At 41.5% G+C, this 144179-nt stretch overlaps 1 protein-coding gene across 2 annotated transcripts; it reads left to right on the forward strand.

The window, feature by feature from the left end:
* The first annotated feature begins 16313 nt into the window (after nucleotides 1–16313).
* On the forward strand, nucleotides 16314–63376 carry alkal1 (ALK and LTK ligand 1). 2 transcript variants are annotated; one of them, XM_072258315.1, is made up of 5 exons: nucleotides 16314–16689; nucleotides 21931–21984; nucleotides 22110–22193; nucleotides 51604–51679; nucleotides 62313–63376. In XM_072258315.1, the coding sequence occupies exons 1-4, from the start codon at nucleotides 16395–16397 to the stop codon at nucleotides 51666–51668; spliced, it is 498 nt and encodes a 165-aa protein (XP_072114416.1). In that variant the 5' UTR covers nucleotides 16314–16394; the 3' UTR covers nucleotides 51669–51679; nucleotides 62313–63376. The 2 variants fall into 2 exon arrangements, with proteins under 2 accessions (XP_072114416.1, XP_072114504.1); XM_072258403.1 differs by having other exon boundaries at nucleotides 22113–22193.
* The last annotated feature ends 80803 nt before the right edge of the window (nucleotides 63377–144179 follow it).

Raw genomic sequence — 144179 nt, forward strand, 5'->3', positions numbered from 1 at the left:
GCACTCAGTCCATAACCCTCCATTCCTTTCCTGTCCATATGGCTATCCAATTTTACTTTAAATGACAATATCGAACCTGCCCTGACCACTTCTGCTGGAAGCTCATTCCACACAGCTACCACTCTGAGTAAAGAAGTACCCCTCATGTTACCCCTAAACTTTTCCCCTTAACTCTCAACTCATGTCCTCTTATGTGAATCTCCCCTACCCTCAATGGAAAAAGCCTATTCATGTCAACTTTACCTACCCCCCTCATAATTTTAAATACCTCTATTAATTCCCCTCTCAACCTTCTACACTCCAAAGAATAAAGACCCAACTTGTTCAACCTTTCTCTGTAACTTAGGTGCTGAAACCCAGGTAAGATTCCAGTAAATCTTCTCTGTACTCTCTCTGTTTTGTTGACATCTTTCCTATAATTCGGTGACCAGAACTGTACACAATACTGCAAATTTGGCCTTACCAATGCCTTGTACAATTTTAACATTACATCCCAACTCCTATACACAATGCTCTGATTTATAAAGGCCAGCATACCAAAAGCTTTCTCCACTACCCTATCTACATGAAATTCCACCTTCAGGGAACTATGCACCATTATTCCTAGATCCCTCTGTTCTACTGCATTCTTCAATGCCCTACAATTTACCATGTATGTCCTATTTTGATTAGTCCCACCAAAATGTAGCACCTCACACTTATCAGCATTAAACTCCATCTGCCATCTTTCAGCCCACTCTTCTAACTGGCCTAAATCTCTCTGCAAGCTTTGAATACCTACTTCATTATCCACAACACCACTTATCTTAGTATCATCTGCATACTTACTCATTCAATTTACCACCCCATCATCCTGATCATTAATGTATATGACAAACAGCACTGGACCCAGTACAGATCTCTGAGGCATACCACAAGTCACCGGCCTCCAATCTGACAAACAGTTATCCATCACTACTCTCTGGCATCTCCCATCCAGCCACTGCTGAATCCATTTTACTTCTTCAATATTAATACCTAACAATTGAACCTCCCTATCTAACCTTCCATGTGGAACCTTGTCAAATGCCTTACTGACGTCCATATAGACAACATCCACCACTTTACCCTCGTCAACTTTCCTAGTAACTGCTTCAAAAAATTCAATAAGATTTGTCAAACATGACCTTTCATGCACAAATCCATGTTGACTGTTCCTAACCAGGCCCTGTCTATCCAGATAATTATATATACCATCTCTAAGAATACCTTCCATCAATTTACCCACCACTGATGTCAAACTCACAGGCTGACAATGGCTAGGTTTACTCTTAGAACCCTTTTTAAACAATGGAACAACATGAGCAATATGCCAATCCTCCGGGACCATCCCTGTTTCTAATGACATTTGAAATATTTCTGTCAGAGCCCCTGCTATTTCCACACTAACTTCCTTCAAGGTCCTAGGGAATATCCTGTCAGGACCTGGAGACTTATCCACTTTTATATTCCTTAAAAGCGCCAGTACTTCCTCTTCTTTAATCATCATAATTTCCATTACTTCCCGACCTGTTTCCCTTACCTTACACAATCAAAATATCCTTCTCCTTAGTGAATATCAAAGAAAAGAAATTGTACAAAATCTCCCCCATCTCTTTTGGTTCCACACATAGCTGTCCACTCTGATTCTCTAAGGGACCAATGTTATCCCTCACTATCCTTTTGCTATTAATATAACTGTAGAAACCCTTTGGATTTATTTTTACCTTACTTGCCAAAGCAACCTCATATCTTCTTTTAGCTTTTCTAATTTCTTTCTTAAGATTCTTTTTACATTCTTTATATTCCTCAAGCACCTCATTTACTCCATGCTGCCTATATTTATTGCAGATATCTCTCCTTTTCCGAACCAAGTTTCCAATATCCCTTCAAAACCATGGCTCTCTCAAACTTTTAACCTTTCCTTGCAACCTACCAGGAATATAAAGATTCTGTACCCTCAGAATTTCATCTTTAAATTACCTCCATTTCTCTATTACACCCTTCCCATAAAACAATTTCTCTCAATCCACTCCTAAATCCTTTTGTATCTCCTTAAAGTTAGCCTTTCTCTAATCAAAAATCTCAAACCTGGGTCCAGACCTATCCTTCTCCACAATTATATTGAAACTAATGGCATTGTGATCACTGGACCCGAAGTGCTCCCCAACACATACCTCCGTCACCTGACCTATCTCATTCTCTAACAGGAGATCGAACACTGCCACTTCTCTAGTTGGTAGCTCTATGTATTGCTGCAAAAACTATCTTGCACACATTCTACAAACTCCAAACCATCCAGCCCTTTTACAGAATGGACTTCCCAGTCTATGTGTGGAAAATTAAAATCTCCTACAATGACAACCTTGTGCTTACTACAAATATCTGCTATCTCCTGACAGATCTGCTCCTCCAATTCTCATTCCCCATTAGGTGGTCTATAATACACCCCTATAAGTGTTACTACACCTTTACCATTCCTCAATTCCACCCAAATAGCCTCCCTAGATGAGCCCTCTAATCAATCCTGCCAGAGCACCGCTGTAATATTTTCTCTGACAAGCAATGCAACACCTTCCCCTCTTGTCCCTCCGATTCTATCACACCTGAAGCAACAAAATCCAGGAATATTTAGTTGCCAATCACACCCCTCCTGTAACCATGTTTCACTAATAGCTACCACATCATACTTCCAGGTATCAATCCATGCTCTAAGCTCATCCACCTTTCTTACAACGCTCCTAGCATTAAAATAGATGCATTTAAGAAATTTTCCACCTCTTGCTCTATTTATCACTAACGGTGCAAACAACTTTACTATCTCCTTTTTCTTCCTTCTCCCCTACATCTGTTCCTACACTCTCATTCCCCTACCCCTTGTATCTAGTTTAAATCCACTGGAGCCTCTCTAGCAAACCTACCTGCAAGAATATTTGACCCCTCCAATTCAGATGTAAACCATCCTGCCGGAACAGGTCCCACCTTCCCTGGAAAACTGCCCAATTATCTATAAATCTGAAGTCCCCCCTCCTGCACCATGTCTTCAGCCACATGTTGATCTGCGCTATCTTACTATTTCTAAACCTGCCTGCATGTGACACTGATAGCAATCTCAGGATTGCTGTCCTGGAGGTCCTGTCCTTTAACTCGGTACGGAACTCCCTGAGCTCACCTTTCAGGACCTCCTCACTCTTCCTACCCACGTCATCGGTCCCTACATGGACCACGACATCCGGCTGCTCACCCTCCCTTTTGAGAATACCGAGAACACGATTGGAGATGTCGCAGACCTTGGCACCAGGGAGGCACAGGACATATGGGATTCTCAATCTCTTCCACAGAATCTCTTATCTGTTCCCCTAACTATCGAATCCCCTATCACTACTGCTCTCCTCTTTTCCCTCCTTCCCTTCTGAGCTGAGGGTCCCGTCTTGGTGCCAGAGATGCAACCACTGCAACTTGTCCCTGGTAGGTCGTCCCCACCAACGATGTACTTATTATTGGTGGGAACAGCCACAGGGATGCTCTACTCATTCTGTCTATTCCCCTTCCCTCTCCTGACAGTCACCCAGCTACCTGTCTCCTGACTCTTGGGGGTGACTATCTCCCTGTAACTCCTGTCTATTTATGCCTCTGCCTCCTGAATGATCCGAAGTTCATCCAGCTCCAGCTCCAGTTCCCTAACTTGGTCTGTCAGGAGCTCTAGCTGGATGCACCTTTTACAGGTGTAGCCATCAGGGACGACTGTGCCCGCCCTGACTTCTCACATACTGCAAACGGAGCACTCAACTGCCCTAACTGCTGCCTACATTATCTTCTCATAAGGTAATTAAATTAACTAAAGGAACCAACTCGGCCTTACCTCACTTGGAGTGAAGCTCGTCCTTCAGTCTCTGCTCGCCAAAGCTGCTTGAGCCAAAACCTTCCTACTCTGTTGCCCGCTCCGTTAACCTGCTCGCTTTTAAACTCTCCTGCTGCCTCACAGTCCAACTTTCACGCGCTTGCGCAGTCGTGCCCCATTCAACTGCCGAAGAAATGACCGACCCTCGTCAATCTGCTTGCTTTTAAACTCTGCTGCTGCCTCACAGTCTGACTTTCACACGCTTGTGCAGTCGTGCCCCATTCAACTGCCCCGTATAATTGTTGTCTTTTTGATGCAAGTGGGAACTTCCACCAGTAGCAGTGAGAGGTTGAAAATGTCCTTAGATACTCCCGCTAGTTGATTGGCACACGCTTTTGGAGCCTTGACAGTTGCTCCATTGGGACCTTTCACCTTGCGAGGGTTCACCCTCTTTAAAGACAGCCTAACATCGGAGATCACAGGGTCATCAGGTACAGCAGGGATCTTCACAGCTGTAGTTGTGTTCTCCCTTTCAAAGCGTGCATAGAAGGAATTGAGTTTTGGTCTCTTTATTCTCAGAACTTTTTACTGCAAGATAAAAGAGATTACTTCTTCAGGTGGGATTGTCACGTACCCCGTGACGGGTTAAAGAACCAGCAGAAATGGATAACACTTTGGAGTCTGGTATTGCTATTAAATAATGGTATTTATTAGTAACTATGCATTACAGTAATAAAATTCAGATTTATTAAACAGGTTAGCAATAAGTGTGGAAATATAAAAACCAAGCTTTATCAAGCCTAGGGGTAAATGGATATAATCTTATGATGATGAGTAAAGTTCAGTTCAGTTTGTGGTATTGAGTTGAGTAGTGGTGGAGAGAGAGAGGTGTTGTGGTTGTTCGAGTAAGCCGATGTCGTCAATTCTTCCCGTCGTCCTCCGAAATCCTTTTGAAGTCACCGAATGTGACCACAACAAGGGGACCGCTTTCTGTGGTGGGGTTATCAACCCAGGCGAGGGTTGGACACACTAATAACTTCCCACTGGTCACACCTTTTCCACACTGCAAGAGCCACTGATCAATTCTCCTGATTGATTCTCCAAAAACCCACCTTTCTGTGGGCACAGCAAAGCTCATCCAGTGTCCAAAATCATGTCTCTGTCTGTCTACCAGCTGACCTTCTAGTTCTCTCACCATGCTGAACACCAGCTGTCCATCAAATAGCTCCTCCCTTCTCTCTCTGTAGGAACTGAGAAGCTGGCAGTGCCCTTGCAGAAATTCCAAACAAACTGTGAGCAGTCTTGACCTCTCTCTCTTAATAACAAGGTGCTCATGTTGTAGAGCTCTCCTTCTCTTTTTAAAGGCACAGTCCATAAGGGATAATTCAGGATCCGGTCATAGGATTCACACACATCTGATCTAATTTTTTCTCAGTAATTGTTGATTAAACATAAATACATTGCATAGTATATTCTTCATTACCATTTAACATATCAAACTGTTCTCAGAAATTTAACATAGACACTAATTGTTATGATTAGCTGCTTGAGTGAGAAGCAATTACATTTTACATTACAACATACTATCAGTTTATTTACAACAACCTTGGGTTACATTGCAAGCCACTTTATTTTTATTCTGCCTTCTTAATACCATCTTGCATCGCTGTCTCCTTCTCTAGCAACGCTCACACAAAATGCTGAGGTTCTCAGCTGCCCAGTTAGCATCTATGACAATGAACTAACAGTTGACATTTCATGCTGAGACCCTTCTCTCCTATTTTCTTTCTCTACTTCATTTTTTCATTGCCACAGATGAGCTGTCTTTTTTAGATGGCAACGTAAACAATTGCCAACTTTTGTTTTCATCCTATCACATCAATTCTGTCAGTTTCTTCATTCCTCCCCATATGTAGGACAAACTATTCTTGCCTTTTCACTTTTTTGAACTCTGATGAAGGGTTATTGGCTTGAAATGTTAACTTCCATTCTGTTACCATTGATACTGTCTGATCTGTTGCATTTCCCCAGAATTTGTAGTATTTATTATGAGGGGGATAGATAGTGTTGACGTGTATAGGCTTTTTCCATTGAGAGTGGGGGAAGATTCAAACAAGAGGACATGAGTTGAGAGTTAAAGGGCAAAAATTTAGGGGTAACATGAGAGGTAACTTCTTTACTCAGAGAGTGGTAGCTGTGTGGAATGAGCTTCCAGCAGAAGTGGTTGAGGCAGGTTCGATGTTGTCATTTAAAGTTAAATTGGATAGCTATATGGACAGGAAAGGAATGGAGAGTTATGGGCTGAGTGCAGGTCGGTGGGACTAGGTGAGAGTAAGAGTTCGGCACAGACTAGAAGGGCCGAGATGGCCTGTTTCCGTGCTGTAATTGTTATATGGTTACGGTTATTTCTCTTTCTATTTGTATGGACAGCAGACTTCTGTCACCTTTGAGATTTTTTAAAAAAGGTAATCTCTTTCAACTTTTACTTTTGGATTATTTTATGATAAAACAGAAGGAATCTGTTCACTCCATAGAGTCCATGACATTTCCCAGGGAAATTAGTCCTATTCCTCCTTGTTATTTCCTCTACCCCCTTCAATTTACGTATTTTCTCTGATGCTTTGACCAAACTGCTGTTCCACTTGCTCCCAGAAAGGCCTTGTATGTAACAGCGTAGCTCTCATTTCAGACACAAGAACACAAGAAAATAGGAGCAGGATAGGTCACCAATCCCCTTACGTCTGCCTCACTATATTGCCTCAACTCCTCTTCTGTTCCCAAATTTCCAATACCTTGATCTTTCATATATTTATCTGTACTTACCTCTACTATACCTAATGATCTACCCCTCCCACCCTTGTGGGGGGAGGGTGTGGCAGAGAATTCCAGAGATTCACTACCCTCCGAAAAAAATGTCCCATGTACCTCAGTTTTAAAAGACCAGCCCTTATTTTGTATCTATTTTCTTTGCTTGTGGCTCTCCCATAACTGGAACCATCTCAATATCTACCCTACTATGGTCTTATATGTTTTGATTATCAGTCCACATTCTTCTAATCTCCAAAGCTGTCAATGCTCTCTTGATATAACATTGCTCTCATCTCATCTTCAGCTCAAGCCTTGTTTTCTCTAAAAATGTAAAGCTGTCAAATTTCATCTGCAATTCTATCAATACATAATTGACTGTGATGTAGATATGTCCAATGACTAGATATTGCTAATTATTACATTGGATATTGCTGTAGCTACCTTCCTGGACAGTGTGAATAGTTGCTCTCTCATCTCAGGTGTACTGTCTTCCATGGCTATAGGTTATTATGTGGAAGTCTTTGTGCTACCATTTTCTACAATTGTTCTGTAACATTTCTAGCAAATAGCTGGAGAATCAAGATATACTGTAGACTTGTGCTTTACTCCTCAATACAGGAGTTTGGAGGGTCCTATATATTAACCTGCAATTATGTGAGATAGTTTAATGAGATAAGCATGCAGCTATTTGAACTGCCTATGAAGGCAGGTGCAGTAACCAAGACAACTGGATGCCTGTATAGCTGGATAACAGATATGCATTCAGGAATATGTTATCTGAATTTTTCACATTAAGTTGAACATGCAAATTGGTTGCTGTCCCAGACAAGAGACCAGTACTTTATTTCTATATTTCCCTCCTTTGTCTTACTCTTCAGTCCCTTCCTTAATATTCTCCAAGTGAACCAAGTTAGTCATTTGTTGGCACTTCTTGAACAGCAGCAACCCAAATTCCTCGCATTTTCTCTCTAATTGATCTTCTTAACCAGCATAGCTGCGAAACATTTCTATTTAATTCAGTATATGCAGTTGTAATCCAGAGTAGAGCCATTCCTGCATTTCCCTCTTGTTCAAATCAAATCAAGTTCAAAGTTCAATTATCATTCAGACCATACGCGGATACAGTCAAATCCGGGGTTCAGGTGCGTAACATACATTCAAAATAGAAAGCGAGAAGAAAAAAGTCACACACACCACACACACACACACACACACACACACACACACACACACACACTGCTACACACACAGCTACACACACACACACACACACACACACAGCTACACACACACACACACACACACACACACACACACACACACTGCTACACACACACACACACACACACACTGCTACACACACAGCTACACACACACACACACACACACACACAGCTACACACACACACACACACACTGCTACACACACACATACACACACACACACACACACTGCTACACACACAGCTACACACACACACACACACACACACTGCTACACACACACACACACACACTGCTACACACACTGCTACACACACACACACACACACACACTGCTACACACACACACACACACACACACACACACACTGCTACACACACACACACACACACACACACACTGCTACACAAGAAAAACACATGTAGAGTTCAAGTCCCTGAGTGACGTGCAAATTGATGGTACAGCTCCTGGCGATCCAGCCTGTTCTTCTGCCAGTTGAACACTGGAGGGCAGCACTGATGGGAGAGACCAGCTCCTAACTGAGCACAAAGACCATGCTGCACAGCTTCCAGTGTCATCTCACCTGCACTGTAGCAGCAGGTAAGCCTGCCTGAGGCCTTGTCCTCGCTATGACTGAGGCCACACTGCTGCTTTGTTGCCTGTTTCACCACCAGTGTCCAACAGGGTCTTGAGATCACAAGAGAAACATATAAGGCAGTCACTCATGGTTACTCTACATGCTGCTTTCATGCACCAACTCCGATGTTTTCGAGTAACCAGCAGCAATGGTCTGCACCCAGGTCAGCTCCTCTGAACCTTCTCCCAAATGGCCACTGGCTTCTCCTTCTCCAAGCTGAGCGCCGGCTTCTCCCTCACTCAGCTGCCTGCTGGCTTCTCTTTCTCTTGGCTGAGCACCAGCTTTTCCTTAACTCAGCCACCCGCTGACTCCTTCTTGTCCCAGCCAAGTACCAGCATCTCCCTCTCCCAACGTCCGCCTGCTTCTACCGGCCAAGTACCGGCATCTCCTTCTCTTGGCCAAGTACCGGCTTCTCCTTAACCCAGCTGCCCATTGGCTTCTCCTTAACCCAGCTGCTCATTGGTTTCTCCTTCACCCAGCTGAGTGCTGGGTTCTCCCCCTCTGGGCCAAACGCCCGTTCTCCTTCTCTGGTCCAAACACCGGTTCTCCCTTCTCACAGCTCAGTATCTGCTTCTCCTTCTCCAAGCCGCCCACCAGCTTCTTTTCTCCTGGCTGAGTGCTGGCTTTTCCTTCTCCGACTCATCCACCAAATCCTTGACATCCCAGCTGGTGGCTCTGAACTACGGACTAATGCAGTAGACCTGTTGTTCTTGGAGTACAGTATCATCTTACGATCGTAAAAAAACACATTTTAAAAAGAAAAGTACACCTTTGGTTGGCCCCCCATGAAGCCACTCTTGAATGCTTAAGCTGTTCCTTTGTTTCTGTTATCAGTGTCCTGACCCTACATGCAACATGCACCATGTTTAGTGAGTACCATTTTGTTGCAGTCTCAACTTTATTCAAGAAAGGCATCGGATGCTAAAGATAAGTTGCACTTTTCTGTGTTGTACAACTCCATAACACCATAAATCTATAAAAGGGGACAAGATGGTCTTTGGTGTTTGGTAATTACAGGGAATTTTCTTGCTGTCTGCCACAAGGAAAGCCATCACAAGGGTCCTTAACTAATGGTTGCTTCCTAAATGAGAATGTGCTGCAGATTTTCTCCAGAGATAAAGCAGAGTAAAAGAGATAAAGGGATCATTGTTATTTTGTAAGAGGCAACAAGACCCACATTCTATTCTTATGGTGCTGCGCTAAAGTAATTCACCTGTAGAAATGGGCATGTGGTAGAAGGAAGGAGCTTAAGTGGAATGTGAAAACCAGAAGGAGAAACTGGCACAGAGTATATGAGGCAGCTGATGGTGGTGCATCAAGGATTCAGGAATGGATTTCATGAAGCTCCTGTGCCACATTGGTATCTTTCAGCACTGCATCAGGCAATATAAAAATTACAGTTTTAAAAGTTTAAAGAAAGTGATCATCATTACATGGAAACTCCAAGAAAAATGTGTGAATCAGCTCCAGTCACTATCCACAGAGTTTAACAACACACCACAGTCTTTGACTCCATCAGTCACAAGGGACTATACAAAACACTTCTCAAATTTATTTGCTGGCAGAAATTTGTCCCCCCTTCTGCTTCCCCTATCATGGTTTTCAAGCCTTGATATTAACTGCTGGGTCTATGACAGGGCTATTCTCAGTGAAATATTGTAGCTTCATTACCTCAACACATTGCTCAATCTTTCTTCATTTTTTCCTCGGTGATATATCTTACTTCCAAAAAACAACTCGTAGCTGTGGAACTAATATTCAGTGCCAACGGGAAACTGATTAGTTTGTGGTGACCACCCTACAGAGCCAATGTTACCCAATTTCATTTGAATGGCAGCACTAAACCCTCTGACAAGGAAGGTTCATGGTGTGAGCATGGAAAACATGGACCAATTCCCAAATCTTCAGAGCCATTTTTTGGTGAAGCAGACATCAAAGGTGAACAGTGTCATCAGCCAAAACACACAAGCTCAGATTTTAACCAGTTGAAGAAGAGCATATAAGGATTAAGTCCTCAGACCTCAAAGTTAAAAATTCAAAGTAAATATATCAAAGTACATATATGTCACCATTTACTGTTTTTTTTGGGACATGCTCAATAAGTCCAAGGACCATAATAGAATCAATGAAAAACCATGCCTAACAGGGCAGACAAACAACCAATGTACAAGCTGTAAATACAAAAGAAAAAAAAAAAGAAATACACTAATAAATAGATAAATAAGCAATAAGTATTGAGGACATGAGATGAAGAATCCTTGAAAGTGAGTCCATAGGTTATGGGAACAATTCCGTGATGAGGCGAGTGAAGCTGAATGAAGTTATCCCCACTGATTCAAGAGCCTGATGGTTGAGCGGTAATAAATTTTGACTGTTTCTTATTTCTTCCAATGATGCTGCCTGCCAGACCTGTTGAGTTTCTCCAGCAGCTCATTTATTTTCTCTCTTTCTCCTGTGTCTTCTCACTCACCTGATGAGCAGTACGGTATAACCATGTTGAGGTGATGGTTCCGTTTCGATGCTGCATGATTTCCTGACTCTCCATCTACAAGGGTAAGTTAGCCTGCAATGTCCACTATATGCCTCACAACTGTCACAGCTACCTTGACAGCACCTCATTCCAACCTACTTCCTGTAAAGGTCCAATTCCCTTTCCAGTTTTACCATCTCATTTGTAATGCACCAATGCATTTATGATATTTTCTTTTCTCCTCATCTGTGGCTTTTTCTCTACCATGATTAGTAGTGCTCTTCACTTGTTCTCCACTATTGATTGCACCTATGATCTCATCTCCTCTCCTCCCAGTCAGAATAAGGCTTCCCTTGTCTTCACCTTCCACTCTACCAGCCACCATCTTCAGTTCCAAATCCTCCATAGTTTACACCAGTTTAAAAATACATTCCTCCACCAAAAATATTTTACCCTCACTCCCTTTATCAGGATTTGGAAGGCATCATTCCTTCTGGACCACTCTTCTATATCTAGCAATCACTCCATTTGTCACAGCAATTTTATTTTTCATCTTTGGAAAATGAAATCCTAACCTTTTACCTCTTCTTTTACCAACATTCAGTGGAAGCAGTGATGCCTTGAATTTCTTCCAGATTGCTGTATTGGATTCCGTCTAATGGTATGGTCTCTACAACTTTGGAGAAACCAAGTGCAAATTGGGAGATAACTTTACAGAACATCTCTATTCAGCTGAGAAAAGTAACTTGGATCTTCCCATCTCCTAACAGTTAATTCCCTTTCTTGATCTGCCTGTGTTTGGCCATTGACACTTCTCCAACAATGCTCAACAGAAGCTCAATGAACAGCACCTCATCTTTAGTCTGGGCATGTTGCAGCCATTCAGACATAATACTGAATTTAATACCTCTCTCTCCCTCTCCCCCTCCCCCCTCCCCCCAGATGTTCAATAGATTTCTGTTGCAACTTCTTTTTGTTTCTCTTCTCTCTCTCCAGTTGATTACTTTTAAAATAATCGTTACCCTGACAACTTTAGTTAAGACATTCCCTCTTTTCTCTTCAGCCCTCTGCATTTCTCCAATTATACATATACTTGTCCATGATTGAGAATGTCAAACTCATTTCTCTCCCAACTGACTTAGCTTGAACCCTCAAATGCTTCCACCATTTTCTGTACCTGTACTGGATTTCCATCATCTACAATTGTTTGCTCCATTCATTTCCTTGTCACTGAACAAATTTTCTGTTTCTATTCATTTCTGGGCCTCCATGGCTAGTCTGATGTCTGGTTCTCTCAAATCACTCAAGAATGAGAAATGAATCCACAATCTGCTGTGAGTTCCACTTTCCACTCACACCAAGTTGTCCTTTTAATACAAGGTTAGATTTATTTACTAAATGTGCTGGGCCATGTACAAGCAATTGTTTGTCACACCCTCTATTTCACAAGATAGGCCCTTTTCTTTTGGCTATTGACCTAATGTCATCAGGGATATGAGGTGCACCAATGGTCCTTACCTTTTCTATTCATGTACAGAATATTGGAATGCTCACCACATTTATCCTTGCATCCTTTTAAATTGTAACACTTGCTACTATTTGACTGCTGACAATATGTACCACATAAGTTTCAAATGTTTCAAAGGTACATTTAATGTCAGAGTAATGCATACAATCTACATCCTGAACACGAGGAATTCTGCAGATGCTGGAAATTCAAGCAACACACATCAAAGTTGCTGGTGAACGCAGCAGGCCAGGCAGCATCTCTAGGAAGAGGTACAGTCGATGTTTCAGGCCGAGACCCTTCGTCAGGACTAAGTCGACTGTACCTCTTCCTAGAGATGCTGCCTGGCCTGCTGCGTTCACCAGCAACTTTGAAATCTACATCCTGAAATGCTTTTTCTTCACAACCATCCATGAAAACAGAAGAGTGCCCCCTGTCATAAGATGGGGGGGGGGGGGATGCTGGGAGCGAACCCAAATGCAAGACACAGACACTGAAGTACTAGGAACAGGACAGGACTAGATTTAGGGACGTGACTGGATGCAGACTAGTAGCTGGGACAAGAACACAGACTTGGGCTAGGACATTGGCTAGGCAAGCAGGATCAGGACATGGAACTGGGAACTAGGAGTCTGGCCTTGGACTCCGAGCCAGAGACTGGACAAGGACCCAGAGCCTGGGTCTTGACTCAGGCTTGGACTCCGAAACTAGGAGAAGACATGACGTGGTCTTGGGAAACAGGACTAGGCGAGGCTACAGGACAGAACGAGAGAGTCCTGAGCAAGACAAGGGAACTCCAGCACAGGACGAGGCACATGGACAGGACGAGAACATGAAGCCTTGATTTGGTACTCAGGAACAGCCGAGCTTTGAACTTGGAATGACAGGAACTTCAGAACCTTGGACTTGGGACAACAGGAACACAGAGCCTTGGTCTAGAGCACAGGAACATGGAGCCTTGGACTTGAGAGACAGGAATACAGGGAAATGGAACACAGAGCCGGGACCCCTCCTTAGGAACAGGACTTATGGCCGGGACTCATACACAGAACACAGAGCCAGGACTCCTCCTTGGGAACAGGACTTGGGGCTGGGGCTCTACACAAAATGCTGAACACGACAAGACAGTTCCCAACGCTAGGTAGTGGCAAACGGCGGAACCTTGACACACTGATCTCCTGCCGTGGCACTGACCTTTGATCTGCCCATCTCCATGCCGAATAACAGCCATTTTGGTGCCATTCAACAGTCCTACACACTCCCTGTGACTTCCTTGTAGAAGAAAAGTACCAGTATTTTACAAAGTATGCCAAAGTAAAGGGACCATAAAGGCAAGGTGCTTTACTGGAAGCCATGCCTGAAGTCAATGTGTGGATATTGTCAGCTTCTTTTAAGTTGCTCTGTGATTAGATCAGATACTAAATCAGTTACACACCAAAACTGGGCATTCACTAGTGATTAATTTAAGTCTGTTTGATTGCAATGCAGGTAACAGAGCTTAGCTAGTTGTCAATTAAACTTTGCATGCTTTTGACTATAGAAAATCTATTAAAGTTTAAAAATTTTATTTATTAAAAAAATGAGAAACTAAAGCTTACTGGGGCTTGAAGACTTATTAACTACTAAATCATTTAACAGAATTATATAAACTTAAATAATGAAATTTAATTTAAAAATGCCTTTACCCCTTGATATTCTCACTCAAGTAAATGAATTCTATCCCAAGGTTCTACGCTCATATCTGTAGAAGCCCTTAGGATTCTCCTTCACTTTGTCGAGTAGAGCAACCTCATGCCTTTTAATCCTCCTGATTTCCTTCTTACGTGTTCTCCTGTATTTCTTACTCTTCTCAAGTACCTCGTTTGCTCCTTCCTGCCCATACCTGCTATGCACCTCCTTCTTCTTAATCTTGCCTTTTATTTTGACAAGAACATACAAACTTAGTGACTTTCAAAACTTCACTTTAGAAAGCCTCCCACTTACCAAGCACACCTTTGCCAGAAAGCAGCCTGTCCCAATCCATGCTTGCCAGATCCTATCTCACACCATCAAAATTGATATTTCTCCAATTTAGAACCTCAACCCAAGGACCAGACCAATCCTTGTCCATAATTATCTTGAAACTAATGATTTCAAGGTTAGAGGAGGAACATCTCCTGGGTAGCATGAACATTGATTTCCCTAACCTCTGGAAATTTCTCTCCCCTCCACTCTCTCTTTTCCATTCCCCTTTCTTGTTACTCTTTCACCATTCTCTTCCCCTCACCTGCCCATCACCTCTTTCTGGTCTTCAGCTTCTTCCCTTTATTCCCTGGTCTACTGTCCTCTCCTATCAGATTCCTTCTTCTCCATCTATCGCCTCTCAGCTTCCTACTTCATTCCCCCCCTCCCTCAACCCCAGCCACCTATTTTCCCCATCGCTGGTCTCACCTCTCACCTGCCACCTGCCACCTTTCATTCCCACCCCTCCCGCACCTTCTTATTCTGGTTCCCGTCCCCTTCCTTTTCAGTCCCGATGAAAGGTATCGGGCAGAAACTTCGACTGCTTATTTCCCTCCATAGATACTGTCTGACTAGCTAAAGTCCTCCATCATTGTGTCATTTCCAGCATCTGCAGACAGTCTTGAAGAAGGCGTTAAACTCCTTTTTCCGAATGTCTCTCATATTTCAAATACAGAGTGAGAAAAGGAAAGCTCTGCAGACAGCAGCAGACAGCCCTTGACGTCAGCAGCTTTTAGGGAATCCCAAAATTGTGTACATAATCCTCTCACAGCATGGCACACCCAGCACTGACAGATTTACAAGTAACTAGACAGAGTCTTTTTGCTCATATGGGAGATTGCAGAACTATTATTAATTGATGGGCTTCTGTTACAATCCACCGGGATGAAGATGTGCGCCAGAGGTTAACTTGGAAAAAGATTACCAGAGGATGTTTCCATTACTTGCCACCCACCTGAAGTCGATACTGTCACACTTGCTCCATGTATATAAGACTGGTGAATGGATGGATCGATACAGAGCGCTGTGCAGGTCACCCAGAACATTTATTGCACGTAATTTAAAAAAGGTATTTGAAGATTCGAGAAGATATTTTATCTGAATTTATTTACCGTCTCAGTATTTTAAAGATAGCTTGGAGGCAATAGCTTGACGTTCAGGTGAGCCTGTGCTTTACTTTTCATTTTTTTCCGAATTCAATATTAATAACATAGGAAGTATTGTATACGGACGATATCCACTCGCTTTAGCCTTCGAATTTAATCCGGTTGTATTTTGAGTTGCTATATTGGTTGAGTTATTTTGACCGATTTGTTAGAACACTATAATGTCTCGTCAAACGTGCATTTCTTTAGATATACACGGTGATTTCATCGAACAAATGCAAACATCCAAAATGTCATTGCAAATTTTCGTCTAAATTCGGCATTGTTTCTGCATCGTTTTCTAACTCCTAAAACCCCCTTCAACTTGCTAAATGAATTCTGTGATGTGTGTGCAAAGTAGATCCGAACTAATGCCTGGATTGCAAGGCGCTGCTTTGGCAATACCTTTCCTAATCCATTTCTATAACGTGACCTAACGAGATATTACGTCTGGAAGGAAATATGTTTTAAGGGAGGGATGGACATGATGTAAAACGGGTTAAAACTCAAGAATGTGGAGACTGAATTGTGCTTGTGACACCTCCACATCCCGTGATGAGCAGCTTTAAATTTGATCTAATGAGCCTTATTTTAAAAAAACGGCCACTTTGCAATAGCGCTCTAGTTGTTGTACACGCGGCTTTAAATCCCCTCGCGAGCAAGACTGGAGCACTTTCTGTCAGCAGTCCATTCGGCAGGATTTAGAAGGCAGGACGGAGTTGCCCTGGTACTTCTGAAAAGAATGTTAATCTTTTATCGACTTTTCCTTTATGTAGAGATGGGCCGACGGAGATGGAACACTTTGCTGGGCATCGCCCTTCTTTTGGTCACTGCGGGTCACTGTGAGGGCAGAGCAGAGACGAGGCAGAAAGCGAAACAATCACCTTTAGACCTCATCTTAAAAGGCGTGGGAGAGAGCAATAACGGGCGGAGGAACACGGTTAAGCGATACGATACTTTCTATGCCCTGGATCAAGACTACAAGAAGTTCACTAAAGAAAAAGCCGTGTTTGTCCCAAGGCTGGAAAAACCAATAGGTAAGGAGAAAGTGAAAGGCTCCTGGGTGCGGATCACCTGCCTCCTAGCATTAAACTGGACACGTTAATCCCGGTTACCATACGCAGATTGACATGTTTAACTCTATCTTTCATGTGAGAATTTAGGACACTCCATGCATAAAACGTTCCGGTTCGAAATCGTCAGGTCGTGTATAATCCTAAATCAGATGATGTTTTTGCCCGGGGAAAATATGCTTCAGTGCTCTTCTAATATATCTCGCAAGAATTCATGAGAAGCAGTTTCCAAACAAATTGATTTATCAAGAGTTAACATATTAAAATATTGTATTACTGTCTATTATTTCACGTTAGTATTTACCGTGTACTGTCTTAAAACAGGTTAAATTCAAATTTTGATTTTATGTTGGCTTAGTGGAAGTAACTGATCTGTTTTGATAAACATGAAAATAACTGAGATGGAAGCTGGCCCTGCTTAGCTCTTGTAACAGTAGGAAACCTTTTCAGGGTCATGTGCTCATCTACCCACAGGACAAATTATTTCATTCGAGTGCACCTCAGATTTCTGGTTGTAAGAGTTGATCTGGGCTGCAGACAAATTGTGGTCTTTGAACACAATTAAAAAATGCAGCAATTACCTTGCTTGAAATAAACCTACCAGGAAGATCTAGATTTCAGGCTTAATAAGTCAACTAACCGTTATTTAGTACAATCTAGTAAACAAAAAACCCTATGGATCCATGTTTAGATAAATAAAGGCTGCCAATAAAGAATTGCAACTTGAAATTACACTAGTGCTACATTTTAAACTTATGGAGAATGACAGCATGGTTTAATGTGGCTTGCACATTCTGATTTACTGAAACTTCTTACCATGCCCTTTTCAATTATCTTCAGAACCAAGCTGGATATCATAAAACTTATTATTTACACGCTTCTTGATTATAAGCTAATACATGATTTTACATCATTTTAGTGTTACTATTTCCTCCTTCCCTTTTATACTGGTTAACATTATAAATCCACTAAGATATGGAATTTGCATTTAGTAGCCACTTTATTATGTACAGGAAGTACCTATAAAGAGGCCACTGTGTGTATTTCTGTATGTTCATTGTCTTCTGCTGCTGTAGCCCATCCACCTCAAGGATTGACATATTGTGTATTCAGAGATGCTCTTCTGCATACCACTGTTGTAAAGCACAGTTTTTTGAGTTATTGTCTCCTTTCTGTCAGCTTGAATCAGTCTGGCCATTCTCCATTGACCCCTCTCATTAAGAAGATGTTTTCACCCACAGAACTCTCACTTACTGAATATTTTTGTCTTTTTGCACCATTCTCTGTAAACTCTAAAGACTGTTGTGTGTGAAAATCCCAGGAGATCAGTAGTTTCGGAGGTACTCCAGCCAATTTGTCTGGCACCAATAATCATTTCCACAGTACAAGTCACTTAGATCACATTTTTTCCTCATTTTGATGTTTGGTCTGAACAGCAACTGAAGCTCTTGACCATGTCCGCATCCTTTTATACTTTGAGTTGCTGGCACGTGATTGACTGATTAGATATATGCATTAATGAGCAGCTGTACAGGTGTTCCTAATAAAGTAGCCACTGAGTGTAATTGGCAATAAACTTACCAAAGAATGTCAGCTTATTTTGATTTTGTCACTAATAGATCCTTTGGACAAACAGGATATTTTAGTACAGATTGTTGTTCATAACATCTCAATGGAAAGGGAATTTAAGTAAATCTTACTGCTGTCAATGGAATATCAATTTACTGAACCTACCAAATTTAAAACACTTGAGAAACTGGGAAAATACCATTTATTCATAGTCATACTATTGATCCCGGGGGAAATTGGTTTTCGTTACAGTTGCACCATAAATAATAAATAGTAATAGAACCATAAATAGTTAAATAGTAATATGTAAATTATGCCAGTAAATTATGAAATAAGTCCAAGGCCAACCTATCGGCTCAGGGTGTCTGACCCTCCAAGGGAGGAGTTGTAAAGTTTGATGGCCACAGGCAGGAATGACTTCCTATGATGCTCTGTGCTGTATCTCGGTGGAATGAGTCTCTGGCTGAATGTACTTCTGTGCCCACCCAGTACATTATGTTGTGGATGGGAGACATTGACCAAGATGGCATGCAACTTAGACAGCATCCTCTTTTCAGACACCATCGTGAGAGAGTCCAGTTCCATCCAGTTTGTCTGCATTAGAACATAGAACAGTACAGCACAGTACAGGCCCTTTGGCCCATAATTTTGTGCTGACCCTTAAACTCTGCCTCCCATATAACCCCCCCAACTTTAAATTTCTCCATATACCTGTCTAGTAAGTCTCTTAAATTTCACTAGTGTATCTGCCTCCACCACTGACTCAATTAATTTGCTTTTCATGTTAAAACCAAGCACAAGTTTTGAAAGAGTCATTCTTCCCATTTCTGCTTCAAGGCAAAAAACAGTTTTCATTCTACACAGATTAAAGAAGTGCCAGCATAATCATACCTCATGTTGTAAGAAGCCAAAGTTTGTTGAAAGCAATTGGTACAGGTTGTTGGACATCCTACTAGCCTCTGATGTGACAAGATTATTTCAAAGATTATGGGCACTTGCTATCCAAGTCCTCAGGAATGAAAATTCCACAGGGATTTATCCGGTGATGGAAGAGTGGCTCACATTCTTGGCTGTCAAGCATCTCCAACATTCCAACAGCATAGTCAAATGCATTGTTGTAGTGAGTCACTGGTGTCTGCAAGAGGATTCATATTCTAATCTGGCCTTTTAAGGGAGAGTTGACCTAGCATTTCTTTGTCACTCACAGTTTTCCTGATCTGAAGAAAATGTAAGCAGTGATAGTCTTAAAAATTAAACGCCAGAAATGAGTAAATTTCCTTCGGGCGTGAGGAAGTTGATCTCTCTGGAACACATTGCCTTTATACAGGATGTTATTTCATTTCAGGTTCTTTGGGTGTCTAAGTCCTTATGAAATGACTTTTCAAAAATGCTTCTTACAGAGCTACTTTGAGGGATATTGAGGCATAATCGTTCAAGTTCTCCTCACCTTTTTCTTATGGGTTGGGCAGGGAGGGAGATCTGTGTGGCAGACCAACAACTTTAAAAGAAATATGTAGAGTCAAATTCTGAATATTTTGGGCTCCTGATAGGGAAATTGCTGGGATCCTGCTCACCCTGCACAAGAATTCAGATCCCAAAAAATATCAACTAAAGAACATGTCCTTTTTGTGGCACACTACTTTTCATAGTTGACAATACAAGAGGGATAAAGATGAATGTTTGGCATGAAATTTGTGATTCATATTTAAATGAAACGTAATGATAGTTTTGGACATAAAAATCCTTGCCATTGTATGAAATGTTTTAGTTCACTAATGGATAAGTTTGCTTACTAAAGATAATTGAGTAACTGTCAAGAAAGACAATATAGTCTGATTTATATAATGTAAGTTTTGCTGATATCTTTGTAGCTGAAAGTATGCCACCTTGGTCTATGTCATCTGGGGACTGGATGATGGAATTTGTGGCAGGATCCAGTTTTGTGTCCCGTTCTTCACAGTGAAAAGGTCTGAACAAGGACTGGGGAACCTTTTTGAATTGGTATATTTTGGTTCTGATGCCACAAGAGGAGTTTGTGCATTGGAGTTGTGTCATTCTCTGGAAACTCAGCCATTTTCTTTCAACTTGTACCAACATAAGCATACAGTACTTCATTGCCTAGTTGCATGTTGAAAAAAAGTCATTTTCCCTGTGAGGTTTTTCTTTACTGTGCTAATCATAATGGTTTTATATAATGATGTTTTCTTCTTCAACATATCAAATTACACACAGTACTCAAAATGATGACTTTAATGACAGCCAGCTTGCAAGTTATGTTTGATAATAATAAATTGCAAACTTGTGACAATAGCGCCCTCTTCCATGTTTTATTTCAACGTCAGCTCACTTTTTCATTGCATGTGTGCTCTAGAAGTGGATAAGTAAAAATAAGATGTCATCAATACTTTAATATATGCAATCACTTTGTATTTTTAATGTGACAAAGAGATAATCCTCGCTCTGTCTTTTTCTGAAATTTATTATTGAAAGCATTTGCAGCTGCTGCTTGAATGGTACCACAGATGTATAAACAACTCACTGAGGCTTTCTGATGATTTCAGAAATCTAGATTTTTGGAATTTTTCATTTATCCCTTATTTTAGACCTTCTACATACACATGATGTTGCATGTATCTGCCTACAAATGCCATAATTATATTCTGGATCATGAGACAACCACGCAGATAGACACAACTTCTCTACAGTAGTTCTTGGGCTGGTAGATTAAACTTAAATAATAATGAAGATGTTTTAGCACATAGTGCTTTTGAGTAAAAATCCTTGCCAATACTTGTCACAGGAAACCACAATTATCCCTTTGGCAATATCAGGCATTCCCTTGCTGAAACTCATTTTCTTTTGGTTGAATTTATTTGCATAGAAAGATCAATAGAGTCGTTCTGATCTTGATTGAACAAATAAACTGTCACCATATTATCAGCTTCTTATCAATCAACCTGTGTTCCTTGCCAAAGTAGTGACATGAGACCTCTTTCGGCCATTGGCTGCATATTTTCTATTTACGGCAAACTACTTAAACTTTTTTTTCAGATATGGCCAACTTCTGAATGAACCTGCTCCAACTATAGAAACAGATCGAGTATAAAATGGCATGATTAAATGCCTATCCTCCATTGATTACATAATTATGGAAGCACAAAGATACTTCAATATTACTTTAATGCAGAAACATTAACAGTTTTATTGTCAAACTTTTGTCTGAACGGAACAGTTTACAGTAAATAGGAAATTAACACATTGTTAAGGAAGAGACTCAAACGCACAGTATGCTAAAACTTCCTTAATTTGTTAATACTTCAATTTAATCTACTTGAAAGGATAGCCCAAGAATTATTGCAGAGAAGTTGTGTCCATCTGCATGGCTATCTCATGATCCAAAATATAACTATGGCATTTGTAGGCAGATACATGTGGCATCATATGCATACATGACTCTATGACTTTATATAGTAATAAGTCTCAATGTAAAGGTGCCTTAAAATGTTTTCAAAGTTTTGATATTTTTATTTGAAATGAAAGTGTACTGTATATCGAAGAAATTATATTTGAATTCTGTAACTCAGATTAAGATAACAAATATTAGCACTGATAAGTAATCTCAATTTTCTTCCTCAGAGGTTGTCCACAGAGACCCCAATGTGAAAGGGAAGTTTTTAAAGCATTTCACAGGTATGAACCATTTTATTTAAGCACGCTCACAGAGCATAATCATGATGTTTTACAATTATAATACATTTACTTGTGACAGGAACATTCTTATTTATCTCATTAGTTACCTCTTTCAATTTATCAAGCAGGACCAATCTCATTCTCATCTGAGTGCAGTAAACAATTTCAGCGTCTCTATTATAACACAAGGGATTGTTCCACACCAGCTTGTAAGTACACTTTATTTGTCCATAATTGATTATTTTTGTAAATATAACACAATAAGGAGAGAATCCTTATGTAGAAAAGTAGATAAATGCTGTTTTGGATTATTGCTGCTGGGCATTGTTCTTCTATGAGTGACTAATCTACAACAGTATATTGTTTACAGATGTCACTGAGTGAAAGTAATTATCTGCACCAAAATGGATAATAATTGTCCTAAGGGATTTTGATTGCTATGATGCCAACTGTTGTTTCCTACTGCATTTACATATATTTGGAAAATATATTTCCTGTTACTTTTCTGGCTACCTATTCCACATGACTGTTTACTCTTCACCATTTTAACCAGCCTGACATTAGGTATACGAGGGGTGATTGATAAGCTGGTGGCCTAATGTAGAAGGAGTCAATTTTAGAAAACCTAGCACATTTATTTTTCAACATAGTCCCCTCCTACGTTTACACACTTAGTCTAGTGGTCATGGAGTATACGGATCCCTTTTTTGTAGAAGTCAGCATCTTGGACCTCCAGAAAGTGGTCCACAGCAGGGGTGACTGATACGTTCGTGGCCTAAGGTAGAAGGAGATGAGTTATTAACTTCAAGCTTTCTGCATAATCACTCAAAGAGCTGAACTGCATGTGCATGTAACGAGAGCTGTATAACTCATCTTCTTCTACCTTAGGCTACGAAAGTATCAATCATCCCAGCTGTGGACCACTTTCTGGAGGTCCAAGACACCGACTTCTACAAGGAAGGGACCCGTAAGCTCCACGACTGCTGGACTAGGTGTATAAATGTAGGAGGGGACTATGTTGAAAAATAAATGTGCTAGGTTTTCTAAAATTGACTCCTTCTACCTTAGGCCACGAACTAATCAATCACCCCTCATATGTATACCAATGAGTCTTACGAAGCCCAATTTTAATGCCAAATGATGTCTGGTTGAAATAATGGGCATATGTAGCATTTTAATTGTATATTCAACTAGGACGGATGACAGTGTGGAAAATCCTAGTTAGAGTAAGTTCTGATTAATAATTATCATTTTAAAAGAAATTGTTTCTAAACATGAAGTCCAGAAACTAGTGTTTGTATATAAAATATTCAATTTCATTTGCAGCTTTTGATCTAAGTGGTTTTGCAGCTTCTTTTGCAACATTCATTTTTGGCGCTAACATTGTGGTGTAGTTATTTTCAAACATTAGTGGCATAAAAGCTATTATTTGAAGTTATTAAGGTATTAAGAAATATTGCTTCCTGCTTTTAATTAGAAACAGTAGACTGAGTCATGCTGGCAGTGGCAGGAACTGCCAATCTTCAACCATTTGTACTAAAGTTAGTCCCAGATTTAGTTGACTTGTTTCATTTCTGTGACTTATTTACTGACAGACACTGATGTATTACGTTGTGGAATTGTCACTCAGACACTGTACCAGGGCAGATTTGTTCAACTCAAAGAGGTTTCTCTAGCTTTGGACTACATAAGGAAAGTATTTTTAAAAGTTATTGTAAAATGATTTATAATTATTTGGAAAAGAACTGTAATCCATTATTTTAATTATATGCATTAGTCCTTATACAAATCAAACATGATAAGCAATGTTCTCATCATTATCACTTGACCTTCTTCTTTTGCCCGTCTCTCATTGTGACACACACTGCATTTAAAGACAAGAATGAAGTAATGGTTCTTGGCCCTACCAAATGTTGTGGCGAGACAGGCATTGCTTAGCTTTCAGTCAGCTTCTGTTGATTCCCGTGGGGCTTCTCAGATTGGGTTGCCAACTTTGCTAGCTCTCATATTTCTGGGAACCTCTAATGTGACCTACCTCTCTTGTGAAACAATTATAACAGCAGATAATATCAGTAAACATCTGAATGGAATCTCTGTAGAGGCAAGTTACACATTCATGGACCCATGGTTCCTAAGACATAAATGTATATCCTATAGTGTTTGAAATTTCTACCCTGTGAAAAAGGTACTAACTGTCTACCCTTTCTATGCCTCTCATAAACTTATAAACTTCCTTCAGGTGTCCCCTTAGCCTCTACAACACCAGAGAAAACAACTGAAGTTTATTGAACCACTCATTAGACCTCATACCCTATAATCCAGGCAGCATCCTGATAATCTCTACTGTACAAGCACCCTTCTCAAATATTCCCCATTCATCCTATAATTGGGGTTATCAGAATTGCATGCAATACTCCAAGTAATCAGAATCAGGATTAATATCACTGGCATATGTCATGAAAACTTGTTATGTGGCAGCAGAACGTTGCAATATATAATAATAAACACCGTGAATTATAGTAAGTGTATATAAAAAGTTGAATTAAATAAATAGTGCAAAAAAAGGGAAAAAAGTAGTGGGGTAGTGTTCATGGGTTCAATGTCCATTCGGAAATCTGATGGCAGAGGGGAAGAAGCTATTCCTGAATCGTTGGGTGTGTGCCTTCAGACTCCTGTACCTCTTCCCTGCATTTTATTTATAATTATTGTGACTACTTGAAGGCTTGGTGAAGAACCAGGTTTTAATCCTGACACTGGCAACTGTCTGTGTAGAGCTCCCAAGTCCTTCCTCCAAATGCACGATCTTCCTCTGAGTTTTCTCATTTCCTCTGGTATCTCAATGATGGACTGATATATTAATTGACAACTGTAAAATAACCTTACAAATGACTAAAATAACCAAAGAGTATTTATTGGCTGTTTGAGAGAAAAAAGTAACTTACAGGGGTGTGGGAGATTGAGAATGAGAATGATAGGAAATGGCATGGACAGATGAATAATCAAATAACTTTCTGCTTTGTTGTAGTGAGTAAGCAGGAAATACCACTAATGGCAACTGTATCCAAAAGGGGATCTGAGTGTTAGCAACTAAGAAAATATTTTCTTCTGGCACCTTCCTTATAATTCTCCAATGTGTGAACTTACAGTCAAAAGGCTTGTCATGACATTTGATTATTCCAAAAAAACTCTGCCATTACTCTGTGTAGGACATGCATTGTAATCAAATGCAGTGCAGGAGAAGCAGTAGCCGACAAGGAGAATTTAAGGTAATCTGTTCCAGTGGTGATAGCTCTGGGATATAGGCTGGCCAGGGCACTGGAAGAACTCTTTTGATTTCCTTTGAAAGAATGCTCTAAAAACATTCATAAGAGATTAACGTAATTTCTCAGCCTGAAGACAAGATAAAATTTGGCAACATCACAGCAAATCTTTAGAGAAAAAAGATCTTTGCAATTGAACATTCTGGTATAAACTGGCTGAGGAATCATGTCGTGCATTTATTATGCCTCCAGGAATTTCTGCCCCTACTAAATTGTGGCAGAGGTTGCGGTCTTCCCATAACAATGTTCTCCCTACCCATTCTCCCTGTAATGTATTCATATGCTACTGTGGATGTTAAGTTTCTAGTTGACTAATCAAATGTTAAATAAATTACATCTGTAAAGTCAGTTTGGTCAAACTGTAAATCAAAGAGATTAAAGTCCTGTTTCACTTATGCTACTCTTATAGAAAGGGCAGCGCAGAACTATCAGGGCTTAAGCAGTTGTATCCCTATTCTCAGGAGTGAGTTTACACAAGTTGAAAATAGTTATTTGAAAAGTAAGTTGACTGTGCAATATAACTTGAACTCTGCTGACACATGCATACTGGGCTGAATGGCTTTGTGTGCTAAAAGTTCAATGATTCTGCTTGATTTGGATTCATCAATTTCTTTGGAGGTGCTATCTTTCATTGTTTTCTGAAGTGACCCATCAAAATGAAGTATCGTAGGGTCTAATGGATTGCCAGGCCTTTCCAGCATCATGGTGAAGAATTGTCCCTCAGCACCTATGTTAAGGGGGACAAGTCACATGATCCCAGACCCCGCTGATCTTGATGGGGATTTGAAGGTTTCAGATTAGGAGACATAAGGGAAATTAAATATTTTAGTTCAGTATCTCCTCTATCCGTTGTGCATTCTTTTAGATGCTGCTGGATATGTTGGGGACAGGTTTTTGGCATAATGGCCCCATTGACCGTGTTTTTGAATTTCAATAAGTGGAGGGCTGACAAGATGGATCGTCATCAGATAGTGTCTGTGGACTGCAGTCTTGACTCAGAATATGCGGCTCATCATCTTTCCAGAACCTTGTTAAAATATTCGATATCAGTGAGTTACTTTAATGGCTAGTAGCTCTGTGGTGAGATACACGTGGCCAAGTGGTTAAGGCATTGGACTAGCGACCTGAAGGTCGTAAGTTCGAGCCCCAGCAGAGGGAACGTGTTGTGTCCTTGAGCAAGGCACTTAATCACACATTGCTCTGCGACGACACTGGTGCCAAGCCGTATGGGTCCTAATGCCCTTCCCTTGAACAACATTGGTGTCGTGGAGAGGGGAGACTTGCAGCATGGGCAACTGCTGGTCTTCCATACAACCTTGACCAGGCCTGCGCCCTGGACAGTGAAGACTTTCCAGGCGCAGATCCATGGTCTCGCAAGACTAACGGATGCCTTTTTAGTAGCTCTGTGATTTGAGTCGTTAAAGTATACATGTGAACAGAATAATTACAGATAATTAATGTAAGAGGACTTGTTCCACTGAAGTTAGGTGAGACGAGAACTAGAGGTCATGGGTTAATGGTGAATGATAAACGTTCAAGGGGAACATGAGTGGGAATTTCTTCACTCAGAGGGTAGTGCAAGTGTGGAGCAAGCTGATGGATCTGGGTTCAATTTCAACATTCAAGAGAAATTTGGATAGCTACATTAATGGGAGGGGTAAGGTTTGTTATGGTCTGGGTGCAGATCAATGAGACTAGGCAGATTAATAGTTTGGCTTGGACTGGATGGGCCAAGACAGCCTATTTCTGTGCGGTATTGTTCTATTACTGTATAACTCCAGATACAATTTAGTATAAACAAATGTTAGGCAAAGTTTATTGAAAGGAAATAAGTTGCATACTGTGCATTTCTGTAAATGGTGCTGAAATACCTAAGATAACAACAAGGAGCATAACTTGGAACAGTGAATAGAGTAGTTTTGTAATCAACAAAGCCAGTGGAATGTTAACCAGGAGCAATATACAACAGAAGAATTTGAGATTATGGTATAGCACATGGTTGTGATCACTGGGATGAGAGGAGGATATTTAAACATTGATAGTAGCAGAGAAGAGAGCCATAAGGATGATTCTATAATGCTATGGATCTGATTTGTAAGAAACATCTGGAGAAATATGGACTTTGATTTAAAAGGAGATGCCAGAGACATGACTTTGCAGAGAATAATTGGAAACTAAAGGAAATAGCATGCACAAAATATTACATAAATTAGGTCTTGAATTTAAAACTTAGCTATTTGACTAGAGTGGTCTGACCAAGGGTCCTGACTATATACTTCAAGTTTGTATTCTGATAGTTCAGAACAAGATGGACCATGGTGTGCCACTGTTGCTCAGTACTTCAATCAGATCAGTTTAGAATTTCAGCACTTTCTTGCTTTTTGGTCAATAGCTGATGTTTCATCCTGGAACTGATCAACAGCATATTTGAGATTAATTTTATTTAGGGTACATTTTGGGGTGGATATGGTAAAAAGAGTTGTGTTTGGTTTGGAATGGCTGTGATTGGGCTGGATTTGTACCAGGTTTTATATCCACATACACCTGTGCCAAAATTATTTTCAGACTGAATAATGGAGGTATGAATCTTGGAAAAAAATACTGGTATCCTTTGGGTAGGCATAATAGGGAAGGGATCTGGAGGTACAGTTCAATTCAGTATCTCTCTGTACAGATTACTTTAATTGGTTAAATAGCTTTGCTCAGAAAATCTACTTTGTTATCATACAAATGGGAGACTAATGTTTGTTGTGGGAAATTGCTTTGGGACAATAATCAAGAAAAATAATTTTCTTTATAAGAAAATTGAATAAATAATTGAAAACTAGGATAGATTTGTTAACAAGTGAGAGAAAATCTGCAGGTGCAGGAATCTTCAGCATTTTGTGTGTGTTGCTTGGATTTATTAAATTGTGTTTAATTTAATACAATTCTTTTGATGAAGTAAGTTGGAGGATTAGGAAGAAGAGTGGTACAGTTGTAGCTTTCAAACAAATACTTGACAAAATACTTCTTGCTAGCAAAATTAAAGTCCATGGAATTAAATTAAAAATGCTAGCTTGGATATGAAATTAGTCAAACACAAAAAGCAGAGACCTTTGGTGAGTAATTGCTTTTCAGATGTGGGAAGTATGTGCTAGTCTTCCTGAGGATCTATATTAGATCTTCTTTTGAATGTAGAGCTATAGTTGGCATCTGTCTATCACGGAGAACAATGGGTGATGATGGTCATCATCACAAGCCCAAGCGGAAGGTATGGAGATCCTGAGGTGCCCAGCCATCGAGATCCCCCTCTCGGCTTCACCAGTGTAGTGCAAAGGAAAGCTTATGAAGCGATACGTTTGGCCCAGCTTGGCTGCAGGAGCTGCCAGAAGGATGTTCAATGGAGTCCAACACTTTAGGGGCTCCTCTCCATATTTGCTGACTGAGTTTACTCCAGTAGCTTTTGTTTCTCCAAAGGCTGCCCACAAGGCAGTGGGCTATTTACCCAAGAGCTGAGGATCTGGTTCACGAGCACCTGGGAGTGTCCACACACTGGGGGGCCCACATGCTACGTGTGCAGGGGCCGGACCTCCTCCCTGTCCTCTGTAGTTCAGCCTGAGTCCGAAAGGAGTTCAGTTTCCCTGTGTCGCCAGATAGAAGGCAATGGAGAGGCAATGTGCTTGCAGGAAGAGGCTTACACATTCAGTTCTCCTTTTTGCAAGGCTGCTAGCCAGCGATGGGAGCTGAAAGTGGGAGCAACAAGCACTACCCTCTACACTACCACACTAGACACATCACAACAACCATTCTGACATGGTAGAGTCATAGAAAACTACAGCATGGAAACAGGCCCTCTGCACATCTAATCTGTGCCAAATCATTTAAGCTGCTCAGTCCCATCGACCTGCACCCAGGTCATAGGCCTCCGTACTCTTGCTATCCACCTACCTACCCAAACTTCTCTTAAACGTTGAAATTGAAATCATACCACCACTTGCACTGGCAGCTCATTCTACACTCTCACCATCCTCTGAGTCAACAAGTTTCCACTCATGTTCCCCTTAAACATTTTACCTTTCACTCTTAACCCATGACTTCTCGCTCCAGTCTCACCCACTCTCAGTAGAAAAAGCCTGCTTGCATTTACCCTATCCATACCCCTCATAATTTTCTATATCTCTATTCCTCAGAACATAGAAGATTGAGGGGAGATTGGATGAGTTATAACCTATTCAATCTTTCTTCATAACTTAGGTCGTCCAGTCCCAGTAATATCCTTGTAAGTTCCCTCTGTACTCTTTCTATCTTATTTACGTTGTTCCTGTAGGTAGGTGACTACAACTGTGTAGAATACTCCAGATTAGGCCTCACCAACATCTTACACAACTTCAACATAACATCCCAACTCCTGTACTCAATACTTTGATATATGAAGGCCAATGTGCCAAAAGCTTTATTTGGCCATTATCAGCCCATTTTCCCAGCTGATCCTGATTTCTCTACAAGCTTTGATAGTTTTCCTCGCTGTCCACTACATCCCCAATCCTGGTGTCATCCACAACTTTGCTGATCCAGTTAACACGTTATCAACAAGATCTTTGATATGGATGATGAACATCAATGGGCCCAGTACCGATCTTTGCAGCACCCACTAGTCACAGGCCTCCAGTCAGAGAGGTAACCATCTACTACCTCTGGCTTCTCCTGCAAAACTAATATCTAATCATATTTACTACCTCATCTTGAATGCCAAGTGACTAAACCTTCTTGACCAATCTCCTATGTAGGACCTTGTCAAATTAATATATATCAGAACTGCTTTTGTGATATGTATCAGGAAGGCATTGTTTCAGAATTTGTGGCTCTTCCTAATGATGTAGTAAATTTACCAATAGTAACAAATTTCAGGAACAAACAATCCTGGAAAAGCTCAGAAGGTTAGGCAATATTTGTGGAAAGAGAATCCGTCAATGAGTTGGGTCAATTTAATCAATAAAATACTGGTGTTTTAGGGTCTTAAACAAGCATAGAGAGCAGTGCTAGAGTTTACAAGATGATGTAATGTTGAATAAGGTTCATGGATCTGGCAGGTGATACAGAAAGCATTCTCTGCGAATAGTTATATTAAGCATTAACGAGGGGTGATTGATAAGTTTGTGACCTAAGGTAGAAGGAGTCAATTTTAGAAAACCTAGCACATTTATTTTTCAGCATAGTCCCCTCCTACATTTATGCACTTAGTCCAGCAGTTGTGGAGGTTTCGGATCCCTTCTTTGTAGAAGTTGGCGTCTTGGACCTCCAGAAAGTGGTCCATAGCATGGGTGATTGATAAATTCATAGCCTAAGGTAGAAGGAGATGAGTTATACAGCTCTTGTTACATGCACATGCATTTCAACTCTTTGAGCGATTATGCAGAAAGTTTGAAGTTAATAACTCATCTCCTTCTACCTAAGGCCATAAGCTCATCAATCACTCCTGCTGTGGACCACTTTCTGGAGGTCCAAGATGCCGACTTCTACAAAGGAGGTATCCCTATGCTCCACGACCACTGGACTAAGTGTGTAAATGTAGGAGGGGACTATGTTGAAAAATGCATGTGCTAGGTTTTCTAAAATTGTCTCCCTCTACCTTAGGCCACAAACTTATCAATCACCCTTCGTATTTACATACGTTTGTACAAACAGTAAAAATTTGACTAAACATTCACGTTCCCCAAGTTACAGACAATACAAAGCTGAATATTCAACAAACATTTGTACATTCAACGAATATACTTAGTGAAAAGTGCACGTAGAGAATACCTTCTCAATCATGTGCCTGCTTGTCTAAAACAAAGGAGGAAGAGAGCAAACCCCTTCCATATGCTATTTTATATACCCAGGATACTGGAAACTGGGATAAGCAGTTTCTAAACTAGCCAATCACAATGGAAGTGATTTTCAACAATCAGAATAAGGCACGTCCCCGCAGCACAGATGATAAAAGGCATAGATTATGTTGATAGCCAAAGATTTTTTTTATCCACCATGGAAATGGCTAATATGATAATTGATAATTATCATAATATATGATAATTAGGGCATAATTTTAATGTCATTGGAGGAAAGAGGGGTATGTCAGAGAGTGTTGGATGCATGGAATGCATTGCCACTGGCGGTGCTGGAGGCAAGTACATTAGGGGCATTTAAATAGGCATATGGATGACAGAAAAATGGAGGTATATGTAGGACGGAAGGGTTAGATTGATCTTAGGTAGACATTGAAGAGCCTGTACTGTGCTATAATATTGTATGTTCTAAGTTCTAAATGACTCTTTCTCTTATTCCTTTCTCTAATATCTTGTCTACAGTAAGAGCCTGATCATCACTGTTAAATTTAAATTGCTTCATGTCTTCTCTGCATTCATTTATCCAAGAAGGCAATATTATCAGAGTTGGAATATTTGCTGAGAAAGAAAAAGTTATGAGAAGATGCATATTAGCATACGTGTTGCTTTTATTATCCAGAGATGTATAAAATAGAAATCCCTGCCATTAAATATACATTAACTTCCTGCCTAACTTTTATATAAACGAGACTAGACAAAGAATAAGAATCTGGCAGAGTTTCTCAGTCTTTATGATTACCCAGAGGTCTGTCTCCATGCATATCTATGGGTTTTATGGGTTTGCTCTAATGCTACAGATAAAGTCAGATGTATCAGTATTATGCTGGAGTGAAGGAATTTACAGCTGCATGAGAGAGGAGCTGGCTAAAGTTGAATGGAAGGGGGCACTAGCAGGGATGATGGCAGAAAAGCAATGGCTGGAGTTTCTGGGTTAAATTCAGAAGGCACAGAATAGATACATTGCAAAGATGAAAAGGAATTCTGAAGGCAGGATGACATGGGTGACAAGGGAAATCAAATAAAGCAAAAGAGAGATCATATAATACAGCAGTAATTAGCAGGAAGATAGAGGATTTGGGAACCATTTGAAAACTAACAGAAGGTAACTAAAAAGAACACAAGAAGAGAAAAGCTAGAAGGTAAGCTAGCCAGTAATGTCAAGGAGGATAACAAATGTATTTTCAGATATATGAAGAGTAAAAGAGAGGTGAGAGTGGATACTGGACTGCTGTAAAATGATGCTGGAGAGGTAGTAATGAGGGAGGAAGAAGTGGCCAATGAACTTAATAATTATTTAGCATCAATCTTCGACATGGAAGACACTAGCAGGATGCCAGAAATTTGAGAGTGTCAGGGGGGCAGAGTGAGTGTAGTTGCTCTTACTAAAGAGAAGGTGCCTGGGAAGCTGAAAGGTCTGAAGGTAGATAAGTTATCTGAACCAGATAGACTATACCCCAAGGTGCTGAACGAACTAGCTGAAGAGTTTGTGGAGGTACTAGTAATGATCTTTCAAGAATTACCAAATTCTGGAATTGTCCCAGGGTACTGTAAAACTGCAAATGTCACTCCACTCTTTAAGGAGGGAGGGAGACAGAAGAAAGATAATTGTAGGCCAGTAAGTCTGACTTCAATGGTTGGGAAGATGTTAGAGTTCATTATTAAGAATGAGATTTCGGGGTGCTTGGAGACACATGACAGAGTAGTCAAAAGTAAACGTGGTTTCTTTAAGGGGAAATCTTGCCTGACAAGTCTGTTGGAATTCTTTGAGGAAATAACAGACTGGATAGACAAAGGAGAGTCAGTAGATATCCTTTACTTGGATTTTCAGAAGGCCTTTGATGAGGCACTGCACACGAGGCTGCTAAACAAAATATGAGCCAATTGTATTAAAGGAAAGATACTAGCATCGATAGAAGATGGGCTGATTGGCAGGATGCAAAAAGTCAGTAAAAAAGGGGCCAATTCTGGTAGGCTGACAGTGACAAGTGGTGTTCTGCACGGGTCGGTATAGGGGCTGCTTCTCTTCATGTTATATGTCGACGATTTGGATGATAAAATTGATGGCTCTGTGGCCAAGTTTGCTGACAATAAAAAAGATCGGTGAGAGGTAGGTAGTGTTGAGGAAGCAGTGAGTCTGCAAAATGACTTTGATAGATTGGGAGAATGGGCAAAGAAGCGGCAGATGGAATATAGTGTAGGGAGGTACAGTATATGGTCATGCACTTTGGTAGAAGGAATAAAGGCTTAAACTATTTACCGAAGAGGGAGAAAAAATTCAAAATTCAGATGTGCAAAATGACTTGGGAGTCCTTGTGCAGGATTCCCTAATGGTTAACTTGCAGGTGAGTCAGCAGATGTGATGCTGAGGTTTTATAAGGTATTGGTCAAACCACACTTGGAATATTGTGAGCAGTTTCGGGTCCCTCATCTGAAAAGGATGTGCTGGCATTGTAGAGGGTCTAGAGGAGATTCAGAAGAATGGTTACAGGAATGAAAGTGTTAATGTATTTGGAGTGATTGATGGCTCTGGCCCTGTGCTCACTGGAGTTTAGATGAATGAGAGAGGGATCTCATTGAAACCTATAGAATACTGAAAGGCCTAGACATGGTGCATGTGGAGAGGATGTTTCCTATAGTGGGTAAGTCTAGAACTAGAGAGCACAGCCTCGTAATAGAGGGGTGTCCATTTAGAACGGAGATGAGAAGGTAGTATATCTGTGGAATTTATGCCATGGATGGCTGTGGAGGCCAGGCTCTGAGTTTATTTAAAGCTAAAGCTGATAGGTTCTTGGCCAGTCAGGGCATCAAAGGCTACAGGGAGCAGGCTGTAGAATGGGGTTGAGAGGGATAGAATGTGATGAGTATTCAGATCTGATGTGGAGCAACATGTCTCAAACAGGATCAGAAAATACCCAGAGTGACACTTCAGCTCACCACACCCGGCATCTTGTGACTTCTTTGAGAGAGAATAATGTTGTAATTCAGAGTTAGAAGCATTAGTACTGACAGGAATTATTCTGAGATTACCTGAACGCTGTTAACATTAAACTTTTAGAGGCAGCTGACAGCAGAGGTGATAGGAATTTAAAGGTTAGTGTATAACCCAGAACACTATCTAGTCACCTTAATACAGCCATTTTATACAGAGGTATCGCACTAAATATGGCTTTGTCTGAGTAGATAAACAGATTAATCTAAGCCAGGATGCCTGATGCAGCTGTCCTTATGAATCTTACATTATTAAACCCCATTCAGAGATAATATGCTCCTGTGCAAAGCAAAACAATATTCAAGGCACAAATAAACATGCAAGGATCTTACAAAATAAATTAATCATTTTCTAAAATCACATGGTTCATGAAAATATTAATTTTAATGTTCACAACAATAACTTAATCTAGACCTTTGTGGAAGCATTGTGCTTATGTTTTACACATAAAAGATAGGGAAGTTTTCATGGGTTGCGGTATGATCATCTCTAAATTCATAAATTGCAATTTTTAGGCCTCCTAGTTGGACGACTTAGCACAGCCATTAGATTAAGGAGGCTCTTGTTGATGGCCACCTTTGCAAAGGTATTTATGATGAACAACATAGGAATTTGGTCTTCCCAGTTTGGGAGTCTTCAGGTTCCCTGCTGTTGCGTCAAGAGATGGAGGAATGCTAATTTAATTGTAAAAGTATCACCAAACCTCCATCTGCCAGAATCTGCTCCAGACTTTTTCCCATTGCCTACAGCAGCACTCTAAATGCTTTCTCATTAGTTCGTCTACCGGTGAGAACCATCAGCTCACCTAGAAGATGTAGATGAGACCTTATTATCATTTTCTATTGGTGCTCAGGATTCTTGGTTTCAGTAAAGTTTAGTTTTTTACTCTGATATAAAAACAACTTTTAAGCTCTTTTAAAACAAATAATGAAACCAGATTATGCAGTGAGGATGATATTTTCATTTAGATTAGGTGGTGTTTAATATTTCTTTGCATTCTGTTGAATTGACTTGAAATGAACCTTTCAATGAGCTGGCATAATGTGGACACATTTTTACAGCGTGGGGCGGGGGTGGGGGGAAGGTATACTCCACTGGAGGCTTTTTTGATCTCTGTTCCCACAAAGATTCCAAAGTGATTTCACCCCTTAATTTAGAGATTGCAAAGTACTATAATTAAGATGATGTTTTAGAATGGCAACTAAATTCATGGTAAGCTCATCTTAATGAAAAAGTTTAAAACTGTTACTTATCTAAAATAGTTTCCCACAAAAGAGTAATTCTTGATGTCATTACATTTTGCCAAAGCAAATAACAAATTACTGTCAAAATTTTCCATCATAGAATTCATTATAGCATTAGATATTGTCCTTTATTTGGTTATATGTGCTATAATCAGAGGTGGAAGTAATTGGAATTGAATCCCCTAGTAAAAACAGACTATAAGACATGGGAGCAGAATTAGGCCTTTTGGCCCATCAAGTTTGAACATTGGTGATCCAGTTCCCTCTCAGCCCCAAACTCCTGTCTTTTCTCCTGAACCTTTCACATTGTGATTTATCAAGAATCTATCAACCTCTGCCTTAAGTACACCAAATGACCTGGCCAGCACAGCAGCCTATGGCAACCAATTCCACAGATTCAGCACCCTTTGGCTAAAGAAATTCCTCCTAATATCTGTTCTAAATGGACGTCCCTCTATTCTGAGGTTGTGTCATCTGGTCCTAGACTCCCCCACTACAGGAAACATATTCTCCACTCCTTCTAGGCCTTACAACATCCCCACCCCCAATTCTTCTAAATTTCACCGAGTACGGGTTATAGGTTTCATATATAATAAGCCTTTCATTTCCAGGAGCATTTTTGTGACCTTTCTTAGATAAGGGGCCCAAAACTGCTCACAATACTCTTAAGTGAGGCCTCACCAGGGCCTTATAAAGCTTCAGCATTACATCCTTGTTTTATATTCTAGCCCGCTCAAAATGAATGCTAACATTACATTTGCTTGCTTTATCACTCTCTTAACCAGCAAGTTAACCTTTAAGGAATCCTGCATGAGGACTCTGAACTCGCCTTTTAGATAATGGTCTGTGCTTTTATTCTTTCACCAAAGTGCATGACCATATACTTATTGACTCTGTTTTCCATCTGCCAATTCTTTGCCCATTCTTCTAATCCAACCTTTCTCAATTGTTTTGCCCTGGAGATAATTTTCGAGTCTTAGGGAACCCCTGCTTAAAAAATGATTATATTTACCACTCATGGTACATTAGTGTGATCAGTAAGTTGTAGATATAGTAATCCAAAAATAATTGTCAATATTCTTTTGAGTAGGGCCTGAATTTTTAGCCAATCTTTCTTGAAAAGAACCAGGAAAAGTTTAGCTTACCTTTCTTGAAATTAATCTCTTTCTTTCCCTTTCATAAATTCTAAAAATTCGTATGGCAAACATAATAAATTTCAGTTAAATAACAGGCTTAAGCTGAAATAGGAGTTAATTTTTCTAAAGGTAGGCTTGGTAGATTTAATTAAATAAAGGTGGTAAATTTATTTTAATTAATGTTATTTATAACCTGAACATTTATTGACAATGTTAAATAGTAAAGTTACTAAAGTCCATAAACCAAAGCAATATGAATGAAAATATAGCCTAAGCCACAATTTTATACAAGATTTTGAAAAAACATTTTCTTTCTGAATGACATGATCAGGCTCAAATATAGGCCTAGCATGTAAAACCTGTGCTTGGCTTTTTGCTCCACAAATACTCAATTCTGGGTCGAACTTGAGGTAAACACACTCAGATTTCACCTTCAGCTGAAATGAGACCATTTCAATCCTTGCTTTTGATGCTTGTTAAACAAGAAAAAGCTTGCTCACACATGTAAGACTTTGAAAACTGCAGCAAAATGTTCATTGCTTTCCTATGAATGGCAGGATGCTCTTCTTTCACAGAAATCTGGAATTGTATGGGGTCAGTTCAGTAAATCCCATCTTGAGTGCACGTTCAGACTGCATCTCACAAAGTTCTCCCTCTTCTCTCAAAGTTCAGGCTGGGCAGAAGATTCAGAGAAAGGGTTCCTCACCCAGTCATACACTTGTGTTGAATAAGAGGAAAATACTGTTTCATTTTGTTCTGCAGTTTTTCCAGGTGATTTTCAATAAGATTCAAGACTTTCTGATATCCTTCCTCACTCTCAAGCCCAAGCAGCAGTGGAAGCATTTCAAGATTTCCTTTTGCAACATGATTTTTCCAAAGATTCAGTTTCCTTTTAAATCTAAGAGTTTTGTAACTTGAAGTCAAAACATTTTCTCCCGGGTCTTGCAGAGACTTGTTCAGCTGGTTCATATGATGAAAAATGTCTGCTAAGTGGGCTAGTTTCTACAGCCATTCTTCATCTTCAAAGCACTCAGCAAAATCTGGCCTGCTAGTTTCTTGAAAGAACTCCTGCAATTCACCTTTCAGCTTAAACACCCTGTTGAGAAGTCTTCCACTGCTAAGCCCCCAAATTTCTGTACACATGTGTAATTCTTTGTACACATTTTCACACAGCTTTTTAAACATTACCGAGTAAATCGGTCTTTGTTTAGAATTTAGAATTTATTTAAATCTTACATCCATTCCACAACATGAGGAAGTAAAAATCTTTGCATTATGACTCAGTTGAAATATACAGACATGTGAATTTAAAAGTCTAAAGGCTTGTAGAGATAAGCTGTTCTGTAGCCTCTTGGTCTTGGCTTTAATGCTGTGGTAGCATTTGCCAGACTGAAGCAGCTGCAACACTTTATGATTGGGATGACTGGTGTCCCCATGATCTTTCAGGCCTTCTTTCTGCATCTGCTGCTATAAATGTCTCAATGGAGGGAAGTTCACATCCACAGATATGCTGGGCTGTCCATACCACTCTCTGCAGTGCCCAGCATTCAAGGTTGGTGCAGTTCTGTGCTAGGCAGTGATACAGCCAGTCATTATGCACTCAATGGTGCCCTTGTAGAAGGTTTTGAGTATTTGTGGGGTCCATGCCGTACTACTTCAGTTGCCTGAGATGGAAGAGACGCTGTTGTCCTTTTTTTTGCCACACAGCTGGTGTGTACAGTCCAGGTGAGATCATTGGTGATGTGTATACCGAGGAACTTGAAACCACTCACCTTCTCAACTGCAGACCCATTGATGTTGATCGGGGGGAGCCTGTCTCCATTCCTCCTGTAAGCCACATGTAGATCCCTGGTAAGCCTCAGGCTCACTCAGCTTGCTTTCATCTAGTCTAGGGCGAGCAGCCTTCAGCCCCGCCAACCTGGGTAATCAAGTTTGTGTGGATGCTGTGTGATGTACCCCACCCGCCAAATTACAGACAATACACCATATGCGAATAAATGATTACACTTTATAGACCTTGCTGGAACTATGAAATTAATAGAGATAAAATATAAAAGGAAAATAAAAGGCGCCAAACTTATTAAAGTTCAACCACTTTGTGCACAACAGTTGGAGCTCAATTAACGGAGTCTTCTTTCCACCATTCAATCCCCTCCGACCCCCTCGACCCGCTGCCTGGGACCAACCACGGTGGTCGGCCAGAGGCTCCACACGAGTCTGTCTTTGCCTCCTCTCCTTGCCGAAGACCCTGAGCCTCGGACGCTCACTCAGGGTTGGTCCCGCTGCCCAAGGTCACAGCATCGTGTCTCCTCTCTCTGTCCCCATTGGGCCTACTCCGCCAAAGCCCCTAAAACACAATAGCTTACGGACACACAAGAAAGAATAACATCTATCCCAATTGGTTCATTCTTTCTCTTATCAGTAATGAGAGAGAGAGAGAGAGAGAGAGAGAGAGAGAGATCCTTACATTGCAGTTATTGTTACAGAAAAGCCACTTTAATTATAACATAACAAAGAAACCATTTTGTTAGCCTTCGCAGTGATATAAAAGAAGAAACCCCTTGCACCCCCCCACCAAATAAAGTCATGTCCTCATGACTTCTAAATAACTTGTCAACCTCTTACACACAATTAGCTCTTTTGTTTTTTGGACATTGAGGGAGAGGTTGTTATCCTGGTACCACTGTGTCAAGGTGTCAACCTCTCCTATGTAGGCTGCCTCATTACCACTGGAAATAAGGCTCAACAAAGTCGTGTCATCTGTGAATTTGATCAGCAGATTGCAGTTGGGTGTGGCAGTACAGTCGTGGGTGTAAAGGGAGTAGAGAAGGGACTCGGAACACAGTCCTGGGGGGCACCTACGTTAAGTGTCAGAGGGGCAGAGGTGAGGGAGCCCACCCTTACCACCTTTCAGCAATCTGATAGGAAGTCTAGGATCCAGCGGCAGGTGGGGTGCAGGCTGAGGTCGCTGAACTTCCTGTCAATTATGGCGTTGAATGCTGAACTGTAGTCCAAAAACAGCATTCTAATGCAAGCATTCCCTCTTCTCCAGGTGAGTGAGGACAGTATGTACTGCAGTGGCTATGGCGTCATTAGTAGACCAGTTCTGTTGGTAGGTGAATTGTAGGGGGCCCAGTGTGGGTGGTAGTATGCTGCAGATGTAGTCTTTAACAAGCCTCTCAAAACATTTTAGCAAGGCATTTGATAAGGTACCCCATGCAAAGCTTATTGAGAAAGCAAGGAGGTATGGGATCTAAGGGGACATTGCTTTGTGGATCCAGAAATGGCTTGCCCACAGAGGGCAAAGAGTGGTTGTAGATGGGTCATATTCTGCATGGAGGCCAGTGACCAGTGGTGTGCCTCAGGGATCTATTCTGGGACACCTACTCTTTGTGATTTTTATAAATGACCTGGATGAGGAAGTGGAGGGAAGGGTTAGTAAATCTGCTGATGACTCAAGGGTTGGGGGTGTTGTGGATAGGGTGGAGGGCTGTCAAAGGTTACAATGGGACATTGATAGGATGCAAAACTTAACTGAGAGGTGGCTGATGGAGTTCAACCCAGATAAGTGTGAGGTGGTTCATTTTGGTAGGCCAAATACGATGGCAGAATATAGCATTAATGGTAAGAGTCTTGGCATTGTGGAGGATCAGAGGGATCTTGGGGTCCGAGTCCATAGGACACTCAAAGCTGCTACGTAGGTTGACTCTGTGGTTAAGAAGGCATACGGTGTGTTGGCCTTCATCAATCATGGGATTGAGTTTAAGAGCCGAGAGGTAATATTGTTTCATCTATATAGGACCCTGGTCAGACCCCACTTGGAGTACTGTGCTCAATTCTGGTCGCCTCACTACAGGAAAAATGTGGACACAATAGAGTTGGTGCAGAGGAGATTTACAAGTATGTTTCCTGGATTGAGGAGCATGCCTTATGAGAATAGGTTGAGTGAACTCAGCCTATTTTCCTTGGAGCGACGAAGAATGACAGGTGACCTCATAGAGGTGTGCAAGATAATGAGAGGCATTGATTGTGTGGATAGTCAGAGGCTTTTCCCCAGGGCTGAAATGGCGAGCATGAGAGGGCATAGTTCTAAGGTGCTTGGAAGTAGGTACAGAGGAGATGTCAGGGGTAAGTTTTTAACTCAGAGTGGTGAGTGTGTGGAATGGGCTGCCGGCGGTGGTGGTGGAGGTGGAAACAATGGGATCTTTTCAGAGATTCCTGGATGGCTACATGGAGCTTAGAAAAATAGAGGGCTATGGGTAAAGCCTAAGTAGTTCTAAGGTAGGGACATGTTTGGCACAGCTTTGTGGGCCGAAGGGCCTGTATTGTGCTGTAGGTTTTCTGTGTTTCTATTTGCTTATAATTGAGGTGAGTGTGACAGGGCAGCGATTGTTCAGGTATACTACCTTGGTTTTCTTAGGTACAGGGACCATGATGGACAATTTGAAACGGGGGGCAGTTCACACTGGGAGAGGGTGGTTAAAAATGTCCGTAAACTCACCAGCCAGCTGTTCAGCACACACTTTAAGAATGTGCACATTTAAGAAAGTTTGACATTTTTGTAGCATCATCGAGAACTTTTTTCATTTTATCTCCAAGAGCTTTTGACATCATTACCTCTCTGTGAAGAAGGCAGGGTGTTGTGAAAACATCAGGATTTTCTTTTTTTACGAGAGAAAGGAAACCTCTCATGGAGCTGGCCGCTGGTGGGGCACCATCAGTACAGATGCCAACCCAGTTCTTCCAAGGCAGATCTTTTGTTTCCAGATATGAAGGCAAAACTTTAAATATATCTTGGCCTTTGCTTGTTTCTGGCAGCTCTTTGCAACAGGAAAAAGCGTTCTTGAATTTCAGCATCATTTACAAATCTTACAGATGCTACAACATGACATTTATTGGTGAAATCTGTTGACTCATCAACCTGGATAGAGAAGCTGTTGTTTTTCAGTTTATCATACAGAACCTCTTCAGCATCATGTGACATGTCATCAGTACGTCGACTTATCTCACTGTTTGAGAGTGGTCACCTTCTTGCCTGAACAAAAACCACGCAACAGCCCATTCTCGAGCTACTATTTGCAGATGACTGTGCTCTTCTCACACTCCCAGAGGATGTGCTACAGGCTGCAGTCACAGTTTGCCAAGGCTGCAAGGGTTTTCAGGATAATGCTCAGTCTGAAGAAAACAATGATCTTCCATTAGAAGCCCCCTTGTATGATTACAACCCACCTCAGATCACCATTGACGACCACCCTCTCACCATTGCTGAGCTGTTCGCCTACCTGGGCAGCATCATCTCGAATGACACTACAGTAGTATGAGATTATTGACAATTGTCTCTCCAGAGCTAGCAATGCCTTCAGGCGTCTCCAGAAACATGTGTGGCAGAATCACCAGTTGCGTCTGTCCACAAAAATCCAGGTGTACAGGGCTGGCAGAATCATGGCTTCAACAATGAGGTCATGGAGAAGGCATTGAAGCCACTTTGCTGCTCAGGTAGCTCTGCATGGGCAACTCCAGGTTACCGAAAGCAGCGCTCTGCAGAGAACTCCCTCAGGGCAAGAGAGACTGTGGTGCCCTGCGCAACAGGTACAAAGACCAGCTTTAGCAGCAGCTCACTCAGGCAAATATCGAGCTCAACGAGTGACAACAGCTGGCTTGTGACAGAGCGCTAGAGAACACTGATCCACGGAGCAGCAAAGAACTTTGTGGAATCCAGAAGAGCAACTGCTGAAGAGAAGAACAGACACAGGAAAGATCCTACTACCCAAGTGCTGGCATTCCAGCTGTTCCCATGTCCTTACACCTCCAGAGTCTGCATATTCAGAATTGGGCTCTACAGTCACCAATAACTGTGCTGTCACTCCTAAGGACTCTTCTTCCCTCCTGATCTTTGCAAGCAAAGAACCAGCCATCATCATCATTAAGCATGAAATCTTTTCAATTCCTCGTACTGCATCTTGTCCCAGCATTTTACCCACTATAATTTTACATGCTGGCATTATTAGGTTCTCACCAACTGTGTGACTTTTCCTTTTCTGTGTAGTCAGTCCCACTACTATATAACCTGATTGCTGAATCTCTTTACTGACAGTGACTTCATTAACAAAAGCTTTACTCTGTTTTGAGATTCCAATAGTTGTTTAAAATAATCAGCACTTTTATGTGTCATATGGCTGTGATTTGTAGTAAAATGTCTTTTCAATTTTACTGAAGCCATTGTTGCATTTGTAAGTTGTTTGCCACAGACTAGGCACAGTGGAATAGGATAACTAGGATCAGCTGTCGATGTAAAAATTAATAAGTTGCCTTCATTGGAAAGACAGACTTCTTTGTGTCTGTTGCTGCACTCGTGCAGTCTCAGAAGATTGAAATTCAAAAATCACCATATTGAACCATGTGTCTATAAAATGCAGGGGTTAATAAAATATAAAAATGGGCAAGATATTGGCTCAATGGAAGAAGCCAAAGAGTGGTAGTAGAGGATTGCTTCTCCGAGTGGAGGCCTGTGACTAGTGGTGTGCAACAGGGATCAGTGCTGGGTCCATTGTTATTTGTCATCTATATCAATGATCTGGATGATAATGTGGTAAATTGGATCAGCAAGTTTGCTGATGATACAAAGATTGGAGGTGTAGTAGACAGTGAGGAAGGTTTTCAGAGCCTGCAGAGGGACTGGGACCAGCTGGAAAAATGGGCTGAAAAATGGCAGATGGAGTTTAATACTGACAAGTGTGAGGTATTGCACGTTGGAAGGACAAACCAACGTAGAACATACAGGGTTAATGGTAAGGCACTGAGGACTGCAGTGGAACAGAGGGATCTGGGAATACAGATACAAAATTCCCTAAAAGTGTCGTCACAGGTAGATAGGGTCGTAAAGAGAGCTTTTGGTACATTGGCCTTTATTAATCGTAGTATTGAGTATAAGAGCTGGAATGTTATGATGAGGTTGTATAAGGCATTGGTGAGGCCGAATCTGGAGTATTGTGTTCAGTTTTGGTCACCAAATTACAGGAAGGATATTAATAAGGTTGAAAGAGTGCAGAGAAGGTTTACAAGGATGTTGCCGGGACTTGAGAAACTCAGTTACAGAGAAAGATTGAATAGGTTAGGACTTTATTCCCTGGAGCATAGAAGAATGAGGGAAGATTTGATAGAGGTGTATAAAATTATGATGGGTATAGATAGAGTGAATGCAAGCAGGCTTTTTCCACTGAGGCACAGGGAGAAAAAAACCAGAGGACATGGGTTAAGGGTGAGGGGGGAAAAGTTTAAAGGGAACATTAGTGGGGGGCTTCTTCACACAGAGGGTGGTGGGAGTATGGAATGAGCTGCCAGATGAGGTGGTGAATGTGGGGTCTTCTTTAACATTTAAGAATAAATTGGACAGATACATGGATGGGAGGTGTATGGAGGGATATGGTCCGTGTGCAGGTCAGTGGGACTAGGCAGAAAATGGTTTGGCACAGCCAAGAAGGGCCAAAAGGCCTGTTTCTGCGCTATAGTTTTTCTATGGTTTCTATGATAAGTTCATTCAATGCTTGGAAAATGCACTTCACAGTCCTTATCAGACAACTATCCTCCGCTCTGTGCAATACAGCACTCACCAGTTATCAACAGCCTCATATGATATCACAAGATCACAAGACAAAGGAGCAGAAATAGGCCATTTGGCCCATTGAGTCTGCTCCGCAGCTCCCCCATGAGCTAAACTATTCACCCATCTAGTTCCAATTTCTGGCTTTTTCCCCATATATGACTAATTAGATACCTGTCCATCTCCTCCTTAAACACCCTCAATGATCGGGCCTCCACAGCTGTATGTGGCAACGAATTCCACAAATCCACGACCCTCTGGCTAAAAAATTTCTCCTCATCTCTGTTTTAACTGGGTACCCTCTAATTCTAAGACTATGGCCTCTTGTCCTGGACTCACCCACCAAGGGAAACAACCTTTCCACATCTACTCTGTCCAACCCTTTCAACATTCGAAATGTTTCTATGAGATCCCCTCTCATTCTTCTATACTCTAATGAATACAGTCCAAGAGCCGACAGACGCTCCTCATATGTTAGCCCCTGCATTCCAGGAATCATCCTTGTAAATCTTCTCTTGACTCTCTCCAACATCAGTACATCCTTTCTAAGATAGGGGGCCCAAAACTGCACACAGTATTCCAAATGATGTCTCAATAATGCCCCATACAGCCTCATCAACACCTCCTTACTCTTATACACTATTCCTCTTGAAATGAATGCCAACATCGCATTCGCTTTCCTTACCGCCGATCCAACTTGGTGGTTAACCTTTAGGGTATCCTGCACGAGGACCCCCAAGTCCCTTTGCACTTCCGATTTTTGAATTTTCTCCCCATCTAAATAATAATCTGCCCGATTATTTCTTCTTCCGAAATGTACAACCGTACATTTGTCAACGTTGTATCTCATCTGCCATTTCCTTGCCCACTCTCCTAAACTGACTAAGTCTCTCTGCAACCTTTCCGTTTCTTCAACATTTCCTGCTCCTCCATCTATCTTGGTGTCATCTGCAAACTTAGCCACAAAACCATTTAATCCATAATCTAAATCATCGATATACATCGTAAAAAGAAGCGGCCCCAACACCGACCCCTGCGGAACACCACTAGTACCTGGCAACCAATCAGAATAGGATCCCTTTATTTCCATCCTTTGCTTTCTGCCTATCAGCTAATGCTCCACCTATTCCAATATCTTTCCTGTAATTCCATGGGCTCTCATCTTATTAAGCAGCCCCATATGCGGCACCTTATCGAAGGCCTTTTGAAAATCCAAATACACAACATCCACAGTCTCTCCCCTGTCAATCTTATTTGAGATTACCTCAAAAAATTCCAATAGGTTGGTGAGGCAGGATCTTCCCTTCGTGAAACCATGTTGGCTTCGGCCTATCTTGTCATGCACCTCGAGGTATTTCATAACCTCGTCCTTGAGGATCGACTCCAATATCTTTCCAACTACTGATGTCAGACTAATAGGTCTGTCATTTTCTTTTTGCTGCCTCCTTCCTTTCTTAAATAGCGGAACTACATTTGCGACCTTCCAGTCCTCCGGAACCATGCCAGACCCTTTTGATTCCTGGAAGATCATTTCCAACGCTTCCACAATCTCCAAAGCCACCTCCTTCAGAACCCTTGGGTGTACCTCATCCGGACCGGGAGACTTATCTATTCTTAGTCCACTTAGCTTCCCAAGCACTTTTTCTCTAGTAATCTTGACTGTACCTAATTCTATTCCCTGATACCTCTGGCTATCAGGTATATTGCTCATGTCTTCCACTGTGAAGACTGATGCAAAATACTCATTCAGTTCCTCCGCCATCTCTTTGTTATCCATTATAATTTCTCCAGCATCATTTTCAATCAGTCCCGTATCTACCCTTGTCACTCTTTTACTCTTCATATATTTAAAAAAAACTTTTAGTATCCTCTTTTATGTTAATCGCCAACTTCCTTTCATAATTCATCTTTTCTTTCCTAATGACTTTCTTAGTTTCCTTCTGTAAGTTTTCAAAAGTCTTCCAGTCCTCATTTTCCCCACTAATTTTTGCTTCCTTGTACGCCGTTTCTTTTGCTTTTATTTTTGCCTTAACCTCTCTCGTTAGCCACATTTGTGCCATTTTTCCATTCATGATTTTCTTTTTTCTTGGAATATATTTTTCCTGCATTTTCCTTATTTCTTGTAGGAATTTCATCTAATTCTGCTCTGCTGTCCCTCCATTTAGCTTACTTTTCCAATCGACTTGGGCCAGTTCCTCTCTCACACCACTGTAATTTCCTCTGTTCCACTGAAATATTGATACACCTGATACCAGCTTCTCCTTTTCAAATTTGAAACTGAACTCAATCATATTATGATCACTACTTCCAAGGGGTTCCTTTACCTCCAGCTCCCTAATCGCCTCAGGTTTGTTACACAGCACCCAATCCAAAACAGCTGGTCCCCTGGTGGGCTTCTGGACAAGCTGCTCCAAAAAGCCATCCTGTAGGCATTCTACAAACTCCCTCTCCTGAGATCCATTACCTTGCTGACTTTCCCAATCCACTTTCATATTAAAATCCCCCATAATTATCTTGACATTTTCCTTCTGACACGCTTTTTCTATTTCCAGCTGCAACTTGTAGTCCACATCTCGGCTGCTGTTTGGAGGCCTGTATATAACTGCTATTAGTGTCTTTTTACCCTTGCCATTTCTTAACTCGACCCATAAGGATTCTACCTCTTCTGATCCTATGTCCCTTCTTTCTATTGATTTGATATCATTACTTACCATCAGGGCCACACCACCCCCTTTACCTACCTTCCTATCTTTCCTATACACTGTGTATCCTTGGATATTCAACTCCCAATCACATCCATCATTTAGCCATGACTCGGTGATGGCCACAATGTCATATCTTTTAACCTGCAGCTGTGCAGCAAGGTCATCCACTTTATTTCTAATGCTGCATGCATTTAAGTACAGTACATTTAGATCAGTATCTGTTGCCGATTTTGCTATATTTCTATTTTGCAGCAAATTATCCTGTATATTCACCTGCCTGTCCTTGCCATCATATCAAAAGCTGAGAATGGACTTAACCAAGTAAACATGGTCCTACTGTGCACTGCCATAATGGGCTGAGAGACTTCTAATGAAATTGCTAATGGTTCTGCTGAGTCACTGCCCACCACTGCGAGCGTTAGTATTGCGCGTCACACAAAGTTCAAAAAAATGATGTTTATTTTTTTAAAATCACGGAACCCCAAGCAACGTCTCGCAGAACCCTATGGTTTCCTGGAACACTGGATGAGGAACCATGTTCTAATCTGTTGTAAGTCCTTCTGCAGCCTCTGTGCTTCCTTAGAACCACCTGTCCCTCCACCTTTCTTCATATCATCTGGAAACTTGGTCACAATGCCCTCAATTCTGTCATACAAATCATTGACATAAAAAATAAAAAAAACAGCGGTTCCAGCTCCAGCCCCTGCAGAATACCACACATCACCCACAGCTGATCAGAAAAGGCTCCCTTTATTCCCAGTCTTTGCCTCCTGCCAATCAGCCAATGTTCTATCCATGCTAGTATCTTTCCTGTAATACCATGGGCTCTTATCTTGCTTAGAGATCTTGATCAAAGAAATGGAGATGAGTAAAGATGTCTTTATACACCTATACACCTTCCCATGTTTATGACTGCTAATCTCATGGCCACTCTGCTAATGGTGTCACAATGACTTTCACATCATTTTGTGCATTACTCATAATCATCTCTCTCTCTTTTAGAAGCAGGATAACCCAATAAGCTGCAATGTCTTTTTATATTAATTGCCTCTTAGTGGGATGAGCAAACTTGTTTAGTATGTTGACTTCAACATAAAGACCACTTAACAGGTAGAGAACAAGTGTATTGTGAAATCTCTCTGAATTTCTGGGTAGGGACTGTCATAGTGTGCTGTATACAATCACATGGGGTAGCATGAATTCCATATGTAATCTGATTCAGGCAGTATGGCTGCAGGTTATTTGGGCTCTATGATCCTAATTGGATCCTAATCCAAATGAGCACCCATTGAATCACCAAAAGCTTGTGAACATATTTATTTATTTAGAGATACAACTAGATTACGCCCTTGGACACTGCCCAGTAACCCACTGATTTAACCCTGGCCCAATCACAGAACAATTCACAATGACCAATTAACCTACTAATTGGTACATCTTTGGACTATAGGAGGAAACCAGAACATCTGGAGGAAATCCACATGTTCACAGTGAGGACGCTCAAACGTCTTACAGATGACGTCAGAATTGAACTCCGAACTACAACTCCCCAAACTGTAACAGCATACGATAATTGCTATGTTACCATGGCATCACCACAGTATTTATTTTAAATAAAACCTGCATATATAATTTTGAGTGAGAGGAGATTGTGCATACCATTCTGTAGGTAAGAAGCAGAATACTGAAACCTTTGTAGCATAATATTATGCAACAAGTAGCTTTTTGTGTCATTGAATTAGTACTTATGAAATATTTTCCAGTAGACAGGAAAAAATGTTAAAGGAAGCCAAAATGTTTTGAACAGAGACATTTTATTTCCAATCTTAAGAAATGAAATTTCTAATGTTAGAATTCAATCTGCCATGAGAAACCAGCATAATCGTGCAAAATGCAAGAGAAAAAGAATGGGGGGAAAGATCAAGGGAGTCGAGCTAATTAACAATTCTCTTACAGTTTTGATCAGAATACAAGTGAAATTATTATCAGATAGTTGCTCTCTCAGTCCTATTGAAGTAACACAGGACTCAGTTAAACCAATCCAGTGTGTTTTGCCAAATAGATCATCTCCTTCATGCTCCTCTTTTGCAATAAAGGCAGTGCTGTATATCAAATTTATTGAGTCTAACTTTGCTGATGCCTCAAAACAAAGGAATTACCACTTCTCTCACTTAAATCTCTGACATTTCATCTGTTTTACGAGATATTTTCCTTAATAAAAGAGTGAATTTAGCAACAATGAAAATATTAATTTTTATAGCATTAACATTAATGGGTGGCATGGTAGTGTAGTGGTTAGCATAGCACTTACAGTCCCAGTGACTCAGGTTCAGTTCCCGCTGCTGTCTGTAAGGAGTTTGTATGTTCTCCTCATGACCTCATGGGTTTTCTCCAGGTGCTCTGGTTTCCTCCCACAGTCCAAAGACATACTGGCTTTTTGTAAATTTTGTAAATCTCATTGTAAATTTTCTTATGATTAGACTAGGGTTAAATCGGAGGTTGCTGCAGATGATTCAGTACAGGGTGATAGTCTGTAAGAATTAGTTAACATCTTAGTGTGAACGGTTTTCAGACTGCTACAACAAAGTCAAGAGAGCGTTAGATGAGGGTGTGTTTTCCCCCCGATTTATTTAATGTGTACAGTGAAACAATATTACAAAAAATAAGAGACACCTTGGGAATCAAAGTTGGCGGTGAAAACATCAATAATTTCAGATATGCAGATGACACTGTGTTAATTGCAAGTACGGAGGAAGAACTACAAAATTTAATTGATATAATTGTTGAAGGAAGTGCAAAAATGGGTCTATCTATCAATTGCAAAAAGACAGAATGTGTGGTGATATCCAAAAATAAGGAGAATCCTATCTGCAGGCTGAGAATAAATGGGGAAGACATAAAACAAGTACAGAACTTTTGCTACTTAGGAAGCTGGGTGACATCAGATGGCGGGTGCAACTTGGACATCAAAAGAAGAATAGGGATGGCAAAAGACACCTTTACGAGGATGAAGAGTATACTGACCAATACTAAACTAGGCATGACAACCCACCTCAGAGTACTGAAATGTTACGTTTATCCAATTATGTTATATGGCTCACAATGTTGGACAATATCTAGTAACATTAGGAAATGAATTGTAGCCGCATAGATGTGGTTTTTGAGGAGGATGCAAAGAATATCATGGATGAAATGAATATCTAATGACGATGTCATGAACAGAGCAAACACAAAAAGAGAAATAATGTATGAGATCTTGAAAAGGCAACATAACTTCATTGGACATGTGATTAGGAAAGAGGAGGTAGAATGCATGGTAATTATGGGAAAGATTGAAGGGAAGAAAACAAGAGGAAAACAAAGACAAATGATGTTGGAGATAGCAGCCAGAGAACTGGAAATGAATACCAATGAATTGATCCACTTGACCTGAAACAGGAGAGTGTGGGCCATGGCAGTCAAAGCTCAAACTGGGCATGGCACCTGATGATGATGATGATGATAACATTGTCATTGTGTTATAGAATTTACTTGGATCTTTTCTTGCAAATAATTTCACAATAAGGCTGTAATAGCACTTTTTTTGTAAATACACTGTGTATGTGAATGCCATATTACACAGAGAGAATGTTCTTTGATATTTCATACCCATTCTTCACAGAGAGAAGAAAACAAAAAAAATTAAAAGATTATTGACTGGAAATTGGATTTTACTCTCAAATTGTGTGCATGGTACTATTACTATCCAATTAAGGGATCTTTAGAAAACAGTGAAACTTTTGAAATTTACCTTTTTTAAACATTGTTTGCATGTTTCCTCCCATCTTTGGCATGTTGAAATGCAATTTTCATCATTCCCAATGGCAGTTTCCTGCAGAGATAACAACTGCTTTCCTATTGCCATTGGATGTCATGGGAAGCATCTCGCCCTCCATGATAGCCCCAGCAACAGTACAAAGGGTATCATGGAAGAAGAGAAAATACAGGACAGTGAGGATACATATCTCCACTGCCTAGCCAATCTCCTCTCCTGATACCAATATAATGTAGGGAGTCTTTGTTGTACACAGAGTTGGAGAAGTGCTACATCTCTGTGAGGGCAGCAGAGGGAATCATTTTCCCTCTATGTTTTACCACCAGCCTTCCTTCACTTTACCTTTTTTTTCCCATGAATTAGTAAGTGTCAGAAGTGGCTGGAATTAGTCAGGTTCCTTATTACCATCCTTATTAGATTTCTAATTCTGTGATAATGAAGCTTGTCTTGAGCTGTGATTGAGTTTCAGGCTGATGTGTTGTACCTGCAAGTATGAGAGTTGTCCTAACACTCCCAACACCCCAGTAGTGTTATCACGTATTATCATGATCCACGTACTTGATAGGTGAAGGGCATTTGCCAATTTAACATTATAACACATCAATACTATGTCATAGATCAGAAAGGACAGTGGAACATCTCAAAGTTTAAAACACTCTACACAGTTGTAGGTGTTTAATTTTAATCTAGTGCTGTTGATGAAAATCTGATTGTACGTGTTTAAGTTTGGTAAAATGCACTTCTTTGTAGTTCATACTTCTGTACCAGGAGATCCAAATTTTATTCATGGTACCTAACCTTCTGGTATTTCACCTAACTGTAATGTTTTATTTAAAAAAAAAAACTTCAATAATTCAAAGACATTTTGATTAATGTTGTTCACAGAATTGTTTTATAAATATTAAATTATGCAATGCTATTTTGTTTTGTTAATGTTTCAGATTACAAAAGATGTGCAAGGTTGCTTACAAGATTAGCTGTGAGTCCTTTATGTACACAACCCTAAATATTTGCCATGTAAGTATACATACATGAAATGTTTGTAGCAGTAGAGGCTGATATTCCTTTACCCATGAGAGGAAATGTTGAAGCTTTTAGGATTGAGGAAAGATCAGTAACTCGATTAATTTTAAATGTTTGCAATATTTCCATGGTTCATTTTCACTGTAAACATTTTGAACATTTAAGCTGTGCATCTTCTGTTTGAATATTTGCCATAATGAATAAAATGTCATTCTTGATCTATTAGAATAAACAACTCCAAATTACCTCTAATGTGTCTAGTCTAAATTTTCAAAACGTTTCATTTAACGAAATGTTACCCAGGAATGTGTTCCTATCACAAGTCAGACTCGTCTGTAATACTTCCATTGTTCTGAGTGATCTACTTCCTTGTGTATTAAAGGTAGTAGATGTTTGTGAAGAAGTAGAGGATAAGTAAAGGGCTCTACATTGGTGTTAAGTATATCGTACGAATATACAGTATATAATCTATTTGTGCATTAGAATTTGTGCATGTTGTTAAACTGATGTCACTGTAAGTATATCTTAATTTAATGGACAACATGTCACGGTGAAAGAGGAAGATGGTAGAAAGCCCAGGTGTTAGGTTCTGGCTGAAAATGGTGCCAGCTTTGGAAATGCGCCACTTTTATGTGGGACTAGGAAGGAAGGTGCAATGTTGTTACATTGTTCAGAGAGCAAGCCTGTGCAACTAGCTAGAAAACATTAATTGGTATTGAACAGTTAGCCGCCTTCTTTTCACTTATGGCAACAAACAATCTGCCGCTGGTACTCAGCAGACTGAGCAGTATCTTCTCAGGCGGAGACCATAGAGGAGCACGGCTACAACAGTAGTGGGAGTGGAGAGAGAGGATAGTAGAAAGAGGCGAGAGGTTGTTGTAAGACAGGGGCAAGTAGGTGACTATTGGAATAAGGAAGGATGAAACATGATGGGCATATGGAGTCAGGCGGGGAGAGATAGAGTTGCAGTTTGGAGACAGAAGTAAGGGAGTTATAGGTGGAGGCAGATGGAGCTTGGTGGTGGGGGGGAGGGAGGTAAATACAAGTGCAGGTAGGATGTGGTCTAACCAGAGTTTTATGGAGTTGCAACAATATCTCATGGCTCTTCAACTCAATGCCATGACTAATGAAGTCCAACTCACCATACACCTTCTTAACCTTCTTATCAACTTGTGCTACAACTTAAAAAGATTTATGGATGTAAATCCCAAGATACCTCAGTCCTACACACTGTTAAGAATCTTGCCTTCAACCCTGTATGGTGCTTTCAGGTCTAGCAAAAGAAACTGCAAGTGTAAAAAGACCCTGTTGGGAGTTATATAAAGACCTCCGAACACTAATCAGGATGTAGGATATAGATTACAATGGGGGATAGAAAAGATGTAAAAAGAGGAATGTTGCAATAGTTTTGGAGGATTTCACCATGTAGGTAGATTGGGAAAATCAGGCTGGTGCTGGATCCCCAGAGAGGGATTGTCTGTGAGATGGCATTTAGAGTAGCTTGTGGTTGAGCCCACTAGGGGAAAGGCAATTCTGGATTGGGTGTTGGTAATGAACCAGATCTGATAGGGACCCTTAGGAAGCTTGAACATAATATGACACCATGTAGTTTGAGAGGGAGAAGCAAAAGCCAGGTGTATCGGTATTAGAGTGGAATAAAAGGAATTACGGAGATGTGAGAGAGGAACTGACCAAAGTTGATTAGAAGAGGAGGCAAGCAGGGATGATGGCTGAACAGCAATGGCTGGAGTTTCTGGGATGAATTCAGAAGGTACAGGGTGGATACATCCCAAAGAAGAAGAAGGATTCCAAAGGGAGGATGAGGCAACCATGGCTGACAAGGAAAGTCAAAAACAGCATAAAAACAAAAGAGGGAGCATACAATATAGAAAAATTGTGGGAAGTTAGAGGATTTGGAACCTATCTGTTGATCGGAGTAACCATCTGAGGAGGGGAGATGGAGTTGGGGTAAAGTGACTGGTAGCTGATAAGTAGAGACAGATGAAGAGAGGGAGGGAAAGAATGAGAGAGAGTGAGAAAGAGAGAGAGAAAAGGCCAATGGAGACAAATTGAGGAGGGGATGCTGGACGTAGAGATAAAGGCTGGAAATGATATGGAGATGCAAGGGACTACAGATGCTGATAAATAAAGAAGATGATAAGTGGAACCAGATTAGGGAAGGATAATGAACAGATGGAACAACATAATGGAGTGAGTTATATAACTGGGTGACAGGAATGCTAAAGTTTAAATTGTAATTTGATATGTTTTTTTAACAGATCTCATGTTAGCATGAAAACTAGAAAGCTAAAGCTGATTTTCTTATTATCTTAAATCAATGGTCCAGTGAATGCTTCTGGAACCATTTAAGTTTTGTTCTAGATTCCCAGAATCCTGGAAAAATTGTGCAGCTGGGTGAACAGTCATTAAAATGCAAATGGAGTATAGCCCAAAATTATATCTCTGCACATGTGTCCAAGGATTATTAGAGTTGCCATAGCAAGGTCCTGGATAACTTTGGAGTTACAGAAAGATTCAATGAATGGCAATTAGCAGGCAAGGCCTAACTACTTAGAACTTAGGAGATGCAAATGATTATCGATCTGAATTATTAAACTCAACAACACCGTAATTATTACTGCATAGCTACCAGAGATATAATTGAAAAAGCTATCAGCTGCTTAGGATGTACTTTGTGTGTGGAGGCAGAAATGCAGGTTTCTTTTATTCCATAATGTTCAGTGTCCTTGGAATGGTTGTGGTGTTCACAGCATAAGACAGCAGAAGGTCTAGGCACCTGCAGTGTAGGTCCTGAAGGAATATAGGGAAAGTAGTAATGGAGAATGTAATGTTGAGGAAATTGCAGCTAAGATTATCAGGTTTGCCTTTATTAATGCAAAATTCATACAGGTGGCCATCATAGACCTATATGCCATCAATCATTCTTTGCTATTACATCCATTCTACATCACTCCAAACAACCAATCACGTCTTAGAGATTGGTTGCATTGGTCACTGCTTTTTCGTGCCTTCTCAAGCAAAATCAGATGTGATTTGTCACACAAAAACCAAAAAAAAAGCAACTTGTCAAAATGGGCCAACAGTAACACACACAAAATGCTGGAGGAACTCAGCAGACAGGCAGCGTCTATGGAAAAGAGTAAACAATCGATGTTTCGGGCTGATACCCTTCATCAGGACTGAAAAAAAAGATGAGAGGTCAGAGTAAGAATATGGGGGGAGGAAAGGAGGAAGTCTAAGATAGTTGGTGATGGGTGAAACAAGGTGAGGGGGACGGGTAAAGTAAAGAGCTTGGAATTTGATTGGTGTAAGAGTTAAAGGGCTAGAGAAGGGGGAATCTGATAGGAGAGGGTAGAAGAGCATGGAAGAAAGGGGAGGTGATGGGCAAGTAAGAAGATAAGGTTAGAGAGGGAAACAGGGATGGAAATGGTGAAGTGGGTGGCAAGTACCAGAAGTTTGAGAAATCGATGTTCATGCCATCAGGTTAGAAGCTACCCAGACGGGATATAAGATGTTGCTCCTCCAACCTGTGTGTGGCCTCATTGCGGCAGCAGAGGAGGCCATGAACTGACATGTCGGAATGGGAATGGGAAGTAGAATTGAAATGGGTGGCCACCGGGAGATCTTGCTTATTCTGGTGGATGAAGCGTAGGTGTTTGGCGAAGTGGTCTCCAAATCTATGTCGGGTCACCGATATACAGGAGGCCACACTAGGACTACTGGATACAGTAGATGACCCCAACAGACTATCAGGTGAAGGACTGTTTGGAGTCCTGAATGGTAGTGAGGGAGGAGGTGTAGGGGCAGTTGTGGCACTTGTCTGCTTGCAAGGGTAAGTACCAGGAGGGAGATCAGTGGAGAGGGATGGAATGGACAAGTGAGTCACGTAGAGAGTGATCCCTGCAGAAAGCAGTAAGTGTGGGGGAGGGAAAGATGTGCTTGGTGGTGGGATCCCGTTGGAGATGAACAGTAAAATGACTGGAAAAAAGGGAAAGTTGGGAAAACTCAGGAGACTTATGTGGAGAGAGAAACAATCAACATTTCAGATTGATGACCTTGTATTAGATGATTATTCGTCATTGATTAGAAATACTGATTCTGTTTCTTTCTCTACAGCTGTTAGTTTTTCTGTAAGTTTCCAGCAACTACTACACCCTCAAAGTTCAATTTCAAAGTAACTTTATCATCAAATGCGTATATGTCACCATACCCCTGAGATCCTGAGATTCATTTTATTGTGGGCATTCACAATAAATCCAAAATAGAATAATAACTATAATAGAATCAATGAAGGACCACACCACCTTGGGCATTCAGTGTGCAAAAGACAACCAACTGTAAAATATAAAAAGAAAGAAAAAAGTAATAATAAATAAACAATAAATATCAAGAACCTGTGATGAAGAGTCCTTGAATGTGAGTCCGTAGGTTGTGGGAATATTTCAATGATGGGACAAGTGAAGTTGAGTGGTTATCCCCTTTAGATCAAGAATCTGATGTTTGAGGGGTAGTCAGACTTTCCTGAACTTTGAGAGTCCTGAGGTTCCTGTACCTTCTTCCTGATGGCAACAGTGAGAAGCAAGCATGGCGCCTGGGTGGTGGGGTCCTTGACGATGGATGCTGCTTTCCCGCGACAAAGTTTTGTGTAGTGTTCGTAGTGGTGGGGAGGGCTTTACCTATGATGGACTGGGCCCTATCCACTACTTTTTGAAGGATTTTCCTTTCAAGGGCATTGATGTTTCCTTATTAGGCTGTGATGTAACCACTCAATATACTCTCCACTACACATCTATGGAAGGTTGTCAAGCTTCAGATGTCATGCTGAATCTTTGCAAACTTCTAAGGAAGTAGAGGCACTGTTATACTTTCTCTGTAATTGCAGTTATGTGCTGGGCCCAAGACGGTTCCTCCAAAGTAATGACACCAAGGAATTTAAAGCTGCTGACGCTCTCCACTTCTGATCCCCTGATCAGGACCTGCTTTTGAATAAAATACTTAAAGAATGGAAGCATATATATCTTTCCACTTTGGATGTCCTCTGCCAGTTCTCCCTCCCTCTTCCCCACTTATTTCAGCAGGAAGCATCAGCGCCCATCACCCACCAAGCAAGCAATAGCAAAGCCCCAAGTGAAAGACATGATCTGCAGTCCAACAAAAAACTGTTGTTCACTGAACAATACAACATGCTACAGGCTTTCTCTCTCAATAACAAGGGATAGAGAGGTGCCACCTTTTCCACAGAGCGAGGTTAAACCAATAAAACAAACAGTCGCTATTATGCTGTTACAATCTGCTGTGTCACTTTTATTCAGACTTTCTCCAACTTGCGAATCAGCAGCAAACTTTCCCCCATCACAGAGAGAGAGAGACGCAGAGGCAGAGGCAGAGGGGCCTCCAACAGCAGTATCTGCAGTCATGATGCCTCAGTCAGTGACACCAGCTTGGAACTGGTTTGTCAACAGGGCTGCAGGGCCTTACCCCGAAGGTGCGTATCTTCCAGGCCACATCCTGGGGATACTGGACAAACGGCTGGTCAGTGAGCTCTGTGAGTGGGTAGCACTGCTGTAAAAAATTGCAGCTTGGGTGCAGCTGGAGATCACAGACTCCAGCCGAACCCGATTCACCTTAGAAAGAGAAAAAGAGACATTAAAGAAAAGAAATTAAAGCTGCTTCGCAGATCAGCTGGAAGAAGCTGCCTTCTGGTGACATCTGAGCTCTGCCTAATGCTGAGGAATAACACCAGTGCACTGATAAGTACAAGAAAATTGTGAAATGTCCTTTGGTCCTGAAGGAAAAATGTTTTGTTCATTGGAGAAACGAAAGTGAAATGTGGAAACCAAATTCCAATCTCATGGAATAATTGCATTACAACAAACAAAAATAATTAAGAAGCATTTGAAAGCATTAAGAATCTACAAGCATTTGGATAGACAGGGGCTTATTAGGGAGAGTCAACATGGCTTTGTGCGTGGTAGGTCATGTTTGACCAATCTGTTGGAGTTTTTCGAGGAGGTTACCAGGAAAGTGGATGAAGGGAAGGCAGTGGATATTGTCTACATGGACTTCAGTAAGGCCTTTGACAAGGTCCCGCATGGGAGGTTAGTTAGGAAAGTTCAGTCACTAGGTATACATGGAGGGGTGGTAAATTGGATTAGACATTGGCTCGATGGAAGAAGCCAGAGAGTGGTGGCAGAAAATTGCTTCTCTGAGTGGAGGCCTGTGACTAGTGGTGTGCCACAGGGATCAGTGCTGGGTCCATTGTTATTTGTCATCTATATCAATGATCTGGATGATAATGTGGTAAATTGGATCAGCAAGTTTGCTGATGATACAAAGATTGGAGGTGTAGTAGACAGTGAGGAAGGTTTTCAGAGCCTGCAGAGGGACTGGGACCAGCTGGAAAAATAGGCTGAAAAATGGCAGATGGAGTTTAATACTGACAAGTGTGAGGTATTGCACGTTGGAAGGACAAACCAACGTAGAACATACAGGGTTAATGGTAAGGCACTGAGGACTGCAGTGGAACAGAGGGATCTGGGAATACAGATACAAAATTCCCTAAAAGTGTCGTCACAGGTAGATAGGGTTGTAAAGAGAGCTTTTGGTACATTGGCCTTTATTAATCGTAGTATTGAGTATAAGAGCTGGAATGTTATGATGAGGTTGTATAAGGCATTGGTGAGGCCAAATCTGGAGTATTGTGTTCAGTTTTGGTCACCAAATTACAGGAAGGATATAAATAAGGTTGAAAGAGTGCAGAGAAGGTTTACAAGGATGTTGCCGGGACTTGAGAAACTCAGTTACAGAGAAAGATTGAATAGGTTAGGACTTTATTCCCTGGAGCGTAGAAGAATGAGGGGAGATTTGATAGAGGTATATAAAATTATGTTGGGTATAGATAGAGTGAATGCAAGCAGGCTTTTTCCACTGAGGCAAGGGGAGAAAAAAAACCAGAGGACATGGGTTAAGGGTGAGGGGGGAAAAGTTTAAAAGGAACATTAGTGGGGGCTTCTTCACACAGGGAGTGGTGGGAGTATGGAATGAGCTGCCAGACGAGGTGGTAAATGCGGGTTCTTTTTTAACATTTAAGAATAAATTGGACAGATACATGGATGGGAGGTGTATGGAGGGATATGGTCCGTGTGCAGGTCAGTGGGACTAGGCAGAAAATGGTTCGGCACAGCCAAGAAGGGCCAAAGGGCCTGTTTCTGTGCTGTAGTTTCTATAGTTCTATGGTTTCTATGGAAAGCTTTGTAACCAAAAGAATTATATGCATTGAAAGAATTGTCGGTCATCCTCTCTCGGCACTTTGGTCTTTTGCCTCCCAGTGAAATCTTTAGACTAGCAGACAATTAAAGAGGATGACCAGTAAGTCCCATCACAGAGATGACTGGCACTCCCAGCACAATGATATAATGTTAATGTAGCCAGTTTTCCCACATCTTCACCATAGGGCAAATGTTCCGGATATGATGCCCACTTTGCCTGTGTCCCTGGTGCTAGATACTTTCTTTACTTTCTATTATCTTCCATTCAATAATATCCATAACTTTTAAATACTTTCATCAAATCAAATGCTTCCCCTCTGTTTCCAGAATATATCAGAGTAGGTTATTCAGTCCCTTGAGCATTCACTATCATTCCAAATTATAAAGGCTACTCTGAACTTCAAGCCCATTTACCCCAAATTACCATTTTGAATATTGTTTGAAGTGGAAGGAACAGGAAGAGAATGTTAGCATTCCAGTCATAGGGTGGGGTTTTATGGATTCAATGACCAGTGTGATTTCTACAAAACTGTTAGATTAATGTATAGGTCCATGGGGAAGGAATGGAAAGACAAAGAAAAGAACTGGTAGTAAGAAAGGGGATGGAAAAAATCATGGGAGAGGCCAGGGAATAGAAGAAATTTGCAAAGTCTTGACATTGTGTGTTTGCAAAAAAAAATTAATAAAGTTTTGGTGAACTAGAATGGTTGTAAGGATGCACACTGTGCATTCCCACTGTACTTCCATTTGCAATATTCCTCCCCAGACTATAGAACATGGAACATTACAGGCCCTTCAGCCCCCTATGTTGTGCGACCATGTAACCTACTCTAGAAACTGCCTAGAATTACCCTACTGCATTGCCCTCTATTTTTCTAAGCTCCATGTACCTATTTAAGAGTCTCTTAAAAGACCCTATTGTATCCATCTCCACCACTGTCACTGGCAGTGCATTCCACACACCCACCACTCTCTGTGTGAAAAACTTACCTCTGACATCCCCTCCAAGCACCTTAAAACTATGCCCCCTCATGTTAGTCACTTCAGCCCTGGGAAAGTGCCTCTAGCTATCCACAGTGCCCCTCATTGTCTTATACACCTCTATCAGGTCACCTCTCATTCTCCATTGCTCCAAGGGGAAAAGGCCAAGTTCACGCAACCTATACTCATAAGGCATGCTCCCCAATCCAGGCAACATCCTTGTAAATCTCCTCTGCACTCTTTCTATAGTATTCACATCCTTTCTGTAGTGAGGTGACCAGAAACTGAACACAGTACTCCAAGTGGGGTCTGATCAAGGTCTTGCATAGCTGTAACATTACCTCATAGCTCTTGAACTCAGTCCCAGGGTTGATGAATGCCAACACACCATACGCCTTCTTAGCAACGCTGTCAACCTGCGCAGCAGCCCTGACTGTCCTAGTGTCCTATGGAGATAGACCCCAAGATCTCGCTGATCTGCCACACTGCCAAGCAACTTACCATTGATACCATACTCTACCTTGAAATTTGACCTACCAAAGTGAACCACTTCACACTTCTCCATCTGCCACTTCTCAGCCCAGTTCTGCAACATATTGATGTTCCGCTATAACCTCTGACAATCCTCCAGACTATCCACAGAAGGCCCTAATCTCTGTGTCATCAACAAACTTACTAACACACCCTTCTACTTCTTCATCCAGGTCATTTATAAAAATCACAGAGGAGGGATCCCAGAACAGACACATGCAGAACACTACTGGTCACCAAACTCCATGCAGAATACGAACCATCTACAACCATCCTTTGCCTTAAGTGGGCAAGCCAATTCTGGATCCACAAAACAAGGTCTCCTTGGATCCCATGTCTCCTTACTTTCTGAAGGAGCCTTGCATGGGGAGCCTTACTGAAATCCATATGCACTACATCCATTGCTCTACCTTCGACAATAGGTTTTGTTACATCCTCAAAGAATTCAATCAGGCTTGTAAGGCACGACCTGCACTTGACAAAGCTATCCGGACTATCCCTAATCAGATTATGTCTCTCCAAATGCTCATAAATCTTGCCTCTCAGGATCTTCTCCAACAATTTGCCTATCACTGAAGTAAAACTCAATGGCCTATAATTTCCTGGGTTATTTCTACTCCCTTTTTTGAACAAGGGAACAACATTTGTAACCCTCCAGTCCTCTGGTACTTTTCCAGTCCATATTGATGATGCAAAGATCATTGCAGGGGACTCAGCAATCTCCTTCCTCACTTTCCACAGTAGCTTGGGGTATATCTCTTCGGGTCCCAGAGACTTATCTAACTCAATGCTTTTTAAAAGTTCCAGCACATCATCTCCCTTAAAGTCTCTATGTTTAAGCGTTTCAGTCCACTATAAGTCATCCCCACAATTGACAAGGTCCTTTTTCCTGGTGAATACTGAAGCAAAGTATGCATTAAGTATTGCATCTGCTTGGTCCTATCCTCACACAACTCATCCTCTTGCTCTTCGCATACTTGTGGAATGCCTTGGGGTTTTCCTTAATCCTGCACACCAAGGCCTTCTCATGTCCCCTTCTAGCCCTCCTAATTTCATTCTTAAACTCCTTCCTGGCGACCTTGTAATTTTCTAGAACTCTATCAGTTTCCTGAACCTTTCGTAAGTTTTTCATTTCTTCTTAACCAGATTTTCCACATCCTTTGTACAGCATGGTGCCTTTACCCAACCATCCTTTCCTTGCCTTAATGGAACATACCTATGCAAAATGCCATGCAAATGTTCCCTAAACATTTGTTACTTTTGTGAATTTCCCTGAGTACATCTATTCCCAATTTATGCTCCCAAGTTCTTACCTAATAGCATCATATTTCCCCTTACCCCAATTAAATATTTTTGCAAATTGTCTGCTCCTATCCCTCTCCAGCGCTATGATAAAGAAGATACCTCCAAAATGCTCTCCTACTATCATGGGATTCCAGCACTGGGGTGAAAATGCATCCCCATCACTAGCATTGGAGCAACACACATGAAAGTTGCTGGTGAACGCAGCAGGCCTGGCAGCATCTCTAGGAAGAGGTGCAGTCGACGTCAGGACGAAGGGTCTCGGCCTGAAACGTCAATTGCACCTCTTCCTAGAGATGCTGCCTGGCCTGCTGCGTTCACAAGCAACTTTTATGTGTGTTGCTTGAATTTCCAGCATCTGCAGAATTCCTGTTGTTTACTAGCATTGGAGGATAGGTTCTTATGAAACTTTGAAGGTTTAGTCTATATGGCACACAACAAATGCATACACAGTTTACTAAGAATGATTTGCATGAGAAACAGTTTTAGTCTATTTTATAAATTCGCATTTCTTTTTCTTGTAGACCCAAGTTGCTGAAGATGGAAATGTGTGTTGCCTCAGAAGTGCCTTTAAAGTGGATTGGAATTACAGCTGATATTGCTTTGGTTTACAGCATTGTTTAACTGCTGAATGCTTTTTATTTACATGTAAATGTGTATGTATGAGAACATTCCACTTTTTGTGTTAATTAAGCATAACTTTGATCTATAAGATTATTGCATAGAAATCAAATAAACCAATTATTTATTTAAATACTTTCTATATAATGATCTGCACTGATGAAACGATGTAAAACTGCAGAAACCCTGAGCGAAGCAGTAATTTGAATAGGTTCACAGTGTATTGGCCTCCTTTCTTAGACGATGCTGGCAATGGACCAAGATAATAAATTACCAGCACGACAAGTTCTGTTTAACAGTAATGCCAAAAAAGGTGATATTCTAATCTATAGGATGGAAGGTAAATCATTGTACTTATATGGGTATTAGTTGTATAATAAAGCAGCTTACACTATTCCCAAAGTTTATGATGAACAGCTAAAATGAAGATACACTAATTACCACAATAAATATCAATTGAGCGCTTTATACTCGCTGCAATTTCTATTTGGAGTTTGTCCTCCTTTTGGTGACAGGGCTTCATGCTGTTGATTGAGAATGTTGTGCTTTATAAGCAGTTGGTGTTGGATTATTGTGTTTTAAATTTAAAGATTCCTCATGAACTTAAATGGGCCAATCTGATGTGCTAATTATTTTACAATGGATTGTTTCATTGTATTATACTTCCTCAATTTTGTTAAAATGTCTATTTCATTATTTGCACTGAGCTTGAATGCGATGCAATTCACTTTCTATAGGAGCTGTAAATTGAACATTATTCTCTACAAATAATAATGAAAATATTAATTTAATACTTTAGTTCTGAACCTCTGTTAAAATGTATTGCACATTGAGAATTTAAGCTTAATATGTACCTTGCTTTGGAATATTATCCGATAGCTATTATGAATTACCATTGGTACTGGCACTTATGTAAAACATGCAAATAATGTAAATATTGGAAAAAGACTGGAATACAACAATGCTGTTTGATGGAATAAATTATAGTATTAACAAATATTGATCTAGATATTTCTGCTCGTAACTGCTTCCTAATAACAACACAATTAGCCTCACACATTGCTGTATTGGTTATGCACCAAGCTTTTCCATTTTAGACATGATCAAGGATGATTTGTTTTCACATTAGATCTGGGGAAGATGATGAAACCATTGTAGTACCTGCAGCCTCAACAGTGGTGCTTGATGGGTTAGGAGAGTGTGCATCTTTCAGTGCTTTTGCTGGGTCTGGTCCTCTAGTCATGGAGACGTGAGTAGCTCAGTGTCATCTTGGATATTCCTTTCCTACTGTGCACCACATTCTCACTGAGGATGTTGCCACAGTAAGTACAATTTTGGCTGATCTTTCCCCACTCTTGCTTTTATGATCACACTTCCCCCTCTTCATCTATCCAATTTCCTTCTTAAGTAACTAACAGAGAGAAAAAAAATTGAATTGCAGTAAATATACGTTAAGTAAGTAGTACATAAAATTTTGAAATAAATAAGTTGTGAGATAGTGTTCATGGGTTCAATGTCCATTCAGAAATTGGATGGCAGAGGGAAAGAGGGGAAGAAGCTGTTCCTAAATCATCAAACATATGCCTTCAGGCTCCTGTACTTCCTCATGACAGCAATGAGAAGAGGGCATGTCGTGGGTGATGTTGGACTCCGTCTTTTAAAGGCATCACTCCTTGAAGAAGTCCTGGATACTATGGAGGCTAGTGCCCATGATGGAGCTGACTAACTTTACAGATCTCTGCAGCTTACTTCGAGCCTGTTCAGTAGTCCCACCCCTTCCCCATACCAGATAGTGATGCAGCCAGTTAGAATGCTCTCTGTGTACATCTGTAGAAATTTGTTAGTATTTTTGGTGATGTACCAAATCTCCTCAAACACTCTCTTGCCTGCTTTATGGCTATATCAATATATCGGGTCCAGGTTACATTCTCAGAGATATTGACACCCAGAAATTTAAAATTGCTCTCTCTCTCCACTTCTGATTCCTCTATGAGGATTGGTGTGTGTATCCTCAACTTACCCTTTCTGAAGTCCACACTCAGTTCTATGGTCTTACTAATGTTGAGTGCAAGGTTTTTGCTGTGTCACGACTCAACCAGCTGCTATATTTTGCTGTTGTACGCCTTCTTGCCACTATCTGAGATTTTGCCAAAAATGGTTGTATCATCAGCAGATTTATAGCTGGGCATTTGAGCTGTGCCTATCCACACAGTCATGAGGTGTGCCAATGTTGGTTGTCAGCGAGGTGGAGATATTATTACCAATCTGCAGAGGTTATGGTCTTCCGGTTAGGAAGTCGAGGATCCGTTTGCAGGGAGAGGTACAGAGGCGCAGACTCTGGAGCTTTTGATCAGAGCTGTATGAATGATAGTGTTAAACACTGAGTTGTAGTCAAGAAACAGCATCCTGACATAGGATCACCTGGTATTGCCCAGGTGATCCAAGGCCACATGGAGAGCCAATGAGATCGTGTCCATCATAGGCCTAATGTAGTGATAGAAAACTTGCAGTGGGTCCAGGTCCTTGCTGAGGCAAGAGGTGATTCTAACTGTAACAAACCTCCCAAAGCATTTCATCACTGTAGATGTCAGTGCTACTGGATGATAGTCATTAAAGCAGCTCACACTACTCTTCTTCGGCACCAGTATAATTGTTGCGCTTCTGAAGCAGATGGGAACTTCTGATTGTAAATGGCAGATTGCTACAATCACCCCCGCTAGTTGGTTGGTACAGGTTTTCAGAGCCTTACCTGTTACTCCATCAGGACCTGTCGCTTTACAAGGGTTCACCTTCTTGAAGGACAGCCTGACATTGGCCTCCAAGATAGAGATCACCGGGTTACTGGAAGCTGCAAGTATCCTCATAGCTGCAGTTTTATTGTCCCTTTCAAGGCAAGGATAAAAGGCATTGAGCTCATCTGGGAGTGAAACATCACTGCCATTCGCTTTGTAGGAAGTACTGGCCTGCAGACCTTGCCAAAGTTGAATGTGCATCCAATGTTGCCTCTAGCCTTGTTCAGAATTGTCCCTTAGCCCTTGACATAGCCCTCCACAACCCATACCTGGTTTTCTTATATAGACTTGGGTCACCAGACTTGAATGCCACAGATCTAGACCCCAGTAGACTAAGAATCTCCTGGTTCATCCACGGCTTCTAATCTGGGTATATACAGTTTGTTCTCTTAAGCATACACAGGATTTAAAGAAGTCAGTGACAGATGTGGAACACTCATTCAGAGCTGAAGATGAATCCTTGAATACAGTCCAGTCCACCAATTCAAAGCAGTCCTGTAAGTGCTCCTGTGCCTCCCTTGTCCATACCTTCTTGGTCCTCACTACTGCTGCTGCAATCTTCAGTCTCTGCCTATACTCAGGGAGTAGAAGTACAGCCAGGTGATCAGACTTTCCAAAGTATAGCTGGTAAGCGCTCTTGATGGCGGTGTAACAGAGGTCTAGTATGTTGTTTCCTCTAGTTCTACAAATGATATATTTAGTGACTTTACTTTCACCACCTTCTATGAAAGAGAATTCCTCAGATTTCTAAGTAAAGAAATTTCTGCTCATCTCAGTACTAAAATGTGAACGTTTATCCTGGGACTGAGATTATTCGACTCCATTATAGGTACAACCATCCCCACTACTGAGGACATATTCAAGAGGCATTGCCTTAAGAAGGTGACATCCCTCATTAAAGACCTTCAACATTTAGGACATGACATCTTGGCATTGCTACCATTGGGGCGGGGGAAGTGGGGGAGAGTACAGGAGCCTGAAGACTCACACTTAATGTTTTAAAAACAGCTTCTTTCCTTCCACCATCAGATTTCTGAACAGGTCATAAACCCATAAACACTATCCGTTTATTTGAAACAATCATTCTCAGAATCAGGTTTGATCTCATTAGCATATGTTGTGAAATTTGTTGTTTTTCAGCAGCAGTACAGTGCCATATGTAATAATAACAAAAAACTACAAGTTATTAATAAGAATATATATATAAATTTAATATGCAGTGCAAAAAAGAACAATAAAATAAAAAAAAAGTGAGGTATTGTACATGGGTTGATTGTCCATTCTGAAAGCTGATGACAGAGGGGAAGAAACTGTTCCTTTTGCATTTGTTATCTATTTTGTAGGATAGAAATTTTGATATCTTACACTGTACTGCTGCAGCAAAATAAAAAAATCACAACTTTTTTTCAATGATAGTAAATCTGATTCTGATTCTGAAAGTGACCATAATATGGTGGAATTCTTCATTAAGATGGAGAGTGACATAGTTAATTCAGAAACAAAGGTTCTGAACTTAAAGAGGGGTAACTTTGAAGGTATGAGACGTGAATTAGCTAAGATAGGCTGGCAAATGACACTTAAAGGATTGACGGTGGATATGCAATGGCAAGCATTTAAAGGTTGCATGGATGAACTACAACAATTGTTCATCCCAGTTTGGCAAAAGAATAAATCAAGGAAGGTAGTGCACCCGTGGCTGACAAGAGAAATTAGGGATAGTATCAATTCCAAAGAAGAAGCATACAAATTAGCCAGAGAAAGTGGATCACCTGAGGACTGGGAGAAATTCAGAGTTCAGCAGAGGAGGACAAAGGGCTTAATTAGGAAAGGGAAAAAAGATTATGAGAGAAAACTGGCAGGAAACATAAAAACGGACTGTAAAAGCTTTTATAGATATGTGAAAAGGAAAAGACTGGTAAAGACAAATGTAGGTCCCCTGCAGACAGAAACAGGTGAATTGATTATGGGGAGCAAGGACATGGCAGACCAATTGAATAATTACTTTGGTTCTGTCTTCACTAAGGAGGACATAAATAATCTTCCAGAAATAGTAGGGGACAGAGGGTCCAGTGAGATGGAGGAACTGAGCGAAATACATGTTAGTAGGGAAGTGGTGTTAGGTAAATTGAAGGGATTGAAGGCAGATAAATCCCCAGGGCCAGATGGTCTGCATCTCAGGGTGCTTAAGGAAGTAGCCCAAGAAATAGTGGATGCATTAGTGATAACTTTTCAAAACTCGTTAGATTCTGGACTAGTTCCTGAGGATTGGAGGGTGGCTAATGTAACTCCACTTTTTAAAAAAGGAGGGAGAGAGAAACCGGGGAATTATAGACCGGTTAGCCTAACGTCGGTGGTGGGAAACTGCTGGAGTCAGTTATCAAGGATGTGATAACAGCACATTTGGAAAGCAGTGAAATGATCGGACAAAGCCAGCATGGATTTGTGAAAGGAAAATCATGTCTGACGAATCTCATAGAATTTTTTGAGGATGTAACTAGTAGAGTGGATAGGGGAGAACCAGTGGATGTGGTATATTTGGATTTTCAGAAGGCTTTTGACAAGGTCCCACACAGGAGATTAGTGTGCAAACTTAAAGCACACGGTATTGCGGGTAAGGTATTGGTGTGGATGGAGAGTTGGTTAGCAGACAGGAAGCAAAGAGTGGGAATAAACGGGACCTTTTCAGAATGGCAGGCGGTGACTAGTGGGGTACCGCAAGGCTCAGTGCTGGGACCTCAGTTGTTTACAATATATATTAATGACTTGGATGAGGGAATTAAATGCAGCATCTCCAAGTTTGCGGATGACACGAAGCTGGGTGGCAGTGTTAGCTGTGAGGAGGATGCTAAGAGGATGCAGGGTGACTTGGATAGGTTGGGTGAGTGGGCAAATTCATGGCAGATGCAATTTAATGTGGATAAATGTGAAGTTATCCACTTTGGTGGCAAAGATAGGAAAACAGATTATTATCTGAATGGTGGCCGATTAGGAAAAGGGGAGGTGCAACGAGACCTGGGTGTCATTATACACCAGTCATTGAAAGTGGGCATGCAGGTACAGCAGGCAGTGAAAAAGGCGAATGGTATGCTGGCATTTATAGCGAGAGGATTCGAGTACAGGAGCAGGGAGGTACTACTGCAGTTGTACAAGGCCTTGGTGAGACCACACCTGGAGTATTGTGTGCAGTTTTGGTCCCCTAATCTGAGGAAAGACATCCTTGCCATAGAGGGAGTACAAAGAAGGTTCACCAGATTGATTCCTGGGATGGCAGGACTTTCATATGAAGAAAGACTGGATGAACCGGGCTTGTACTCATTGGAATTTAGAAGATTGAGGGGGGATCTGATTGAAATGTATAAGATCCTAAAGGGATTGGACAGGCTAGATGCAGGAAGATTGTTTCCGATGTTGGGGAAGTCCAGAACGAGGGGCTTGAGGATAGAACGAAGTTTGAGGATAGAGAGGAAGCCTTTTAGGACCGAGATTAGGAAAAACTTCTTCACACAGGGAGTGGTGAATCTGTGGATTTCTCTGCTACAGGAAACAGTTGAGGCCAGTTCATTGGCTATATTTAAGAGGGAGTTAGATATGGCCCTTGTGGCTACGGGGGTCAGGGGGTATGGAGGGAAGGTTGGGGCGGGGTTCTGAGTTGGATGATCAGCCATGATCATAATAAATGGCGGTGCAGGCTCGAAGGGCCGAATGGCCTACTCCTGCACCTATTTTCTATGTATGAATAAATGGAATATTCTCAAGTTGGCAGGCTGCAACCAGAAGGGTAACATAGGGTGCCAGCTATTCAGAATTATATCAAATATTTGAATGAGGGAACTGAATGTAATATTCTATTCCTCAACCAAGTGCCAGAGGAAATGTCTCAATTCTCAAGCCAATGAGGTCATTGTGCATTCAACATTATTTTAATGTTGCTACCAGATCTTTGGCATATACAAGAGTGATAATAAATGCTGGCTGGATGGGTGGAGTCCTAGATAATACAAATTGCTCTGTGTACACACACTCATGTTAAATATTGAATATTGAAAAACCTCTTCAGAGTGAATGTGGAGAGGTTTCTGAGCTGTGTATATTTCCATAAGACCATAAGACCATAAGACAAAGGAGCAGAAGTAGGCCATTCGGCCCATCGAGTCTGCTCCGCCATTTTATCATGAGCTGATCCATTTTATCCTATTTAGTCCCACTGCCCCGCCTTCTCACCATAACCTTTGATGCCCTGGCTACTCAGATACCTATCAATCTCTGCATTAAATACACCCAATGACTTGGCCTCCACTGCTGCCCGTGGCAACAAATTCCGTAGATTCACCACCCTCTGACTAAAAAAATTTCTTCGCATTTCTGTTCTGAAAGGGCGCCCTTCAATCCTGAAGTCATGCCCTCTCATACTAGACTCCCCCATCATGGGAAACAACTTTGCTACATCCACTCTGTCCATGCCTTTTAACATTCGAAATGTTTCTATGAGGTCTCCCCTCATTCTTCTAAACTCCAAGGAATACAGTCCAAGAGCAGACAAACGTTACTCATATGTTAACCCTCTCATTCCCGGAATCATTCTCGTGAATCTTCTCTGTACCCTCTCCAATGTCACCACATCCTTTCTTAAATAAGGAGACCAAAACTGCCCACAGTACTCCAAGTGAGATCTCACCAGCGCCTTATAGAGCCTCAACATCATATCCCTGCTCCTATACTCTATTCCTCTAGAAATGAATGCCAACATTGCATTCGCCTTCTTCACTACTGACTCAACCTGGAGGTTAACTTTAAGGGAATCCTGTACGAGGACTCCCAAGTCCCGTTGCATCTCAGAACTTTGAATTCTTTCCCCTTTTAATTAATAGTCTGCCCGTTTATTTTTTCTGCCAAAGTGCATAAGCATACACTTTCCAACATTGTACTTCATTTGCCACTTCTCTGCCCATTCTTCCAATCTATCCAAGTCTCTCTGCAGACTCTCTGTTTCCTCAGCACTACCGGCCCCTCCACCTATCTTTGTATCGTCAGCAAACTTAGCTACAAAACCATCTATTCCATAAACCAGATCGTTGATGTACAATGTAAAAAGAAGCGGCCCCAACACTGATCCCTGTGGAACACCACTGCTAACCGGCAGCCAACCAGAATAGGATCCCTTTATTCCCACTCTCTGTTTCCTGCCAATCAGCCAACGCTCTATCCATGTATGTGACTTTCCTGTAGTTCCATGGGCTCTTATCTTGTTAAGTAGCCTCATGTGTGGCACCTTGTCAAAGGCCTTCTGAAAATCCAAATATACAACATCCACTGCATCTCCCTTGTCTAGCCTACTGGTAATTTCCTCAAAAAATTGTAATAGGTTTGTCAGGCAGGATTTTCCTTTAAGGAATCCATGCTGAGTTCTGCCTATCTTGTCATATGCCTCCAGGTACTCTGTAACCTCATCCTTGACAATCGACTCCAACAACATCCCAACTATCGATGTCAAGCTAACAGGTCTATAATTTCCTTTTTGCTTTCTTGCCCCCTTCTTAAATAGCGGAGTGACATTTGCAATCTTCCAGTCTTCCGGAACCATGCCAGAATCCATCGACTTTTGAAAGATCATCGCTAATGCCTCCGCAATCTCCACAGCTACTTCCTTCAGAACATGAGGGTGCGTTCCATCTGGTCCAGGAGATTTATCGACCTTTAGCCTATTCAGCTTCCTGAGTACTTTCTCTGTTGTAATTGTGACTGCGCACACTTCTCTTCCCTGCCACCCTTGAGTGTCCGGTATCCTGCTGTCTTCCTCAGTGAAGGCTGATGCAAAATACTTGTTCAGTTCCTCTGCCATCTCCTCATCTCCCATTACAATTTCTCCAGTTTCATTTTCTATCGGTCCTATATCTACTCTCACCTGTCTTTTACTCTTTATATACTTGAAAAAGCTTTTAGTATCCTCTCTGATATTATTTGCTAGTTTCCTTTCATAGTTAATCTTTTCTCTCTTAACGACCTTCTTGGTTTCCTTTTGTAAGGTTTTAAAAACTTCCCAATCCTCTGTCTTCCCACTAATTTTTGCTTCCTTGTATGCCCTCTCCTTTGCTTTAACTTTGGCTTTGACTTCTCTTGTCAACCACGGTTGCATCCTTTTTCCACTCGAAAATTTCTTCTTTTTTGGAATATACCTGTCTTGCACATTTCTCATTTTTCACATAAACTCCAGCCACTGCTGCTCTGCCGTCTTTCCCGCCAGTGTCTCTTTCCAGTCAACTTTGGCCAGTTCCTCTCTCATGCCACTGTAATTTCCTTTATTCCACTGAAACACCAACACATCAGATTTCGGCTTCTCTTTTTCTAATTTCACAGTGAACTCAATCATGTGATGATCACTGCCTCCCAAGGGTTCCTTCACCTCAATCTCTCCAATCACCTCCGGTTCATTACACAATACCCAATCCAGTACAGCCGATCCCCTAGTGGGCTCAACAACAAGCTGTTCTAAAAGCCATCTCGCAGACATTTTACAAATTCTCTCTCTTGAGATCCAGTGCCGACCTGATTTTCCCAATCTACTCGCATGTTAAAATCCCCCACAATTATCATAACACTGCCCTTCTGACAAGCCTTTTCTATTTCCAGTTGTAATTTGTAGTCCACATCCCTGCAGCTGTTTGGAGGCCTATAAATAACTGCCATCAGGGTCTTTTTACCCCTGCTATTCCTTAGCTCAACCCATAAAGATTCTGCACCTTCCGATCCTATATCACCTCTTTCTAATGATTTAATATCATTTCTTACCAATAAAGCCACGCCTCCCCCTCTGCCTACCCTCCTATCCTTCCGATACACCGTGTATCCTTGGACGTTCAGCTCCCAGAGACATGCATCCTTTAGCCAGGTCTCAGTGATGGCCACAATATCATACCTGCCAATCTGTAGCTGTACGACAAGATCATCCACCTTATTCCTTATGCTGTGTGCATTTAAGTACAACACCTTAAGACCAGTATTTGATACTTTCTGCTTTGATTTCACTGCAACTTTATTGCGCTTCAACTCATCCCAATGGCTACACATTTGCCCCATCACCTGCCTGTCTTTCCTGACATCTTTACTGCTCACTATCTTAAATTTATTTCTGTTTTCCCCTTCCCCCGCTCTGTCATTCCAGTTCCCATCCCCCTGCCAAATTAGTTTAAACCCTCCCTAACAGCTCTATTAAACTTTCCCGCCAGGATATTGGTCCCCTTCGGGTTCAGGTGTAACCTGTTCTTTTTGAACAGGTCATACTTCCCCCAGAAGAGATCCCAATTATCCAAGAATCTGAAGCCCTGCCCCCTACACCAGTCTCTCAGTCAGGCATTCATCTGCCTGATCCAACGACTCTTGCCCTCGCTAGCACGTGACACAGGTAGCAATCCCGAGATTACTACCCTGGAGGTCCTGCTTCTCAGCTTCCTTCCTAGCTCCTGGAAATCTCTCTTCAGGACCTCCTCCTTTGTCCTATCTATGTCATTGGTACCAACATGTACCAAGACAACTGGCTGCTCACCCTCCCCCTTTAGAATATTCAGGACCCGATCCGAGACATCCCGTACCCTGGCACCTGGGAGGCAACACACCATGCGGGTATCTCTGTCAGGCTCACAGAATCTCCTGTCTGTTCCCCTGACTATGGAATCCCCCACGACTACCGCATTTCTCTTCTCCCTCCTTCTCTCCTGCACAACAGCAATGCAAGAACTATTTCAATGCAAGAACTATTGTAAGAAAGGCAGATGAGCTCAGGGCATTGATCAACACATGGAATTATGATATTGTAGCCATTAGTGAGACTTGGTTTCAAGAGGGGAAGGACTGGCAGCTCAGTACTCCAGGGTTCCACTGTTTTAGACATGACAGAGCGGGAGGAATTAAAGAGGAGGGGTGTCATTACTCATTAGGGAAAATGTCATGGCAGTGCTTGGTCAGGACAAACAGGAGAGCTTATCTAGTGAAGCTTTATGGGTGGAACTGCGGATCAGCTCAGGGGATTTACAGGAAGAAATTTGTAGAGAGATTGCAGACTTTTGCAAGAAATATGAGGTTATTATAGTAGTCCCAACAAAACTTGTTCAGGAAAGTTTCCTCAATCAGTACATAGAAGTCCTTTCAAGAGAGTGCGCATTACTTGATCTCCTATTTGGGAAGTGAGACAGGATGGGTGACAGGAGTTTGTGTAGGGGAACACTTTGCTCCTAGTGATCATAATGCCATTAGTTTCAAAATAAATTTGGAAAAAGATAGGTCTGATCCACAGGTTCAGATTCTAAGTTGGAAAAAGGCCAACTTTGATTGTATCAGAAAGTGTCTAGCAATTGCAGATTGGGACAGTCTGTTTTCTGGCAAAGGTGGGAGGCATTCCAAAGTGAAATATTGAGAATACTAAGTTTGCATGTGCCTGTCAGAGTGAAAGACAAAGATAACATGTTCAGGAAACCTTGGTTTTCAAGAGATATTGAGGCTCTGGTTAAGGAAAAAGAAGAGGATGTGCACAGCAGGAATGTGTGTGCGTCCATTGTTATTGTTAAGGACCACTGACATCCTTGGGGGGGGTGTTTGCTATTTGTGTGTCAGAAAGTGACTGATGAGTCCTATTTGGGCTAGGAAGCACCTCCCACACATGGGGCCAGTGTGTGAAGGTTCTGTGGTTGAGGTGCCTGCTGCTCATTCTTTCCGCTGTTGTTTCCTTTTTGTTTCAGCGTTGCAATTATTTTCAGCTCTGGTGGCACCTTTATTGAGAGGGCTGTGCCAGGCTGAGTGATTCCACTCTGGTGGTGGCACCTTTATTGAGAGGGCTGTGCCAGGCTGAGTGATTCCACTCTGGTGGTGGCACCTTTATTGAGAGGGCTGTGCCAGGCTGAGTGATTCAAGCCTGCATGTTCCCAAAATGTGTGATCGATCTCAAGGGCTGTGAGCAAAGTCTTGAGTATGTCCTTGAATCATTTTTGCTGACCACTATGACAGCGCTTTCCTGTGCACAGCTCCCCGAGGACAAATTTTTGGGGATGCGATCATCTGACATCCTGACAACATGGTCTGCCCATCTGAACTGATGTTTCATCAGCAATGTGTGGACAGTGGGCATGTCTGCTGCACACAGCACTTCTGTGTCTGGAATCCTGTCCTGCCAACTGATTTTCATGATCTTCCATAGGCATGACAAGTGGAAGTGGTTCAGTCTACGCGCATATCTCATGTACACCATCCACGTTTCGCATGCGTAGAGAAGGGTGGGTAGAATGACAGCATGGTAGACTTTCAGCTTGGTCTTCAGAGTAATTCCCCTTCATCCTCAGTGCCACATATTCTTCCAAAATTGGTACTAGGCTTGGATGACCTTGTTGTCATTATATGGGGTGTTACGGAGGGGTAGCACCTCTGATGTGAAGACCTGTCGTAACTTCTAAAGTAGGTCCTCCACCTTTAGTCTTCATCTGACCCTCAGCTCTCACCTGTTGTTTCAAGTAAGCTGTTTGCATGCAACAACGGCCACATCCAGGGCAATGCCTTCAACAGGCCAGCCAAAGCAGGTGAGAATAACTGTAGGTGAATTCAGGCTTGTTTTCCCAAAGCAAGGGAAGATTTTTTCAGCAGACTGCACAGAGGAAACTACCAGCTGGTTCAATGGGCAGGAAGAAGTTTCCCAGCACGCGATGTCGAGTGCGAAGAACATGGCAAGGTACGTAGATCACCCTGGTCATCCACTGCATCCTGGCCTATCTCCAGTCATCCTGACTTTTGTCAAACCACTGGATGCAGATAGACTAGGACGAGAGAGTGAAGTTGATGACCTGCGCAACTATCCCTCACTTTAATCAAACTCACGAACAAGTCACATCATCACGACATAGTAGGAACAAGCAGATAGAAGCAAATGGGGGACAGGTTACAGAGGAGGAGGCATATGGAGTCTTGAGGCAAATTAGGGTAGATAAATCCCCAGAGCCTGACAAAGTTTTTTTTTGGACCCAGTGGGAGGCAAGTGCAGAATAACAGAGATATTTAAGTCATACTTAATGACAGATGAAGTAATGGAAGTTTGGTTGATCGTAAACTTGGCAAAATTTATGCAGACATTTCAGTTCCTATTGAGGAGTCATCATCTGTGTGCAGTTGAGTGTGTTGTCTCCTCAGCATTCCAGCTTATATACTCCTCCGGGGTCCGAATAGATATTGATTAGACGTCGTGATCTGGTTGGCTGGTTCAAAACACCATGAACACTTTAGCAGTAGAAGATTCTGATTGGCTAGCTTTGAGGGCGGTCCATTAGAATTGTTTGCTTCGCTGTCCAGATCCCAAGATTCATTGATTCATTAATTATTGACGTCATTTTTTTTTCTCAGTAAGGGTTCATATACTGGAGCTATGTCAATGTGTTTGTTGATGGATTCTTCTGTAGAGAGCCACGCTTCGAGGCTGGTGAACCTGACGTCAATGGTGGGAAAGTTATTGGAAAGTATTCTAAGGGCTCCGATATATGAGCGTGTGGATAACCAGGGACTAATTAAGGATTGTCAGTATGGTTGTGTGTGTGGTAGGACATGCCTAACCATTCTCATAGCATTATTAGACCATAAGACCATAAGACAAAGGAGCAGAAGTAGGCCATTCGGCCCATCGAGTCTGCTCCGCCATTTTATCATGAGCTGATCCATTTTATCCTATTTAGTCCCACTGCCCTGCCTTCTCACCATAACCTTTGATGCCCTGGCTACTCAGATACCTATCAATCTCTGCCTTAAATACACCCAATGCCTTGGCCTCCACTGCTGCCCGTGGCAACAAATTCCATAGATTCACCACCCTCTGACTAAAAAAATTTCTTCGCATTTCTGTTCTGAAAGGACGCCCTTCAATCCTGAAGTCATGCCTTCTCGTACTAGACTCCCCCATCATGGGAAACAACTTTGCCACATCCACTCTGTCCATGCCTTTTAACATTCGAAATGTTTCTATGAGGTCCCCCCTCATTCTTCTAAGCTCCAAGGAATACAGTCCAAGAGCGGACAAACGTTCCTCATATATTAACCCTCTCATTCCCGGAATCATTCTAGTGAATCTTCTCTGTACCCTCTCCAACGTCAGCACATCCTTTCTTAAATAAGGAGACCAAAACTGCCCACAGTACTCCAAGTGAGGTCTCACCAGCGCCTTATAGAGCCTCAACATCACATCCCTGCTCCTATACTCTATTCCTCTAGAAATGAATGTCAACATTGCACTCACCTTCTTCACTACTGACTCAACCTGGAGGTTAACTTTAAGGGAATCCTGTACGAGGACTCCCAAGTCCCGTTGCATGTCAGAACTTTGAATTCTTTCCCCATTTAAATAATAGTCTGCCCGTTTATTTTTTCTGCCAAAGTGCATAAGCATACACTTTCCAACATTGTACTTCATTTGCCACTTCTCTGCCCATTCTTCCAATCTATCCAAGTCTCTCTGCAGATTCTCCGTTTCCTCAGCACTATCGGCCCCTCCACCTATCTTCGTATCATCAGCAAACTTAGCTACAAAGCCATCTATTCCATAATCCAAATCGTTGATGTACAATGTAAAAAGAAGCGGCCCCAACACTGATCCCTGTGGAACACCACTGGTAACCGGCAGCCAACCAGAATAGGATCCCTTTATTCCCGCTCTCTGTTTCCTGCCAATCAGCCAACGCTCTAAGCACGTATGTAACTTTCCTGTAATTCCATGGGCTCTTATCTTGTTAAGTATCCTCATGTGTGGCACCTTGTCAAAGGCCTTCTGAAAATCCAAATATACAACATCCACTGCATCTCCCTTGTCTAGCCTACTGGTAATTTCCTCAAAAAATTGTAATAGGTTTGTCAGGCAGGATTTTCCTTTAAGGAATCCATGCTGAGTTCTGCCTATCTTGTCATATGCCTCCAGGTACTCTGTAACCTCATCCTTGACAATCGACTCCAACAACTTCCCAACCACCGACGTCAAGCTAACAGGTCTATAATTTCCTTTTTGCTTCCTTGCCCCCTTCTTAAATAGCGGAGTGACATTTGCAATCTTTCAGTCTTCCAGAACCATGCCAGAATCTATTGACTTTTGAAAGATCATCGCTAATGCCTCCGCAATCTCCACAGCTACTTCCTTCAGAACACGAGGGTGCATTCCATCTGGTCCAGGAGATTTATCGACCTTTAGCCTATTCAGCTTCCTGAGTACTTTCTCTGTTGTAATTGTGACTGCGCACACTTCTCTTCCCTGCCACCCTTGAGTGTCCGGTATCCTGCTGTCTTCCTCAGTGAAGGCTGATGCAAAATATTTGTTCAGTTCCTCTGCCATCTCCTCATCTCCCATTACAATTTCTCCAGTATCATTTTCTATCGGTCCTATATCTACTCTCACCTGTCTTTTACTCTTTATATACTTGAAAAAGCTTTTAGTATCCTCTCTGATATTATTTGCTAGTTTCCTTTCATAGTTAATCTTTTCTCTCTTAATGACCTTCTTGGTTTCCTTTTGTAAGGTTTTAAAAACTTCCCAATCCTCTGTCTTCCCACTAATTTTTGCTTCCTTGTATGCCCTCTCCTTTGCTTTAACTTTGGCTTTGACTTCTCTTGTCAACCACGGTTGCATCCTTTTTCCACTCGAAAATTTCTTCTTTTTTGGAATATACCTGTCTTGCACATTCCTCATTTCTCGCATAAACTCCAGCCACTGCTGCTCTGCCGTCTTTCCCACCAGTGTCCCTTTCCAGTCAACTTTGGCCAGTTCCTCTCTCATGCCACTGTAATTTCCTTTACTCCACTGAAACATCAACACATCAGATTTCGGCTTCTCTTTTTCAAATTTCACAGTGAACTCAATCATGTTATGATCACTGCCTCCTAATTCAAGGAAGTTACTAGGAAAATTGATAAAGGCAAAGCAGTAGATGTTGTCTACATGGACCTTAGCAAGGCATTTGACAAGGTCTTGTATCAGAGGTTAGTCAGGAGAGTTCAGTTGCTTTCATTTAGTAAATTGGATTAGACATTGTCCTCGTGGGATAGCCAGAGAATGGAGCCTATGACTAGTGGTGTGACACAGGGATCGGCGCTGGGTGCATTGTTGTTTGTTATCTATATCAATGACCTGGTTGATAACGTGATTAACTTGATCAGCAAAGTTGAAGATGACACCACAATCAAAGTGTAGTAGACAGCGAGGAAGACTATCAGATCTTCCACCTGAATCTGAAGCAGCTGGAAAAATAGGCTGACCCTAATACAGACAAGTATGAGGTGTTGCCACTTTGGTAGGTCCCACCAGGGTAGGTCTTACATAGTGAACGGTAGGGTCTCAGCCCAAAATGTTGGCGGTGTACTCTTTTCCATAGATGCTGCCTGGCCTGATGAATTCCTCCAGCATTTTGTGTGAGTTGTTAGTCAAGGTGTAAATATCTGTTCAATAATTCAGTCCTTTTTCACATTTTTCTCAACAGGCCTATTATGGAAACCCAAGAGACTGCAGCCGGAGCAACAGATAAGCTGCTGATCACTGTGATACCCTTGTAATTTTGTAACTCCTCTATCAAAGCTCTCCTCATGCTCTAACACCTCAGGGAATAATGTCCTAACCTACTCAACCTCTCCCTATTATCCAGATCCAGAAATGCTTCATCTGTATGCAGATTGAGAGTAATGCCTCCTCTACACAAATATTTGCTGTGTGTTACTTATGCACAAGCTTATACTTTCACCAATATAGCATCTCATGTGATTCTGCCAGAAAAGTGCAAGTTGGTTGGTTACTCTTTTGAAACCAATTTAGTACCCCGTGCATCCGAAGTATAGGTAGAGCCAAATTTTGCAGCCTTAACATTGAAAAAAAGTCAATATGTTGTTACTTACAGCATAGCTGTTTTCTTTGAAGACTGAGGTAAACATGTTCTCATCAGCTCTGTTTTAGTTCACTCTGATTCTGTCTGACACTATCTCAAATTATTTATTCATTCCTCACTGTATGTTGAGTGTTTAAGTCTGAGTTACACATGCATGTAGCAACTGATTGCTTTTCATTGTATTAAAAGAATAAATAATTTTCGCATCAAATTGGTGTTGGGCAGGCAAAGCTTCCATTATTTTCTAATATTTGTTAATGATTTGACAGTGGCATGGAAGATGTATGTTAGAGCTTGTGGAAAGTTAACGGTTAATGATCAAGCATTCTTGCATTTGAAATCACTAACTATTAAAAACAAACAGAATGGCTTTGAAGTGTCATGAGAAGAAAACATGCCTTGTCTTGTGGTTTTAATATTTGAATGTTCCATGAGCAAAATATTTCTGCAAAGAAATAAGACAGAGTAATGATATCAGTAATGGTGTTTGTCATAAAATAATAAAGGTGCATATTTGGTGAGAAAGCTAATACTAGTATGAAGCACAAGGACTGTAGAATGGAAAAATTAGGGGAGATTACACCTGTACTTCAAAATTTTCCAGGAAGTTAAAGCCAGCAAGTGTTGTTTGGAAAAGGCAGCTTTGAAGATTATGTATATCAGTTGGCAAAAATAGTCTCTTTCCAGATTACTAAAAATAGATAAGTCATGAGGTCATTACTGTACCTCATAATGTACCTTTCACATTATCAAAGTACTTTAAAATATATGGAGAAGCATATTTCTCAATCATTCCAGAGAGCCTAAAAGATTGAACTAATAACATTGGACAGCAAAGGTTTTGTTTCCTGAATACTTTTGGGTGTATCTTATGAATTTTTGGGCTGCTGATCATGAAAATCACCATGAAATTTCCCTTTCACACACTATTTTATTTTCAAATTGCCTATATTTGTTGTTTAAATTCATAGTTCAATTCAATTAAAATGCTGCCCACAATGTAAGCTGAGCAGTTTTCTATCTTGTCCAGATATGCCTGGGAATGCTTAGGCAGAGCGGAGGCTGCACGGCAGGACAAGTTGTAGAAATTCTACAAAAGCCTCACGCACAAACCGATCTATGCATTGCACTTGCATGTATATCAGTTTGTGATCACGTTGATGCAAGAATACTTTATTATTTCATATTTCAATGTAAGACATATCATAGGAAAGGCAGCTGAGCTCAGTGCATGAATCAGCACTTGGGATTATGATATTGTGGCCATTAGTGTGACTTGGTTGCAGGAGGGGCAGGATTGGCAGCTCAATATTGAGGGACCACACACAAAATAATGGAAGAACTTAGCAGGCCAGGCTGCATCAATGGAAAAGAGTAAACAGCCAATGTTTCAGGCCAAGACCCTTCATCAGGACTGGAGAAAAAGATATGAGAAATCAGATTAAGAAGGTAGGGGGACTGGAGGAAGAAGTACAAAGTGACTGTTGAAATTGGGAGTATTTCTTCCTCTGCTCCCCCTCCCCACCTTCTTACCCTGACCTCATATTTTCTTCTCCAGTTCTGATGAAGGGTCTCGACCTGAAACATCAATTGTTTACTTGTTTCCATAGATGCTGCTTGACCTGTTGAGTTCCTCCAGCATTTTGTGTGTGTTGCTTGGATTTTTCCAGCATCTGCAGATTTTCTCTTGTTTTTCAATGTTCAGAGGGTCTGTTGTTTTAGACATGACAAAGTGGGAGGGATTAAAAGAGGAGTGATGGCATTACTGTTGAGGGAAGATGTGATGGCAGTGCTTCATCAGGACAGACTGGAGAACTCATCTAGTGAGACGTAATGGTTGGAACTGAGAAATAAGATAGGTATGGCCACATTGATGGGGCTATATTACAGACCACCCAACAGTCCTAAGGGTTTAGAGGAACACATTTGTAGAGAGATTGCAGACTGTTGCAAGAAACATAAGGTTGTTATGGTAAGTGATTTTAAATGTCCACATATTGACTGGGACTCCCATATTGTAAGAGGACTAGATGGGGTAATGTTTGTCAAATGTGTTCAGGAAAGTTTTCTTCATCAATAAGTTGAAGTCTGAATGAGAGCATGTGCAATACTGGATCTTCTAGGAGAAAATGAGACAGGGCACGTGACAGAGCTTGATTAGGGGAACACTTTGCATATAGTTATCACAATAACATTTGTTTTAAAGTAAATATGCAAAAAGATAGGTCTGATCTGCAGGTTGAGCTCCTAAGCTGGAGAAAGGCCAATTTTGATGGTATCAGAAATGACCTGGCAAGTGTGGATTGGGACTGGCTGTTTTCTGGCAAAGGGGTACTTGGTAAGTGGGAGGCCTTCAAAATCGAAACTTTGGGAATACAAAGCTTGTATGTGTCTGTCAAAATTAAAGGCGGAGATAACAAGTGTATGGAACCTTGGTTTTGAAGAGATATTGAGGCCCTGATTAGAGAAAAAGGGGAATGCATGGCAGGTTAAAGCAGGTAGGAACAAATGAGGTGCTTATGGAGTATAAAAATCAATGTATGCTTAAGAAAGAGATCAGGAGGGCTAAAAGTAGGCATGAAGTTGCAGACAATGTGATGGAGGGATTCTACAGATATGTTTTGGCTAAAACAAAATTGGCCCTCTGGAAGATCAGAATGGTAATTGGTGTGTGCTTCCAAACCATATGGGGAGATCTTAAATACGTTTTATGCATCTGCATATACAGTTCTTAGGAGAACAGAGTCTATAGATGTGAGGCAAAGTGGCATCAACTTCATGAACCCAGTACAGATTACCAAGAAGGAGGTATTTGCTATCCTCAGCAAATCAGTGTGAAAAACTCCCCAGGGCCTGACAAGGTGTTCCCTTGGACCCCGAGGGAGGCAAGTGTAGAAATTGCTGTGGCCCTCACAGAGATATTTAAATCCTTAGCCATGGGAGAGTTACCAGAGGATTAGAGGTAGCCAAAGCTGTTCTGCAATTTGAGAAAGACTCCAAACATAAACCAGGAAATTATAGGCCAGTGAGTCTGACATTAGTTGTGGGAAAGCTATTGAATGGTATTTTAAGTGACTGGATACATAAGTATTTGGATAGACATGGACTGATTAAGGATAGTCAGCATTACTTTGTGCATGGTATGTCAGGTCTAAGCAGTCTTATAGTTTTTTTGAGGAAGGTACCAGGAAAGTGGATGAAGGCAAGCAGTGGATGTTGTCTACATGGAGTTTAGCAAAGCATTTGACAAGGCCCAGCAGGGGAAGTTGGTCAAGAACATTGCGTTGCTCAGCATTCAAGAAGAGGTAGTAAATTGGATTGGCTCTGCGGGAGAAGCAAGTAGTAGAGTGTTGCCTCTCTGACTGGAGGCCAGTCACTAGTGGTGAGTCCCAGGGATCGGTGCTGGGTTCATTGTTATTTGTTATGTATATCAACGATCTGGATGATAATGTGGTTAACTGGATCAGAAAATTTTCAGGTGACATCAAGATTGGGGGTGTAGTGAACAATGAGGAAGGCTATCATGGCTTGCAGAGGGATCTGCATCAGCTGGAAAAATGGGCTGAAAAATGGCAGATAGAATTTAATGCAGATAAGTGCAAGTTGTTGCCCTTCAGGAGGACCAGTCTAGGTAGGTCTTATGCAGTGAACAATAGGGTGCTGAAGAGTGTGGTAGAATAGGGGGATCTGGGAATGCAAGTCCATACCTTGTTGAAAGTGGCCTCACAGGTAGGTATGGTCGTAAAGAAAGCTTTGGTACATTGGCTTCATATATCAATATTTTGAGTATAGGAGATGGGATATTATGTTGAAGTTGCTTAAGACATTGGTAAGGCATAATTTGGGGTATTGTGTGCAGTTTTGGTCAGCAAAGATGTAAACAAGGTTGAAAGAATACAGAGAAAATTTACAAGGCTGTTTCCAGATCCGAAGGACCTGAATTATAAGGACAGATTGAATAGGTTAGGACTATATTTTTTAGAATGTAAAAGATTGAAAGGAGATTTGATTGAGGTATGCAAAATTCTGAGAGGTATACATAGAGTAAATGCAAGCAGTCTTTTGCCACTGAGGTTCAGTGGGACTACAACCAGAGGTCATCGGTTAAGGTGAAAGGTGAGAAGTTTAAGGGGGTCGTGCGGGGAAACTTCTTCACTCATAGGGTCATGAGAGTGTGGACTGAGCTACCAGCATAAATGGCGCGTGTGAGCTTGATTTCAACACTTAAGAGAAGTTTGGATTGGTACATGGATAGTATGGGAATGGAATGGAAGGCAATGGTCTAGGTGCAGGCTGTTTGGAGTAACCAGTTGAAATAGTTTTGGCATTGTCTAAATGTGCTGAAGGTCCTGTTTCTCTGCTTTATTTCTCTATGTCTCTATGACTCTGACATTTTGCTATCAGAACTACTACTAAAAATACAATTACTTTATTATAATAAGTAAACATGATATGCTATGTGTGTAGTACATATGCATTTATCCTTTAAATACCCTCATAATTTTGTATGCCTCTATCAAACCTCCTCTCGACCTTCTACATTCTAAGGAATAAAGTTCAAACCTATTCAGTCTTTCCTCATAACTCAGGTCCTCCAGACCCAGCAACATCCTTGTAAATTTTCTCTCTACTTTTTCAATCTTATTTACATCTTTCTTATAGGTAGGCGATGAAGCCAATGTCTAATCCACTCTACTACCTCATCCTGAATGTTGTCTGACTCAACCCCCTCGACCAGCTTCCCATGTAGGACCTTGTCAAGTGCCTTACTAAGGTCCATGTAGACAATATCCACTGCCTTGCCTTCATCCACTTTCCTGGTAACTTCCTTGAAAAACTCTATAACATTGGTTAGACATGACCTACTATGCACAAAGCCATGCTGACTATCCTTAATCAGTGCATATCTATCTAAATACTTTTATATCCAGTCCCTTATCTACTGCTGATGTCAGACCAATGTTGCAACTGTTGCAATACTTTCTGTTATACTTGTGGTGAGTATACGCTTAAATCTCTAAGACAAATTATATTTGTGTTCAGATTCAAGCATTCTATCACAATCACAAAATAATTCTGAGGAAGCAACACATGGAAAAAAATTGCTGTCAAGTGTAACGAAAGGCTACTTTACCTATACAATATGGATCAGTATTTGTTCTGTGCAAATCACTATCAAATGTTTAATGCTCACTTAAAACATGCCAATGTGAATAAAAGGAAGCGACTGACCAATAGCTGAGCACTAATAATTGGTGTGCTTTTCAATAAACAAGGTGATAGTAAATAGAATTTAATATTGATAATGCATCCAACTATTTACTGGGAACATGATGCCTTAAATAGAATTAGAATATAGAATGAATAATTCTTCAGAAGAAAATAGAAGTATGTCTCCAAAAGAATTTAAAATGGAACAGGGGAATGTTGAAGAGCCTCTGGAGAATATTAGTCTTCAGAAATGCTGAAGAGTGTTGCACTCAATATTGAGGGAGAGTACAAAGCACACAAAGATGCCAGCATGCAGGGAATTCAACTGATCTTTATTGATAACACTGCTGTGCAATGTATGAACTCCTCCCATGTGGGAGTGGCTAACTGAGTTGCATTGGAATAGCATATTAACTATCAATACATCTCCCCTTCTTGAACATGAAAGAAAAAACTAGGTATGTACTTCTTGTCTATGGAACTAGATTGAAATTATAGTCACTGAAATTGAGTGATTCAGTTCACTTTACCAATAGCACATAACTTATGCTCCTTACATAAATGTAAAAAAATTACCAACATTATAACTGTCTTTCTCTTTGTTTATAACGATCTCTCACTTTCTTCATTTTCCTCCCTTTTTCACCAATCCCTTTTTGTTAAGAATAGTTGAATTCTCTGAAATGTTTCCAACATTAAAACTGTTCTTTAAAAAGCACTAAATGGAGGTCAGGGTGGACTACCTGAACACTTCAGCAAAGTGAGTGGATTATTCTGCCTCTTTAGTTACTTGCCCTAAGCTACTAGGCGATGGAATATATCTCTGTGGTGAGACAGATAAATGACTAGATGTGGTATAAGTTCCTGGAGTGTTGGAGCAGTTGGAGATTCTTGAACTGGAAGTCCACTTCAGATAAGTGGGTCTCACCATATGAATCAAGCCACTCTATTTCTTTCTCTATATTTCATGAAACCCAAACTGCTTCACCACTCCTGAGTGACAACAAAGATTTTGCTCTGTGTCTGAGATCATGCATGCTCTTCACTTCCTCATGTTGTTTCAAAATTTCTCACTTTGTCTAAATCTGGTGAGTAGGGTTGGATAAGGGAAGGAAGAATGGGCAGGGTTTGCTCTCAGTCGCCGTTGATAGTTCTGATGGATTGTAGCCATTCACAAAAGGTGTGGAATGATATGCCAGCAGTGCTTTGTCAGGGTCTTTTTCTTCAGTAGGAGACTTAATAGTTTGTACTGTTCTTTCCATTTCTCCATTCACCTGTGGATTCTGTGGACTGCTTGTCTGATTTATGAACTCATAACCCCTAGCAAAGACTTTGAATTCTGAGCAGCTGAACTGTAGACCATTGCCTGAGTCAAGTGGCTCTGGTTTTGCATGGCAAGTGTTACAACTTTCAGCTGCTCTATAACTGCTACTGTAGATGTAGAGGGCAGCTTGGACACCTCAACATTCCATGAGCAGCAATCCACAATGAGAAGACATTTGTCTGTTTTCAGTGCAAAAGTGTGTGCGCCTGAAATTTGCTATGGAACGTCTGGGAATTCTGTGGGATAGAGAGGTTCATCATAACTTTATGCAGTTTTCTGCATACTTCATTGTTTTACATAATCTCCTAGCTGTGTGCTCAAACCAGGCCGTAACATGGATCGCCTTGCTCTTAAGTGACATTTTTGGATGCCTTGATGTCCTTGGTGGATTTGACTGATGATTTTGGTGTGCATAGAAGCCAGAATGATGAATCTGGAACCCTTTAACAACAAACCGTCAAGAATGGTGAGTGTGTCTCTTTCAAGCCAGTAAGGTCTGAGTTTGCACACTCCTTTTGGACCATTTGGTTATCCATGCTCTCAGAATTGCATGACCTTGCTACGGATTTGGTCCTTTTTCAACTCTCCTGTTTCATCTGCTTTACTCTGTAATGCAGGAAAGCTTTGATGTACCTGAGCTAAATAGATGTTGTTATCTTCTATGACAACAGAGTCAGCTTAGGTCTACTCACTTTTGCATGGCATCCTCCACAGAGTGTCTGGTGTTGCAGGGGACATGTTCAATGTCATAACTGAATCACATAAGCCACGTTCTGAATCTTTGCAGACGTGGAGGCAAGTCATCCAAGTTTTTCAAGCTGAGGAGGCTGAAAAGTAGCTTGTGGTTTGTTTCAAGTAGGAACTTAGTATCAAGTAGCAGCTAGAGCATACACAAGCCCACATGAGAGCCAACATCGCCTTTTCGATTTGGGAATAATGCTGTTCAGTAGGAGTCAGTGCTCTTGATGCATTTCCACCAGCTTTCCTACAGCACAGCAGTATAACATGAACACTCCCCCTAGGCCAAAGGAACAGGCATCTGCTGAGACCCTAGTTGCTTTGTTTGGATCAAAGGACAGTAATATTGGTGGAGAGATAAACTCAGCTTTAAGTGATGAGGATGACTTCTCCTGTGGTACATCCCAGGTCCAAATATTACTCTGAGAGTGGAGATCTCATAGTGACTTTGTTTTCTCCACCATATCTAGAATGAACTTTCTCAGCTGGTTTATCATGCCAAAGAAACTTTGATACATTCGTAGTTTGCTCCATGTTCTAATCTCCTGCCAGCTTGTCTGAATCTGGTGCATTCCCTCTGAGAACAGTTGGTGGCCGAAGAACTTCACCTCCAACTTTGCAAATTTGCAGTTCTTTTTGTTCCGGGTGATTCCAGCCTGTTTCAGTTTATCCAAGGCAGCTTCCACTCTTTAGTCATGTTCCTCACTTGAGCCTCTGAAAATGAGTATATCATCCATGTGGCAGACTACTTCCTCCAGTCCCTCCAAGATCTGGTTCATCTTCTTCTCAAGGAGTTCAGGAGCTGATGAAATGCCAAAAGAGAGTCTCTTGAAGGCATAGTGTCCACATGGTGTGATGAAGTTTGTGACCTTCTGTGACTCAAGAGCCAAAGAGAACTGCTAGAACCCTGAGTTTGCAATTGGCTTAGTGAAGGACTTTGCTCCACCCAGGGAGCTCATCAAGGGGCAGAATAAACATTTCCCAACTCACTATATTATTCAATACTGTTAGATCAACATTGACAGTGCCATCTGGCTTGGGAATAGGAACAATGCCCACATACCAGTCAGGAGGTCCATTTCCTCTAGTTATGATAGCAAGAGCTTTCATTTTCTCAAGTTCAGCTTTGACTTTGTTCATCAATGTGACTAGTATATGCCTCGCTGTGGTTGGAGAGTCGGGTGTCACTCCTGACCTCAGTTGGATAAGGTATGCTTCCTTCAGTACCTCCAGACCTGTGAACAACCCTGGGTACTTCTCCTGCCACTGAACATTGTTGAACAAATCCAACCTTGCAATGAGGGTCAGCTTCTCAATGGCATATCATCCCAGTAGTGGTTAGAAGAAATTCTGAACAACATAGACATCCTCTTTTAACATTCTCATTTTTACCGATGGAAGTAATAAATATTCTTTTCACACTAGGCTTATGTTTCCTTGGCCTTATAAGCACTTTCTTTGTTAGGTTTAGTACAATGCCTGTATGTTTCACCAGTTGTATGAACAGTCATTTGGGGATAGCTGTGATATCTGCCCGGTTGTCCATTTTGAATGTCACTGCCTCATTCTGCAACATAACTGTAGTACACCAGACTTGTCTATTTGAATTTGGAGTTCCAAAGAAAGTTTTCTCTTCCTCTGAATCATGGTCTTCTTTGACCTTCTGAAGAACTGTTTTTGAGAGTTACAGTCTTTTGTAAAGAGCTACCCTATTGTCCTGACGAAGGGTCTCGGTCCGAAACATCGACTCTACCTCTTCCTAGAGATGCTGCTTGGCCTGCTGCGTTCACCAGCAACTTTTTTGTGTGTTGCTTGAAATTCCAGCATCTGCAGAATTCCTTGTGTTTACCCTATTGCATTGGTGGCATTTCAGTCTTTTTGCTGGACAGACCTCCTTGACGTAGAATGGAAATGCAGCATCTCCTGCAGTTGGACATTTTACCTGCTCTTTGATTTACTCATCTATTTTGAGTTAAGCTCTACTGTCACCGCTTTCTGTAGTTTTTCTCACGGCGCCTTGTTTATACCCTTCTTTTTGTACAGTTTCTAGCTTTACCTCAGCATCATTTTCATGCCTGAATTCTACCTGTTGCTGACGAACATTCTCACTCTGCGTAATATAGTAACAGCTTTCTCTAGTGTGAGATTTGCCTGCAACTGCAGTTTCTCTGATAATTTGGTGCCTAGTAGCCTGACAAGAATCCTATCTCTAATGAGCTTTTCTCTCAGATTTCCATATGCACAGTTGTCTGACAGGGCGTACAATACTGTGATGAAGTAATTTACACTTTCATCTGGCTCCTGTTTTCTGGAGATGAATTTTGCCCTCTTATATATCAGAATTTGCTTTCGTGTGAAATATCCTTTTAATTTGCCTTGCACTGTTTTGTACTTCTTCATCTGAGCATCTGTCAGTCCTAATCTACCTATGATGTCATCTGCTTTGTCACCCATGCTGTATATCAGTGTGCTGACTTGATGCTCTTTGGATGCCAAAGTGAGATTGCTTACAACCCTAAGTTTCTCAAAGTGTCTGAGCCATCACTCAAAGTCTCCTGGTTTAAAGAAATCAAATGCCTCAGGGGGCGGGGGCTTTATTTGGCATGTAGATATAGGTTCAGCGGGTATTTGCTCCATTCTCCTGTTCGTTTTTTTTTCATTATTTTATTTATTTTGACTACAGAAGTCTTATTTTTTCTCCCTGAGAGTTTGACTGACCTCTCTGCCGTGTCCGTGTCACTTCCCCAGGCTAGTGGCCCACAGATTATTACAATGTATCCACTTTTGTGTGCAGATTAAAGGCATTGCATAGCATCACAAGAACAGTCAGTTCAAATTCCTTCTTGTTGGCGGTATGACTTGGTCTGTGGCACAAATTGATCAATGATCAACCACTTCTGACATCATTTTGTGTTCGGTGTTGAGGGATAGAACAGAGCACACCAGGATGTCAGCATGCACAATATTCAACTGAACATTATTGATATTGATGCTTGCACTATATGGGAGTGGATAACTGAGTGGCATAGCATTAACACTATTAACTACCACTGCAGGGTGGCGGGGTGGGGGGGAATCAGAAAATTATCCTATTTCAGTAGTAGTAGAGATACTGGAGTTTTAGAGCATACTTTTTATCTTTTGGTGGCAGACCAGAATGATCAGCCAAAGACTGAAAATAAGACTTTGAGGACTCAGAAAACAAAATTAGATGTAGGCAAATGTTGTACCAGAATAACCAACAGCTTTGAGGCTAAATATACTTCCATAGAGCACGATGCAGGAGGAGATTTTGAAGGTAAAGTAATTGGTTTAGAAAGAAAGTTGAAGAGATTGTAGGAATGAGTACTGACAGAAACAGAAACAGGGATATGTGCTTTGGGATTAAGGAAAATAATATGGCTATTGGAATATGTGGCTGGATTCCATAAAACGATAATCTGTTAAAATCTGGGGTGCTTTTAATTTAAAGCCTGAAAAATCAATCAGAAAAAGTCAGAGATAAAAGTGGTGGGAATAGCTTACTCAGAAATACTGGAGACTTCTGTGGAAATAGGCTACCTTAAAACCTAAAGACTGCAAGTTGATTTCTGGGTGTTGTGGAGTAAAATCAGAAACAGGGCTACAGCATTGGGAGACTCAGTTATGCAATGGCTGCAGGGCAAATTATAATACATGGGAGCAGAGTGAAGACTTAAGGGCTTCGGCTCAACTGGCTTAGGCGGAAACAGGCGAGGCGAGGGAGGTTTGGCATTCATTTTCTGTTGTTATTTGAGGAGAGGGGCAGTATGAGTGTGAGGGCAGTTTGCTGTTCTCGGTGTCGGATGTGGGAGGCCCTGGAGTCTCCAAGCCTCCTGGACGTCTACATCTGCGCCAAGTGCATCGAGATGCAGCTCCTAAGGGACCGCGTTACGGAACTGGAGCTGCAGCTCAATGATCTTCGTCTGGTCAGGAAGAGTGAGGAGTTGATAGAGAGGAGTTGCAGGCAGGTGGTCACGCCGGGGCCACGGGAGGCAGACAAGTGGGTCACGGTTAGGAGGGGGAAGGGGAAAAGTCAGGTAATAGGGAGTACCCCGGTGGCTGTGCCCCTTAACAACAGGTACTCTTGTTTGAGTACTGTTGGGGGGGACGGCTTACCCGGGGGAAGCAACAGTGGCCGTGCCTCCGGCACAGAGTCCGGCCCTGTAGCTCAGAAGGGTAGGGCAAGGAAGAAGAGGGCAGTTGTGATAGGGGACTCGATAGTAAGGGGGTCAGATAGGTGATTCTGTGGATGCAGTCCAGAGACCCGGATGGTAGTTTGCCTCCCTGGTGCCAGGGTCCGGGATATTTCTGATCGTGTCCAAGATATCCTGAAGTGAGAGGGTGAGGAGCCAGAGGTCGTGGTACATATAGGTACCAATGACATAGGTAGGAAAAGGGATGAGGTCCTGAAAGGAGAATATAGGGAGCTAGGAAGGGAGTTGAGAAAAAGGACCGCAAAGGTAGTAATCTCGGGATTACTGCCTGTGCCACGCGACAGTGAGAGTAGGAATGCGATGAGGTGGAGGATAAATGCGTGGCTGAGGGATTGGAGCAGGGGGCAGGGATTCAAGTTTTTGGATCATTGGGACCTCTTTTGGCGCAGGCGTGACCTGTACAAAAAGGATGGGTTGCACCCGAATCCTAGGGGGACCAATATCCTGGCAGGGAGATTAGCGGGGGCTACTGAGGTGACTTTAAACTAGAATGGTTGGGGGTGTGGAATCAAATTAAAGAGGCTAGGCGTGAGGAGGTTAGTTCACTACAGGGGGATGGGAACCAGTGCAGAGAGACAGAGGGGTGTAAAGTGAGGGTAGAAACAAAAAGTACTATGGAGAAAAGAAAAAGTGGCAGGCCAACAAATCCAGGGCAAGCATTAAAGAGGGCCACTTTTCAGCATAATTGTAAAAGGACTAAGAGAGTTGTAAAAGAGCGCCTGAAGGCTTTGTGTGTCAATGCAAGGAGCATTCGTAATAAGGTGGATGAATTGAAAGTGTAGATTGTTATTAATGATTATGATATAGTTGGGATCACAGAGACATGGCTCCAGGGTGACCAGGGATGGGAGCTCAACGTTCAGGGATATTCAATATTCAGGAGGGATAGACATGAAGGAAGGGGAGGTGGGGTGGCATTGCTGGTTAAAGAAGAGATTAACGCAATAGAAAGGAAGGACATAAGCCGGGAAGATGTGGAATCGATATGGGTAGAGCTGCGTAACACTAAGGGGCAGAAGACGCTGGTGGGAGTTGTGTACAGGCCACCTAACAGTAGTAGTGAGGTCGGAGATGGTATTAAACAGGAAATTAGAAATGTGTGCAATAAAGGAACAGCAGTTATAATGGGTGACTTCAATCTACATGTAGATTGGGTGAACCAAATTGGTAAAGGTGCTGAGGAAGAGGATTTCTTGGAATGTATGCGGGATGGTTTTTTGAACCAACATGTCGAGGAACCAACTAGAGAGCAGGCTATTCTGGACTGGGTTTTGAGCAATGAGGAAGGGTTAATTAGCGATCTTGTCGTGAGAGGCCCCTTGGGTAAGAGTGACCATAATATGGTGGAATTCTTCATTAAGATGGAGAGTGACATAGTTAATTCAGAAACAAAGGTTCTGAACTTAAAGAGGGGTAACTTTGAAGGTATGAGACGTGAATTAGCTAAGATAGACTAGCAAATGACACTTAATGGGTTGACGGTGGATATGCAATGGCAAGCATTTAAAGGTTGCATGGATGAACTACAACAATTGTTCATCCCAGTTTGACAAAAGAATAAATCAAGGAAGGTAGTGCACCCGTGGCTGACAAGAGAAATTAGGGATAGTATCAATTCCAAAGAAGAAGCATACAAATTAGCCAGAGAAAGTGGATCACCTTGGGACTGGGAGAAATTCAGAGTTCAGCAGAGGAGGACAAAGGGCTTAATTAGGAAGGGGAAAAAAGATTATGAGAGAAAACTGGCAGGAAACATAAAAACGGACTGTAAAAGCTTTTATAGATATGTGAAAAGGAAAAGACTGGTAAAGACAAATGTAGGTCCCCTGCAGACAGAAACAGGTGAATTGATTATGGGGAGCAAGGACATGGCAGACCAATTGAATAATTACTTTGGTTCTGTCTTCACTAAGGAGGACATAAATAATCTTCCAGAAATAGTAGGGGACAGAGGGTCCAGTGAGATGGAGGAACTGAGCGAAATACATGTTAGTAGGGAAGTGGTGTTAGGTAAATTGAAGGGATTGAAGGCAGATAAATCCCCAGGGCCAGATGGTCTGCATCCCAGGGTGCTTAAGGAAGTAGCCCAAGAAATAGTGGATGCATTAGTGATAACTTTTCAAAACTCGTTGGATTCTGGACTAGTTCCTGAGGATTGGAGGGTGGCTAATGTAACTCCACTTTTTAAAAAAGGAGGGAGAGAGAAACCGGGGAATTATAGACCGGTTAGCCTAACGTCGGTGGTGGGGAAACTGCTGGAGTCAGTTATCAAGGATGTGATAACAGCACATTTGGAAAGCGGTGAAATGATCGGACAAAGTCAGCATGGATTTGTGAAAGGAAAATCATGTCTGACGAATCTCATAGAATTTTTTGAGGATGTAACTAGTAGAGTGGATAGGGGAGAACCAGTGGATGTGGTATATTTGGATTTTCAGAAGGCTTTTGACAAGGTCCCACACAGGAGATTAGTGTGCAAACTTAAAGCACACGGTATTGCGGGTAAGGTATTGGTGTGGGTGGAGAGTTGGTTAGCAGACAGGAAGCAAAGAGTGGGAATAAACGGGACCTTTTCAGAATGGCAGGCAGTGACTAGTGGGGTACCGCAAGGCTCAGTGCTGGGACCCCAGTTGTTTACAATATATATTAATGACTTGGATGAGGGAATTAAATGCAGCATCTCCAAGTTTGCGGATGACACGAAGCTGGGTGGCAGTGTTAGCTGTGAGGAGGATGCTAAGAGGATGCAGGGTGACTTGGATAGGTTGGGTGAGTGGGCAAATTCATGGCAGATGCAATTTAATGTGGATAAATATGAAGTTATCCACTTTGGTGGCAAAAATAGGAAAACAGATTATTATCTGAATGGTGGCCGATTAGGAAAAGGGGAGGTGCAACGAGACCTGGGTGTCATTATACACCAGTCATTGAAAGTGGGCATGCAGGTACAACAGGCGGTGAAAAAGGCGAATGGTATACTGGCATTTATAGCGAGAGGATTCAAGTACAGGAGCAGGGAGATACTACTGCAGTTGTACAAGGCCTTGGTGAGACCACACCTGGAGTATTGTGTGCAGTTTTGGTCCCCTAATCTGAGGAAAGACATCCTTGCCATAGAGGGAGTACAAAGAAGGTTCACCAGATTGATTCCTGGGATGGCAGGACTTTCATATGAAGAAAGACTGGATGAACTGGGCTTGTACTCGTTGGAATTTAGAAGATTGAGGGGGGATCTGATTGAAACGTATAAGATCCTAAAGGGATTGGACAGGCTAGATGCAGGAAGATTGTTCCCGATGTTGGGGAAGTCCAGAACGAGGGGCTTGAGGATAGAATGAAGTTTGAGGATAGAGGGGAAGCCTTTTAGGACCGAGATTAGGAAAACCTTCTTCACACAGAGAGTGGTGAATCTGTGGAATTCTCTGCCACAGGAAACAGTTGAGGCCAGTACATTGGCTATATTTAAGAGCGAGTTAGATATGGCCCTTGTGGCTACGGGGATCAGGGGGTATGGAGGGAAGGCTGGGGCGGGGTTCTGAGTTGGATGATCAGCCATGATCATAATAAATGGCGGTGCAGGCTCAAAGGGCCGAATGGCCTACTCCTGCACCTATTTTCTATGTATGTTTCTATGTAAACATGATTGTATCTTTGGTGGATAATAGATCTGTAATTGCATCCTTCCCAACAGCCAGAGAAAACAGATGATATTTATGTAGGACTGGGAACATATGAGTTTGTCATTTTTGAATCTGTAGTAAACAATATTGAAATAGTAAATGTAGAAATTGAACAGTGGAGCAATTACAGAGGATATTTACTGAGTTAGAGGACTTCATTTGTAGGACGATACTGGATTGATGGAGCTTCTTTATTCAAAGGCAGGTTAAGAAGTGACCTGTCAGAGATATATAAAATTATAAGATGCATAAATAGGTTTATGAGTAAGAATTTGTTCCCAGGGTGAGGGTATTAAATATATGAAGGCGTAGATTTAAAGTTAATTTTAGTATATCTCATTTACTTCCAGGATTTTATTCCAAAGAAACCAAAAACAGTTTAAGTGAACATAAACATAGAATTTAAATGGATTGATATAATTTTTGTTATTTAATATCTAATATTAATATTATTACACATTATATTTATGAAATAATATGAATTGAAACATGGCATCTATAACTTCTCTGAATTCACAAGTGTTGACAAAATCTCAGAGTGACAAGGAGACATATAGGAGTGAGATAGATCAGCTGTTTGAGCGGTGTTGCAATAACAATCTAACACTCAATGTCAATAAGACCAAGGATTTGAATGTACACTTCTGGAAGGAGAAGTCAGGTGAACACACAGTTGTCCTCCTTGAAGGATCAACAGTGAAATTAAGTTCCCTGGGAGTACCTTGGTATCAACAAATCAGAGCATCTATTCTGGGCCAAGCATCTTGATACAATCACAAAGAAAGTATGTTCACAGATTGACTTCATTAGGAGCTTGAGGAGATTTGGTATGTCATCAAAAACTCCAGCAAATTTCCACGGACGAACCGTGAAGAGCATGCTGTCATTTCATTTCGGCATTTCACCTATATTTGCCTTCAGTTTCCAATGCTATACCAAATATGCTTCCTTTTAGATGGCAGCATGCTCTGACGCAGTGGCCACTCCATGCCCAATCATCTTGTTTACCTTGTACATTTTGTATGTCCTTTTTACGATTGCAAATCACTGCTGGATACTTAGAACATCTAATACTGCTGGACTATCTCGTCAGCGAGTTGGTCAATAGTGATAAGCTGGACTTAGGGTGTATTGTTGTTGTGTTGTTGCCTGGAGTTGTGTTCCGTTGGATGGTGCATAGTGCAAGTGATTGTCTTGGATGTTTTTATTGTGATTACAAGACCCTGTTGGATACTGGTAACATAGAATACTGCACTGGTTGTTCACTGGTTCATTGGAAAGACCAATTGCAGGGGAGCTGTGTTGCCTCGGTTGTGATGAGGACTAGGCCAAGGCTACAGGTTTGCCCATTGCAGCTGACCAGAAGGAGAGATGCAGAGGTGGTATGGGCAAGTCCCTGTGAGGTGCATTAGAAAGTGTACCTGGGTTGGGGGCTGGTTCTTCTCATTGGTACTGACTTCCAGTAGTCACTCAGTGCTTTTTTTCTGGTGTTTGTTGGTGCTGTCCTCTAGTGTTCACTCAGTGGAAGAACAAGCTGGACCAGGTCAATTTACCATCAACTCAACATAGACAAAATGCTGGAGGAAATCAGCAGATCAGGCAGCATCAATGGACTTGAACGAATAGTTGATGTTTTGGGCCAAGACCCTTCTTCAGGACTCAAGAGGAGGGGGGAAAGATGTCAGAATAAAAACACAAAATACTCTGCAGATACTGGGGTCAAAGCAACACTCACAACACGCTGGAAGAACTCAGCAGGTCGGCCAGCATCCGTGGAAATGATTAGTCAACATTTCAGGCTGAAACCCTTCGTCAGGACTGAAGAGGGAAGGGGCAGAGGGCCTATAAAGAAGGTGGGGGGAGGGTGGGAAGGAGAAGGCTGGTAGGTTCCAGGTGAAAAACCAGTAAAGGGAAAGATAAAGGGGTGGGGGAGGGGAAGCAGGGAGGGGATAGGCAGGAAAGGTGAAGAAGGAATAGGGGGAAGCGCAAGGGGTAGTAGAAGGAGGCGCACCAGAGGGAGGTGATAGTTAGGTGAGAAGAGGTAAGAGGTCAGAGAGGGGAATAGAAGTAGAGGGAAGGGAGAGAGATATTTTTTACTGGAAGGAGAAATTGATGTTCATGTCATCAGGTTGGAGGCTACCCAGATGGATTATAAAGTGTTGCTCCTCCACCCAGAGGGTGGCCTCATTGTATCATCAGTTCTACAGTCATGCCATTCAGGGACTTGGGTTATTTTTTTTTTCTTTGTGACTGTATGTTTTTGTGAAATTGTAACCATATGTGCTATTTATGCTATTTGCTTTGTGCAGTTGTTAGTGTTCTGTACCTTGTTCCCAGAGGAACACTGTTTTTGTTGAATGATACAAGAATGATAATTAAGCTTAACCTTGAACTTGTATTTGATGAGATCAATTTAAGCTGAAGGAACTTCTGATTTATGTCCTCAACTTCTGACTTGGCATATCTTCTGACTCAACACAATTGGTGAGTATGCTAGCCAATAATATTGAAGAAGATATCAAAAGATTATTCAGATACATAAAGTGTAAAAGAGAGGCAAGAGTGGATATTGGACTGTTGGAAAACGATGCAGAGGTAATGATGGGAGACAACGAAACGGTGGATGAACTGAATAAGTATTTTGCGTCAGTCTTCACATGGAAGACACCAGCAGTATGGTGAAACTTCAGGTGTCAGGGGGTGTGAAGTATGTGAATTCAGAAGAATGAGTGGTAATGTCATGGAAATGAGGTGATTTCTATCTTTGCTCTTGATGCTTGTTAAACAAGAAAAAGCTTGCTCACACATGTACGAAGTTGAAAACTGCAGCATAATGTTCATTGCTTTCCTATGAATGGCAGGATACTCTTCTTTCGCAGAAATCCATGAGCACTTTCAGCAACAACTTCTCACTCAATGTCAACAAGACTTAAAAGCTGATTATAGACTTCAGGAGGAGGAAACCAGAGGTCCATAAGCCAGTTCTTGTTTGGGGATCAGAAGAGGAGAGGGTCAGCAACGTTAAATTACTCGGAGTTCTCATTTCAGAGGGTCTGTCCTGGGTCAAGTATGCAAGTGCCATTATGAAGAGAACATGGCAGTGCCTCTGCTTCCTTTGAAGTTCGTCAAGATTTGACATGTCATCTAAAACTTTGACAAACTTCTGTGAATATATCGTGGGGAGTATATTGACTGGTTGCATCATGGCTTGGCATCAAACACCAGTGCCCTTGAATGGGAAAGCCTACTAAAAGTAGTGGATATGACCCAGTCCATTACGGGTAAAGGTCTCCCCAGTATCTACATGGGGCTCTGCTACAGGAAAGCAGCTCTCATCATTAAGGACCCTACCATCCAGGTCATGCTCTCTTCTCACTGATGCCATCAGGAAGAAGGTATAGGAGCCTCAGAACCCCACCACCAGGTTTAGGAACAGTTATTACCCTTCAACCATCAAGCCCTTGAACCAGAGGGAATAACTTCACCCAGCCTCACTTCAGTAATGAGTGCCTCTATTTTGGAGGCATTGCATTACACTGCTGTTAATGCTGCACAGTGTATTATTATGTGTATTTCTTCCAATGCTATTTCCAAAATTTTGTGGTAATATAATATTGATTAGTATTACCAATTTTTGCAAATTTTATTAATGTGTTTTGCTATTGCATGTAGGGTCTTTTTGTTGGTTCATTTTGTTAGTATGGTCCATGGTCTCCAAGATGAGGCCACCCTCAGGATGGAGGAGGAGTACCCTGTATTCCTTCTGGCTAGCCTCCAACCTGATGGCATGAATATCAAATTCTCCTAGTGGAAAATAATTCCCTCCTCCTCCTCTCTTCTTCTATTTCCTATTCTGGCTTCTTACCTCTTCACACCTGCTCTTCACCTCCTCCTGTGTTCCCTCTTCCTTCCCTTTCTCCTATGGTCCACTCTTCTCTTTTATCAGATTTCTTCCTCTCTAGCCCTTTATTTTTCCTTATCTATGTGGCTTCATCTGTCATCTTCTATCTATCCTCCTTTCCCTCCCCCCACCTTTATATTCTGCCATCTTTTCCTTTCCTTTCCTTTTCAGTCACCATGAAAAGCCTGGGATCGAAGCATCGACTGCTTATTCATTCCCATAGATGCTCCCTGACGATGTTGAGATCCTCCAGCATTTTGTGCATATTGCTTTGGATTTCCAGCATCTGCAGAATCTCTCATGTTTCCGTTAGTATGCTGTTAAATGTTAGGATAATTTTGTCTGTAAGCTCAGCTTCATCATCAGCATCCTGCAGAGGTTCTTCATCAGTTTTGATTCAGTTACCGTCAGATTGCAGAGCAGTTACTGAAGTAATTCTGATTTCTGGGGACGGGCTGACATCTTCATTATTTTCTTGTATAGTGTTGTAGTTTGGAGGTTGGTTTCTTTCTAGCATTCATGCTACTTCATGTTTTATTTGGTTTAACATGACTATAGGGATTAAGTTATTTATTAACACTTTGCGTTGATCATTGTGTACTGACTTGCATGGAGGGATACTGTGCTATAAACATTTGATGAAGTTTGTCCCTGTCATGTCATTCTCAAGTTCTGTTACATGATGAATGAACGTATTTACTTCTAATGACCATTTCATTTATGTCTTTCTTCTCTTATTAGCTTGAGTGGTCTCACTTTTAAGTTGACTGCTCCCTTGAGAAGTAACTGCAAAAATCATAGCCTGTGGTATTGGTGGGCTACTTTGAATGTTGGCTGTATCTTTTTTGGATTTCCTGGTGCTTACCTGCACAAGGACATACCCAATCAAAGTGTTTCCATAGAGGGCTTCCAGACTGTTCAAGCTGACCGGAATTGCACTGAGAGCAGTAAGTGTAAAGGAGGGGGGCTGGCAGTTCTGGTAAACAACAGATGGTGCAATCCTGGGCACACTACGATCAAGGAATGTGTCTGTAGCCCGGATATTGAACTTTTTGCTGTAGGACTCCGGCCATATTATTTGCCAAGGGAAATCTCGCATGCAATTGTGGTTGTTGTGTACATCCCTCCCTCTGCCAACCCGACGTCAGCGTGTAACATCATTTACACTATCATAGCCAGATTACAAACCCAGCACCCGAGTGCCCTCATTACCATCTCGGGTGACTTCAACCATGTTACCATGGCTAGAACACTGCCCAGCTTCACGTAGCATGTGAGCTGTACAACCAGAGGGGAGAGGACTCCGGATTTGATGTACACTAACGTTAAGGATGCATACAGCTCCTCTCCCCTCCCCCCACTGGGAAGGTCAGATCACAACCTGGTGCATCTAAAACCCTGCTACGTGCCTCTGGTGAAGAATAAACCTGCAACCTCGAGGACAGTGAGAAAATGGTCAGAGGAGGCTTATGAGGCGCTCCAGGGTTGTTTTGAGGTGACAGACTGGCAGGCACTCTGTGAGCCACATGGAGAGGATATTGATGGGCTCACAGAGTGTATCACTGATTACGTCAACTTCTGTGTGGACTGCAATGTTCCGACAAGAACTGTCCTTTGTTATTCAAATAACAAGCCATGGGTAACAAAGGACATTAAGGACATCCTGAACGCTAAAAAGAGGGCATTTAGAGATGGAAATAGGGAGGAGCTGAGGGCAATACACAGGGACCTGAAAGCCAGGGTCAGGGAGGCTAAAGACAGGTACAGGAGGAAGCTTGAGTGAAAACTGCAGCAGAACGACATGAGAGAGGTCTGGATGGGAATGAGGACCATCACTGGGTTCCGGCAAACTAGCAACAGAGGAGCAGAAGGCAGTGTGGACAGGGCCAACGAATTTAACTTGTTCTTTAACAGATTTGACATTGTGGCCCCTGCCCATCCCCCACATGAGTCATCTGTTGTCGGCCCCCAACCAACACATATTCCACTCTCCCCTCCTACCCCTCCTCACAGTCCCCCACCTTGCTCTCATGACTATACCACTTCCCCACACGAAACCACCACGGTGGGCTTCACAGCTGAACAGGTGAGAAGACGGCTGAAACGTCTCAACCCAAGCAAGGCTGCAGGACCGAATGATGTCAGTACCAGGGTGCTGAAAGCCTGTGCCCCTCAGCTATGTGGAGTACTTCGCCATGTCTTCAACCTGAGCCTGAGGCTCCGGAGGGTTCCTGAGCTGTGGGAGACGTCCTGCCTCGTCCCTGTGCCGAAGACGCCGCGCCCCAGTGGCCTCAATGACTACAGACCGGTGGCATTGACCTCCCACATCATGAAGACCCTGGAGAGACTTGTTCTGGAGCTGCTCCGGCCTATGGTCAGGCCACACTTAGATCTCCTCCAGTTCTCCTACCAGCCCCGAATAGGAGTTGAGGATGCCATCGTCTTCCTGCTGAACCGTGTCTACGCCCACTTGGACAAGCCAGTGAGCACTGTGAGGGTCATGTTTTTTGACTTCTCCAGTGCGTTCAACACCATCCGCCCTGCTCTGCTGGGGGAGAAGCTGACAGCGATGCAGGTGGATGCTTCCCTGGTATCATGGATTCTTGATTACCTGACTGGCAGACCACAGTACGTGTGCTTGCAACACTGTGTGTCCAACAGAGTGATCAGCAGCACTGGGGCTCCACAGGGGACTGTCTTGTCTCCCTTTCTCTTCACCATTTACACCTCGGACTTCAACTACTGCACAGTCTCGTCATCTTCAGAAGTTTTCTGACGACTCTGCCATAGTTGGATGCATCAGAAAGGGAGATGAGGCTGAGTACAGGGCTACGGTAGGAAACTTTGTCACATGATGTGAGCAGAATTATCTGCAGATTAATGTGAAAAAGACTAAGGAGCTGGTGGTAGATCTGAGGAGAGCTAAGGTACCGGTGACCCCTGTTTCCATCCAGGGGGTCAGTGTGGATATGCTGGAGGATTACAAACACCTGGGGATACGAATTGACAATAAACTGGACTGGTCAACGAACACTGAGGCTGTCTACAAGAAGGGTCAGAGCCATCTCTATTTCCTGAGGAGACTGAGGTCCTTTAACATCTGCCGGACGATGCTGAGGATGTTCTACGAGTCTGTGGTGACCAGTGCTATCATGTTTGCTGTTGTGTGCTGGGGCAGCAGGCTGAGGGTAGCAGATACCAACAGAATCAACAAACTCATCCGTAAGGCCAGTGATGTGGGGATGGAACTGGACTCTCTGACGGTGGTGTCTGAAAAGAGGATGCTGTCTAAGTTGCATGCCATCTTGGACAATGTCTCCCATCCACTACATAATGTACTGGTTGGGCACAGGAGTACATTCAGCCAGAGACTCATTCCACCGAGATGCAACACAGAGCGTCATAGGAAGTCATTCCTGCCTGTGGCCATTAAACTTTACAACTCCTCCCTTGGAGGGTCAGACACCCTGAGCCAATAGGCTGGTCCTGGACTTATTTCCTGGCATAATTTACATATTACTATTTAACTATTTATGGTATTATTACTATTTATTATTTATGGTGCAACTGTAATGAAAACCAATTTCCCCTGGGATCAATAAAGTATGACTATGTCTATTCAGCAGTTTGCTAACTGTCACAGCCAGTGCCAGCTCCAGGCATGCCCTGGCAATTCCCAAGCAGGGGCCATACTACTCTACTCTGTAGATATATTGCCAGTTCTACAGTGAAAAACTATAGCTTTTTATCCTCATAGCAAGGTTTTGCTTTTAGTCACCCCTAACATTGGAGAACAGAAGCTGACCAGAGCACGGCCCAATCTAGGTACAGATGAGCCTTGATTTGTTTCTATTTTGGTCTGTGGGTGTTATTTTATTTCCCACCAGCCCTGCATATCTGCAGAGGGTTTCCTGAATCTGTCAGGCGGGGACACTTCTGATGGAGGACAGAAAATGCCTCAAGGGTGTTTATTATTTTTAAATTTTTTCTCAACCCAAGCTGGTGAAATCTGAGGTACGGGTATAAGAAAGCACACTCATTTCTCAATATCTAGGAACTTTTGGACTACTGTAGTGGTGGTTAGTATTGTGGTTTTCTGAAGATTTACATAAATATTGCTGTGAAAGCCGAATTGTTTAACAAATTTGGGATGATAACAGTGTAGATATTACTATCGGGACATGTACAATGTTCATGTACAATTGTTTTTCAGTTTCCTCTTCGAATTCACCATATTTTTGGTGTTTTTTTACATTGATTTCTGTATGTTATGTGCACGTAATCTATTAAGAAAGTTGTTTTTGCAAGTTTATCCTGAAATATTATATCCAGACAGTTATTATGGATTGCCCACAATATAATTTATAAGACTCTGACTCTAAACTGCATCAGGCCTGTATTTATAGTAAAGAAGAAAGAAGAAAGCCCTTAACTCTGAGTGGAGTCATCGGGACGCCGTCATGGTGACTTTTTTTTAGCAGGCTTTCTTATTTTTATGAGGCCAAGTTGCCAGCTCGACGCACAGCCCAGTACGGATGGAAAGCGTGTAAGGGAGCTGGCTGGATTCAAACTCATGAGCCTTCGCTCTGAAGTCCAGCGCTGATGCCACTATGCCACCAGCTGGCCAATTTATAGTAAGGTATGGTGTATTTTATGAGTTTGTGTTTTCAAGCAAGATTTTGATGAATGATGTTTCCCACTTGATTCTGCCTGTGTAGGTAATCAGATTGTAAGTAAACTGCTGCAGGGTCTTGTAATGGGTTGGATTGTTTCTGGTTTCTCTTGACATTTTCTGCATTTATTATTTTGGATTTGTTGGTGTTTTATTATGTATTTTTGATAATTTTCTGTGTTAAACACTTGATCCCGTATTGCCACAAGGAATCCCTCTGTTTCTAGGAAGAGGTCTTCAACTCCAGATATCAGCACTTGCTTGTTGACATCTAGTCTGCTCAGATCATGGGGATGTCCTCCATGAAAGGTCATGCTCTTCTATTGGTTCACCTTTCCTCCTGCAGTGATAATTTCTTAATTTTTTTCTGCATTGTGCTTTCATTTAAGTTTAGTGGTGTGCACTTATCAGAAATGTAAATGAGCGCGTGGAATACTGAATCTTGTTTTCAATGATGAAAATATATCCTCAGAAGTTTTTGAAAAGATATCCTTCGAAGTTTTATCTGACAGTTGTTTAAAATTTTTATGTCCATTATTCCACTTCCTCCTTCTGTCCCAGGTAGTGTTAATTGAAGTGTTTTCAAGTGCACATAATGTTTTCTGAAATGTGTCATTACAGTCCTTATTTTTCTTTATAAATTTTCCAGAATAGTTTCAGACCAAGATATTATGCCAAAAGAATATACTATTATGTGTATAGTGAAAGTGTTTATTGCCTTTGCATATTTTTACTACTGAGCTCTGTTTGGCAGACTTTCTGAAGTCTGGGGGTAAATTCTGTCAAAAGATTTCCCTTTATCACACTACCAACTATTTTCTTTGCTTTATGATATCCCAGATACTTATATACTTCATATTCATCCATCAGTTGTATTGTATCCTGCTGCTCTGTTTTGTGTTCTACTAGCTCTATTGCATCTTTCTGCATTTATCTAGCCTAAAGTGCATGTTTATATCTTTAGAAAATAGTTCTGCTATTTGAATTAATTGCTTTAGCCTTGCTGGTGAAGGAGCAAGTAATTTCAAATTGCCCATGTGTAGACGATTTGTCAAACCAATTCATTTGGTTTGATTTGATACTTATTTTTGTCTCATTCAGTAAAGAGTAGGTTTAAAGCTAGACAAAACCACAGTGGGCTTGGAGAGATGCCCTGGAAAATACTTTCGTTTACTTTGATAATGGTGCTTGTTTTTCTTTTGGCTGTCAATAGATAGGGTAATTATAACATGCCAGTGCATCATCAGATGTTATTGGAATTTCACAAGTATTGGGTTTAGTTTATCATTTGTTCTTTAGACCCATTCATACCCTTACTTCATGCTTTCTTCTGCAAGCACATTGTGGTTATTTGAGTGAGTGATGATAAGTTGTGATTTGCACGATGTTACAATTCTATATATATTTTGTAAACTAGCAACAGGATGATAGTTTGATGGGTCATTTGTTATTTCTCCTTTAAGTAAGAGATATGTTTTATCTTCTGTCAAAAATCTGGGCAGTTTTTCAGGATTTTTAAGAAGCTTGTTGATATGTATTAATAGGTATGGATGAAGGCAAGTAAACTTTTTATACCAATAATTATGAATCTTATCACTGCCAGTGTTTTTCCAGTTGTGGGTATTTTTTATAACTGCTTTAAGCATATCCCTTGTAACTTCAGGTGTTTGCATTTCTTTAACTGTGTGAGTGTGCTCTTTTTCCTCTAGCTCAATCTAGCTTGCATCTTGATTGTGTGTTGTCCTGCTTGACCAGATATTAGACTAAAACTTCATTACCTTTGTGCTTGTTAGTAATTCTGTGCTAGGGTTAGTGATGTTTTGGTCCATTTAATTTAGGTTCAATGTCCCGTAAAACCTTGTCCATTGTTTCTAAACTGATAATTCTGCTTTCTTCATCTGGCATATTTCATGTATCTATTTTGTCTGGCTTTGTATGCACAGAAATTTGGATTTAGAGTATCTATAAATTCTACAATGCTTTTGTTTGGTTCATCACATCTTGCGTAGACCTTATATTTCGTTAGTATTTTCTTAGCTTTTCTCTTAACCTTCTTCCTTGGGTTTTCTACCTTATACTCCATTTGGTGGCCTATATCTGCTCATAACAATTCAGTTTTGTTTCTCAAACTCTTCTGCCATTTCATTACTTGGTTTTGAGATTCCGTTAATGAGCTTTGGAGTCATTGCACTGTACTGCTGTTAATGCTGAGCAGCATGTTGTCGTGTGTAGTTCAAATGTTTCCAGTTTTCCTGAATATTGTGGTAATATAATTGTAACACCTTGACAAAGGTTTTACTGCTAATGTTGTAGGGTATTTCATGTAATAGTGTCTACTGTCAGTGTTTGGGTTACCATTAAAGATAATAAAGATAAGAACTGCTAAGGAATATGTGTATCAACCAATCAGGAGGGTGGATCTGGGAGAAGGTTCCAGAGGACACTGGAGGTGTAGTTTTTGTGACAGACACTGAGGTGGGTTGAGGTCTTTTTTGGCGGGAAATGGAGAGAGTAGGAGCTCAAGAGAACCAGCCATAGGATTCAATCTGGCAGGAACGTGTGATCTGATGAAGCCAAAAGGGAAACTTCTACCAGGGAATAGTGACTAGGAGTTGGTGCAGTGAGTACATCAGAAACAACAGCATTTGGAAGATTTGAGCTCCAACTGTGCAAATTTGACTGTTTAATTATAATGGGCTCTTTTTATGCTTTTTCTTTAATAACTTCTTGGTTAAGTTAACATTTATTATTATACTTTATTTTATAATCATATGCAGGTACAATTTCTTGCCTATGGCCAATTGCAAGGGGCCATAAATCGCACAGTATTCACACAAACTGGGATTTGGGTGGGTGAGACATCCCAACTTCATGGGTTTGGTGGGACCAAAGTCGTTTACACTCTAGACTTACAGAGTCTGAGAAAAGTGGTCTCCTTGCCATGGAGTTCAGCGGCTGTTAGCAAGGGGATAACAAGCTGCATTTCCAGTGATGCCCAGTAAAAAGGAGTTTCATATTTTTGAGACTGTTAATAATTCTTGCAAATCTTGATGACGTACTTTGTTTTGGTATGTAGGGTCTTTTTGTTGGGTTAGTGCCATGCAAGAAAATGAATCTCAGCATTGTATATGGTAACATACATGTACTTTGAGCTTTGAACGTTGGACTTTGAGAAAGACAGGAACTAGAATCCATTCCTTTGCCTTCAATTTCTGTGATGAACAACTCATTCCTTTGCAGCTCATTGGTATGACGTATTAGCTTATAGGAATTGTACCTGTGTTTTGGAAATCCTTTGAGTTTCAGAAATGGTTTCTAACTTGAGAACCTTCTATAGGATAGAAATCCTTTGTAAATTTTAAATGTGTTTTAAGAAATTTATCTAAACTTAAGTGAGTATCACTATAAATAATTGGACTGTGTTTAAACTACCTTGTCACCTGGAAACATCTCCTCCTTGGTAGCAAGGGGGACCCACTATTCAAATAGTGGGTATTGGAAGCTAAACACAACATGGAGGATAAACAGGGAAGTGAACTAGACTTTGAAGAATAGGTAGCTTCAGTACAGTCTCCCTTTAGTGAAAGTACCCATTGTTATTTGTATTGGCTAGGGCTTAAGATCTTTGCATGGTTAGCAAACCCAAAACCATCACAGGTGGTGCCCGATGAGGGCACATTATATCAAAAGTATTAGTTTAGAAAGTATTATTCCTTAAGAGCAGTCAAACTCGGAGAGCTCTCGACATGCTGTAGCACTCCACCTATAACTATAAAATGGCCGCCATCCTGGTTCCAGCCAAGTGCTGGTCGATATTATGAATGAGTTAATAACAAAGCAGAAATATGGCAAATTATTTGCCATATAATAAAACAGGGAAAATTAAAATTGTAGGCGTACTTGGAAAGGAGGTAGGGTGCTCAGCTTATAAAGTTCCTGTACAGATGTATGGGTTTAAACAAATGATAGAAGTATCCATAAAGTCTATACATTAGGTTGCCTCAGATTGTACTAAACTGGTGCATTTAATTGGAACACTGGATGCTACCTGTTGTTGTATTCATACTATAATCAAGCCAACAGCTGACACAACTGCACTAGATGAGCAAGACATTCACATCCAGAGACAGCTAGGCTATCAGCACGATATCATAATCAGAACAAAATTGAAATATAATTTGCACAAATATTATGACTACCTACAGCAACATCCTAACTACTGTGGTATGGTTGATATTGAATCAACTAAATTAGGATGCCATCCTTTTCCACACCAGAAATAGTGGCATATTCCCACCATAGAGAAAAGCAATCCCAACAGGAAACTGTAAACTTCCTCCATAAACAAGGTGTTTTAATTAAAAAACTTCCTAATTCAACTTGTCCAAATTCAGCATAGCAAAGCCTGATGGGTGATGGCGATTGGTCCTCAACAGCATTGTCCTGAATAAACACCAGAACTTAACTCAGCCCAGCAACAATCATTACAAAAAAAAGCTGCAACGATTGGTTCCTAATAAGTATTACTCTTGCATAGGTTTGGCAAATGGCTTGTGTTCACAGTCCATTCTGGTAAGTGATGGATATAGGTCCACCTTTATAGCACCTGGTGACTCAAAATATAAGTGGACCAGAGTCCCACAAAGTTTTCGGAATAGTCCACAGATATTTTCTGCGGAGCTCATTCAGACTCTACAGCAGTGGTTCCCATGTCTTTTTGGCTCCCAGATCGCATTCCCCTCTCCCTTTCCAATCATTACACAAAAACAAAGGAATTTTGATTTACGATGCACAGTGAAAGAAAATAAGAACAGAAAATTCAAAGCAGTGATTAGTAATTGTAAAGATTATTAAAATTTAATTAAAGCTACAAATAGATGTTGTTAGTTAATTACAATAACAACAAAATTACGACTGAGAAGATACTCAGGAAGCTTAATGGTCTGAGTGCGGATAAATCTCCTGGACCTGATGGAGTGGGTTCTGAAGGAAGTAGCTGGAGAGATTGCGGAGACATTAACAATGATCTTTCAAGAATCAATAGATTCTGGTATTGTATGACTGGAAAATTGCAAACATTACTCTGCTATTTAAGAAGGGTGGGAGGCAGCAGAAAGGAAACTATAGACCTGACATCAATGGTTGGGAACTTGTTGGAATCGATTGTTAGGGATGCGATTACAGAATACCCGGAAGTACATGACAAGATAGGCCAAAGCCAGCATGGTTTCCTGAAAGGAAAATCCTGCCTGACTAACCTACTGCAATTCTTTGAGGAAATTACAAGCAGGGTAAACAAAAGAGATGCAGTAGATGTGGTGTACTTGGATCTTCAGAAGCCCTTTGACTAGGTGCCGCACATGAGGTTGCTTAGCAAGATAAGAGCCAATGTAATTAAAGGGGAGTTACTAGCATGGGTGGAGCATTGGTTGCTCCAGCCATGCTAGTAACAGAGAGTGGGAATAAAGGGATCCTATTCTGGCTGGCTGCCGGTTATCATTGGAGTTCCACAGGGGTTGGTGTTGGGACCGCTGCTTTTTATAATATATGTCAATGCTTTGGACTATGGGATTAACGGATTTTTGGCTAAATTTGCCAATGATACAAAGAAAGGTGGGGGAGCGGGTAGTGTTGAAGAAACAGAGAGCCCACAGAGAGACTTAGATAGTTTAGGGGATGGACAAAGAAGTGGCAAATGAAATACAATGTTGGAAAGTGTATGGTCATGCACTTTGTTGGAAGAAATGTGGGCAGACTCTTATTTAGATAAGGGAGAATTCAAAATGCAGAGATGTAAAGGGACTTGGGAGTTCTTATGCAGGATACCCTAAAGGTTAACCTCTAGGTTGAGTCGGCGGCAAAGAAGGCGAATGCAATGTTGGCATTCATTTCTACAGGTATAGAGTATAAGAACAGGGATGTGATGCTGAGGCTCTTTAAGGCACTCGTGAGACCATACTTGGAGTATTGTTTCTAGTTTTGGGCTCCCTATTCTAGAAAGGATATACTGACATTGGAAAGGGTTCAGAGAAGATTCACAAGAATGATTCCAGGAATGAAAGAGTAACTGTATGAGAAATGTCTGGCAGCTCTTGGGCTGTATTCCCTGGAGTTCAGGAGAACGATAGAGGATCTCGTAGAAATAATCCAAATGTTAAAAGGACTGAACAGATTAGATATGGCAAAGTTATTTCCCATGGTAGGGGAGTCTAGGACAAAAGGACATGACTTCAGGATTGAAGGACATCCATTTAGAACAGAGATGCGGAGAAATTACCTTAGTCAGAAGGTGGTAAATCTGTGGGATTCGTTGCTATGAGTGGCCGTGGAGGCCAAGTCATTGGTTGCATTTAAGGCAGAGATAGATAGGTTCTTGATTAGCCAGGGCATCAAAGGGTATGGGGAGAAGACAGGGGAGTGGGGATGACTGGAAGAATTGGATCAGCCCATGATTGAATGGCGGACCAGACTCGATGGTCCGAATGGCCTACTTCTGCTCCTATATCTAATGGTCTTATGGTCTTAATTTTCATCAACAATTTTAGAGCACACTTCAGTTTTCCAAATATTCAGTACATTTCTTTTTCAACTTTCAACGAGATGTATGGGCTTTGTGCAGTGATATCTGCTTCAAACCATCAGGCTGAATGTCACTCAGGAGCACTTTAGATCACCAAGTTCGGTAACTTGCAGTACGTTTCATTGCTTTGAAAGAAGTCGAGCGACTGCACTGAACCTGCGCTGCGCTAAATATGATGTTGGAAAGGCAATAAAGAATATTTTGACTTTTTCTATAGTGCCGGATAGCGTTCTGAGATTTCTTTCTGCAACCAGAAGTCTTGATATGATTTTGTTAAACCTCAGCTTCAGCTCAAAGTCATTTTGTAGTGAGATCAGTTCTTCTTCATTAAAAGTGAATTTATTACTCAATCTGGAATTTGGATCAAGAGACGATGTTATGGTTATTATTCTATAGATTTATTGAGTATGTCCACAAGAAAATGAATCTCAGGGTTGTATATGGTGACATATATGTACTTCAATAATCAAATTTTCTTTGAACTTTGAATGAAGCATTTGAATCTTCAAAGAATTTTACCACAGTTTCAAAAAGCGCATAAAAGCGTCTCCTCTTGAGAATTATCTGACTTCTGTGTGCAAAATCAAATATTCAAACTGTTCATTATTCTTAATTCAAAGCTCTCAAAATAGTTAAGAATTGAGAACATGGAACTTGCTTTTACAATCACTGTAATAACAATATTCAATGATTTATGCAGCTTATCATTTAGGTTTTCTGCGACAAGATACTTGTGAATTACACACTGAATAGTAAATATGGTAGGTACAGCTTATTCCAAGAAAGTAATAACCCCAGGGCGGTGTCCTGTCATTGATATGTCCCAATTAGTACACAAGCAAGAATGTTGGTGAGTGGAATGTCCTGCTCTTTTTTTTTAAAAAAAAACTGCTTAACAACCCAAATTATTGACTCCCCTTCATATCTGCTTCTAGCCCCCTTGCAAATAACAATTCTTGAACCATATTTTTATCTTTCATGAAGAGATCATAACTACGAAGCAAAGATTCATTACCTGGCAAAGTTGATTCCTCCAACTGCAGTGGAAATTCTGTTGACGTAAGTATGTTGTACAATGTTCTGAAAGAGGTAGTGGTAAATATTGTGGAGGCATTATTAATAATCCATCAAAAGCATGGTGCCAGAGATTGGAACATTTTAAATGTCAGTCCACTCTTTAAGAAAGGATGAAGGCAGCAGGAAGGAAATTATAGACTAGTTAGCCTGACCTCAGAGGTTGGGAAGGCATTGGAGTCACATGTTAAGGATGAAGTTATGCAGTACTTGGAGACACAGGACAAAATAGGACAAAGTAAGCATGGTTTCCTGAAGGGAAAATCTTGCGTGATGGACCTTGAAATTCTTTGAGAATAGATAAAGGGAATGCAATTGAATTTGTATATTTGGACTTCCAGAAGGCCTTTGACAAGGTTCCACACATGAGGCTGATTACCAAGTTAAGAGTTCAAGTCAACAGAGACGTTTCAAAGGTTTCAAAGGTACATTTAAGTCAGAGAAATGTATACAATATACATCCTGAAATGGATCATCCACGATTGAATGGCAGAGCAGACTTAATGGGCCAGATGGCCTAATTCCTCTCCTATGTCTTATGGTCTTATGCTGTCTTCCATATTCTCGGACATTTCATCTTTTGGTCTTTGAACAGAGCTGTCACTGAGTGGAATCACTTTCATTATTTGGTCTGGTGACGTATGCAACACTGTACGCAGAACCTCCCTTACTGCTGACGGAATCATTTTTTCTCCAATTGTATGGGGCTTTCCAGATTTAGCAATGAGCAATGCAGAGTTGCGTGAAGCCTGCAAACCATCAGTGTTTTGTTGTGAAATGCTGCAAAAATGTTTTGAAGTGTTTGCCATTTCTGAAAGCTTTCAGGACGTGACTGAAAATAAGCCAAGTTCTTGTTTGTTTTATCAGTGTATATTCTCTTTAAGTGTTCAAAGAGACTGGATGGTTTTATTCTCTCATCTGTTTTTTATAAAGAACAACATTTTCACACAACAGACACATTGGCTGAGGTTGGTTGCTTGGTGGTGGTATAAATTCATCATTCAGATACAACACTTCTTTTCTGCTTGGTCTGCTTTTGCCATTTTGATTGAAGATCACGCTCAACAGCCCATTGTTTAAATCCAGCCACAAGTACTCTAATCAATAAAAGGAAAACAATAATATCACCATTCATACTGCAATTTGAGAGGGAGGAGCACAAGTCACATAGATCCCTATCACAATGAAACAGAAGGAAATACAGAGGCATGAGAGAGGAGATTGCCCAGGTGGATTGGAGGAGGATACAGGTGGGGATAACAGAGCAGGGGTGGATGAAGTTTCTGGGAATAGTTCACGAGGCACAGGATAGATACGTCCCACAGAAGAAGTTCTCAAATGCAGGGCTAGGCAACTGTGGCTGACAAGGGAAGTTAAGAACTGCATAAAAGACAAGGAAAGGACATTTACGTTGAGTGGAAAGTTGGATGATTTAACAAAAGGCAACAAAAAAAAGCTATAAACAAGAGAAAATCTGCAGATACTGGAAATCCGAGCAACACACACAAAATGCTGGAGTAACTCAACAGCGCAGGCAGCATCTATGGAAAAAAGAACAGTCGACATTTCGGGCCGAGACCCTTCAGCAAGACTCGTGCCTGGCCTATTGAGTTACTCCAGAATTTTGTGTGTGTTGCTAAAAAAGCTATAAGAAGGGAAAAGAGGAAATATGAGGACAAGCTAACCAATAATATAAAGCAGGATACCAAAAGATTTAAAAAACGCAAACACGAGGAAATCTGCAGATGCTGAAAATTCAGGCAACACAAACAAAATTCTGGTGGAATGCAGCAGGCCAGACAGCATCCATAGGAAGAGGCACAGTCGACGTTTTGGGTCCTGATGAAGGGTCTCGGCTCAAAACGTCGACTGTGCCTCTTCCTATAGATGCTGTCTGGCCTGCTGTATTCCACCAGCATTTCGTGTGTGTTACCAAAATAATTTTTTCAGTTATATAAAGAGTAAAATGGAGGTGAGAGTTGATATTTGGCCATTGGAAAATGACACTGGTGAGGTAGTAATGGGGGACAAAGAAATGACAGATGAACCTAATGGGTACTTTGCATCTGTCTTAACTGTGGAAGACACTAGCAGTTTGCCAGACCCCGTGAATGTTAAGGAGCAGGAATGAGTGCCATTGCTGTAACAAAGGAAAAAGTACTAGGCAAACTCAAAGATCGTAAGGCGGATAAGTCATGTGGACCAGATGGACTCCATCACAGAGTCCCGAGAGAGATTGCTGAAGAGATAACGGATGCATTGGTCATGACCTTTCAAGATTCACTTGATCTTGGCATGGTACCAGAGGACAGGAAGATTTCAAATGTCACCCCATTCTTTAAGAAGGGAGGAAGGTAAAAGAAAGGAAATCATAGGCCAGTTAGCCGAACCTTAGTGGTTGGGAAAATGTTGGAGTCTATTATTAAGGATGAGGTTTCAGGGTACTTGGAGACTAATCATAAAATAAGTCAAAGTCAGCATGGTTTCTGTGAAGGGACATCTTGCCTGACAAATCTGGTGAAGTTCTTCAAGGAAGTAACAAGCAGGATAGACAAAGGAGAGGCAGTGGATGTCACTTACTTGGATTTCCAGGAGTCTGATAAGGTGCTACACATGAAGCTGCTTTAGAAGATTAATTCCTATTATGTTACAGGAAAGATACTAACATGGATAGCAGAATGGCTGACAGACAGGAGGCAGTGAGTGGAAATTAAAGGGGGCCTTTCCTGGTTGGCTTCCAGTGACTAGTGGTGTTTCTCAGGGTTCAGTATTGGGACCAATACTTTTCACATTGTTTGTTAATGATTTAGATAATGGAATTGATGGCTTTGTGGAAAGTTTACAGATGATATGAAGATAGGTAGCGGAGTAGGTAGTGCTGAGGAAGCAATGCAATTGCAGCAGGACTTAGACAAATTGGAAGAAAGGGCATAAAAGTGACAGATGGAATACAGTGTTGGAAATGCATGATAATGCATTTTGGTAAAATAGTGTAGACTATTATCTAAATGGGGAGAAGGTTCAAACATCAGATGTGCAGAGGGACTTTGGAGTTCTCATGCAAAACTCCCAAAAGGTTAATTTACAGGTCGAGTCTGTGGTAAAAAAAAAAAAAGCAAATGCAATTTTAGCATTTATTTCAAAGGGACTAAAATATAAAAACAAGGAGATAATGCTATGGCTTTCTTTATAAGACACTAGTCAGGCCGCACTTGGAGTATCGTCAACAATTATGGGCCCCATATGAGAGAAAGGGTATGTTATCATTGGAGACAGTCCAGAGAAGGTTCACAAGGATGATTGCAGGAATGAAGGGGTTAACATATAAGGAGAGCTTGGCAGCTTTGGTCCTGTATTCACTGGAATTTAGAAGAATGTATGGGGATCTCATAGAAACCTACCAAATGTTGAAAGGACTAGATAAGGTGGATGTGGAGAGGATGCTTCCTTTAGAGGGGGTATCCAGAAATCAAGGGCACAGCCTCAAAACTGAGGGGTGACTTTTTTAGAACAGAAGTAAAGAGGAATTTTTCTAGCCAAGGAGTGGTGAATCTGTGGAATGCTCTGCCACAGACTATGGTGGAGGCCAAGTCCATGGGTATATTTAAAGCAGAAGGTAATAGATAACTGATTTGTCAAGGCATCAAGGTATATGGTGAGAAGGCAGCTGTATGGGGTTGAATGGATTCCAGGATCAGCCATGATGAAATAGTGGAGTGGACTTGATGGGATAAGTGGCCTAATTCTGCTCCAATTCTTATGGTCTTATGCTCTTATGATATACACCAAAAAATGAAAATACCTTTGCTTTTACCCCAGAAGATCAATAAGCACTAGAGAATTTGATGAATGCAGTTCAACAAGCAATAGACCTTCGAACAAGAGACCAAACAAAATCTCTTGTTGTGTGTATTTGTGTATCTCTAAAAAAATGCTGCAACCACCTGCTATAATGAGGAAGGAGGAACACAAGCTCCCATACACAATGCCACATTTAACTTCACCCCAACAGAACTATAATTTACTGCCTTAGATGAATGTCTTCCTACTGCAGTAAGACCATTGCAAAGGGGCAAACCAATTACTATACCAACACATGATCATAACTAAATATGGGAAACGGCAAACACTATAACAAGATGACAGCTTAAAGTGGGAATACCTTCCTCAGAGCTATGACGCACAATCCTTACTTATCTTGGAAGATGCAGAACCGCCTTCTCCACAATCCAATGTCGCATAGTATCCTTTGAAGCATTATTCTCAACGATGGTACTGTGATGGATCAACAATGAAAGTCCAGACATGTGAATCCACTCTATTACTGACAGGAGCAGGGATTATTAAAGGAAATTTTTGTTGGAAGCTGAAGCTGAAAGTTGCAAGTGCATCTTTAGGGAATCATGTAACTCAGTTTGCAGAGGCTAAAACTCTAGAATGATGTCTAAAACAAGTAAACAACAGACCCAGCCTTGATATGTACTGAATCTAATTATGTTGGGAATGCAGTAGAAAGAGATCTCAGCTAGTCAACTACTGGATGCAGAATGCACAGAGGTAAACTGTGGAAGAATATTTATGAACTACTATTCACACTGCCATTAGTTCAGGTGTTACACATCATGGGACATACTGCAGGCCTCTGACACAGCGATGGTAATAAATAGATCGATGAACAGCAAAACAAGCTGTTGGGATTGATATTACAATGTTAAGGGAAGCGTAGTAACTAAGCAACAAATAAAAAATAACCAGAATCATGTTTAATCTCAAAGTTCAGTGATTTGAGTAAATGTGTTATCAAAGTATATATGTCACCATATATAATTCTGAGATCCCTTTTCTTGCTGATATTCGCAGTAAGTACAGGAAACACAACAGAATCAATGGAAGACTGTAACTAAGACTGCAACATAAACAAGCTGTGCAAATACATAAAGGGAGAAAAAAAGAAAAAAAGTACGCCATAAATATCAAGAACATGAAATGAAGAGACCTTGAAACTGAGTCCATAGGTTGTAGGAACAGTTCAGTAATGGGGCAAGTGTAGCTATCCCCTCGGGTTCAAGAGCCTTGATGACTGAGGTGTAATAACTGTGGTGGTGTGAGTCCTGAGGCTCCTTTACCTTCATCCTGAGTTTATTATTGTGACACCACTCGCCAGATTTTCAATCTCCGTCTTAAATAATGATTTGTCACCATCTTTGATTTGGCCTCTGTCTGTGGTGGCATTAGCAAACTTGAATATAGCATTAGGCAAGTGATAAGTGTGAAGTGAGTAGATCAGGGGGCTAAACGCTCAGCCTTGTGGTGCACCTATGCTGATGGAGACTGTGGAGGAGATGTTGCTGCCAATCTGAACTGTCTGGTGTCTGCAAGTAAGGAAATCAATGATCCAGATGCAGAAGGTGGTATTGAGGCTGAGGTCTTGAAGCTCATTGATTAGTTTTGAGGAGATGATAGTACTGAATGACAAGTTATAGTCAATGAAGAGCATCCTGATGTATGTATCTTTGCTGTCCAGAAGTTCCAGGGTTAAGTGAACAGCCAATAAAATGGTATCTGCTGTTGACCTCTTGGTGATGTTAGGCAAATTGGAACAGATCCAAGTTACTTCTCAGGCAGGAGTTGATATATTTCTTCACCAACCTCTCAAAGCACTTCATCACTGTGGATATAAGTGCTACTGGATGTAGTCAAAGGATTTCCAGCACAGTACAAATATGAAGCAGATGGTGAAGTAAGGTTTGGGTATGCCATCCTAAAAAAATATAAGAAGCAAATACCTCCTGTCTACAAGCAGGAATTACTGATTCAAGAATCCCACCAAAGGTTTGGACACAATCATGACGGTGGACAAGCCACTCATGGAAAATTAGCCATGTTATACCGGTGGCCTTACATGTTGAGTGATTGTAAGTAATCTGTTGCAAATTGCAAGGGATGATTAGCCAATAATAAAGGAGCAGTCACAAGACCACCTCCTATAAGACAAACAAAACTAGCTGCACCAATGCAGGTGTAGTAAGTTATTTATGTAGGCCCACTTCTGGCATCACAAACCAACCCACCTTATTGGAAACTTAATAAGTATATTCTTGTGATAGTGGATCATTGTACTGGATATATGTGGATAGTCCTAATGACTTCCGGTAGTGAGGCTGCAACTGTAACAGCGCACCACATGGTGGCACTTCTGCCTACATACATGCCCACTGGGATTCTTCCTTCACTGGTAAAGGCTTTCAAGCCATGCGTGAACAAACTGAAATGCAAGTGAAGTACAGCACACCATTCCACCTCCAGTGGAATGGCACAGTGGAGCGAAGGTTAAGGCCTGGTAAAACTGATCTACTCTAGAGTCCAAAAGTGAGCTTCATTTGTTCCTGAAGAGCATCTGTCCATAAATAATATGCCAATTGTGAAAATAGGAGTACACAAGAATGTTACACCTTATTTCATAATTTACAATGTCCATCTAAATACACCTCTGATTGCTAACTCAGGCCAACCATCACCTACACCTGATACAACTCTCCTTAAGGAATTGAGAGAGTTTATGAAAATTCATGAGAAAGCAATCTGATAAGAAAGTTTGGATACCATAAAAAGGGGGCGGTAAAATAAATTCCATAAAAATAATTCCAATCTAAGTTTCTTTCTCAGATGGAAACATCCTTGCCTTGTTACCCAGGTTACCAATGTTAAGACTGTGATAGCTGAAACAAACTGGGAGGGGAAAACAAAGCTGTAAGTAAAATTGCTTCCATAGACAACATCAAAACTACCCCAGCAGGATTTATTCCCCAAGGATGAGTAGAACCCTTGTATTAGACCAGTATGTGGGTCCACCACAGAAACCCTACACTCCACTGGGCATGCAGGTGAGGGTGTAAAGTATTGAAAAGATAAAACACATGTTTAGATCTAAAAAGAAATGTGAAAATTCTTATCTGCTTGAGGAAGTTCTCACAGATGCATTGCCCAGGAATGATACACCCAAAATGCATTGTTTTTTTTTCCCAGAATAACGAAGACTCAGCCTCCAGGAAAAAGTGTTGTTTTTCCTATACTTTACTTTTAATGTATGTATTTACAATAATATTGTTCAGTGGCGCCTTATTTACCATTCACTTTTATGCAGTCAAGGAAATTGCCTCATCTAGCTCAGACACACCTAAACAATGACTCAAGAGAATATCAGATTAAGAAGCTCCACAAGTAATGATGATTCTAATTTAAATATCACCAAATGGCCCCTACACCTTGGTCATATGTGAACTAATACACTGATACGTTTAACCCATTCCTCTGCTGAAGTTATTGACCTTGTCCACTTAAGCATTCACTCTAGACAACACACACAAAATGCCGGAGGAACTCAGCAGGCCAGGCAGCATCTAGGGAAAAGAAAAGTTGGCATTTCAACTGAACTTTTTTCCATAGATGCTACTTGGCCTGCTGAGTTCCTCTAGTATTTTGTGTGTGTTGCTTGCATTTCCAGCATCTGCAGATTTTCTCTTGTTTATGATTAAACACTCACTCTGACTGTCTTGCAGACAAAATGAACATAGATGCATGGGAAGGCAAAAAATCACTTGTGGAACTGATTAATGACACCCTAAAAAAACTGAAAGTTTCCAGGCCAGATATTGAAGGTAAACTGATTGAGGAATCCCTGACATGGATCCCTTTACACTTGAAGAAAAGTATAGACCGTGTTATGTCATTGAATGGTCCCACTCATAGAAACATGACATTAAAACTGTTAGACTAGAACTTTGTGAAAAAGCAATTTTTAATAAAGTCTCTTCTACATTAGATGGATATCTCATTGTACTTTCCCTTTCTGGCGAACAAGTATACGAACATACTTGCTACAATGATTTCAGACATTTCTATTTCTTCAGTTATAGCCACTATTCCACTCCATCGTTAAATGTCAAAGATAACATAACAACTTTCTGCACTACGTTTGTATTCTAAATGATTCAGCAAAGCTCTTGATCCAGCTTTTGCGTGGGAAGACAAGATGGAAAGGTGCACAGGAGTAGAAGGTAAGATAAAATAAAAATGATTTCCTCCCTGTTCAACTGCAACTAATAAACTTTTTGGAGATTTGAGTCACATAGTGTATTGTATTTATCTAGATTTCCTATTTGCCCTTAATCAAACAGTCATACATAGTTTGTGCTCTTGTGCGAACAATACTTTGCAACAAAAGTTAGTTCTGAACTGTTGGTGTCAGACGAATCCAATTATATTTCTGATTGATTTCCACTACAAGTTGAAAACTGAGGCAGAAAAAGCAATCACAAATTTTACTGTTGGAGACTAATTGATGATGCTAGAGTTTGGGGTTTGCACTGATAACATTACCCGCCAAATAGGTCCTAGACGTGGCCACTACAGGAAGTATCCTCTCCATCTCCACTGTATCTAGGCCTTTTAATATTCAAGAGGTTTCAATGAAATCCACCCTCATTCTTCTAAACTCCAAAGGGTACAGGCCAAGAGCCATCAAATGCTCCTCACGCATTAACCCATTTCATTCCCGGAGTGAATAAATCTCCTCTGGACCATCTCCAATGCCAGCAAATGCTTTCTTAGATAAGGGGCCCAAAATTGCTCACTAATTCAAGTGTGGTCATATAAAGCCTCAACATCCTTCCTCTTCCAGTATATTCTAGTCCTCTTGAAATGAGTGCTAACATTGCAATTGCCTTCCTTACCACTGACTTAACCTATGAGTTTACCTTTAGGAAATCCTATTCAGGACTCATAAGTCCCTATGCTGTTTAGATTTTTGAATTTTCTCCCTGTTTAGCCTCATGTGCATTACCTTGTCAAGGGCCTTCTGAAAATCCAAGTAAACAATATCTACTGCCTCTCCTATGTCTGTCCTGCCTGTTACTTCCTCGAAGAATTCCAACAGATTTTTCAGTCAGGATTTCCTCTGAAGGAAACTATGCTGATTTTGGCCTACTTTTTCATGTGCCTCCAACTATCCTGAAACCTCATCCTTAGTAATCGACCCCAGCACCTTCCAACCATAGATGTCAGGTTAACTAACCTCTCATTACCTTTCTTTTGCCTCCCTTTCTTCTTAAAGAGCGGAATGACATTTGCAGTATTCCAGTTCCCTGGAACAATTCCAGAATCCAGTGATTCTTGAAAGATCATTACTAATGCTTCCAAAATCCCTTCTGTTACCTCTATCAGAACCCTGCATATAGACCATCAAGTCACCATCCAGGTGACTTAAACTTCAGACCTTTCAGATTTCCAGGCACCTTCCCCTTAGTAATAGCAACTACACCCCCTGACACTTTTGAATGTCTGGCATGCTGCTAGTGTCTTCCATATTCCACCATTTCTTTGTTCCCCATCACTAACTATCCAGCATCATTTTTCAGTGTTCCAATATCCACTCACCTCTCTTTTATGCTTTATATATTAGAAAAAAATTGTATCCTCTTTTATATTATTGGCTAGCTTACCTTCATATTTCATCTTTTCTCTCACAGATTCACAGTCATAGAAAATTACAGCACAGAAACAGGCCTTTCCGCCCATCTAGTCTGTTCTGAACCATTTAAACTAATTACTCCTGTTGACCTGTACCTAGACCATAACCCTTCATACCCCTGCCAGCCATGTACTATCCAAGGTTCTCATACACACTGAAAACGAGCTTGCGTGCATCACTTTCACCGACAGCTCATTCGATATTCTCCTAATCTGCTGAATAAAGAAGTCTCCCCTGATGTTCCCTTTCACCCTTTTCACCTTTCACCCTCAACACATGAACTCTAGATGTAGTCCCACCCAACCTCAGTACAAAAAGCCGACTTGCATTTACCTTATCTACAGTATGCCTCTCATAATTTTGCATACCTCTATCAAATCTCCCTCAGTCTTTGACGTTCCAAGGAATGAAGTCCTAACCTATTCAATCTTTCCTTAAAACTCTTTAACCTTTTTTACCCTTGCAATTTCTTAACTCTGCCCACAATGATTCTATATCTTCTGATCCTATGTCACCACCTTCTAAGGATTTGATTTGAATTTTTACGAACAGAGCCACCCCACCCCCTCTGCCTACATGCCTGTCCTTTCTATACAAGGCGTATCCTCTGGTCTTAAGCTCCCAGTTATAATCTTCTTTCAGCCATGACTCAGTGATGCCCACAATATCATACCTGGCAATCTCTAACTGTGCTACAAGATCAGCTACCTTATTCCACAGACTGCATTTCTTCAAATACAGGTGTCCCCCACTTTTCGAACGTTTGCTTTACGATACCTCACTGTTTGCTTTACGATACCTCACTCATTAGTACCCTGTTTTTGCTAACAGAAGGTGTTTTCACTGTTACAAAAAAAAGCAGTGGACGATAAAAAAAATCAGCGTGCGAAAAAAGCACCGCACAATAAAAGGCAGCCGCTGTCCCCCGGATTCGGGACTGCATTCTAGCCGGTGTTAACACGTGCCTGTGAGCAGCCGTTTGCAAGATGAGTTCTAAGGTGTCGGAAAAACCTGAAAGAGCTCGTAAGGGCGTTACACTTAGCGTAAAACTAGACATAATTAAGCGTTTTGATCGTGGTGAATGAAGTAAGGACAACGTGAGTTTGGCTTGTGGAAGCTGACGAAGATGATGTTGAAGAGGTTTTGGCATCCCATGACCAAGAACTGATAGACGAAGAGCTGATGCAATTGGAAGAGGAAAGGATAACAATCGAAACCGAATTTAGTAGCGAACTGAACGTAAAGCAACTGCGTGATATTTTCGCTGCAATGACAAAGTATGACTTTAATTTTGAAAGGGTGCGTAGGTTTAGGGGATATTTGCAGAATGGTTTGAGTGCTTACAAAGGACTGTATGATAGAAAAGTGCGCGAGGCTCAGCAATCAATCAAGCCTTCCACATCAGACAACGAACCTTGACTTTCGACATTGAGGCGGGCAATCATAGGAGAAGATGAGCTGCCTGCCCTAATGGAAACAGATGATGATGAGATGACACCCCAGTGTCCCACCACCCCAATCCCCAGGCCCCGGACAGATACCGATTCGCGGAGAATGCAGCGGTAGCCGGGAGGCACACAGCACATCTAGGCGGCAGCTAATTAATTAGCTTGTTTATTTCGGCTTTTTTCTTAAAGATGTGCTGTGCGCCTCCCGGCTACCGCTGCATGCTTCGCGGGTCGCTGCCCGAAGGGTGGGGGCCACTGCACCACCCAAACTCCGACAACTCAGTCTAACACACCACCATCAGTGTGCTCGGCAAGCTGTCTTCCTGATTGCCGTAAGTGATACTACACTCTATATACATTATTTCCACTTTATATAGGCTGTGTATTTTTACATGTTATTTGGTATGATTTGGCAGCTTCATAGCTTAAAGGTTAATGGAGAGAGTGTTTCTGCCAACAGCACTTGTGTGAGATTTTCTGCCAAGAGAACTTGCGTGAGATTTTTGCTACGGACGATAGTGTAGGTGATGATTGTGGAAAAGTATTTCTACTTTATATAGGCTGTGTATTTATCATATCATTCCTGCTTTTACTATATGTTACTGTTATTTTAGGTTTTATGTGTTATTTGGCATGATTTTGTAGGTTATTTTTGGGTCTGCAAACGCTCACAAAATTTTCCCATATAAATAAATGGTAATTGCTTCTTCGCTTTACGACATTCCAGCTTACGAATCGTTTCATAGGAACGCTCTACCTTCGGATGGCGGGGGAAACCTGTATAACACCTTCAGTCCTGTATGCATCACCCTTCTTAATTCTGCTTCCACTGACTGCAATTTTGCCTTAACATCTTCCTCTTCTTTCTGATAGTTTCACTACACACTTGTATCGACTTGTATACTAACTGCCCCATCCTCAGCCCTATTACTTCAATTCCAATCTCCTGCCAAATTAGTTTAAACCCGCGCACCCCCCCCCCCCCCCAACAGCTCTAACAAACCTGGCCGTAAGTATATTGGTCCCCTTTGGATTCAAGTGTAACCTGTACTTTTTATACCAAACCATACCTTCTCCAGAAGAAATCACAATGATCCAGCATACTGAAATCCTGCCCCTTTCACCACACCCTCAGCCACTCATTTTCCTGTACTATCATCCTATTCCTGCCCTGAATAGCACATGGTACCAGGAGTAATCTAGGAATTGCTACTTTGAAGGTCCTGCTCTTTAACCTTTTCCCTAACTCCCTTTACTCACTACACAGAACCTCTAACAACCTTCTAGTTATGGCATTGGTACCAATGTGCACCACAAATCTGGCTGCTCACCCTCCCATTTCAGAATCTTCTGCAGCCTTTTTGAGACATTCTGGGACCTAGCACCTGGGAGGCAACCCACCATCCTGGCTTCTCTTTCACGGCAACAGGATCTGCAGTCGGTCTCCCTAACTATCGTCTCCTATCACTATTGTTCTACCTGATTTTACCCTTCCCAGCTACAGTGCCACTGACTGGCTGCTGCTGCTCTACTCTGATAGGTCATCCCCCCAGCAGGGGTATACTTGTTGAGGGGAGTGGCTACAGGGGACTACAAAAACTGCTTATTCCCCTTATTTCTCCTATCTGAAGCCTACACTCTGGGTGTGACTACCTCAGTAAATGTCTCACCTCAGAGGTTTTCAGCCTCCCAGATGGCCCTGAGTACATCTAGCTCCTCTTTCAGTTCCTTGACCTTGTCAGTCAGGAGCTGCAGTTGGATGCACTTCCTGCAAATGTAGTTATCAGGGAGACCATTAGGTACCCTGACATCCCTCATCTCACAGGAGGAACATGACACTGCCTGAACTACCATTCTGCCTACACTTGTTATAGCTTTGCGAATGAATTGAACTATCTTCAGCGCAGTGAAAGACATGAGCAACTGATGAACATTACCAGGTGATAAAGACTGTGATCCAAACTTGCAACAAGGAAAACTGCGAGAACTGTTTGTGAAGAAAAATTTAAAGATGAACTAATATGGATTTATAATATGGAGATTGATGTGTTGCTGTTGTGCATTATTGGAAAAATTGTGAGTGTAATAATCCTTTGAGGTTTTGGAAACATGAAGCTGAGATTAAGGAAGTATACAAAGAGAAATTCATACAGAAACTCTTACATTTGGGAAGGACTCAATAAATTCTTTCAAAATCCAGTCAAGGAGGGCTCTTCTTGCATCTGTAACTTACTGGAACAGTGGGTGGAGAAATAGTCTACTCCCAGGTGGGTCTTAGCTGGACTCTGATCTCGAAGCTGGTTTCCATAGTGAGAAGTTGGGTTAGAAATCTTCACTTAGCGTGAAGGGAGTGTGATGGATATTCAGCCCACGGACAGGGCAACTTTTTGCTAAGTGCAGCTATCTAAACATAGCAGCTGAAACTTCTAGAGACCTAAAGTTATTTCTGAGTAAGTTAAACTTCCAATCAATATTCTTTGCTCAGCTTCTTGTTATAAATGGGAGCCAGTCCTCAGTTTGTAATCTAAATTACAAGCAGCAACTAGTCTAAAGTTAAAAGGACAGGTTTGCAAGCAAACAGCTCTGTCTATAGAGCACAGACTGATGGCCCACAGTTCAAGGCTGATTGCTCAGGAGGTTTAGTCTGAGACACCGGGATTATATTAATTGGCTGGTGTAAAACCAGACAATACCGCCCAAGTTATTCAGTTCAAAGAAGCTGGCAGACCAGATTGATACTATCACCTAAGCACATGGAATAGCTGATCTATTAATAGTTGGAAGGTTTGTGTACTCAAAGAGTCAGCTTCATAGCATTAACTTTGAGTGCTTTGGAACTCTGCCCCTGTAAGCTTTTCCCAGCTGTGTGAAAGTGTGCCTGAAAAAATATCACATCCATGTAAATTAACCCAAGTGGTAAAAAAAATACAGTACAAATGTAAAATTTGTTAGCAACGGTCCAGGAACATCAAGAAGAATGATAAGACCATAAGATATAGGAGCAGAAGTAGGCCATTTGGCCCATTGAGTCTGCTCCACCATTCAATCATGGGCTGATCCAATTCTTCCAGTCATCCCCACTCCCCTGCCTCCTCCCCATATCCTTTGATACTCTGGCTAATGAAATACCTATCTATCTCTGCCTTAAATGCACCCAATGACTTGGCCTCTACAGCCACTCGTGGCAACATATTCCACAGATTTACCACCCTCTGACTAAAGCAATTTTTCCGCATCTCTGTTCTAAGTGGACGTCCCTTTTGTCCTAGATTCCACTACCATGGGAAATAACTTTGCCATATCTAATCTGTTCAGACCTTTTAAGATTGGAAATGTTTCTAGGAGATTCCCCCTTTTTCTCCTGAACTTCAGGGAATCCAGCCAAGGGCTGCCAGACATTCCTCATACAGTAACCGTATGATCGAAGAATAGAGGATGAAAATCCATTTCTGTGCCTTCAGTTTCTGCAATGGATGAATCATATCTGTAACTATTTGGGCTATCTTTTTATCTTTAGGAATTGTACCCATGCTTTGGAAACTATTTATGTTTTAGAAATTGTTTGTATTTGGGAAACCATTTATAAGGTAGAAATCATTTGAGTTTTAAATGTGTTTTACGAATTTTATCTAAATTTAAACATGTATCACTAAAACTAAATGAACTGTTTAAACTTGTGGATAGGGTGGCGGGCTGTCAGAGATTACAGCGGGACAGTGATAGGATACAAAACTGGGCTGAGAAGTGGCAGATGGCGTTCAACTCAGATAAGTGTGAAGTGGTTCATTTTGGTAGGTCAAATATGATGGCAGAAAATAGCATTAATGGTAAGATTCTTGGCAGTGTGGAGGATCAGAGGGATCTTGGGGTCCAAGTCCATGGGACGCTCAAAGCATCTGCACATGTTGAATCTGTGGTTAAGAAGGCGTATGGTGTATTGGCCTTCATCAATCGTGAAATTGAATTTTGGAGCCGAGGGGTAATGTTGCAGCTATATAGGACCCTGGTCAGACCCCACTTGGAGTACTGTGCTCAGTTCTGGTTGCCTCACTACAGGAAGGATGTGGAAACCATAGAAAGGGTGCAGAGTAGATTTACAAGTATGTTTCCTAGATTGGGGAGCATGCCTTATGAAGACACGTTGAGTGAACTTGGCCTTTTCTCCTTGGAGCGACGGAGGATGAGAGGTGACCTGATAGAGGTGTATAAGATGATGAGAGGCATTGATTGTGTGGATAGTCAAGGCTTTTTCCCAGGGCTGAAATCATTCCTGCCTGTGGCCATCAAACATTACAATTCCTCCCTTGAAGGGTCAGACATCCTGAGCTGGTCCTGGACTTATTTCCTGGCATAATTTACATATCACTATTTAACTATTTATGGTTTTATTACTATTTAATTATTTATGGTGCAACTGTAACGAAAACCAATTTCCCCCAGAATCAATAAAGTATGACTATGACTATGATTATAAATGGCTGCCACAAGAGGGTATAGGTTTAGTGCTGGGGAGTAGGTACAGAGAAGATGTCGGGTTAAGTTTTTTTACTCAGAGAGTGGTGAGTGTGTGGAATGGGCCGCTGGCAATGGTGGTGGAAGTGGATACGAAAGGGTCTTTTAAGAGACTTTTGGATAGGTACATGGAGCTTAGAAAAAGAGAGGGCTATGAGTAACCCTCATAATTTCTATGGTAGGGACATATTAGGCACAATTTTGTGGGCTGAAGGGCCTCTATTGTACTGTAGGTTTTCAATGTTTCTATATAAGCTACTTTGTTAGCTGGAAGTATCTCCTCCTAGATGGGCAAGGGGACCCTCTGCTCAAATACTGGACATTGGCAGCTTTATCACTGTAGAGGATAAACAGAGAAGTGAGCTATTCTTTGGATACTAACTAGCTGCTGCATAGCCTCCCTTTATTGTGGATATCCATAGTTAACTATATTGAATAGTACTTAAGATATTTGTTTGAGTTTGGAGCTTTGCATTTAGCAAACCCAATACTTCATTCAAAAGAAGCCCAATATAAACACGTATTTCTTGTATACTTGCTATACTGTACATGCTCCAACGTAGTCAAAGCTGATACTGGAATTCTTCAACATTAAATTCAACAATTTAAAATAACCAATCTTTCCAGTTTGTATTAAAACTGGTCAGATCTGATGAAGGGTCATCAACACAAATGATTAACTTATTTTTTCTTTCTCTATAGATGCTGCCTGACCCGCTGAATATTTGTAGCATTCTCTTTTATTTCAGCTTTCCAGCAATTGATATGTTCTGTCACTCTTATTTCCCACATAACACTTTGGCTCTACTCATTCCTCTCTTCTCAAACAATTCTTTCTATTTCTTTCTAGTACCAGTTTGGAATTGGCTCTCCTAAGATGGTTGCCTGTATAAGGTTCACTGCAGATAAGTGTCATCCTAACAGGTAAGAAGGGCGACACTGAGTGTGTGATGTTCATGCTGTCAGGAAATCCAGGGTCAATAATTAGTGTAACAAATAATAGTGAAGGAAAGAGAAGATTACTTTTCCACTCTGATGAGGTGCAGGATATTGTCTTTTTAAAATCTCTGCATAACTGACTGTGGTTTTCCCTATCCAAATTGTATTCTATTTTATTTTAAGAAATCAGTCAAAATTAAATTATCCTTATTGAGATTAGCTATCCTGTTAAATTGTGAAAACTGCCCTTAGTATGATTTAAGTTGTCATGTGAAAGTCTTTCATTTCGGGCATGACATCCCATAAAAAAAAACAGTCTTTAAGATTTCTGACCCATGTCTAGGATTCAGTGAGTTGAAATAATTGGGGAATTTGATAATAGTTAATAAATTTGCAGTTTCCTTTGATCTTGAGATTTTCTGTTGTTCTTCTTCTATACTGCACTGAATATGGGCCTAATTGGCCCCTCCTCTCTTCAAGTATCAGTTCTACCATATGAATAAATAAGTCTAGCAAATCCTCGTTGCATACTTTCCTTCACAAGACCATCCTTTCTTGGATAAGAAGTGCACACAAAATTCCAGAAGGGCTCTCACTAATTCTTTGCAGCAAAACATCCTTTTTCTTATATTTATATCCTATCCCAATGAAAAACAACATAACATTTGCCATTTGAACTGCTAACTGCTTTCAACAGCTAATGCACAACGATATCTGGGTCTCATTTCACCTTCCTAGAGTCGTATAATTATAGAACACTACAGGCACAGAAATAGACCCTTTGGTCTATCTGACCTATGCTGAACTATTAAACTGCCTAGTTCCATCAACATGCATCAAGACCACACAGTGGCATGCAAACGTTTGGGCACCCCTGGTCAAAGTTTCTGTTACTGTGAGTAGAAGATGAACTGATCTCCAAAACTCATGAAGCTAAAGATGAAACATTCTTTTCAACATTTTAAGCAAGATTAGTGCATTGTTTTTGTTTTGTACAATTTTGGAGTGAAAAAAAGGAAAGGAGCACCATGCAAAAGTTTGGGCATCCCAAGAGATTTGAGCTCTCAGATAACTTTTACCAAGATCTCAGACCTTAATTAGCTTGTTAGGGCTATGGCTTGTTCGCAATCATCAGTAGGAAAGGCCAGGTTATGCAAATTTCAAAGCCTTATAAATACCCTGTCTCTTCAAACCTTGTCCCAACAATTAGCAGCCATGGGCTTCTCTAAGCAGCTGCCTAGCACTCTGAAAATTAAAGTAATTGATACCCACAAAGCAGGAGAAGGCTATAAAAAGATAGCAAAGCAATTTCAGGTAGCCGTTTCCTCAGTTCATAATGTAATTAAGAAATGGCAGTTAACAGGAATGGTGGAGGTCAAGTTGAGGTCTGGAAGACCAAGAAAACTTTCCAAGAGAACTGTTCGTAGGATTGCTAGAAAGGCAAATCAAAACCCCCGTTTGACTGCAAGAGACCTTCAGGAAGATTTAACAGACTCTGGAGTGGCGGTGCACTGTTCTACTGTGCAGCGACACCTGCACAAATATGACCTTCATGGAAGAGTCATCAGAAGAAAGCATTTCCTGCATCCTCACTACAAAATTCAGCATTAGCTGTTTGCAAAGGAGCATCTAATCAAGCCTGATGCATTTAGAAAACACATCCTGTGGACTGATGAAGTTAAAATAGAACATTTTGGCCGTAATGAACAAAGGTACTGTATGTTTGGAGAAAAAAGGGTACAGAATTTCATGAAAAGAACACCTCTCTAACTGTTAAGCACAGGGGTGGATCGATCATGCTTTGGGCTTGTGTTGCAGCCAGTGGCACGAGGAACATTTCACTGGTACCAGGGAAGAATGAATTCAATTAAATACCAGCAAATTCTGGTAGCAAACATCACACCGTCTGTAAAAAAGCTGAAGATGAAAAAAGGATGGCTTCTACCACAGGATAATGATCCTAAACACACCTCAAAATCCACAATGGACTACCTCAAGAGGCGCAAGTTGAAGGTTTGCCATGGCCCTCACAGTCCCCCGACCTAAACATCATTGAAAATCTGTGGACAGACTTCAAAAGAGCAGTGCATGCAAGACGGCCCAAGACTCTCACAGAACTAGAAGTCTTTTGCAAGGAAGAATGGGTGAAAGTCCCCCAAACAAGAATTGAAAGATTCTTAGCTGGTTACAGAAAGCATTTACAAGCTGTGATACTTACCAAAGGGGGTGTTACTAAGTACTGACCATGCAGGGTGCCCAAACTTTTGCTTCAGGCCCTTTTCCTTTTTTGTTATTTTTAAACTGTAAAAGATGGAAATAAAAAAGTAATCTTCCTTAAAATATTAAAGAAATATGTCGTCTTTAACTTTATGCCTTTTGGAAATCAGTTCATTTTTTACTCGCTTAGCTATTCACAATAACAGAAATTTTGACCAGGGGTGCTCAAACCTTTTCATGCCACTGTAGCCCTCCATACTATCTCATCCATGTTCCTATCCAAATTCCTCTTAAAAGTTGAAATCAAACCCACATCCAATACTTGCGCTGGGACCTCATTCCACGTTTTCACCACCTTTTGAGTGAAGAAGTTCCCCCTCATGTTCTCCTTAAACATTTCACCTTTCACTTTTAATCTATGACATCAAGCTATAGTTTCAACAAACCTCAGTGGAAAAAGCCTGCTGGCATTTACTCTATCTATGCCCTTCATAATTTTATTTACCTTTATCTAATCTTCCCTCAATCTTCTATGTTCCAGGGAATAAACTCCTAGCCTATTCAATCTTTCCCTAAAACTCATGTCCTCAAGTCCTGGCAACATCCTTGTAAACACAAAATAATCTGCAGATGCTGGTATCAAAACAACACTCACAACACACTGGAAGAACTCAGCAGTTTGGGCAGCATCCGTGGAAACGATCAGTTAACGTTTCGGGCCGGAACCCTTCGTCAGGACTGTAGAAGGAAGGGGCCGAGGCCCTATAAAGAAGATGGGGGGAGGGTGGGAAGGAGAAGGCTAGTAGGTTCCAGGTGAAAAACCAGTAAGGGGAAAGATAAAGGGGTGGGGGAAGGGAGGCAGGGAGGTGATAGGCAGGAAAAGTGAAGAAAGAATAGGGGAAAACACAATGGGTAGTAGAAGGAAGCGGAACCATGAGGGAGGTGGTAGGCAGCTGGAGGAGGGGGCAGAGTGACATAGAGATAGGGGAAGGGAGGGGGAGGGAATTACCGGAAGTTGGAGAATTCTATGTTCATACCAAGAGGCTGGAGACTACCTAGACTACCTAGTATATGAGGTTTTGCTCCTCCAACCTGAGTTTAGCCTCATCGTGGCAGTAGAAACATAGAAACATAGAAAATAGGTGCAGGAGTAGGCCATTCGGCCCTTCGAGCCTGCACCGCCATTTATTATGATCATGGCTGATCATCCAACTCAGAACCCCGCCCCAGCCTTCCCTCCATACCCCCTGATCCCCGTAGCCACAAGGGCCAAGAGGAGGCCATGTATGGGCATATCTGAATGGGAGTGGGAAGCAGAGTTGAAGTGGGTGGCTACTGGGAGATCCTGTCTATTTTAGTGGATGGAGCAGAGGTGCTTGACGAAGCGGTCCCCCAATCTGTGTCGTCCATTGGGGTCATCTATTGCATCCGGTGCTCCCGGTGCGGCCTCCTCTACATCGGTGAAACCCGACGCAGGTTGGGGCACCTCCGCACCTACTGTCATGATGAGGCTAAACTCAGGTTGGAGAAGCAACACCTCATATACCGTCTAGGTAGTTTCCAGCCCCTTGGTATGAACGTAGAATTCTCCAACTTTCGGTAATTCCCTCCCCCTCCCTTCCCCTATCTCTATGTCACTCTGCCCCCTCCTCCAGCTGCCTACCACCTCCCTCATGGTTCCGCTTCCTTCTACTACCCATTGTGTTTTCCCCTATTCTTTCTTCACCTTTCCTGCCTATCCCCTCCCTGCTTCCCCTCCCCCACCCCTTTATCTTACCCCTTACTGGTTTTTCACCTGGAACCTACCAGCCTTCTCCTTCCCACCCTCCCCCCACCTTCTTTATAGGGCCTCTGCCCCTTCCCCCTCCAGTCCTGACGAAGGGTTCTGGCCCGAACCGTCGATTGATCGTTTCCACGGATGCTGCCCAACCTGCTGAGTTCCTCCAGCATGTTGTGAGTGTTGCCAACATCCTTGTAAATTTTCTCTGCGCTCTTATTTACATCTTTCCGGTAGGTAAGTGCCATAACTGCACACAATACTCTAAATTAATCCTCATCAACATATTATAAAGTCTCAACATAACATTCCATCTCTTGTACTCAATACATTGATTTCTGCAGGCCAATGTGCCAAATGATTTCCTTATGACCTTATCTACCTGTGATGCCACTTTCAAGGAATTATAGGTCTGTATTCTCAGATCCCTCTGTTCTACCGTACTCTCTCACCATGTCAGAGGTACCCTAGTTTGTCCTCCCAAGGTGCAACACCTCACAGTTGTCTGCATTAAATTCATTTTTCCATTTTCATTGCATTTCTCCACCTTATGCAGATCCTGCTAGAAACTTTGATAGTCTTCCTTGCCATCCATCTTGGTGTCATCCATAAAATTGCTGATCCAATTTACCAACATATCATCCTGACTGTTGATACAGAGGACAACTAACAATGGACTCAGCGCCAATCCCTATTGCCCCCCATTGGTCACAGACCTCCAGTCAGAGAGGCAACCAGCTACAACCACTCTCTGGTTTCTTTCATGAAGCCAATGTCTGATCCAATTTACTACCACATCGTGAATGCCAAGGGACTGAACTTTCTTGACAAACCTCCTATGGAGCCCTGACAAAGGCCTTGCTAAAGTCCATGTAGGCAACATCTACTAGCTTGCCTTCATCAACTTTCTTGGTAATGTCCTCAAACAAAATCTGTAAGATTGGTTAGGCACGACTTACCTCATACCCATGTTGACTATCCCTAATCAGTCCTTATCTATCCATATTATTACATATTCAGTTTCTTGGCTTATTCTTAGAGCATTTCTTAAACAATGGTACAACATTAGCTATCCTCCAATCATCTGACACCTCACTCATGGCTAAGTATGTTTTAAATGTCTCACTAAGTCTCCTGCAATTCCTGCACTAGCCTCGCACAAGGTCTATGGGAACACTTTGCCAGTCCCTGGGGATTTACCAACTCTAATATGAGTGGTGTGGAGTACTGTGCTCAATTCTGGTTGCCTCACTATAGGGAGGATGTGGAAATCATAGAAAGGGTGCAGAGGAGATTTAGGAGGATGTTGCCTGGAATAGGGAGCATGCATTATGAGAATAGGTTGGATGAACTTGGCTTTTTTTCCTTGGAGCGACAGAGGATGAGAGGTGACCTGATAGAAGTGTATACGATGGTGAGAGGCATTGATTGTGTGGACAGTCAGAGGCCTTTTCCCAGGGATGAAATAGTTAGCATGAGAGGGCACAGTTTTAAGGTGCATGGAAGTAGGTACAGAGTAGATGTCAGGAGTAGGTTTTTTTACGCAGCGAGTGGTGAGTGCGTGGAATGGGCTGCTGATGACGGTGGTGGAGGCGGATGCAATAGGGCCTTTTAAGAGACTCCTGGACAGGTATATGGAGTTCAGAGAAATAGAGGGCTATGGGTAACCGTAGGTAGTGTCTAAGGTAAGGATATTTTTGACACAGCTTTGTAGGCCGAAGGGCCTCTATTGTGCCGTAGTTTTTCTATGTTTCTATGTTTTTTTGAATATGCCTTTAGACACCTCCTCTGTAATGTGTATAGGGTTCATAAATTTGAAACCGCTTTCCCGCACTTCAATAGACTCTGTGTTCATCTCCAGAGTAAATGCAGAAGCAAAAAATCTATTTAAAAATCTCCCCCATTTGTTTTGGCTCTACACATGGATTACCATTCTGATCTTCCAGAGGACCAATTTTGTCCTTTGCAATCCTTTTGCTCTTAACTTATCTGTAAAATCCCTTAGGATTCTCTTTTACCTTCAGCTTTTAGCTTTCCTGATTTCTTTCTTAAGCGTTCTCTTGCATTTTTTATACTCCATAAGCACCTCACTTGTCCCTACCTGCCTATACCTGCTATGCACCTCCTTTTTTTCCTACTAGGGTCTCAATACCTCTTGAAGACCTGTTATATTCATCTTTTATTCTGACAGGCAGATAGAAACTTTGTACTCTCAAAATTTCACTTTAGCAGGCCTCCTGAAATTACACTTTTGCCAGAAAAAAAATCTGTTCCAATCCACACTTGCCAGATCCTTTCTGATACCATCAAAATCAACCTTTCTCCAATTTTATCTCTCAACCTGCCAAACAGACCTAACTTTTTGCCTAATTACTTTGAAACTAATAATGTGATCATTATGCCCTACAAAATGTTTCCTTCACAGACTTTTGTCACCTGCCATGTCTCATTCCCTAATGGCAGAACAAGTGTCACACACTCTCTTGTTGGGACTTCTACGTACTGATGAAGGAAACTTTCCTGAACACATTTGACAAACTCTATCCTATTTAGTCCATTTGCAGTATGGGATTCCCAGTCAATATGTGGAAAGATCAAATCACCTACTATACCAACCTATGTTTTTTGCAGCAGTCTGTGATCTCTCTGCAAATGTGTTCCTCTAAATCTCTCAGGCTGTTGGGTGGTCTCTACTATAGCCTCATTAATATGGTCATATCTTTCTTATTACTCAGTTCCACCCACATTGCCTCACTAGACATGTTCACCAGTCTGTCCTGATGGCATTGCCATGACATTTTCCTTGACGCCCCCGCCTTTAATCACTCCCACTCTTGCACATCTTAAATAACAGAACCGTGGAATATTGAGCTACCAATTCTACAGGAATTCTGCAGATGCTGGAAATTCAAGCAACACACATCAAAGTTGCTGGTGAGCGCAGCAGGCCAGGCAGCATCTCTAGGTTGGTGAATGCAGCAGGCCAGGCAGCATCTCTAGGGCTGGTGAACGAAGGAGTCCTGACAAAGGGTCTCGGCCTGAAACGTCGACTGCACCTCTTCCTAGAGATGCTGCCTGGCCTGCTGCATTCACCAGCAACTTTGATGTGTGTAGCTACCAATTCTGTCTCGTTTGCAGCCAAGTCTCACTAATGGCTACAATATCACAGTTCCTGATGTTAATCCATGTCCTGAGCTCATCTGCCTTCTTTCCTACAATACTTCTTGCATTGATGTATACACAGCTCAGGACACTAGTCGCACCATGTTCAACCTTTTGATTCCTGACATCTGTCTCCACAACCTCTCCACTAATGTTTCTGGCATTCTGGTTCCCATCCCCATGCAACTCTCGTTTAAACCCCACTGAGCAGTACTAGCAAACATTTCCATTTGGATATTAGTCCCCCTCCAGTTCAGGTTCAAACTGTAACTCAAAGGTTCAAAGGTACAATTTAATGTCAGAGAAATGTATACAATATACATCTTGAAATGATTTTTCTTTGCAACCATCCACGAAAACAGAGGAGTGCCCTAAAGAATGAACAACAGTTAAATGTTAGAACCCCGGGCCAGCTCGTGGTGCAATGACATCGGCACCAGACCCGGGAGCGGAAGTTCACTGGTTCGAAACCAGTCGGGTCGGCTCCTGAGTATGCTTTCCATCCGTGCCGGGTTGAGTGTCGAGATCGCAACTCGGCCTCGTAAAATAAAGGGAAAGTACTGCGAAAATGTCTGTGTGAGGAGTGGCGCGCCACACAGTCTCTCTTGTTCCGCACCTTGTAAAAAGCCATGAAAAAGACATCATGACGGACGCACGCACACGCACGCAGACGCACATGCACAGACGCGCACGCACACACACGCAAAAAAAAAGAAATTTAGAACCCCAAAGTTCCCCCCAGTTCCCCCCACCTCGCGTAAGCAGCAGCAAGCAACATTCTCTCCTCCCCCCACCAGCTAAAAAAGAGCAAGCACCAGCACCGCCACTGAGCAGTCAAGTGTGAGCAATGTAATAGCAAAGACACAGCCTTGCAGTTACCCCAAGTCTTCCTGTTTCACCCAGTATTTGACATTCCCTAATAAGGGAGAAAGAGATGTCTCCATTTTCCCAGTGAGTGGGGAGACATCACAAGCAGCTCACTGGTTTACAATGTTAAAAGTCCATTATGTCGCTTTTTTCAAGCTCTGTGCCTGTAGATCGCAAAGAACCCGGGTCTCCAGGCACACAGCAGGTATCCCGACTCCCCGACGACACACGTGTCTCCTGTCTGACACCAACTCTCGATCTTCCCGTCCCCAGAGCCCCAAGATCCTAGGCTTCTGAATTCAAGCTGGACTCTTATGCCGATACTTTGGCAGCTGAGCAACAGCCATTTATGGAACCCCGAGCATAGGTCCCATTCCCACAACAAACTGTACTCAGTGTGTAACTCCAGGTAAGCGTCTTCAAAAGAACCCTGAAAGGGAAAAATAGAGATATTAAAGATGGAAATAAAGCTGTTTCCAAAGATGCAAGCAAAGGAGTTGTTGTTAGGTGCCATTAACCCTCCTAAGCTCCTAACTTCTGAACCTGTCCCACCTTCCTTGGAAGAGAGTCCAATGATCTAAAAATCCTATGCCTTCCTTCCTACAGCAAATCCTTATCTGTGTGTTAAACTGTATAATCTTCCTATTTCTGGCCTTATGAGCAAGTGGTGCTGGTAGCAATCCTAAGATCACAACCTTGGATGTCCTATCCTTTAACTTAGCACCTAACTCCCTGAACTCACTTTGCAGAACCTCATCACACTTCCTACCAATGTCATTCGTACCTACATGGGCCACAACCTCTGGCTGCTCACCCAGAATGCTGAAGACTCAATCTAAGATGTGCCAGACCCTGGCACCCAGGAGGCAACGTACCATCCGGAAATCTTGTTCTTGTCCACAGAACCTCCTTTCTGTTTCCCTAACTAATGAATCCCCTGTCACCGCAGCTCACCTCTTCTCCCCAACTTCCCTTTTGAGTTGTATCTCCGTGACTGCTGTGACTTGCCTCTGCTAGGTCATCCCTGTTTTTGCGTGAATGAAATCACTGGAGAGAGTTACTGGTAGATACAAAGTAGCCCCTTTATTTGACAAAACAAGGTACAGCGGGCATCTTATGGAGACGCTTTTGGTGGATAGGTCTGCTGGCGCAATGTGGGGCTCAATATTTATTTGCTAAACACAAAGGACAATTCCATATTTACAAAGTATAGACAATGCTTTTTTTTTGAAGCTACATACAAACTTCACACCTTGTGATTCACATCCATCCCACAGGCACCAGCAGCGTCTGGACTGGGCTTTTAGGAACCTGTTGTTCCAAACTGAATCCACAATACATTTATTTGGTATTTTATGTGCCAAATATAAAGGACAATTCCATATTTACAAAGTATAGATAATGCTTTCTTTGAAACTACATGCAAACTTCACACCTTCTGGTTCACATCCATCCCACAGATACCAGCATCGTCTGTGGACTGGGATTCACAGCTTTTCGGAAATGCGTTGTTACAAACTAAATCCACAATATATTGTCAAGGAACAGAAGACGGGTGGCTGAAGTCATTTGCTAAACGTAAATGACCTAAGCCCAAAAATCACTCTAACAATCTCAACCCTCCCCACTCCCCCCCAGCAGTATCCAAAGTGAGTTATCTGCTGTTGAGGGGGATGGTCACAGGGGTCATCTGCACTGGCCATTTAACCCCTTTCCCCTTTCTGACTTTCACCCAGTTTTCTGGGTCCTACACTTTGGGTGTAACTACCCCTCCATGTGTCCTATCTATCAACCCTGTCTCCAGTCTAGCTCTGACCACTGTAATGGTGGCTGCTCTGCTTGTTCCTACGTTACCTTAATTTGTTCTTGCCAATTAATCCTGAACAGTGATTGTGCGCTACTCAAAGCGCCAAACTGCCGCGAGTTGCTGCCTTTGCTACTCTAATGTTATTATTATCAAAACTAATTTTTCCCTCAGCTCAAGTGCTGACATAGCCAAGCATGCTCATTTCTCAGTTGCTAGGAACTTTTGGACTATTCTAGTAGTGTTCAGTATTGTGGCTTTCTGAAGGTTTACAGAGACATTGCTGTGAGGACCTAACTGTTTAACACTTTTGTGTAGTGCCTTTGGGGTGATTACTATCAGGACAATATATACTCCGTTCATGTTCCAAGGTCTTTTAATTCAGCATATTTCTAGTGTTTTTCACTTACTGATTTCTGTAAGTTACGTGTGTTTGGAATGGCTAGATCTATTAAGTAAGTTAAATATTATTGAGGGTAGTGACCAAAGGACATCTACACAGAATGCTGTTACTGGAAAGCAGGATCTGTCATCAAGGACCCTACCACCCAGGCCATGCTCGTTTCTCTCTGCTGCCATTAGGAAGACAGTACAGGAGCCTTTGGATCTAGACAACCAGGTTCAGCAGGAGTCACTACCTGTCAACTATTTGGCTCTTGAATAAGTGGAGGTAACTCCTCTCAACTTCAATCGCTTCAGCGCTGAAATGCTCTCACAACTTATGGACTCACTTTCAACGCATCTTCATCTCAAGTTCTTGATTTTTATTGTTTATTTCTTTATTACTATTATTTTTTTTCCTCAGTTCAAGCTTGTAAAACCTGAGGTACTGGCATAGCCAAACAGATTCACTTCTTCATTGCTAGGAGCTTTCGGACTATTTGAATGGTGTTCAGTATTGTGGCTTTCTGGAGATTTATATAAATATTGCTGTGTAGGCCTAATAGTTTAAACACTGAAGGGTTTTCTGTCCTTTCCCGTGTTCATCCCCAGGTGGCAGATTAGTGAAAGCTTTGCAGATATACAAGGCAAGTGGGAAATCAAATACCACCCGTGGACCAAAACAGAAACAAATCCAGGCAGCTCTGTACCTAGATTGGGCAGTGCTCTGGTCAATATCTGTTTTCCATGTCAAGGATGGCTGAAACTAAGAACTGACTGTAGGTATAAAAAGCAATAACCTTTCACTTTAGAAATAGAGAGTTGTCTACAGAATAGAGTGATACTTCTGCAGAAGTTTCTCAGGGGAGCTGTCCACTTACAACTGAGACCACTCAAGCAGTTCAGAGTAGAAAGACACGCATGAAATGGTCATTAGAAGCAAATACGTTCATAATGTGTGTATATTATCCAGTAAGGAAACTTTAGACTGACATGACAGGATACAAGGACAAACTTCATCAACGGTTTATAGCACAATATCCCTCCATGGAAGTCAATGTACAATGAATAGCAGCTCAGTGATAATTAAAAAATAATTTAATCTTTATGGACACATTAAACCAAATAAAGCATGAAGTTGCACAAGAGCTAGAAAGTAACCATCTGACAGACCACAAAACAATACAAGAAAATAATGAAGGTGCCACCCCCCAGAAGCGCTGATGAAAATAGAATTACTTCAGCAACTGCTCCACAACGTGATGGTAGTAGCAACAACACAGATTCAGAGCCTCCGCAGAATGATGATAACGAAACTGAGCTTACAAACACAATTATCCTAACATTTAACATCATACAAATAGAATATATGGGCCCTGACCCAACAGAATTACTCTACATAGCAAAGCAAAACACAGAATCAAAATTTGAAAAAAAGTTAATACTCTCAACAATATTATATTACCACCATATGTAGGAAAAATTGAAATATTTGAAGAACTACACACAATAACATACTGTGTGGAATTAATGGCATCAAAATAGAAGCACTCATTAGTAGAAACCCAAAACTGAGTAATGTAATGAGAACACCAAAATGGCAGAAGAGATAATAAAACAAAAATGAACACTTAAGAACAGAAATAGCCCACCTAATGGAGTCTAAAATGGATAACCCAAGCAAGAAAGTTAGGAGAAAAGCTAAGGAAATACTAAGGAAATCTAAGGTCCATACAATATATGACCAACCTAATAGAAGCATTGGAGAATTTATAGATACACTAAACAAAAGCTTGGTGCATACAAAACCACTGACTAAATAGATACATAAAATGAAGTAGATGAAGAAAACAGAATTAGGGCTTCAGGAATCAAAGGAAAAAGTTTATGCAGGACTTTGGCCTCTGAAGCACCAGAATGTCACCAACCCTAGCACAGAATTACCAACATACACAGAGATTATAAACTGTTGGTCTAATATCTGATCAAACAGGGTGACGCCCAATGAGAAGCAAGCTGGATTAGGGAAGAAAAAGAGTGCACTCACATAGTTGAAGACATGCAAACATCAGAAGTTAAAATAGATATGTGAAAAGCAGCTATAAAAATACCCACAACTTGAAAAGTACCAGCAGTATCATCCTTTCACTTGTTTACAAACTATATATAAAATTGTACCATCATGCCTCTCACATCTAATCACCACTCACTGGTATAACCACAACATACTTACAGAAGAGCAGAAAGGATGCTGTAAAGATATGAAAGGATGTAATCAAGAACTGATAATAGATTTTGTAATTCTTAATCACACTCGTTAGAAAATCAGAATTTTTTCATGTTGTTATATTGATTACCAAAAAGCATTTGATTCCGTCTGACTCTCATGGTTAATTGTCATAATCATTATGCACTGTGTTGTATGACATAGATGATCATGGTTCCATGACCATGATTGTTCTTGACAAACTTTTCTACAGAAGTGGTTTGCCATTGCCTTATTCTGAGCAGTGTATTTATAAGATGAGTGACCCCAGCCATTATCAATACTGTTCAGAGATAGTCATAGTCATAGTCATACTTTACTGATCCCGGGGGAAATTGGTTTTCGTTACAGTTGCACCATAAATAATTAAATAATAATAAAACCATAAATAATTAAATAGTAATATGTAAGTTATGCCAGGAAATAAGTCCAGGACCAGCCTATTGCCTCAGGGTGTCTGACCCTCCAAGGGAGGAGTTGTAAGGTTTGATGGCCACAGGCAGGAATGACTTCCTATGAAGCTCTGTTTTGCATCTCGATGGAATGAGTCTCTGGCTGAAAGTACTCCTGAGCCCAACCAGTACATTATGTAGTGGATGGGAGACATTGACCAAGATGGCATGCAACTTGGACAGCATCCTCTTTTCAGACACCACCGTCAGAGAGTCCAGTTCCATCCCCACAACATCACTGGCCTTACGAATGAGTTTGTTGATTCTGTTGGTGTCTGCTACCCTCAGCCTGCTGCCCCAGCACACAACAGCAAACATGATTGCACTGGCTACCACAGACTCGTAGACTATCCTCAGCATCGTCCGGCAGATGTTAAAGGACCTCAGTCTCCTCAGGAAATAGAGACGGCTCTGACCCTTCTCGTAGACAGCTTCAGTGTTCTTTGACCAGTCCAGTTTATTGTCAATTCGTATCCCCAGGTATTTGTAATCCTCCACCATGTCCACACTGACCCCCTGGATGGAAACAAGGGTCACCAGTACCTTAGCTCTCCTCAGGTCTACCACTAGCTCCTTAGTCTTTTTCACATTAAGCTGTAGATAATTCTGCTCACACCATGTGACATAGTCTGTCAGGTGTCAGTAGTTGTATAGCAGGACTTGTAATATGCACCAGCTGCTCATACGACTATCCACCCCCTGCTCAAATAGCTTCACGTGATCTTGATTGGAGGGCTAAGCAGGTGCTACACCTTGCCCAAGGGTTAACTGCAGGCTAGCAGAGGGAAAGAATGTCTTACACCTCCTGTTGTAGACACCTCCTTTTTTCTACATCACGTGTGTGTGCTTAGCCCACTGCTCTACTCTCTATATACCCATGACTGTGTGGCTAGGCATTGCTCAAACACCATCTATAAATTTGCTGATGATACATCCATTGTTGGTAGAATCTCAGATGGAGTCGAGATGGAGTCGAGAGGGAGTACAGGAGTGAGGTATGCCAACTAGTGGAATGGTGCCGAAGCAACAACCTGGTTCTCTTTCAGTAAGACGAAAGAGCTGAATGTGGACTTCAGGAAGGGTAAGACGAAGGAACACATACCAATCCTCATAGAGAGATCAGAAGAGGAGAGAGTGAGCAGTTTGAAGTTCCTGGGTTTCAAGATCTCTGAGGATCTAACCTGGTCCCAATATATTGATGCAGTTACAAAGAAGGCAAGGCAGCGACTATACTTCATTAGGAGTTTGAAGAGATACACTCAAAAACTTCTGTAGATGTATTGTGGAGAGCATTCTGACAGGCTGCGTCACTGTCTGGTATGGGAGTGGGGGAGAACTACTACATAGGACTGAAAATAGCTGCAGAAGGTTGTAAATTTAGTCAGCTCCATCTTGGGTACTAGCCTACAAAGTACCCAGGACATCTTCAAGGAGCAGTGTCTCAGAAAGGCAGCATCCATTATTAAGGATCTCCAGCACCCAGGGCATGCCCTTTTCTCACTGTTACCATCAGGTAGGAGGTACAGAAGCCTGAAGGCACACACTCAGCGATTCAGGAACAACTTCTTCTCCTCGGCCATCTGATTTCTAAATGGACATTGAACCCTTGGACACTACCCCACTTTTTTTAATATATAGTATTTCTGTTTTTTGCATGATTTTTAGTCTATTCAATTTATGTATACTGTAATAGATTTATTTATTATTATTTTATTTTGTTGTTTTTTTTCTTCTAAATTATGTATTGCATTGAACTGTTGCTGCCAAGTTAACAAATTTCACGTCACATGCCGGTGGTAATAAACCTGATTCCGATGTACTTCCACCCCGCCACCTTAATAGAAGTTTATATATAAACTACACCCAATACTTGTGAAATTCCTTTAACCTCTGATGACGCATTGGCATACTGTAATCACCCTATCTATTAGCAGCCAAAAAAGAACAAACACCATTATCAAAATAATCCAAGCGTTTTCCAGGGCGACTCTAAGCCCACTATGGCTTTGTCGAGCTTCAAACCTGTGCTCTACTTTACTGAATTGGATGAAAATAGGGCATAAACAACTAAACAAATGATGCCTTTATGCATCCTCTCAACATGGACGATTTGAAATTATACATTCCTTCATTAGTAAAGCTAAAGCAAATAATTCAAATAGCAGGACTAATTTCTGAAGGTATAAACATGAACTTTGGACAAGATGAGTTCAGAACATTAAACATAAAGAAAGTGCACTAAAACTAGTAGAATATAAAACAGCAGCAGGAAGCAACACAGCCAGTGGATGAACATGAAACATATCAACAAACTAAGAAAATAGATGTTAGGAAAATCTGCAAAACAGATCTCAATAGTGAAATGATGACAAAGGCAATAAACACTTCGCTATACTCATGTTAACATACTCTTTTGGCATAATATCCTGGTCTGAAACTGACTTGGAAAAATTGGAAAGAAACATAAAAACTGAAATGACAAATGATACAGCTTATTTAATAGCTATTCCAAACACACATAACATAAAGCAATCAATAGGTGAAAGCCACCACAAATATGGCGAATTAAAAGAGGGAATTGAAAGGCAATGGAACATGAACAGGGTATAGGTATTACTTATTGATCCCAACAGAAATTACAGTGTCGCAGTTGCATTATAAGTACACAGATATACGAGGGGTGATTGATAAGTTCATGGCCTACGGTAGAAGGATTCAATTTCAGAAAACCTAGCACATTTATTTTTCAACATAGTTCCCTTCTACATTTACACACTTAGTCCAGCGATCGTGGAGCATACGGATCTTGGACCGCCAGAAAGTGTCCACAGCAGGGGTGATTGATAAGTTCATGGCCTAAAGTAGAACGAGATGAGTTATACAGCTCTCGTTACATGCGCATGCAGTTCAACTCTTTGAGTGATCATGCAGAAAGTTTGAAGTTAGTAACTTATCAGTTAATAACTCATCAGGCGTGATTGATAACTTCGTGGCCTAAGGTAGACGAAGATGAGTTATTAACTTCAAACTTTCTGCATAATCACTCAAGGAGTTGACCTGCATGTGCATGTAACGAGAGCTGTATAACTCATCTCCTTCTACCTTAGGTCACGAACTTATCAATCACCCATCTGTGGGCACTTTCTGGAGGTCCAAGATCCGTATGAATCACAACCACTGGACTAAGTGTGTAAATGTACGAGGGTACGATATTGAAGAATAAATGTGCTAGGTTTTCTAAAATTGACTCCTTCTACCTTAGGCCCTGAACATACCAATCTCCCCTCGTACAAATATTAGAAGAGAAGAAAGAAAGAATAAAAATTAAGTTACCTCAAACAGTCTAAAAGAACGGGCGGGGTCATCACTTCCCCAGCTATAGGTTGACTCATTATAGAGCCAAATGGCCGAGGGTAAGAATGACCTCATAAAGTGCTCTTTGGAGCAGCGTGGTTGTCTTAGTTTATTACGAAAAGTGCTCTTCTGTTCAGCCAAGGTGGCCTGCAGAGCCTGAGAAACATTGTCCAGAATTGCCAGGATTTTCCATAGGGTCCTTTGTTCTGCCACAGCCTCCAGTGTGTCCAGTTTGACTCCTATAACAGAGCTAGCATTTCTAATCAGTTTATAAAGCTTCACACATAAAAACTGCTGGTGAACGCAGGAGGCCAGGCAGCATCTACAGGAAGAGGTACAGTCGACCTTTTGGGCCGAGACCTTTCGTCAGGACTAACTGAAAGAAGAGCTAGTAAGAGATTTGAAAGTGGGAGTGGGAGGGGGAGATCTGAAATGATAGGAGAAGACAGGAGGGGGAGAGATGGAGCCAAGAGCTGGAAAGTTGATTGGCAAAAGGGATATGAGAGGATCATGGGACAGGAGGCCCAGGGAGAAAGAAAAGGGGGAGGCGGGAAGCCCAGAGGATGGGCAAGGAGTATAGTGAGAGGGACAGAGGGACAAAAAGGAGAGAGAAGAAACCATTCGGGGCCCCAGATAGTCCTTCCAGGTGAGGCGACATTTCACCTGTGAGTTGGCTGGGGTGATATACTGCGGCCGGTGCTCCCGATGTGGCCTTCTATATATTGGTGAGACCCGACGCAGGCTGGGAGACCATTTCGCTGAACACCTATGCTCTGTCTGCCAGAGAAAGCAGGATCTCCCAGTGGCCACACATTCTAATTCCACATCCCAGTCCCATTCTGCTATACCTATCCATGGCCTCCTTTACTCTCAAGATGAAGCCACACTCAGGTTGGAGGAACAACACCTTATATTCCGTCTGGGTAGCCTCCAACCAGATGGCATGAACATTGACTTCTCTAACTTCCGTTAATG

This window comes from Mobula birostris, chromosome 1 (assembly GCF_030028105.1).
Source record: "Mobula birostris isolate sMobBir1 chromosome 1, sMobBir1.hap1, whole genome shotgun sequence".
Taxonomy (NCBI): Eukaryota; Metazoa; Chordata; class Chondrichthyes; order Myliobatiformes; family Myliobatidae; genus Mobula; species Mobula birostris.

Coding starts and splice junctions, on each gene's coding strand:
- alkal1 (XM_072258315.1), top strand. CDS start 16,395: ATGTTAATCTTTTATCGACTTTTCCTTTATGTAGAGATGGGCCGACGG. Junction 16,690..21,930: donor AAGGCTGGAAAAACCAATAG/GTAAGGAGAAAG, acceptor TTTCTTCCTCAG/AGGTTGTCCACAGAGACCCC. Junction 21,985..22,109: donor GTTTTTAAAGCATTTCACAG/GTATGAACCATT, acceptor CAATTTATCAAG/CAGGACCAATCTCATTCTCA.